Below are 144,179 nucleotides of genomic sequence, written 5' to 3' on the forward strand. Positions count from 1 at the left end.
AGGGCAAAATGGAAGCATAAGTGAGGCACTCCGAGCATTGGAGATAAAACGTGAAAAAAAAAAACCCAACCAGAGTGATTGTATCGACTGGGATACATGAAGCGAGTTCAGATTATGGAACTTCAGTAAACACACAAGATGGACCTCCTTACTACTCTGTGAACTGTTGCAATTTGTGTAAAATCGACTTGAAGTGCTGCTTTTTGGTCCTGATCAGGTGTATTTAGCTTGGGTTAGCAGTAGAATTGCATTAAAATTTAGCCTGTAAATGTAGCCTGTGCTAACACCAGAGGTAGGCTACATTTCAGCAGGTCTGCTGCACCCTGCTGTGCCCGATATGTATCCAGTTACCTGCCAGTGGAGCCACTTCACATATTCGACAGAGATCAGAATTGGCGGGCTTGACCACCCTGAAGCACAGGGACCGCTGGACACCCCCCTCGGCGAAGTTGTACTTTGATAGAGGCCCCTGAAAATGTTGTGACGGGGAACAGGAAGTCCCTACTGCCTTGGGAGGAAGTATCAAATAGAACAGCATCTTTTTTCCACTTTGGTGAGATCTTTTTCTATAGTGAGTTTTACCACTGGCACTCCAGACAAAAAGGGGCTTTCAGCAGGCCCTCGCTTGGATATACAGTGTTTTTACAGTTTCCTTCCTCCCTTTGAGAGAGTCAACATTGTTGTTGCACACTAGGTGCACGTTTTCTTTCATTATTTTATCAAACCTGTGGAGGGAAAAGAAGGGAATGGATAAGGGTTTGGTGAAAAAACTTCTGTAAATCTCCAGAAAGATCCTCGAGACGAGACATAAGACTGACTGCAGTAGATGTTGGGAAATGAACACTCACATACTCATATACTATATTTCCTCTCACTCCTTTCCCCCCAGTTATTGTTCTTTTTCCAGGCCTTACCGAGTCATGACTAAGAGGGAAGTTGACAATTTAAGAACGCGTCTTTCTAAGGCGTTTTCCTCACCTCGACAATGTCATACATAACCATGCACTGTGTGATCACGAAATCAAAAGCTCCGATCCTTAATATGTTGCAGAGGGTCATGGTTTTGCCTTTTATGTGGCTCACATTTTGGCAAAGGCTACATCCAAGAGTCGGGGTGCTTGCTTGTGAGTGTATCCTAAAATCTCTGGATCTAATTGTGGGTTGATCTGTTGCTGTGTGAGAAGAGCACGTATGTCAAATATGGAGACAGATTTGGGCAAACTTCCAAAATCCTGAGAAGAGGCGGGGCGGCTCGAGCCGACCACTTAAATGCTCAGCTCCAGCGTCTCCCTGTTCCTTTCAGAGACCCGAGTCATCTGCCATAGACACTTTGTGGTCGAGTCAATGAGGCGGAGAGCTGCAGGATGGGGAGGGGGAAGAAATATACAAACAGAAGGGAATGTTCGGGGGAGGAGATGGGAAGGATATGTAGGAAAGGAAAAGTGAGGAGTGAATGAGCCTACATGGGTGGCTTTCAGTGTTGACGTTTTCCCTTTTGAGTGGCAAGGCCATCGTCATTGAGAAAACCGATGACATAACGCAGAGGATGCAGACTGAAATTTCAAACTTGTCTGAGGAAGCCAGAGTTTGAACTAGTCCCCTCACCTCTCCACCCATCCACACACACAGATACATGCTCTACATATGGATATAGACAGGCAAAAGCTTTTCATAGTTACAGTTTTTTTAATGTATCCTGCAGTATTTACCGTGAGTGTACCGCTCTGTGTTTGCTGTATGGATTTCTGGCAGTCTGTGTTTAGAAGCTCAGGGGAAATGTTTGGGTTCTGCATTGTGTCAGCCGCAGCCGCTGGGTGTGGATTACCTGTGGGTGTCATGATGATGAACGGGTTGCAGGAGCTCGATGAAGTGTTTATGACCGAAAGGCGTTGTTGCATGTAACTAATCAGGCCTGAAGTTGGTAGTCACAAGCAGTGCTTCTTTGGCAGACCCCCTTCTGAACAGTAATGCGATGATGCTTAATGATGTGTAGGATGCAAACAGTCAGCGGATGCTGCGGTGACATCACACAGCCGCTGGACTCAGAGGTCTTTGGAGGGACCAGGATTTGGGACTTTCCATCTGGCTGAGATGCCATGACTACATGTGCAGCCAATTTTTCTTTGTTCTATTTATTGTTGTAACCTAAGTAGGAGATGTCTAGGTAACCTCTGTACTTTGTTTCAAGTGGACAGAATAATAAATTCCTCCGTAACAAATGGTTTGTTTCAAGCCGCCTGTTATTTTATCATCACATTCTGCACAAGCGTGATGGATAAGCTACGGTCCTCAGTTGTTTGTATATGAGCGGATAGCATGCCAAAGCAAACACGTGCAGGGCTAAAAAAAAGAAGAAAAAAAAGAAGTGAAAAATGCAGTGAGAGCCAGCTACATAATTCTGCAGCAGATCCCGGATCTGCGGGTTCACACCGGGGTGAGACAGGCAAGATGTAGAACAAATAAAAACACCTCTGAAAGTCTTCAGCTAAATAAATTATGTGCAAGGACGCGTTTGCACTTCATGATGTGGTGAAAGCTCAGTGTTTCTCCCTGGCCTGTCTGGAGTGAGGTGGCCTGGAGCCAGAGTCTTTAATTCCTCTGTCAAACAGCACTTCATGCATCTCTACAGCTGATCCTGTAACTGTAAGTCTCATCATGTGTACTCATCGCTGCCGTACTTTCACCATCACTCTGTCTGGATCAAAAGTGCCAAAACATGATGGAGGCTTTGTTCTCCTTTTTGGTTAGCAAGCTCTGATGAGAGGACACAGAAAGAAAGAAAGAGAGAGAAAGAGAGATGAAAAAGAGAGAGCAAAACGCTGGCATTACAAAAGGGGAAAAGCAGAATATCCCAAAGCCACTCTTGTGTAGCAGGTCCTTGCAATTCTGAGCAGCCTCTAATTAGGGTAGTATTCAGGGGTGGCATTAGTTCCCAAACTTTTTTAATGGGGTGGAAAGCGGAGCTCCTTTTACAGAGAGGGGATAAGTGTAGCGACTGTTCCATACGCTGAATAGCAGATGGAGAGATTCTGCACCTCCCTGGGAGGTATTCACTCTTTTACTTCTTTCTTTTTTCTTTTTTTCAATTTCATCCTTCTACTCACCCCTTTTCCAATTGCTCTCTTTTTCTTCATTTTTCTCCTCTGCTTTCCACACATTTCACTTCAACAGATGTTCTAAGGTTTAAATCCATTATTCTTGCTTCTAATTTAAATCCACTGATCCAAGTTCTAACAGTAAAAATGTAGTCTTCCGGCCAACACTAATTTGCAAATTTACAGTGTTGATGATCAATGTTAATTGTCCCTGTAATGAATAAATCAAATTAATTAACAGATGCATCGGATTTTATTCATTTATTTGTTTTTTTCCGAAATGGGGATTAAACATGAATGGATAAAAAAAACATTCCTTCCATAATATTAAAAGTAGGCCTAATAACTTCAGAAATACCAAATATTTAATATTTAAAACGTGTCAATACAGATACACAGAAACACACCATTAGTCTAGTTTGCTTTTATTTAAGATCTTTTAATGTATTGCTCCTTCAGGGTCTTTCCTTACTTAATACTTTGTTTTTATTGGTGTTTTGAATTTAAAAAAAGGTTTTACCATCAAAATAATTGCAAATATGTCTTGCTTTTCATTTTTTACGAGGTAAAAACACATTGTTAGTTATAATTAGTTTATATGATTTATGCTATGAATAAAGATTATTATGACGATAATGGTGATTTCAATTATTACAATGTATTATATAAACCAATAAAAAATATATATAAATAGCTTAGTTCAGCTCACTGAGGACTTCTGGTTCTACTTAATGCAGTCTATGTAAATAATTGTATTTTATAAATGCATTATGGGGCCAGAAACTTGTTTACTATTACACTGCTTCCTACACTGTTTTTACTGAGACCAAATTATGATGATCAGGTCAACTTGCATTTATTATTTGTTAAAGAAGGACTATGAAAGTCTAAAGTTAGTTTTTGACATTTGTATATCACAGTGTGATTCATTTTGTTAACCTTAAATTACTTCTCAACCGAGGAAAAACTAAATCTTATTACAAAATCCTACTTTTTTTTCAGCAATGGTTCGAGTTGAAGTGCTCATGATGTGTTGATGCTTTTTATATAAAATATATAAAATATAAAAATAGCCAATCAATATAATATATGCCTAACTGTAGAGGGGCGTATATCTGTTTCATTTTCAAATATTTGTGCAGTATTTATCAGTTTTATTTCCTAGCTGGACACATTTTAAGCCAGGAAACATTTATTAATCCTATTTTGCAGATGTGTCTGAATCCAAGTCCAACTGGTATAACTATCAAATGTGTTCCCAGTAGTTGCCAGTTTTCTGTCTTAGCAACACATTTCTGTTGCTATGTTAAGTGATGTGTAGCTGTTGAGGTCCGTATGAGACTTATTTATTCAGTAGGCATAGTTGGTGTCCAAAGGTGGCTCAAAATGACCCGTTTACCTGCCCTACAGTGTAGAACTAAAGTTGCCAGAGACTTTACGACTTCCTTTGAAACATAGATTATTCTCACAGCCGTGAATGCCTCAACACATTTTACCCAAAGCCCAATGTCTTTTATGGGCTGAGTGTGGTGCTTTATCCCCTCTCCTCATGACCTGTGACCCAGCAGGATAAACTGCTAACTGAGCTTCAGTCATGCTCAAGGAGGCTGATGCCCACATGATCCATGACATTTTGTGAACTATAGGCTACCTATATTCTGCTGCTGTTGATATGGCCCATGGCAAAACACTCAAAATATATATATATTTTTTTACCTTTTATATTTGTTCAGCTTGGTTTTCCTTGTTTTAGCTGTATGCGTATTGATTTATTTTGCAGTGTGTGTGTATATATACAGTACATATGTAGCAAATTGCAACACATGTGTTAAAGATAGGATATGATATCAATATGAAGCCATTCATGATTATTATTATATAGTACTGGGGGAATTACAAAAAAAAAGCTTTTGCTTCTTCCTATTCCTTTTCGGACGTTAAGTTAATATTGTGTTTTTGTTTGAAATAAAACATTCATTAATTCATTCATATTTCTCTCTCTGTAAATTCTTCTTGAATGCAGGCTGTGATAAAGCAGGGTTTAGAAACTGCACTTGGCTTTTCTCTTAATGGTGAATTTAATTCAGCAGTAACAATACCCTTAAACATTGTCTGCTCCACTTTAAACCCTCCTAATAACTTTCTCAACTCCTTATTTTAAATATTAGGCACATTGTTTGATCAGTTTATTTATGTATTAATTATATTTCAGATTTCTACTACTAAGCTAAACTTCTAGCCTACTACGACGACTACTACTACTACTACTACTACTACTACTAATAATAATAATAATAATAATAATAATAATAATAATAATAATAATACTAGTAATAATAACTGAGTAGACAATAGGCCATTTTTATTTTTACTACACCATTTAAGATAGATAGATAGATAGATAGATAGTGTGCACGTAGGCCTATGTTATATTTATTTTTTACGTAGCCTATTGGATATTTTTTCGTTTAACCAAGAAGTCTCTTAGATACATTAGCCTATTTATTTTCCAAAATGGTAGCGAGAGCACACAGTCACATGTAAAATAGGCTATACCCTAATTTACAATGTTGCCCAATAGCTCAATAAGCTATAGGAGGCTGTGAGAGATATAAAGGGAAGAGTTCGACTCCATTCATTCTTCATGAAAGCAGTATTTCCAATTGAAGTTCATAAATTATTCGAAGCCCAGGATGCGTCTGGATAGGCTACATGCATAGGCTACATATTAGCATTAACAAACCCCCAACTCTTGGCAAATAATATTCGCCAAATAAGCTAATATGTAATATAGCTACCAGAGCAACACGCAGAGAAAAGACTGTAATATTAACTCTACGTTCAGTATGTCACAGGGAATCCTACAGAGTAGCCTACCACAGGACTGTAGGCGGCCTTTTTCAGATATAGACTGTATGCGATAAAACACCATGAGAGGGTCGCAGTCTTAACTATTGAAGACAACACCTCTAATATGTAGCCTACTAATACACACTATTGGTGTATATAGAATACTGAGATATTATATCGGCTACTGAAACGTACAATTGACCACAGAAATAAATCCCCATAGAACTCTTATTGTGATAGTCCAGCAATTGGAAAAAATCTCGCGCTGCTACATTTGTAAACAAGTCTATACAGTAGGCTACAACTGACCCCCTTCCCTGCTGCTTTGTGTGTGTGTGTGTGTGTGTGTGTGTGTGTGTGTGTGTGTGTGTGTGTGTGTGTGTGTGTGTGCGTGTGTGTGCGTGCGCGCGCGCCTGTCACTCTCGTTGCGTGTTACATCATCACGCAATAGCTGTCCTCCCGTGGCCTAGTGAACTGTCTCTAAGCGCTGCACCAATTTAGCCATCTACTACACACACACACACACACACACACACACACACACACACACACACACACACACACACACACACACGTTGCTTTGAATCAGGGGATGCACACACGCTCAGTCGACGGGCGCACACATCCAGTCACGGAAGCAGCGGGGCTGTATAGGCTACAGTATACAGGCTACATGCAGAGCTCGTGAAATATTAAAAACAAAGGGGTCTGACACATAGCCTACAGTTGCAGCTCTGCAGCTTCAGCACCTGTTTCGGACTGAAATGTGTTTTAGAAATGAATAGGCCTATTCATAAATATTATGTAATTCAATTACAGGTCTTTCTTAATAGGCCTGCTGGTTCGTTATTATCTGCACATTTCTTTGTGCTTCTGCGTAAAAATGGCACCTCTATTTGGCTGTTTTGTCACCATAGAACAAATGACATGCTCTTTTGGTGCCCTATGCAGGGGCTTAAATAGAGGTGAGTAAACACTAAAAATGGTGAGTGGATTTAGGTGGTTTTAACCTCCACTACATATCTGCCCGTGAGCCATGTTGGCCCCGTGGCACACCAGAGCGAAGACTCCAAACATTTCATTTTCTCTGGGGAAAAAACTGTGTCAAATAAGAGTTGATAATGAAATATTAGAAGAGGAGTGTTTTCTCAAGAGCTGACCAGCTGTCGACATCAGCACCGTATAATCACCGTCCTGAAGCAGGCCAAATACAGCCCCTGTCTCACCCCTCTGACACCTTCCTGTCCGCTCACCGTAATTACGAGGATGAGTGTGGGAGAGGTCAGATGGACACGCAGTCCTCGTGTGCGCATGTTCCAAAGTGTACATCACTGAGATTAGAGTGTGCAACATCTGAATAAACTGTTTGATCACATAAACAAATACATAGGCTACATTTCTATTTTTTTTGTGGCTTACACACGCTTTCTGAAATGAAAACAGTCCCCAATCCCCACTCAAAGCCATACAGTTGTTATCCTGCAGCCTATTAAGGTTGTTGTTACTGTATCAGCTGATTAATAAGCACAATCCCAGTGTAAAGAAGACCCAATACGATCATACACACTTGCAATTTAAGGTTTTTGGCAAATTATTAAGCCTAATTTCCTCCTAAATATAAAGTCCAGCAAGCTCAACGTTATTTAATGAATGTATTTCCAAACAAATTACCCTTTTTTTGCAAAACGAAATTTATTCTTGATGAAAAACAAACCGTGTAAAAATATCACACTTCAATTACACAATACTTGCCAAAAATGTACAATGTTTTATTACTGACATAAACACACACACTGCATATTATTATAAATGTATGCCTTTGCTCTGTGTTTTTAATACAAAGTTCAAATCGAAACCATAAAAAAAGTTTTGATTTGCCAAACTAATAAAAAAAAAAACATGGATGTGTTTGACACAAATACATTATTAGCCTATTTTCAAAACATGTGATCATTTATAACCTGCCCATTAAGTCGTTATCCTGAGACGCCCTAAACAGTGACTGAAACGAATTGCTTCATGGGAAATATAAGGGATGTTCGTGGTCAAAAGTCTGATTCACACTGAAAAAAAATTAACATAAATATATATATTTTTAACAGCATGAATATAGGCACAAATAGTGATTGTTTTTTTATGTCCATCATTCAGCTGCGTGCTATCAAACAAACATACAAAAATAATCCTACCTTCAAAGAGGGGCGTTTTTTTGTTTTTGTTGCTCTTTCTTGTTTTTTTTTTGTTTTTTTTAGTGTCTTGAAAAGTTTGTTGTTAAGACATTTAACAGTCGCTAGTGCCTCTGACAGCTCTGTTCGGAAAGTTTTCTACCGGGTGTAAAACAGCTCCGGGGTGGACGGTCTGCGACTGGCTGGCCGATGGAGGCCCCAAAGAGGACGGTAAGACCGGGATAACGGCGGGAGAAGTCCTGGAGGGGCTCAGTGACCCCCCGATAATACTCTCTATGGAGAAGGGAGACCGCTGCACCGGAGAGCTGGACTTCTGCACCGGGGCTGCAGCCTGCACGCTGGTCGAACCCAGACTGGAGCCGAGCTGGGGATAAAACCTGCTCCTGGCTAAGTCCGTGCTGGTTGGCATCAAAGACGGCGCGGGGATAATGGTTCCCGTGTGTGCATGTGAATGCCTGGAGTGCTGATGCTGCTGCTGCTGAAACGCAAAAAGTGCAGAGTGTGTATGGTAGGACTGGAGCTGGATGCCGTATCCTCCGCAGCCGTACGGTCCGTACCCATACGCAGCAGCTGCGGGGATAAAAGTGTTGTGTTCCCTCAGCAAGTCCTGCGCCTGCTGCCGCTTGAAGCGCTTCCTCCTCCTCAGAAAGCTCCCGTTGTCAAACATATCAGCCGACTCCGGGTCCAAAGTCCAGTAGTTGCCCTTCCCAGGGTTCCCGGGCTCCCTCGGTATCTTCACGAAGCAGTCGTTGAGAGACAAGTTGTGTCTGATGGAGTTCTGCCAGGCCGGGAACTTCTCCCTGTAGTACGGGAAGCGGTTGCTGATGAAGTCGCAGATCTCGCTGAGAGTGAGCCTCTTTTTGGGACTCTGCAGGATGGCCATGGTGATTAAGGCGATGTAGGAGTAAGGTGGCTTCACCAGGTTGTTCTTGCCCGCGGGTTTGTAGCTATCCCTCGAGGAGCCGGAGCTGTCCAGGCACGGAGGAGGAGAGCCGTCCAGGAGGATGCCGTCGTGCATCTGCGCCACCTCGTCCACGTAGGAGCGAGTCTGGTTGTCTCCATCCTCCCCTTCGCCGACCACGTCTATGTCGGTCTCCTCCGAGAGGATAGAGGCATCCGACATCTCTGAGCTCAGAGTCATGGCTCACACACGACTGTGCCCTCGGACGCCAGATGAGGAAACGATGAGATGCACAAGCTGCCCTGCCCTCCCTCTTCAGAAACTCATACGAGGAGGGGGAGAGGAGAGGAGCACGTGTGGCCGTTAGTGAGAGATGTCCCCCTGTTTTCTCTCCCTATTTCCATATGTTTTTAAATGGGTTTATCGCCGACTAACGAACGGTCCCGTCGATGCCAGGCTGAGAAAATGTGCTGGGAAACCTGCAAAAGGGCTAAACCTGAATCACAGAGGGGGCGGATCTTCTCCTGTTATTTATACCGCCACCCTGATCACATGGGGAGTAAACGTCACCGAGGCAAATGAAAAGAGAGAGAGAGAGAGAGAGAGAGAGAGAGAGAGAGAGAATAAATAACACAAAAGGGCTTTGAAAATTAACTGAGTGGTTTAAAAAAAAAAAGTTTGGTGTGGCCTACATCCTTTTTAGTGGTCATTCCCGGTGGCCTATATTAATCTTAATCTAAGGATTTTATTCCAACACTGTGTTGTGCGCAAAAATAGCCAAGATGTTGGAAGGTAAAAAAGCTCTTTAGGGAAGTCTAATTATGGCCAATGCTATATCTTGACAACAGTGTTATTTATTAAGGCTTAGTTACTAGCGTGTACATTTATGGAACACATGTATGCACATTTTAATGTGCAGAACTTTTTTTTTTTTTCAAATGGATAAAAACAACAACAAAAAAAGTTTCAGATAAAATATTAAATTGTATAGCCTATAAAAAATCTGTGATATTTAATATGAATGCATTCTGAAATAGTGCCGGAGACTGCACACCATATCGAGGCAGCTCAGTTTGCGTGATCCGGTAGTTATCTAGATTATCCGCGAGCCATTTGTAATGGAAAAGAGTCAGCTGTTAACTCGAATCAGTCACGGGTCACGCAGAGCATGCAAGCCCCACATATAAGGCCTCTGCCGTGCGTCTGGACTGGAGCATGGTTCTGCTGGTGTGTGTGTGTGTGTGTGTGTGTGTGTGTGTGTGTGTGTGTGTGTGTGTGTGTGTGTGTGTGGACATTCATATCCATCTTATTTTATTTTATGGAGTTAGGAGGATGGAATGAATATTTTAAAAATGTGTACAAAAACAAACAAACGCAAATCTAAAAGTTTTACAGGTTAATCATGCGGCCTAAAAGAAACAAAGAGCTCATCTTAAGTTAGTGAATAGTAAAAAGTGTGTGTGCGGGCCCATTAAAAAGCACGATAATGCATAATGTATCTAATTGTCTAGATTAAAATGTCCCCTAAATAAAACACGTAAAACTCATTCATGTTCTTTATTAATCGGTTTATAGTTCATTCAGTCATTATTAGATAAGTAGCCTAAACCAAGATGAGTAAGAATGAGGTAATAGGAATATATATGATGTTTTATAGCCTAATGATTGTATTCTGAACGACCATCTCGCTGCCGTTCACCTTTGTCTTCAAATGTGACTTAGTTTTTGATACTGTTGGCCGAAAATGATTTGAACTGTTTTCCTTTTTTCTTCAGAGAAAACAGCTGATATATGCTCCTTTTGTTGTTGTTGTTGCTGCTGTTGTTGTTGTTGTTGTTGTTGTTGTTGCAATAACAATTAAAACAGAGCAAGCTAATTTACCAAAATACTGCACTCTTCTGAGTTTAATCAAATTATTAAAGAAAAAAACAACTTTCCCAAACTTATGTGCATACCCCCCCCCCCTCCAAACACACACACACACACACACACACACACACACACACACACACACACACACACACACACACAGTTCTAAAAAGAGAAGCCAATTCCTTATAAATGCAGTTGACCTAAAACAGATTTACTTCTAATACAAATCTATGCATAAGGTTTCTTATGGTGACTTTATTTCAAACTGATAGATGTGTTCAGGTACTGTGTGGCCCTTCAGTAACTTTTCAGAGGTTCCCATTTGACCAGCGCCATCTAGCGGTGAACTTGTCATCACAATTCAAATACTTTGGGCCCATAAAAGTTCAAAAACTGTTGCAGCTGTATGTGTCACAACCAGCAGTTTTACTAACTTCCCTTAAACGAACTTTTTTTGTTTTTGGTTTGGTGTAAAGTAGGAAAGGAGCCCAGATAGTTTATCTGACAATAAAAGGTTTAAATTATATTCTACTGGCCTCTATAAATAATAATAATAATTGCATGTATTTGCATAATAACTGCACTGTTGTAAGGGAGGGAAAAAAATACTTTATTTTCTGTAATTTCTGCTAACACTGATTGCTATTTCCTTTTATCATAACCGATTGAAGGCTGTATTTGATGCTATTAATCATACCTTCTGTCACTTCACAGTTTGAAATGACACACTATAGTCTGCACTATCACCATATTATAAACTCATGCCTACTCTATATTGATTATTGGTTTTTAATCTATGGACAAAATAGAATCTGATGAAAAACCTCAACAGGGAACATAGACACACTCGCTACCCACACTTTATATGAATTCATTAATCATTAAATGAATAGCTTTTGATTATATTATTTGAAAATAAAGTGAATGAATCAGCTGTCTTGTACAAACAAGCCGGGATTTTTGCAACGAGGCTGATGTATTAATCGAATAGTTTTGACTAATCAGTTTTCATAAGCCATATTCGACTCACAGATTTTATTTCCTCATAATAATCAATAAGCTCCGTATGGACTGTGCGATGATTTAGTGTTGTGTTTCATCAGAACTGATAGAACAATCCATCATGGATTTATCAAATACAACTTCAACCTTCTTTGCAAAGAGGTTACCGCGCCTCTTTTTGTTTATAAAAACACGTCATTATGCCCATACATGCACGCGCATTAGAAAACTTTAGCCTTATTCTTCAAACTTTTAACAACAGTTATATATACAGTCATTTTGTATATTTGTTATACTGTAGGCTATTTATTGTTTATTTCGTATTAATGTTTAATATGTTTGTTTGTTTATGTATGCACCTTTCACCAAGGCCAATTCCACATAAGTGTAGGCCTACTTATTGTGGCAATAAAACATTTTCTGATTCTGACTTCTGATTTGATTTGAAACCAGAATGCGCGAACGATATGGTGAATGACTCACGAACATTTGTACGTATCCAAAAAAAAAAGTAGTGTGTGTGTATTTCAATTGAGTGAAGTTTGCAGAGCCAAAACAATTCAATTTAAGCACAAGACTTTGTTTGAATGCACTGTCAGAAAAAAAGTCAGCATTAAATGAATGAAGATTTTTTCTCTCTCTTCTTGAGCCGACACTTAGTCTACAACATCAGCACTCGCATGTGTGGTAAACCACCTCTAAAGTGTTTCTAAATTCCCCCTCGGCGATCCGAGGGTGTTTCCGTGCCACGGGGTACCAAGAAAGCACTTTAACGCAGTCCCATGCTTGCCTGCTTCTTGCTCTGACAAAACCCCCGAGTGTCACCCAAACGGTCAGTCTGAGAGGGGTCTGTGCATGGGCCATGTGATTAATGTGTATCACATGCAGAAGGGGCGAGACAAAGTACCACAACAACAGAGATACTGTGCGTGAGATGCACTGCAGAGAAAAGTGTAGGCTATACACGAAGAATATCTACGGAAGAGGATTAGGGCCACATGTGAACAAAATGTATTAAATTCTGATTAAAGTCCGAATTCTGACTTTATTCTGAGAATGCTGCCTTTAAAAAAAGAAGAGAAAACTTAAAACAAAAATCTTTTACACTTTTTTAAGTGTAAAAGATTTTTTTTTTAACTTTTTAGTTAAAAAAAAAAAAAAAAAAAGTCAGAATTCGGACTTTATTCTCAAAATTCGGACTTTAAACTCAGAATTCAAATACATTTTTTCACATGTGGCCCTAATCCTCTTCCGTAAATAGCCTACCACATTCATCTGGATTTAAACGAAAATAGCTTGAATAACATTTTAAATAGTTTAAAATTGCATTAGAACTCAATGGAAATACTTTAGAAGTAGTATAGGCCTACATAACAATGTCAAAACGTGTTGTAGTTGCACTTCAAGGATAAAAACGCCAAACTTTTTGACAGTGGTCATGGTTTCTCAATAGCTCCAAAAATGGGCCTCTGATCTGCTTTATACCTGACTGTCATCGTTTCTCAGAGTGCCATATTGACCTTGTTTGAGCAATCAATTGTTCATGTTCAAATGGGTCCTGTCCTGAATATGATCACCACTATTGGGCAATATTCAAATAATGTGCAATAACCCCACTGCATATCACACTTTATATAAAACCATATATATATATATATATATATATATATATATATATATATATATATATATATATATATATATATATATATTGTTTTATATGTATATAGCATGTCAGAACTGTGTACCTTACCCACTTTTTTTGCACTACTTATTTTATTTCATGTTGTTATATTTATTTATTTTACGTACATGTTGGCACTGGAAAAGGAGTTCCTTTTCATCTCATTGTACATGTGTATAGTGACAATAAAAGGCATTCTATTCTATTCACATTACTCAACCAAACTCTCAATTGATTCCCATTGATTGACTCCAGAGTTATAGGTTTTCACTCTACTTTTTTATCCCTGTGACTGTGAGGTAAAATTTGGAACAATTTCATCTAGGCGCATCAATTAATTTAGCTCTGAATTCACGTGCTTTACTTTTATGTGGGGGGGAAATGATGGTTACTTATTTAGAGCCAAAGACAAGAAAGCTAAAGCCCTTTCAAAAGTTCCTTAAACTGCACCGAAAGTCTGAAGATAATCCAGACAGACAGAAATCTGCAGTTTTCCAACTAACAGCACCCTCAGTAGACCAGAATGCAATGCAGACATGGACACCATGACACACACACACACACACACACACACACACACACACACAAACAACCGGATCTACCGGAGTAAAGCTGATCTGAGGTGAAATATCCTTTGAATTCAAAGAGAGTGCACAATGATATCATATCCCCCTCAGCAAGTAGGGCACACATTCTTACTACTTTTTCACCTAAAAATTTTCATTTTCACCGCGGCTAGCGGTTGAGCTTAGACTGAATGATAAGAGGTGAAAAGATCACCTACAGGTGGAACTTTTTGCCCAAGGACCAGTGTTTAGTGCACATTTGGATATGATGAACATAGTTTGTTTATGTGGTTATGGTTAATGGAGAATAGAGCAAAAGGATAATTTTATGTTTTGTAGTTATTTGTCATCATAAAAAAATCATATAGGTGTGAAGGTACTGTGATTAATGAACAAATGCAAGAGCTATTTAGGCAAAAATATATAGTCATATATAAATCACATCAACATCATACTGGTGTTCTTGCACTTTTAAACCTAAATTTGATGTAGAAGAAGATGGCATCAATTTGTCAAATATTACAACAGTTGAATAAAAATATAATGCATGTCCTCCTAACCACACCACTGGTGTTCAGCACACAACAATTGTGTCTGGTAAATGGGCACGGCCATTATCATGTAAAAACAGGCAACATGCCAACACTGCACTGTAATATGCAAATGTATCCTCATCAGCACACTTTGTAGGGTAAAGACGTAATAAAATCCCTTCTGCATGCATGTCTTATGGCCACTCAACTAGTGACAATATAGATCCATCTAAAAGTAACACTATTAGAACCATCAGCTGCAGCCTGAACTTCTTGTGCACGTATTCCATCAGCAGTCGACTCAACAACACAAAGAAACAGGTATAGCGGAAAGATGTCTTAGTGCTCTGATATTGATTTGCCCTCCTTTTTGAGGCAGGCTTACAGACCTGAGGAGAGTTAAAAATATGATTGGCCGGGCGCCCGGATAGCTCAGTTGGTAGAGCGGGCGCCCATATATAGAGGTTTACTCCTTGACGCAGGGGGCCCGGGTTCGACTCCGACCTGCGGCCCTTTGCTGCATGTCATTCCCCCTCTCTCTCCCCTTTCATTTCTTCAGCTGTCCTGTCAATAAAGGCCTAAAAATGCCTAAAAATAAATAAAAAAAATAAAAAAATATGATTGGCCAGAAAACTTATTTAACAAAGGGTTTATTCCAGAGCTCTTTGCAAAGTGTGTATGTCATCCTCAGAATGAAATCAACTCAAATCAAAAGATTCAAGATAAAACTGGTTGATCCTCCAATAACCATCCCATGAGTTACTTATATCTACAGCCCAGAGCACCTCTGAATTGGGAGTCTTCTGAATGAACAGGATGAAGGTGTCATACTATTGCTCCAAATGGGCAGGACACACGTTGTTTTAACTGACTACACCCTTCACAGGCTATCTGGCCATCCCGCCTAGGGTGTCCACCTATTAGCAGCACTTCTCACTTGGTAGTATTAGAATTTTGCAGGTTGCAAATAATCCTGAGAACAGGGGATCGTGTTTCCCTGAGTTGGCATTGGATCACAGTGGCCTGCCAAAAGAACACTGAAAATAAATGAATACAAGACTTACTGCAGCAAGCAATCAGTTCAGCTTCCTGTCTCAAACATTTCTGCACATTGTGCACCTGCATGTGCTTCACAGTGAAAGCCTTTCACTCTTGGAGATGGAGAAATTCAGTGCTCATATTATGCTCATTTTCAGGTTCATAATTGTATTTAGAGGTTATATCAGAATAGGTTTAAATGGTTTAATTTTCAAAAAACACCATATTTTTGTTGTACTGTACATTGCTGCAGCTCCTCTTTTCACCCTGTGTGTTGAGCTCTCTGTTTTAGCTACAGAGTGAGACATCTCACTTCTGTTCCATCTTTATTGGGAGTCGCACATGCGCAGTAGCTAGGTAAGGACTACTAGCCAGTCAGAAGCAGAGTATGAGGACGTGCCATGCTAGCAGCTAGGCGAGCATTATAACGTGTGTTACAAAATGACGTTCGTCACGAAAGTAAAGGCTGGACTACAATAGAGCTGTTTGGAGCAGTTTGTAAACAGTGTTTTCTATTGGAGATGGTAAGTCCCTTTGGGGTGGCCTTTGAGCTTTTTCACTTTGTAAACCTACTGTATAATGTGCACAAAAAAGATATATAACACAATAAAGGAAAGGGAAAAAGCCAAAAAGCATAATATGAGCACTTTAAGTAAGGAAGCATTATCATATGAGCAGGCTTTTTACAGTGAAGCAGATGGATGAAGATGACAGACGTGTCCGGGGTAGCCCGGCGTGCTTGTCAGACTGATTGAACAGACACGTTTTGCCATTAAAAGGTGAGCACAATGGCTATATTATATCATTGTTAAATTTATGATGTTAAACAAAGGCAAACATCATTTTGATTTCATCATGCTGTAGTCAGTGGTGGAAGAAGTATTCAGATATGTTACTTGAATAAAAGTAGCAATACTACAGTGTAAAAAATACACAAGTTAAACTTCTCATTCAAAATGTTACTTAAGTAAAAAGTATAAGCATCGTAGTGTAGGCTACTTAAAGTAACAAAGGTAAAAGTACTGATTATGCAAAATGGGCCATTTAAAAATTCCCATTATATTACTGGTTTATAAATAATAATAATAATAATAATGTATTACTTTATTAATCCTGCAAGGGAAATTGCAATGTTAATATGACACATATGGCACATAATATCAATGCATTCAGGTGTACATTACTTTAATGTTGCGGCTGATAAAGATGGAGCTCATTTTAAATGCTTTATATACTGCTGGTAGCTTGCCTTTATTAATATATCATCATTTATTAGTTGATTTAAATTTGTAATCTAAATTTGCAAAGTAACTAAGGCTATCAAATGAATGTAGTGGAGTACAAATTACAATATTTGCCTCCAAAATGTAGTGCAGCAGAAGTATAAAGTAAGTGGAAATACTCAAGTAAAGTACAAGTACCCTACAATTGTACTTAAGTACAGTACTACAATAGATGTAGCGTACTTTGTTAAAATCCACCACTTACTAGCTGTAATGCATTTCAGAGGTCGGTACACCCAGTGAAGTTGTAGCCTATGAGCTTTATATTATTATATATATTTTCTTAAACATGCATTCAAATCTCAAATAGTACATGTCTTCTCAATCTGATGCAGATGCAGCCCAAAACCCAATTTATCCATCCTATATTTTATGTGGTGAAAGCATATACAGTCTATGGGTGAAAGAGTCGCCTGCAAAGCTAAACACAGGGCATAAAAACCAACCCTCTGCAAGATAGAGCTTTTTGCCGTACGTCACTTCCTCCCTCCTCTCTCGCTTCCATCTTGCTCCCCGCATGTGTCTGCTGTTAGTTTACAGGTCAGTGAGGAGCTTTAAATACCTTCTTCCCTGCACTGTTTCTCCCCGATCCGACGGCAAGAGGTAAACGAAAGTCTTTTCTGACTAGATCGCTGAAATCTGCCGGTGTTTGGGTCTAACATTACTGACGCAGTGTGTGATAGGCCGCCCACTCCACAACGCCCAGTTAGCTAAGCAGCTAGCTAAAGTTAGCTTACAAGTTCTTTCACAAAAGCTAAACCACACCTTGTTTCGGTGCAGTGGCTTGCTGAATTAGTCCACAGGCGTTATCTTAAAACTGCCTGCCGTTACCCACGGTGCTTCTGGCTTATTTTGTTTGGCCCATCTCAGCCTTTTGTTATGTGTCTGTCCTCGCTTGTTGTGCACAATACAGACAACCGAGAAGGGGAACTGTTAGCTTTCGGTAGCTAACGTTAATTAATCAAACTAACGCACTAAGACTGTGACACTGACAGCTCCTCACTTGGTTTTTAAAGTCTAACTTACTTGCCGCTTTGAATACGGTCTAACCGCCGACTAACGTTACCACACCCACGCTAAAGCCTCTCCTCCCTGCTTGTGTGTGTTTACATGTGTGTGTCGTTGAAGCTGGATTTCCAATCATTATCATTAGGGTGCGAGGTAACTTATTAGCAAAGTTGACAATGTATGGCTACATTGATAATAAGATAGATACAAAAACAAAACCGTTGTAATGTTTAGCACAACGACATTTGGTTTGGCAGCAATCCACTCCACTAAGCAGTAAAGTTACTTATAAATAAATGTAAACAAATATACTCATATACTGTACATAGAAATTACACTAAGTATATTTAAATGAGTGGCGATTCAATATTTACAGAATATGGTTATATTGTTACAAGGTAATATGGCAGTCAGACACCCCATTTATATAAAAGAGGGTAGACTAAATATTAGAAACGACCCTCAGTATTAAAGAATACAGCTCGACATCACCACTTGAACTTGAGCCTCCCAAAATTATAAAGTTAAATCAACACATCTCTATGGTAAAGTAGTATTTTTTACATGAACTGTAGCAATATAATACCCTATATGGCTAGAGTTATAAGATAGACGTTATTGATCCCACACTGGGGAAATTCCCTTATGTTGGTAAAACATGAATACATGGATGGTTGTGTATTCTACTTTACTAAAAGGCTTTTTGGTGTGCACACCTGCATGGGGAAAACATCCTTCCAATAGGGAAAGTAACATTTCTTTGTAGTTAAGTTGACGTTATGCTATCTCCTTTTGGCAATTATTTATTGCAACAACCGAGGTGGCTGCTAAGGTTGTGAATTGCCAGAGAGGTAGCTCAATGAAGAATAGAAACAATCTTCTTTGTTTAGAATAACTCAATTGTCAGCATGTCACATTTCATCTACGCCTGGTGTGTTCCCAAAATTCATGTTGTCAGTATGGGATTAGATACACAGCCACGTACAGTAGTTATAATAAAGCCCTCAAGAAAAAGACCATAAATCATAATTTACCTAATGTCTATCACCATGCCACCATCCATGTTCTTGTTTAATTATTCTTACTCCACAGGTGTCAAACTCGAGGCCTGCAGGCCAAATCCGGCCCCTCGCAAACTTTGATCCGGCCCGCATATTAATTTAGGTTCACAATAAATTTTGGCCGCCTAGTTGTGGACCAAACCAAAAACTGAACTGTCAGAGTTTGCATATCGGCAGCGTCAGGCTGTGAAACGGGCTGTTGTGTGTCGACTCTTTTAATAATGTAATCACTGTTTTTAATGATTTGCTAAATTCTATGATGGCTGAGGAACGTTTTTGTTGACTTTTTTGGAGGGCTTTATGTCAACCAAACCAAGTGAGAAAACTATATTAAATAAAAGCATGTCAATAAACTAGGCTATACATGCCTGGCTCTTGATGTGATTCTCATTTCCCAGTGTGGCCCTTGGTGAAGTTTAGTTTGACACCCCTGCTTTACACACTAAGCGTAGACTATATTGTTTGTCTTCTGAGTTCAATTTTAATAAGCTGCATCTCATTGCCTCCTCCACTTGCCTCCCTGCCACGCGAGGTAATCACGGGAGGAGAGAGGCAATGAGCAGATGGTGTTTTTAGAGGGATGAGACGTCCTTTCATCTGAAGCGTCGCATGAATTTGTCAGCTGTTCAGGCAGAGTTAGCAACTCCTTCAGCTGCACGGCTTCCGGGAAGGCTGCTCTCGTGCATCCTCGGCTACAGCTCCTCGGCGATCCCTTCTCGATGCTCGCTGCTCGGCCCTCGGGGCAGGAATAAGAGCTTTGAGACGGCCTTCGCTGAGCTATCAAATAAGGGCCATGAAATGCAGCCATTGATTGTGTCTGCTAGGGCTGGTTATCGAATTCAATACTTTTTAGGCACCGACCGAAGTATTGAGTATCGAAAAATGCCTCGTCAATCAATACCCAAGGAGTAAATCTCATCAGCGTCAGAAAGCCAATCAGCACGCAGCATGCGTCTACAAAGATCTAGTAATGTTTGTGATTGGCTGTCTAATGTTACACATTGTAGAGACACGCAGGAAAAACTCTACGTTAAACAGACGGGGCTCACTTAGTAGGAGCTGAAACCTAAAGGATTTGTGCCATAATGTGTAATTTTGTAATTTCTTTGTGTTAAAACATATTTTATAAAATTGGTATCGAAAAAAAAGTATCGTTCAGGAACCGGTATCAAAGTCACGGTATTTGTACCGTTACCGGTATTGAATATTTTTGAACGATACTCAGCCCTAGTGTCTGCAGAGTCTGCAGTCAGCACACAGACGAACCAGATCACACCAAATACTCACTAAATGCACTAGCCTCAATTTATTTGGTGTCGGACATCTAAGATTTCCAGTTTGTCTCAAGCAGCTGTCTCATTTTCATGGCATTGCAGTCTGAAAGTCTCCTTACTTGCATTCTGTGCTCTGTCTTGTTGGCCTGCTTTGCGCTATATTTGCAGCAACCGCATGAAGTATTGTGAATTACCCCTAACACGTTTTTCTGTCTTGACCATGTCATTTTTAGCAGTTTCATGTTATCATACACTTTGTAATGTTTGCAAGCTATATAATATTGATAATGAGTTAATTGCTAAATATCCTAAATGTGTTTAAACAGTTTGTTCAGCCCGGAGGCTGTCGGTATAAAAGATCAGCGGTGCTGGCGACACTCGCATAATCTTAATGTATCTTTCTTTTTCAGATGAAAGAATCAATTATGAATCAAGAAAAACTTGCTAAACTACAGGCACAAGTCCGCATCGGCGGAAAAGTAAGTAACGTAATGAACGCATAATCACAGGTTCCTTGAAATGCTTGTTTTTCTGCAAAGCACTCTGCCTTCTCTGCTGTTTCTTAATGCTTTAAGACATGCTAAGTAAGGGTTTGGCACCGTGTTGTCAAAACTATTACAAATGGGGGTCAAATCAACTACTCTGGCAAAGGAAGTGAAACGAGTTACTTACACACATACTTGTACTAAAATAATAAAACATGGATTAAAGAAATTCTCCAATTGAAGGGATGACCTTACGTGCTGTGTGTGTGAAAGAGAATTTAAATGCTAGATCATCTGGTGACATACGTCAGGCAGTGCAGCCGTTTACATCTTAAGCTCTGAGCAAGTTTAAAAAAAAAATGTAGTTTTAATAAGAAAAGATCATTTTATCTATCGTTTGCTTTACATAGCAGTATTTTTTATTTTTTTTAATGACGTGTACTGTTGGCCAGAGAATTACTCAGCTTTAAGGCAAAAAAAGTCCCATATCCAGCCTACAAGTTATAGATACAGAAGATGATGCATTAATAGATCATTAAGAACTAACAGAAATATGTTTGTATGAATGTCTCCATAGGGGAGTGCTCGCAGAAAGAAGAAGGTTGTACACAGAACAGCAACCGCAGATGACAAGAAGCTCCAGTTCTCCTTGAAGAAACTCGGCGTCAACAATATCTCTGGTATTGAGGAGGTAGGCGGAACCTTTCGTCCCAGCTTTGTCCCACTGTGATTTCAGGTGAATCTGTTTCAGCACTGCCTGTCGTTTTGTCGCTAACCGTATAAAACGTCGGTCTGTTACAGGTTAACATGTTTACGAATCAAGGGACAGTCATCCACTTCAACAATCCCAAAGTGCAGGCGTCCCTCGCAGCCAACACCTTCACCATCACTGGCCACGCTGAGACCAAGCAGCTGACCGAGATGCTGCCGGGGATCCTGAACCAGCTGGGAGCCGATAGCCTGACCAGCCTCAGGAGACTTGCTGAGGCCCTGCCCAAACAGGGTCAGTAAACTCATAATCATGCTAAAGTAGAGGTGTGACGAGATCTCGTCCCACGAGATCTCGAGAGATTAAAACGTGACAAGGTTTCTCGTTGAGGTGAAAAGTGTCTTGCGATATCGGTACACAAGTGCAGAGCAGCAGCCAGCATGACGGATGAGTTTGACTTTGACCTCGAAATTAGCATAGAAGTTCACTGAAAACGTGTTTTCTGAAAACATTTTAAGCGAGAAATAGGCCATACAGCTGCTGAATCTGTCTTCATTTCAGATCCGACAAAGGTCAGTTTAAAAGATTTTCGTCAGATTTTGAGAGGCGTTCGTCACTCATCCCGCTCGTTATTTCTGGGTTAGCACCAATCACCAATCAGATTGGTGGAGTGAGTCCGACTGCCCGCCCTCCGACCCAGCAAGTCAGGTCGGCCAAAATGAAGGCCGACGGCTCCTCCCGACAGACGACGGCACGGAACACACCAAACAGACTCGAGTCACTGACCTCGCCAGACAGGAAATGCTTGGTTACGTTGTAACCTTGGTTCTCTGAGTGAAGAGACTATCTCTCCACAGTACATATGGTAACGGTGTAACTGTAAAAGTTATACAGTTATACACATTTGAGTTTGACAAAACTTTTCAGTGCTCGTTTTTCATTTTGTGACTTTCAGTTTGAATAAAGGACTCTTTTTCCAGTCTTATTTCTTTATTGAAGTTTTTTTTTAAAAATAGTGTTAAAGTTTCGTCTCGATCTCGTGAACCCAGTCTCGTGTCTCCTCATCTGGTGAGCTGGGTGTCTCGTCGTTAGTTGATGATTTCCTTTTATTGTGTTCTAGCAGAATGACTGCAGCAAAACCGAGGACACTTTAATATTGATTTATTTCAAGTAATATCGTTATCGCGCTATAAAAAGTTATTACATGTTTTCCCTACTTCTTACCACTGTTTCCTGTTCTTGCAGCTGCAGATGGAAAGGCGCCGATTGCAACAGTAGAAGAAGAAGACGAAGATGATGACGTTCCAGGTGAGTGCTTAAATGGCGGGTCCTTTTATTTCTTTGAAGGTTTTTATATCACTCTGTTGCTTCCCAGCAGACAAACATACCAGCCAGGAAGCTAAGCAATGTACTGCTGTGGATGCCATCTTAGGTCAGTTCTAGAAACAAACTTTGGTTCACAAAAGTCCCAACAGATGGAGGCAGCGGTAGCAAATCCTCTGTTCTCTAAGGTAAAATTACCATTTTTGTCAAAGGAGTCTGGCGGCTTTGAACAGAGCGAAATTTACTGCTGTGGACGGGGGTAGTAAAATGGGTTTGAGCCACCTAAAAAAAGGACCCCCTTCAAAAAAATCAATATCCGTTCAAGTTTACGCTATATTTGCAATATTTTCACCGCTTTACCTTGCCATTGTCGAACCATTTACGACGGGAACTAAAGCAGTTATATCATCTTCAAAGCCACCAGACTCCACGGGAGCTAGCTGTGTCGCGTCCACAACAGTAACGTTACATTGCTTAGCTCCCGTGGCGTCATGTCCAAACTTAGCACAGCTAACATTGACTCAGCTAGTTCGCATTATCCATCATTGATGAGCTCGCTGTGGTAACCCACGTCCCTGCTTTTTTTTGCTAAGGCTGAGTGGGCATTTCCATTGGAAAAACCCAGTAAAAGAACGCAGACGGACTCTGCCTTTTAAACTGTCCATGCACCGGTTCCACCATTCACAATAAACGATTACCTGAACACGTTATAATAAAAATGTGGTCGTCTTGCATAGGGTTGGGCATCGTTTGGATTTGAACAATTCTGATTCCGATTCTAACCTTTCGATTCCGGTTCTTATCGATTCTTGAATCCGATTCTTTGAGGGGTGGAGTTGAAACGGGCCACATGCCATATTTCACAAATAAGAGGAAAGTTTTATTTTGATTCAATGGTGGTTTGCAGTGTTACCGGGCTTTTTCAACGTAAAATAAAGCCACACTAGAGCGCTGCTGACTGTGATCCAAGGCTGCAACACAACAAGCGCCTGGCCGCTTCAGAAACCAAAACTTGCGCATTTTAAATTTGGAACCGATGATCAGATTTGAAACCAAATCCTCCAAACGATTCCAAAAAAGAATCGATTCTACTGGAATCGTAATTTTTGAAACGATTCCAAAGTAGGAATCGGTTCTCGATGCCCAATCCTAGTCTTGCGTCAAACTCCTTTTTGCAGTCTCATGTGGAAATGTTCCTTCACACTTGTCCATTATGAGGCAAGGTCTTTTTCTCCTCTCTGTCAGTTAAATAACCATGGCGGTTTTTTTTCTTTTGGCTTGTGAAAGGGGTCATTTAAAGGGGACTCATCAACGACTTTAAAATGACGGTGCAAAGTAGGGTTTTGTGTTTGAATCTCATGTCCGTTGTTTATAAGATCTCAAGATCGAGTTTGGATCACACACATGAGGTTGCCATTACAATAATCTCAGCTTTTCCCAGGACATCTCTCCCCGTAGCCCTAGCTCTCACTAACGTAACAAACGATTACACATGTATTCAGCAATAGGAGCAGCTGAAGCCTGATGGTACAGGGGTTAACAGCCATCGCCATCATGTTGTTACTGGAGTTAAGTTTCCTTTTTGTTCTCCCACTGAAGGAACATGTTTACTCAGACCTTTGTGAGTTGTTTCCATTTTAACCCTCGACCCTTTGAGCCAAAACTTTGAAAGGCCGATTTCTCACATTTCATGGAGTAATTGAAGCCAACTTTTTTCGATGCTTCACGCCATCATTTTTACAGCTGCTGTCAGGAGTTGTGAGGGCCTCATCTGCCGAGCACATTGTAGTCTTATGTAGGAGCGGGGGAAAGATGAGCACATCATCTGGATTGCATTCCACCTAGTATCAGGTTTCAGATAAACACGCTTTCCCTGAATTGTGCTCTGGCACCTCACCGTCATTTGTGTGGATTGACGTGTCTTTTCTCCACGACTCAAATCAATTTACCACTGAATCTTTTGTTGTTTCAGACCTGGTGGAGAATTTTGATGAAGCATCTAAGGATGAGGCTAACTAGAGGAAATGGGACTCCCTGAAGTGTCAAAACCTGACAGGACCATGTGAGGCACAAGATGTTGTTCTGTCTATTTCGAGAGGTGGGAAGTTGATAGTTAAAATACCTGCGGGAGAGAGAAGATGGATAATCTGTCAACTTTTGGCTGTGAGCATTCTGTAAAATGTGCAACACCTGGAAAAAAGAAGTACTTGCCTACTCTTAAGTGAATTATTTTTGAGTACATTTTCTAGAATAGTACTCTTAATTATTAAAAACCAGGGGTAGCAGTATTTAAGCCTAATGTATTTTAGTACTCATTCCACTTCTTTTCCACCAGACTCTACAAATGATTGTTGTGCTCTGTATGTCCAGTAAGAATGAAAGATTGTGTGTAAAACTGTGTGTCTTTTTCTTCGTGGCCTCACTCAAACCACCATATCTGGAATAAAATAAGCCTTTGCTACTGTCAATTAATAGCACAAATTTCTGTTTGTTTTTTTCACTTCAAGTATGACTTCCACAGCTGAAATACTGTAGTTGTCCTTCTGTAAATTGGTCAGCATCATTAAGTGTGCAGGTTGATCTTTGGCCAGACTGTTTACATTTATACAACTCGGTTAAATACGGTGGCCGACAGGGGCAAACGCACTGCAACTTCATGAAACACAGAGCATATTAAGAAAACTTCATTAATCTGACAACCCTCGCGCAGCATTTAGCAAACGCGCTGCAAATACACACAACCAATTACACAAACGCGCTGCAAATACAGAAACGGCAAAAAGAAAAACACACACCCCCCCCCCGCTGCATCCAGCTTACACAACGGAAGTTCTCCAGGGGGAGCGCTAAGTGGAACAGCTTGATTTTCGACCCCGTGGGGAGAGAGCGCTCTGCCTTTTTATTCAGAACGGTGTGCACTGCTTTGAGATCATAGACTGTAAATATTAAGTCTGTTTGAGATATGTTTTCTCTCGTTTGGTGGGTCTGTCTCTAGTTTATTGGCTCAGGTCAGAGGTGATACCCAATCAGCAGAGACGTGTCTGTAAACTCGTAATAAAAAGGCAGAGCACTCTCTCCCCATGGGATCGAACATCAAGCTGCATTTTTTTTCGGGGGTTGCGTGCTTTTCTTTTTGCATCGTTTCTGTATTTGCAGCGCATTTGTGTATTTGGTTGTGTTGTGTATATGCAGCGCGTTTGCTAAATGCTGCGCATGTGTTGTCAAAAAAATTGGTTTTCTTAATTTGCATGCGTTTCATAAAGTTGCAGTTTGTTTGCCCCGTCGGCCACCGTAGTTAAAGGAGCACTTCACTGAAATACCTCAAGTAGATTTAAAATAAGGAAAGCAATTTTGTTCTTCCCACTGCTTGAATCCCGACTCCATCAAGAGGTAAAGGATGTCGCTTAATGTATAGATGTTACCTATAAGATGCAAGTATTTTCAACACTAATGGTGTAGATACAAATAAGACATGACAAGAAACAGACAAAATATATAACCACAAAATTGTAAAAAAAAAAAAAAAAGTTAAGATTCTTGGCTCATAACTATAATCCTGTAGCTTTACATTCTGTGATAGACTTCTCCCCTGCTTCTACATGAACCCACTCAGCTACTAAACACGTATATAGTCTCCCCATGACTGTGACTCTGTTGAATGCAGTTTAAAAAGATCTTTTAATTAAATAACCGCTTTATATCAGTGACTACAAAACAGTGGTTTGACCTTTTCAACTTGCTATCAGTTAAATATCTGTACAGAAGGATGGGCGATACTGAGGTCAGTACAAGTTATTTGTTGATACACCACCTTTGACTGGTGTAAAACACGAGCACCATCATACAGTGGCAAACAGCACCACAATAACCTCGTGGCACATTTCAAATGAGGTCTTTTAAAATTCACTACACATCAGTGGACATTGGTATCACAATACACATACATCAATATGAGAATTCTATCGCATTACAACGCAAAAATAAATAAACTCGGTATAACCAACACAAAGATCTTCAGGATCAGCAAACAGCCGGTACCTTGTGCATTCCAGTCTGTAAAGAACGTATTTCCAATCCACCCACTGCAGTCTTTCACAAGTGAATGAGCCACAGACATGTGCTTGGGCTCACCATGAAGACCAGATGGTATGAACATGAGGCAATTCAACAGATTACATTAATATTCTTTTACTCTTAAAAACGGTTTCTTGTAACGGTTAATACGTTTAAAAAACACTTGCCACTACGGGAATAGGTTGGAACAGCCAATGATTGCATGTCATGTAATAAACCATATGAAAAGATTCCAAACAAAACCTACATGTTTTAGGTAAAGTGCTCTCCACATTTGGCAGCTTACTACAGGTGGAGGGCAGTGCATGCTGGAAAGTGAGAAACTCAACTTTGTTTTATGTTCTTATAGAAAAATCTGCCACTGTGTCCAGATCAGATATGCTACTGCCGCATTCAATGTGAAAAGTGTAAAGAGTAAGACAGTCTGAAAGAGTTACAATTGAAAATTCACACAGTGCAAAGCTTCATGTGCATTATGGCAACTAAATAACGTTATGTTGTTAACGCTGTTAAAATATCACTTAATGGAACAAAATATTCCTGTTGGCCGACAGCGCAGGCGTGCTACATGATTGTCCAGAGCCGAGCGTCGCCCCTTCAGGATTTTTGTTTTCCTCAAGTGTCACAGTTCATTCTCTGATTCCCATCAGTAACTTCAGTAAGTGTGCCTCCATCACCTGTTGAACTAAGCAGAGAAGCATACAGTATGTAATTGAACAGAACAGGGCTGCAACTAATGATTATTGTCATTATCGATAAACCTGTTGATTATTTTCTAGATGAATCGTCCGGTCTATAAAATGTCAGAAAATAGTTTGAAATATCCATCCCATTTTCTCAAAGTCCAAGGTGATGTCTTTAAATGTATTTTTGTTGGTCCAAAACCTAAAGAGTTTAATATGATATAAAACGGATAAAAGCAAGAAATTTTCACATGTGAGAGGCCAAAAACAGCATTTTCTGCATGAAAAAAATCACTTTAACAATCAATCGCTTATCAAAATAGTTCCCGGTTATTTTTCTGTTGATCGATTAGTCGACTAATTGTTGCAGCTCTAGAACAGAACTGTCGTTTCAAAGTGAATACTTATGAAACCTTCACTCTCAGAAGGGAGACAGGAAAAGTGAGAAGCTTTTGATTTCTTGGAAGCAGCAGCGTTGTCAACAACTAATTTCCTGCTCAAATCAAAGTACAGTATGACATGCATTTAGAGGAAGTCCAATCTGCCTCTTTCCCACTTCCGGGTTCATCAGGAGCATGAAAGGTCATTTTTTGGCAGAATTGTGAGATTATTTATTGAGTAGTAAATAAGTAAAATACTTTTAGTGAGCCTTTATTAGAAAAAAAGTTCAATTTATTTGAATAACGTCTAAGATTATATTATATACTATGACATGATTCACCACTGCCTGGGGTGGGAGGTTATGAGTAGACATGGCTTTGTTTCAAGGGACGATGACAGTTTCATGACTCAGTTTGAATAGCGGAGAAAGTACTCTTGTCCACATAAGACAAACATTTAGGCTCAGACTATGGTTGCCTCCGAAATCACATACTCTGCACTATTGTATACTATCGTTCAACATACTTTTGTGTAAATAAACAGTAGTGTGTATCTTTTCGGACGCACTACGCTGTAATTTCCATCATCACTTCCTGAGAGCCTCGTTGCCGTTGCAGACACGTAACCATGGTAACCCCTGCCGACCTCCGCTCTAGTGGATTTGCTAGATAATGCCCAAATTACTGAAAGAGGTGAATAACTAGACCAACAGTCGTATGTAGAAATGGAAATTAGAGCGTTATTGACGTTACAGAGCTCCTTGGTTTCTGTCTGTCTGTTATGAACATTGATGTTACTACCGCATTGCATTGTGGGATATTTATGCCGGCGTAGTGTCCAGTATTGCATGCTGTAATATTTAACCGGAAATAGTATGCAATTTGCGTACTATTGGTTTCATACTAAGGACATACTAAAAAATGTCACATACTGTTTTAGCTACTAAATAGCATGTTAGTGTGGAATTTCGGACGCAGCCTATGTGTTTAATTTACACATACCATTCCGGTGGCCCATAGCCACAGCCATGTCCATTGCATTGAATCCAGAATCTGACTCAATGGTAGGATCAGCACCACTCTCTGGAAGCAACATACCAAAACTGTATTATTGTACATGTTAGACACGCCACAGATCATTTCCTAAACAAAAATAATTGCTATGTTTATCCCCTGTAAGAAATAGTAACACAGCTGGATAATTCTGGCAATAGGTGTTACTTTGAGTCAAAAACGTGTCCTCCTCACCTAACAAGATTTCAACACAGCGCACATGGTTCCCATGGACAGCGTACAGCAAAGGGGCTCCTCCGTTCTGAAACCCACAGAAGGAACATTACAACAGGCCACATTGACTGATGATCACAGGGCTTCATGTCAGTGCTACCACACTGCACGTAGCTGTACATACTGTACATGTCTGTCTATATAGTTCATACTGAATATCCATATTTATTCTGTTTTTCTTATATATTCTGTTAATACACTGCATACATCTATTATTCTTACTATTATGTTACTGCTACTACATTGCACATACTGTATCTGTACATGTTCATACATTGTTCATATTACATAGCCATATTTATTCTGCTCTTATAAGGTAACTGCTAATACACTGCACATATTTATATTTAATTTATATTACTCTAAACCACCACCTGTAAACCAACTGTATACTACTGTCTACACTGCACTATATTTCTTGTCCTGTCTATGCACCACCCGTCTATACTTTGTGTATCGCATTGCACTGTTCTGCTCTTTTTGCACTTCTGGTTGGACACAAACTGCATTTCGTTGTCTTTGTACTCTGCACAATGACAATAAAGTTGAATCTAATCTAATCAACATTAAAACACTAGCACAAAGTGAGTGAAGGATTTACATTATACATTTTTTTGTTGCGGTTATATTCTACTTAAGCAGATCCAGTAAACGTGATAAAAGCTTTGTATTCTTACCCAGTCATATTCATTGACATCAACACCACAGTCAATGAGCATCTTCACAATATCAGTGTAGCCCTTACTGCAGGCCAAGGACAGAGCACTCTCCCTCCCTTTGGCCAGGAGGTTGGGGTCGGCACCCTACAGCCAAGAATGATACATACCAGTAAATAAATAAATAAAGAGAGCATGCTCCGATATAAACAAACCATGAGATATGAATAATGCATAAAGTTTTCCACACATTTTGGAGCAGAAACTCGACCACAGCGATTTGTCCATGTGCAGCTGCCCACATCAAGGGGGTAAAGCCTTCTTCATCTTGGAGGTTGATGACAGTCTCTGTTAAAATGATACATAAAAGGATTTTTTTTAAAAACAACAACATGATCACAACATGCATTTTCATCACCGTACCCACGTATCCTGTGCAGCAGGGCGAGACTAACTGTAATATTTCAAATGCAATGAAGATATCACTTTTCTTAATGTTTACTGTCTGCAAAATATTTGATGTAGGTGTTAGGAAACATTATTAGACAATGTGTCAGTGTTTCTACTATGTAATTACATGATATTACTTGCATTATATATCAAATACCATTTCTTGTTTAGCATGTGATTTATGTGAAATAAACACATCAGAAAGTCAATCGTTGGAGGTTTTTTCATATTTTTTTTCAAACCATTTCATAAATAATCGTTTAAGTCCTTCTTTCAAACAAAAATGCCAAACATTTGCTGCTTCTTAAATTTTGAGTATTGCTTTTTTATAAGTCTTATATGACAGTAAACTCTACATCTGTTGTTTTTTTTGGATTATTAGGCCAACAAAAGAAGACATTTAAAGACATCACCTTGGGCTTTGGGAAATTGTAGTGACAATTTTTCACTATTTTCTGACATTTTACAGACTTAAAAAAATAAATAATAAACTTAAAATAAGTGAGTCAGTGGCAGCATTAAACACCAGTGGTTATGAGAGTTGTTTTAGATAATATCACTGCATGACTGAGATATTCTACCCATTTGACGACCCAAATGGGCTGATTACCTTGTTCAATCCTGCTGGCCAGAAACACCATTTCACCCTGGGCTGCGAGCTGATGAATGGACAGAGCTGAGAGGAAAAAAAACATGCATGTATGGATTAACATTTTGACTTGATTCATGTTAGAGACATCCTGTCAAATAAAGTAAAGTACTGTGGTACTTACAATGCACCAAAAGAGGTGTGGAAGAAACCTCATTGCCACGGTGTTTATTGGTGAGTGTGGTGGACTGTTTGATAGGGGAGAAGTGTTTGGTGGTGGATGGCGTATAAACGTGGCGCACTTGTATCCCCGGGGAAGGTGAGGTCTGGATGTTGCACTCAGCTGAAAGAGAAGAATTTAATGTTGCGTAAACTCACACAAGTTCCAGCTTCGTACATCAGACATTATCACAAGATAACCAAACTTGCACTATATTCATATTTAAATCTTAAATCTCAGACTATACTGATATTGCACTATTCCTTCACTCTCTTCAATTGTTATTGTATATTTCTTGTAAATTCTATTGTATTGTATTGTTACACTGTATACTTAACCGTATTTTTGTTTTATATTTCTTACTGTCCTTTCTGTTTTTATTCTTTATATGTTAAGTGAGTGTTGTACTTTGAGAGCAATGATTAACCGGAGTCAAACTTTGTTTACGCAAACCTGGCCAATAGACCTTTTTCACAGCAGACATTTTGACTTGTTATAGTAGGAAAAGCACAGCTGAAATTGATAACCTGAACGATGGCTCAATTCCATCAAGTGTCCCAGTAAGCTATTTCAGTGAGTCAGCATGCACAACACCAGGGCCTCTCCTAAGTGGAATGCAGCCATCATTAATGGTTTTGAATTTACCTGTGCTTTTCCTACTATGACATGTCAACATGTCTGCCATGAAAAAAGGTCTATAAGGCTGAATTCTTACCTTTGAATAAAACAGAAGCCACCTCCAGATCAGAGTTGACCTGGTCCTGGATGTTCTTGCTGTCCTCCTCGTTGAGCGACTTGACAAATCTTGAGCAAACATTCATGTCAAAGCGGTTGGGCAGGATGAACTTGATGCCCATGGCCACATTTTGGGCGCCCGTGTCATCTGGGCTCGCTCCCACCGACTGCTCAGTCTTGATGGCACTCAAGTCCGGCATTACACAGATCCCCTCCATGTCCTCTGCTGACCCACCGGAGGCTGACATGGTAACGTTGTCCATCCTCTGATTTACTCACCGAGCTGTCACACCGAGATTAAACTGAAGCCAGCGCACACCTGAAAAACAAACAAATCGGTCGTTTGTCTCATTTCACATTACCCATAGCGTTGACGTGACCTAACTTTGGCTGACAATGCTAATCTATATACAGCAGGTCGTAATATTAGCTATCAGCTAGCTAGCTGTTGTTGTTGTAACCTTCCCGTTAGTCACGTAAACGGACCGTGCTAAACCCGTTTGAACATGGAAACACATTTAAAAAAAGGCTATTATTAATGATGAATTAAGAAATGTCTTACTCGATAAGGCATTGTTTTATTTAAATATCCTCATGCGGTCACCCCTCTTTATTCCTTTATTCGGTGTTTTGATATATTTACGCATGCGCAATTTGTTGCGTCCAGAACGGTGTGCATCCACTATTTATCTCCCCCTTTTTAGTTCCGTTGTCGTGCTTAAAGTTGCCCTATGATAGGAAGTGTTCTTTTGCTGGGAAAGAAGAAACGTCTCCATATTCAACATGGTTAGCACGATCTGCAGTATTGTTTAATTGTATGAACCTATTGTTGAGTTTGTGTGACTCTGTACTGTCTGTGTATGTGTTGAGTTTTATGTAGCCAAATTTAAAGGCCCATTTAGGGACAGGCATTGCAAATCAGTAGGCTAAAAATGCTGTTCCTTATACAAATAAACATAAAATAAAACATATACAAAATAAAATACTCCATGGTAGGGCAAATAGAAAGAGGATACGTTTTCTGCCAGGTTGACAATTGCAGTTTGACATGATGTTTGTCCCCCTATATTTTTCGCTGGGAAAAATAAAACATTTCCATAGTCACCAAAGTTAGCATGATCTGAAGTATTCATAAAACAAAATACTTGATAGTAGGGCATATGTCATAAAAGAAAGTGCAGGAAAGCTGAATGTAATGGGTTAGACAACAACAAGCTTTTGTAATATTATGCATGACATGTTCTGGTGTCTAAATGTAGTCAAGGGTATGAGAATTGCTTATTAATTCAAGGGTACTTTGTGAGGTTACGCCTGTGTAAAACCTCACCATGCACCCACCCGGGCCGTAATACATTATAGATGCTTGTCTTGGGTTTTTGTCATTCTTTGTACATTCCTCTCTGTCTTTAAATATCCAGTAGTGTAAATCCTCTTGTGCATCATTGTTAGTTTGACATGTGACACAGTTACACTTTAATTACCCTCTCCCAGTCTGTTCTCTAGTAACTTACTATCATTATCTACTATATAGTCCAGTCATCAATTATCATGGCGTTCCTGATTTGTTCACTCCCTTGTTTCTCAATTAACTAATCAATAACTAATCATTAGCTACTATATTGCAATTTGATTAGGAGTTACTCATTAACTAATGGTTTGTGTTAGTTACCTAATCGTTCCTCATTTGTTCTTTGGTAACTTCTCAAAATCTGTGGCCCTTTTTGTAAAGTGTTACCAATGCTGTACCTTTATATTCAGTAATTAACATAATTAAATGCAATTTCTGTACTCAAATTGTCTTTTAGGATTTAAGGAATATTAATAAATACATTTGGCATGACATTTGAAGAAAGCTCCAGGACAGATGACAAAAACGAAAACATGAGGCATAAAAGCACATAACATTGCAGGTACAGATAGTGATACAGAACAAAAACAGTTGTTTATGTGCAATTTTCCCTGTATTTTTCTCATACAAAGAACATGTCCTTATCCTTTCATTTACAGGCCATTAATTACATAATACTAAGAAATAACGAAGGAGCCTTTTACCTAATAAAAGAGTACATTTTAATCTGAAATGATTTTCAAGTAATTACTGGATAAAACTGATCCAAATTGAATAATCACTTCTTCATAGTTAATTCATACAGTCACTAGCTAACATGAACCATTCAATGACTCAGGTTTTGTGTTAGGATTGTGAGGATAAAGTTACCCATAACCAACATGAATGTTGAATGTGGAATGGCAGGTATTGCTTCAAGTTGACAAAGCTTAAACAGACACACATGAAAAGGAACAGCTCTATTAACAAAATAACATTTCAATCATTAATAATCTTGAATATTACAATTGCAGAAAGTCATCTAATCATCATTAACTGACTTCATTACAGGCTCTGGTGTATTTATGAGTCTTATCTGGCAGACCAACTCTGTTATATGATTACTGATCTTGTGGCCTGAGATCACTGATGGCCAGATGTTACAAATAATAATCAAATAATGGCACCTTATCTTCGAGAAGGGGCTTACTGTACATGAGAACAGTTCAACAAAGCAGAAAGATTTGGAGCACGTTCAATACTTGTTTAGATCAGTTTACCACAGTAAATCACACAATTCATTTTTTACAAATTCATTCCAGCAGTGGTTATTATCTTTGGTCAAACCTCCAAAATGTTAATTGGATTTAGAGGTTACAGCTAATATTTCCTCGGAATCTGTCAAATCCCTCCATCGAAAGGTATAAACATGGCATTAGTCTTCTTTTTTTAATGTTGTGAAGTCAGAGATGAGGAGGTAATGGTTTCACCATGCTTCACTGGCTGTATGTACTGTATATAGTTCATGTACTTTTCACTTAACAATATATCCTGTCTGTCTGGCTCTCCAGCTATCTATCTAAATTATCTTTTGTTTTACTGTGTCAGGTATCATGACTTTGTTTGTTTGTTTTGATGTGACTGTCTCGGCCCTGAAAAGCTGTAAAGTAGCGATTAGGCTTTGCAGGATAAACAGTGTTCAACCCCCTGAAGTATTTATCCCAGTCCCTAATTCAGTAATTCCACAGTATGTTGATTGCTGATGTTGTTTAACCTCTTTCTTTATCAGTGTTATGAGGTTTATACAGTGGTGCTCATAAGTTTATGAACCCATGCTAAAGTTGACTAAATAAAGGAATAAAAAAAATCATCTTTTGGAAATTGATCTTAATGCCTTAATTAAAAAAAATGAGGAAAAATCCAACCTTTAAGGTGAATGAATAATGTATCGTAAATAAATAAATCTTCTTCCTTACCCCTATGTTAAATTCCCATAGAGGCAGGCAGATTTTTATTTTTAAAGGCCAGTTATTTCATGGATCCAGGATACTATGCATCCTGATAAAGTTCCCTTGGCCTTTGGAATTAAAATAGCCCCACATCATCACATACCCTTCACCATACCTAGAGATTGGCATGGTTTTATTTCAGTTAGCCTAATAGCTGGTTTGATTTGCATTGAGAGATGATTTTATGGAAAGTACCCCATGCCAATCTCTAGGTATGGTGAAGGGTATGTGATGATGTGGGGCTATTTTAATTCCAAAGGCCAAGGGAACTTAAAGGTTGAATTCTTTTTTTAATTAAGGCATTAAGGGTTAGTTTTTATTCCTCTTTTTAGTCAACTTTAGCATGGGTTCATAAACTTATGAGCACCACTGTGTATCTAGTGATCTTTAGACTCGCTGTATTTCACTATGCAAGGTTAAACTTAGAAAGTCACTTTTCTGATTGGGCATTTTGTGAGAAGAAAACCTGCCTTTAATAAAGAACAAAGAAAACAGTTTAAAATGTTTCAACTGAGGGTTGTGTGTTGCAAAATTCAAAACCCTCACTCAATTTAAGGACCGGTTTCTTATGATTAGTGTGTTTGAGAGGTCAAGAGGAGCTTTGGAGGCTCAGTTTGTTCAAGTAAATATGACCACAAAGAGCTTCATAAGCTGTTATTCTTGGACTGAGTATGGAATGTCTTTTCAGAGAGCTGATTGAAACAGTCGGATAACCAGTTGTGCTGACATCACACCACCAGGCAGTGCAAAAAGCGATACATGTGTTTGTCCTGTGGTCTCTTTGTGCAGCAGTTGTTTTTGCTGTTTACTTGTTTGTTTTTTGAGTCTCTAATGAGGAGGGTCAAAGAGGGTCGTGGTCCGTACATGCTGCTGCGATGACACTAGAGGGGGAATAAATAGCTTCAGTTGCATTGAGGAAGTTGCCTCTTTCTGTCGTGACCCAACATCACATGTAGCCTAGCGCTTATCTCAGCTGCTTTCTTTTGACAGCATGTGATGAATTCCACAGTGTGCTGCTCCCGCCATCTACAGGACAGCTGGATCACATGCACTAAACAACAAGATAAGCAGAGCATAAACCAGATTATACTTTGTGGTGCATTTATCAATTTTTTTTTAGAACTAGTGACCATGCGATGGGACCACACCAGCCATCTTCGAACTCAAGCTCACTTTTGATCTCAACCACACACCTGTGAAGTGTCGTGACTGCATCTTACACGGTTGTGACTCTATTGTGTTGACAAAATATAAACACTCCAAACCACTTCTCTGTGGTAGTTCCTGCTGCAGTAGATGTCTCCAGGGCGCACGCACACACACACACACACACACACACACACACACACACACACACACACACACACACACACACACACACACACACACACACTCACACGTCACAAGAGGTGTTTTACAATAATCCAACTGCATGAGAAAGCAGTTCAGTGCAATGCTACATCAAAAATTTTCGATTTTAGACAAAAATAATACAAGTACGTGAATCAGTACCCAATTACATTAATAAAGTAAGCTCTTGTAATCAGTTGTAAGCATCGGTTTACCCATGACACTCCTACATGAGACACAGCTCAATTCAGACACCTGCATTGTCCGTGTTCTCCCTCATGTGACACACGTTAGCTGTCACATAGAGGTACCGAAAAACAAACTTCACACACAGAGCCAGACACACACACACACACACACACACACACACACACACACACACACACACTAAAACAATAGCAAGTGTGGGGAAAGATGATGCATGTTACCTGGAAGAAATCCACATGATGGCAGTATTGTAACTTCATTCACTTTTAATTTTTATTTATGTACTTTTGCCAACAGATGGCAACCCTGTCTCACTTGCAGTGCTACAAGTATGAAGGGCTTTGTTGCTCTCCCTAATGGCCTATAATCCTCATCTCCCCAATTAAGCAAGACAACACTGTCCGGGGGGGAGGGGGGCTGTAAAATTAACTCAGACAGACTGTGCTAAAAGTAAGACAGTATTGTTGTAGACCGTCAGCTGTGACCTCATTTAACACATTTAATATGTTGCTCATTATCAGTTAGTGAGATAAGACTGGGAGCAGGAAGGGTGGGAAAGTCTTCCTCTCGCTTCCTGTTACGTCCGTACGCCTGTGTGTGTGATTATGGTTCCAATCCAACTGAGACCTGGGAGGTTTCTGTCCCAACAGAAGAACATTAGGAAGTATTACATGCAAATTGAACACTAATATGACACAGTGCTGTCTTTTTCCCCTCAATGCACAAGTCATTTATACTTTACTGGATTACAACTTTCAGTTATAACAAATGTCTGTAGTAGTAAAATAAACTAGATATATTATAAACCCCTCAGATTAACTGATGCAGTGGTATAGCATGAGTTACTATAAGGTCCTTTAATTATTGACAGCTGCTGAAGGTCCCTTTTTAGTACCACACTCACATTCATCTACAATCAGTAAATATTAAATAGTTGTACAGTTAAAGTGTGAGCCTCTGGGATAATAGGAAATGCTAAAACAGTGAGCATATATATAAATCTAACTGATCATGCCAGAACAAGTAAACCTGTAGCAGCAAAACCTTGGAATGTACTGAATTCATCAAGGGAGCGTTTCTTTCTAATGAATTTAACTTCTCATTTGTACGGAGGAAGAATGTGTTATTTCTTCATTCAAAAGTTATAGCCTTGCTTTAAAACATTGTGGGGTATTTTGTTTCTTTTTTTACACTTTTTAGTACAACAAGTCAGAAGAAAGGCTCATTATTATACAGTCACGTGTTTTCTCAATATGCATTTTGTGGAATCAATATTTGTTGGTATGAAATTTGGGCAATATAACTGTATACACTTGGGTGTTCCTTTGGTGTTGGGTCATTAATTGCTAGCCCCAAACCTTAAAGGAGCACTCAATTTTACACAAGAAGGTCAGTTAATTAGTCCTGAGAAGTATTTTCTAGATTTTGGTCTTCAGGCTCTTTTGGCTTCAGAATTGAACAGAAAGCCTGTGTTACAAACCAGAGGTGTGGGTCTTTAAAGAAGTGGGTATTTAGACAACACATTCTTAAAAGACAGTAGGTCAAATAAAAGACATTTGTGTGTTGCATTATGGGAAATGTAGGATCAAACGTTTTTGGAGCTTGACCCATTCTTTAGACTAAAAGTTAGGCTCATGGCCTCTGCTGCTCCGATTGTGACCATTTCAAAACAATCTCTTGAGAGTTCCCTAACTTTTAGGAAGTGCAGCACTAAACTGCTACAGTAGGCTACGGTATTATTGGAATATTATTAATGATGTATTTATGTGTAAGCAGCATTTTAATGTTGCTTTGCATACTGTTTAATCTATAAAAATCCATGATATTTTATATTCAGAAGTTTTGTGTGTAAACTGGCAGGCCAACTAACTGTAAAATAAATGTTGTGAAGAACAATATCTACCACTAAAATGTAGTATTAAGTAGTATAAAATGGAAATATTCAAGGACAAAAAAGTACCTCAAATATGTAGGCTACTTAAGTACTTGAGTACATGTACTTAGTTAGTTAACACCACTGCAAATATGTGAGTGTTGCTTCTTTTGTGTTCAAGCAGAGCCAACATTAAAATACATTATACCCTCTTCGATACAACTCAGCATAGATGATAGTAACGTCACTCCAGCTTGTCTCTGATTGGAGGAAATTTAAATTACAAACGACTGTGTACGCCATAAAATGCAGGTTATACAGTAAATATAGCTCATGGTGTGGCCGGGTTGGTTCAGTGAGTAGTGCAGGCGCACATAAACATAGAGGTTTATGCCTCGACGCAGAGGTCCAGGGTTCGAATCCGACCTGTGACGATTTCCTGCATGTCTTCCCCCTCTCTCTCCTCTTTCTCACCTAGCTGTCCTATCCATTAAGGCGGAAAAGCCCAAAAAATAATCTTAAAATAAAACAAATATATATATAGAGCCCATGGAAATGCCATATAAAGCATTCAATCTCGCTATAAACTCACTATATTCAGGGGAATTCAACTTCGAGGGTTAATATACCTGTTTAAACAGATTCATGGAAATGTTTATGTGCTGTCCTGACTGCTTTATCCTGCAGCGTGTGTGTGTGTTTGTGTGTGTGTGTGTGTGTGTGTGTGTGTGTGTGAGCGAGAGAGAGAGAGAGAGAGAGAGAGAGAGAGGGAGGGCTGGACCAAAGCTGCAGAGAGGAGACACAACTCTGGCGACACCTGCAAACAAACTCCTCACCAACCGACTCTCACCCGGAGCGAAGATACACGAACACTGATGCGGAATAAGGGTGTGAAAAGTGTTTATTAAGCGGTGAAGCAAGCAACGGAGAAACTTTATTGAAAGGTAACAACAAGTTGTGGGAATTTACGGCAGACAGGACCGAGAGCTGAGAGAGAGACGGCAACAGGTAATGGCACGCTGATTCTTTCTTCCTCAGTTGGAAAACGTCTCCTTTAAATAGCTTTTGACGAAACAAAAAAACTACTGTGCAGTGAGATTACTGGGATGATTGTACTTTTTGGGCATTTTTCGTTTCATTGACGATCCAAAGCTGGTGCGTTCACAGGTAAAACGTAAAAACAAAGCCTGGCGACTTCAACGCATGCACTCATAATGTTACTGCTTCTCTCATACTTCGTGTGGTCTTGCAGTCATTTCTGTTTTTTTTCTCTCTTGCTCTAATGGGTTAACTGGCTGTATTTGATTGCAGGAGTTTTCTCTTCCCGCTGAAAGCACCACACGTCATTTATTGTACCTGAAGGATGTGTTTGAGTGCTGATAATGTGTATAGTAATTATCTAAAGCCTGTTTTCACTTCTTTGTGTGGGAGTTTTTCGACCTGTCAGTGGCTTAGCATTGAGGCTATTTTCCATTATTACTTAAAGGGCTACAGAAAAGGTGGCTATTGTTCATTGTTTACTCTCTGATGTATGGCTGGTTAATATATCTATATTTCATCGATAAAAGAGGCTAGATATCGTCTTAAATTTTGGATATTGTAATATCGTAATATGACACAAGTGTTGTCGTTACCTGTTTTTAAAGGCTGCATTACAATAAAGTGGTGTAATTTTCTCGAACTAACCAGACTGTTCCAGCTGTTCTATTATTTGCCTTTATTCATTAGCCTATATCCACATTACTGATGATTATTTATCAGAATCAGAATCAGAATCAGATTTATTTATTTATCAAAAATCTCATTGTGTAAATATTTTGTCCAAGCACCTACAATATCGCTGCAGTATCGATGTATTTGGTCAAAAATATTGTGATACTTGATTTTCTCCATATTGGCAGCCCTGCTCTGATTACAGACACACCTTATTTCCCAGGTAGTTTCATGTTTGAGCATTCAGATTTGTGGTCTGAAAGAAAGTTTTCACACCTTTTTTATGTGTGACTGTGACACTGAGCGTGAGTATGATGCTTATTGTGGCATCTATGTACGTTTCATCATTGCAACGAGCATCATCTTCTCAGAAGTAGTAGCACTAGTTCCAAATTCATCTCGAACACGAAGCACATTCAAGTGAAGAAGGGCTGAAAGCAGAAAAGCGCACATTTTCGTACAGCCTATAACTGATTGCAGCTTGTCATGTGAGAGGAATTAGATTATTCAATCATGCATCACCTGAAAAAATGTTAAGGACAACAGGATCAACTTGCTCGTGTCTGAAAAATATTTGCATCACATATAAAGATGTCAAAATGAGTTTCCCAAATGCTTTGTGACAGCGTTCGTTCTCTTGTGATGTGTAATCTCTTTTCTCACGGTCTGTTCTTGAGTACGTGGCCACAAGCCAGGTCAGGTTTCTTACTCACATTGAACATGTCAGAGGCTGAAGTCAGCCGGATCACGGTGACAGACACACATTCTGTGCAGACTAAGAACAACTGGACATCTGGATTTAAGATGCATTCTTACAAGTACTGTTTTTTATTTTTGCTAATAGATGATTCAAAAAGTTATTGAACTCAAGAAGCTCAAAAAAGAGATCCTTTTCTACGTGTGGATTTGGATTATGTCTTTAAACCTTGCATAAACAACAGCATACCCAGAATGTTCACCTTTGTTGACGTTATGGGGCGCAACTTGGCACCTTGGACAATGTTTTATCCACAATATGACACGTAAACCCTCTCTATAGTTCCACATTACAATAGTGTAGCCCCATTGATATGAGTAGCATTAAAAACAAGATATAGACGCCCAGGCCTGTGGCATTGCACTTCTTTTGATAAGCTGTGCTTTGGACACGATATTACAGTGTTAGTGATATTATTGTTAGATAAACCCTAAGGACATCAGTTAGTGATTTAATGTGACTTGATCCTTTTCTCTGTCGATTTACAGTTCTATTTTCATAAAATAACAAGTTTAACCCAGATTCATAGGTCTATGCCTCCTGCCAATATGATTATAAGTTAATTGCCTTACTTTATATGTATATACTGCAAAGCAGAGATCTTCAACAGGGGGTTTTCTTTTAAAAAACTAAAATTCCTTAACATGAATTCAACATATTTTTAGCAAATATAAATGAGCCTTTTTGTGAAATAAACACATTGATGATAGGCTTACTGGCCTATAGGTAAGGTAGTCACTAAGGTAGCCATCCACAGATCCAGTTAGGAGGGATTCACTGTGCCAGATGTATGTTTAACATTAAAACATAATTTATAAAATCATGCCAACAATTATTATTTTAATAACATAGTATTCTGTTCACTAGAAAGGCTTTAGACCACCCTACGCGTTATTGTGTTAAAAGTTTTTAGTTTTTTAAGAATTCTTTTGGGGGCATTTTTAGGCCTTTATTTATATAGGACAGCTGAAGACATGAGAAGGGGTATGACATGCAGCAAAGGGCCGCAGGTTGGAGTCGAATTCGCGGCCGCTGCGTCAAGAAGTAAACCTCTATATATGGGCGCCTGCTCTACCAGGTGAGCTACCCAGGTGCCCGTGTTGAAAGTTTAATATGCATCTTAATTTTACTATGTCTATAGTAGGGGGTCTCTCAGCTAAGGGGTCCTTGGCTTAACAAACAAGTGTCAACATGAAAACTCGGATGTATTATTTTATTGTATTTGTGGAACGATGGGTTATATTGAGAATATTGAGATTAGAGCTGAAACGATTAGCTGATTGACATAAAATGAATCAGAAACTATTTTGACGATTGACTAATCAGGATTTTCTGATTTTCCCTTTTTAATGTAATTGTAAATTTTATATATTTTGGGTTATGAACCGCTGGTCAGACAAAGCAACACATTTCAAGACCGTCATGCTGGGCTATGGATGTGTGATGGGAACCAAATGATCAATCGGCAAAACTATTGTCCGATTAATCGACAATGAAAATAATAATTATTTGCACACCTAAATTGGGACCTGGAAGAGGAGGGAAAAGTATTTGTCAGAAACTTCCCCCCTACAGAACAAACAAATATAATCTACCTCTGAGCCGCAGAATGGAAACTGTTATGGCTTGTCTGTGTGGCACCATGCAACTCATGCAAATGAGTGTCTAGACAAAGTGCAGCATGCAGAGCTGACACCACTGGGCAGCTTTGAAGTCATGCACTATTCACAGCTGAGAGTGAAGTCACAGCAGATCCAGTGTGTGCTGATGATACAGTTACCCTTTCCTCATCTGCTGCATCCTGCCTGAAGACTCGGACATTGTATAGATATAGACTGTATATATATTTCAGCAGAAAATGTCCTCAGGTGTATTTACTGTTTTTGAAAATCATGACCAATTATCGCTTGGAGCATCTCAGTTTAGCTGCAGCATCCTTTTTTCCATCTTGTTTTAGGCTATAGGAAACAAAAAAACTTTATTCAAAACTTTTATAAAGAATTTCACTGAAAGCAAAGCAATGAATGATAGATAAAAGGTTGAAAAGTTCCGGTTGTTATTCCCCTTGCATTTTAGTAACATGACTATTTCCTCCCTAGGCATCTGGTGGATGGAGAGAAAATGGAGGTGGACAGAAGAGAGGTGCCTCTATATGTAAGTGCCTATATGTTTTGCTCCAGTCTGTAAGTGTCTGATGTGTTGGTGGTCTAGAAAAGATTATTATTATTATTATTTTTTTTTTTTTTTTGGGTGCGGTTGGGTGAAAAAGTGAACTCTCCCATATTTGGACCCCATTATATTTTTCTCACCATGAATTAAAGCACTCTAGTCTTTCCCTCCAGCCATCTCTTTGCTCTCTCTCAGTCCGGACTCTCCCTCTGTGCAGTGGTTGACTGGCAAGCCTTGTGTCACAGGTGAAACCCAAGCCAGGAGGCTTTCAGTCCCTGGGGAAGCCAGGCTTTACACAACCTGTTCACCAAACGACAAGGCCCTCTAAAAGCATGGTGAACATAGGAGCCAGAACGAGAGAATATACCCAATTGTTTCTTGGCTTTTCTACTGAAAGGAATACACCAGTCAATTTATGAACTGAACAAATACACATTTCCATTTGGAAGCATGTTAGAGTGCAGGGTGTGCAGGTGTGTTTGAATATAGTTTTTTTTTTTGACATAGTAGAACTGTTTCTCTCTGCTACGTTCATTTCTTCCATCTGTCTTCCTTTTCTCCCCCGTATCCTCTCTCTCTCTCTCTCTCTCTCTCTCTCTCTCTCTCTCTCTCTCTCTCTTTCTTTCTTTCTTTCTTTCTTTCTTTCTCTCTCTCGCCCTTATTCTCCCATCTGTGTGGAAGCCTGGGTGGGCCAGTCACTGAAGCGTTGCCAGATTTCTGGTAAGCAGAGTGTCTGCTTGTTTTGCTGTGTCACCAGTTTACGAGGGGGGAGGGGGGCTCGCTCCACAGCCTTTGCCTCCACTCGCTCATAGTGAGAATGATTGAGAACCGGTCTGAAACCAAGCCATGTGAATCATTACGGGCTCTACCGCTTACACATACACCTCTCCATTAAGAGAAAGTGGCGTCTCCACCCTCTAAGGTCACAGCTCAACAGCAGCAACTCTCACTGCTGAATGAGATCCAGATTTCAATGCCAGGCTTTGTGTAGGCGAGCCACGGCACACTGCTGTGCTATAAAGGCTGTTATTGTAACACCCTTAGTAAAGTGTTATGGTGCACCTTCAACACATACAACATACCCCATAGCAGATACCGTCCGGCCAGATCAATGGATAAATGGTTGCATTGAATTGCAGGCAGAAAGTGTGGGAGTTTTGAGGAGGTTTTATTAAGCTCCAGTGCAGGACAAAGTGATTTTGTGCGAATGTGTGAGTAAAAGTGATCCCCCTGCAAGACGACTGGGTTCTCATGTTGGTGAGCTGAAATGTGAGTCCATGTCTCATGTGAGGGAAATATACCACCAAACAAATGTTTCTCAATTTGTAGCAATCTCCAGCCGCTCGGCTCTAGGGACGGCAAGGCCAGTCTGTCAGCCTGTGAGTGGGTCGACCAAAAAAACTATTTAATGGATTACCATGGCATTTTGCACAGGCATTCATGGTCCCCAGAGGATGAATCCTACTGATTAATCTACTGACTTTTCCTCCAGTGCCAGCCAACAAGGTGGACATTTCCGGTTATGAGTGAAATACCTTAACAACTATTAGATGGATAGACATGATTTTTTTTGTACAATCAATCATGTTTCACAGAGGATGAATAGTAATAACATTGATCCCCTACATTTTCAAAATGTTAGTTTGTCCAATATTTTGATTCATGACCAAATACCTGCAAAATAGATCTGCACAATATGAGGAAAACGGGATAACGTTGTTGAATAACGTGATAACGATATTACTTGCAATAAATAAACAGATTTCAAAGTGCTGCTTTCATTATCCTGCTAAATACAATAAATTGCTCTTTAAATTAAAAAATGAAAGGAAATGATTTCCAACATTATTTTTATCTCTAATAAATTGGGGAGTGTGTGTGTGTGTGTGTGTGTGTGTGTGTATGGACAAAATAATTATTAAACTAAATGACGAACAATAAAGGTTGAGGAAAAAAGGCGCTGGCATAACACTGGCTCTTCCGTGTCTACCCTTAACAATAAAGGTCCAGCTTTTCGCTAAGAGGAAACTCAATAAAAAAGCCATTTATACCCTTCACAATAAAAGCCCTAGACACTATCGTATAAACTTGCTGCGAGCTGTAAATTCACCAATGTAGTCCCTTAATCTTTGTTTCTTTATAGCAGCTATTATCTCACCGCGGTACGACTTCATGTTCACAAATGCCGATAGATTAGTTACACCTTGTTGCACTGTGTTCAATTTCCTTATGGTTTGATAGTGACAATTGTCACAGTGCTCTTTGAGCTAGTAGGTACCTCTGCGTTATGGTTTATGATTTTGTTTCCCTCTAAGTATGTTATTTGCTATTGACATGTCAAACAAACAAAACCTCGCCCTGACAGTCATTTATTGATGTTCGATGAGCCAGTCAAACCCAAAAAAAAAAAATAAATCAGTTTTACTTGAACAAATAGACACGTGCTCCTATTACAGCCGTATTGGCAGACCTAAAATAGTCTTATAATTTAAGTAAACATTTTGCACAAAATCCAGGTTCTTCTTGGTATTATTATGTCATTACTGTATGTAACAAGGAGTCTATACTTGGCAACCCCCTTCTTTGAACTGATATGTTTGCGGCACCACGCCAGCTTTACTGACAGTATTTTCTGACATGTAGAGTAGTTATTAGTATCTCATTTGCACAGCAGATTAAATCAGAGGTATGTGTTTCAGCTGAGTATTAGAAAAGGCCTACACTACAGTTCTAGCTGCCACCCTCAAGACTCAAATGATATTCTGCTCCACTGAGTTTCTTTTAGCTCAGATGTACGCACCTTACATGTCACTGCAGTACCTTGGGACTTAGAAATATTTAGAATATTTTCACTTTAAAAACATTCTTAGGAGTTTGAAAAAGGCTTTTCCTGATGTGTTAGCTTGTTTGAATGTTTATGAAATAGATTGAGAATGTGGTAGTCTTTTGGCCTTTTCTCAGCCCTTGGTTTTTCAAAGCCAAACCATGAAGTTATGAGTTATAGTGTCTGTGTGAGGGTTTTAGCACACTTCATTTTTTCAGTAGAACTCTTCTTAATGAGACAAAATGTCACTTTTTCCTAGCTGAAATACTATACTGTGAAATATATATATATATATATATATATATATATATATATATATAAATACTCTGTCCCCGCTGACGTCAGGCTGTCTTCTCACTAAGGGTTCTGACTCTGTTATTGGAGCTGTTTTTGTTGTTGCAGTGGCAATGATCTCGCTCCCCTGACGTCACCTACCTGTTGCACTCTGGAGATCATAGCAAAGAGCTCTAAAGCTGATGACTGCTGGTTTCCTGGAGACCACAGGTAGCAGATCTGACAATGTCCCCCCCCCCAATGAATAGACAACAACATGGGGAGATTATAAAAGCATGATATCGCGCACAGCCCCCACCCCTCCTCCACGCAGTTGCTAGTATGCAAGGTGGACACAGAGGATTAAAAAAACATGCTGGATGGACTCTTCAGAAGAGGCAATTATCTTCACTCGAGTTTCTGCGTGGGAAAGTCACCGGGCGACACAATCTTTTGAACATAGCCATACTGAGAAATACAGAGAGAGTTGTGTGGAGCTGATAGTCTTAATTAGCTTTGTAGTAACTCATTTGGCAATGGCTTGAATGTAACAGACGTTCATTAATATAAAAAAATTACACACTAAAGCTTTAAGGATATCTAACACAGCACATTTCCATTTTAGATTTGTATCAAACTCCTTTTGCATATGTGATAGACCTCCTCGTGTTCCACAATTTACACATTATGCCTGAACTGAGAGCTGGCCATATAGGAGGCATGAGGTAAAACCACAAGGTGTTGAATATTTCATTGTTCTTGGATCAGGTTGTGTCAACGATAAAGCCCCGGAGAAGAGGCCATAGATCACATCAGTCTGACGTCTTATCACCAACCAGCTGTCCTCCTTCCTCTTCCCCTAGGCAGAGGAGATACAGTTCAAGCTAATTCTGTCTGATCCAATTGTACCTGTGTAAAGCAATATTATCTGAGGCTGCGACAGATTGTTGGGACAAAAAAGTGGGAACTACAGCCTCCTTGGATGAGTGTAAACAAAATCAAAAGATATTGAAAATGAGCGTTCACATAGGTTTCTGTCTCTTTCATAGACATTTAAATCTAATAACTTGAGGACAGCAAAGGCAGAGAATGGACAAATCTCCTTGATGGTAATATGATATATCAAAATATTACTTGTCCAGTGACACTAAATAGGAAACATAGCTGAGAATGGTTATGATCTTTGTCAAACCTTAGCAGAGCAAAGTCCCTCCAGTGCAAAGTTTTTATAAAATTTCATGGTCACTTTGAAAATATATTTAGTTTATTTGTAAGGGACAAGTGCAGGGAAACGTTGACAGTTAATTATATAAATCTATTCTGTCACATTTTAATACAATTAATGAAATTCTACTTGTGTATGTAAAAATGTAAACATAACTACAGATGCAGTGTGTCTAGCTAGCCTTGTAAGAAACCAGGAAGGCTGCACAAACCCAAGGCCGACATCTTATCTTTTTGTTAGGTGGAAAAACAATCAGCGATAACATTAACAGCGCTAAGTGGTACTGTAGCTAACCACTTAGCGCACAACAACAAGCTGAGAAACTGCAGCCTGAGTCCTCTGTTATCAGCCCAAACCAACAGCCTGCTAACAACTAAGAGGTCAGTTTCATTTCTACCTCTGAAACACTATGGACTGGACGCAAAGTAAGCAACTCTGGAAATCTCCAAGAGTTTCGGGACAGAGCAAATACAAGGGAGACTGATATCAGTTTGAAGGCTCAGTCAAAATTGTTGACTTTATGCAAACTCTGTTATTGATTAGTTAGCCAGGGGCAAGATGGTCTTGTGCAGAGAACTCTTTCACCTGTAATTACGTTAAAAAGATGCATTTTGAAAAAAAAAACATCATCTTATCTGTTGCGGCTGTAAGCAGTCTAACAAAGGTCTGCCGCGAGGGACTAAACACTGAAAGATGCATAAACACACTGTGCGCAAGATTGTACTGCAATGATTTATTCCTCCACACGTGAAATACAACTAGTACTGCAGTTACCAAATGTAAAGTTACTTTGTGAGTCGAAATAAGTGTGTTAGTGCAGCGGTCAACAGAAAGTGTTCGCTCCCAGGCTCACCCCCCTCTCTGTCAAAGCCCAAAAAACCCAGATGAACAGGTGAAACAAACAAATATAATGTTATCACTTCCGCTCAAGCCCCGATGAACACGCCCACCACCAACAATATAAGTGCAAAATATAATAATCAATAAATAATATAAATGAGACCATAAACAACATACATTATGTGGCTTCTACATTATCTGTGTCCAGTTTGCTATCTAGCTTGCTATTTTTGACCAAATACCTGTAAAACTAATGACAATCCCATCAGCCGCAGCTGTACTTTGTGTTGTTCTAATTAGCAAGTGGTATCATGTTAACACACAAAGCCATATAGTAAACTTTGTAAACATTATACCTGTCACACATCAGCATGTAAGCATTGTCTTTCTGAGCATGTTAGCATGCTGAAAAGAATGAGTTGCCCGCACTCTGCTAATACTCCCATACGTTTATTGTGCTGCATGTTCAGCTAACCATGTCTGTGCCCTATGTATATGCTTGAGCCACTGTTGAATGCCATTTGCCTGAGGAAGACCCAGCAGGGTCGAAACGTTGCAGCACAATAAACGTATGGGAGTATTAGCAGAGTGCGGGCATCTCATTCTTTTCAGTTGTATCCAGCCCCTTTTTGCCCTGCACCTCACCGTTGGGGATGTGCACACTACCACTACTGTTCTACATGTTAGCATGCTGACCTTAGAATTTAGCTTAAGGCTGCTGAATCAAAAGTACAGCATATTGATAAATACTGATAATGTTATATACAATATTTAAACCATACACAAACGCTTCAGCCCCTTGTATTTAGCTGCTCTCCCTCTAAAATGTTATAAGAATAAAGACTCCGTAGTTCGTTGAGAAACCACAAAATGCAGATGGCTTGAGAAGAAAGTTCTTCAAATGTAAAGTTAAGCTGATGTAAGCCCTAAAAATACACTTTAACATAATGGATGCCTTAGCCCAGGGATCTTCAACAGGGGGTCCGGGACCCCTAGGGGGTCCTCAGAGTCAATGCAGTGGGACCTCCAAATATTGTTAATTTTTGAAAGTGTTTTTCAAAATTTAAAAGGTCTTAACATGAATCCAACATATTATTAGCAAATATAAATCCACGCTGATGATAGGCTCACTGGCCAATAGGTAATGTAGTCACTAAGGCCATGCCACATGTACAGTATGTTTAACATTAAAACATGATTTATAAAACCATGGCAACAATTATTAGGCTATTTGAATAGCTTAGTATTTTATGCAAAAGAGGTATGTATAATGGCTTTAGGCTGTCCTACATGTTATTGTAGGCCTAATTTAAACTTAATTTTATAAAATATATGTAATAGGGGGTCCTTGCTCCATCTCTCTTACAGTTAAGGGGTCCTTGGCTTAAAAAACGTTGAAGACCCCTGCCTTAGCCAAACACATTAACAATAAGGATAAATTAAGGATGACCCCATAAATCCTAAGATTTATACCAGAACAATAAAACAGAAGATGAGGATATTGCACAAGAACGGAACTCCCAAGTATGCAATCCCTCTTGAACTTGAGCGATACACTGAGTTAACCCTCTTAATCAGGTCAGTCTCTTATACAGGGAAGGTCAAGTTTATCTCGTGGTTTCCCTGTTTGGTAATCTATATTGATGTTGAGAACAAAAACATTTACTTTGCATGGTCAGTGACTAAGTGGCACTACATTCACTCTTCCATCATGTTGTATCTGTAACCAAATGCTTTGCATCAGTGGTTCTATTCTGTTGAAACACATCGGCTGCAGTTATGTGAGTGATGAGAGAGAATACAAGAGTTGTGGGTGTCTTTGGGGTGATGCAGGTCAAACGAGGTCAATGAAAAGAACAAGTTCAGAAATAATGCACGTCATTATGAAGGTGGATCATGAAGCAGACGCTCAGTGGGGCGCAGCTCACTCCTACTGTGAGAAAATGACTGGTGTCTCTCTTTCTTCCTTTTTCCCTGCTGCCCCATTTTTGCTCCTTCCGTGCAGTACAATACAGAACTGTGAACTTTGTGAAAATGACTTATCAGAGAACATGTCAGCAGGGTGATAAGAAAAGAACATTTCCTCCCGGGAAAAGCTGTTTATTAAAGGCCTTTTGAGTCTAATACATTGGTTGTGTTGTAAAGGCAATTAAATGGATGGATTTTCTTTTTCTCATCTCAGGGACAGGTGGAGGCAAATGTGAGGTTACAAGCCAACGCTCCTGAAGACGCAGAGTTTTATGTAGTTTTACAAGGCTCTAGCCTTACACATGTGACTGCAGCAAAAAAAAAAGATGATGGGCTGACCCTTTGCTTCACAGTTCCCGGTAAGTCCTTCGGTCAAACTCTAAAAACACACTCTCTTTGCCTGTCACCGTCTCATCACCTCCTATCACAACTTTCCTTTCTGTCTCCCACAGGCCATTCCCTTGTGGAAGTTGTCTCTGTCACATCCTACTTTTACGCAGAAGACCAAGTCAAGCCATGCGAGGGTGAAGCATCTCTTGAATACCTCAGAGATGTTGCCCAGGAGGCAGCAGAATACCTGAGTGCAAACAGGGACCAGCTTGGCCCCCAAAGCTACCTGGAAGTCCTGAAGAGGTTTTCCGCGTTGGTGCAGGGAGCTGATGAGGAGCTCTTCGCAGCAGGCCTGGACTGCAATGAGGAGGATGTGCGGCTCAGACAAAGTTCAGATGATGAAGCTGGTCTCAGGCAGCTGGACGAGAAGATCACACAGGCTATGGCCAACATGGATTACCCTCAGCAGTGGAAAAACACCGGCAGTCAGCCGAGAGACGGTAATGAAATAGGAAGTGGGAGTGTAAGTCATGTGCTGCGATCTTGTTGGTTTTTTTATTTGCCAGAGGTGATTTTGTAGCCACTCCAGTCCTTGCCTGTTATTGATGCTTTCTGACACATCTAGAGCACAGATGTGTCTGCATAGTGTGCTGTATGAATCATTTCAACTTCAAAAACCAAACCAGTCTCACTAAAACAAAGCACATTTGGGGGGGTCTGTATCTATGTAGATTTATTTCACTCTCTCAGAGGAGTTAAGGATGTTAAGCCACAAATCTTCGAGGCCTCATCCACTCAGGTCCTAGTTTGTGCTCCGCTCCTTCCTGAATCATTTACAGAGGTCAAATATCAGGGATTCCCCTCTGCTCAGCAAATATGAGGGCTCTCAACTTATCAACTTCCAAAAGTTGTTATTGCTGTTTTGCACATCCTGGTCAATTCACCCAGTTAAAAAAACAAACATATTTTGTCACTTAAAAATACCAGTGTGTCGGATTTACATCGTGTAAATCTTATACCAAGCAACTTTCAGTTGGTGATGGCATTTTTTCTGAAATAAAAAATAATGATAGTTATACACAGTAAATACTGAGTACCTGACAAAAGTAACTGGTAAACAGGAAAGATCCTTATAAATGTCCATAGGAAATCTCACAACCTCAGATATCTTAAAACCTGGGAACTATATATATATATATATATCATCATCAATATCATATCATATCCTGATACCACTAGGAGTTTTTTAATACTTTTTGTAAACTGGCCCTTTAACGAACAAACGATATTAGTCCTTCAGGTTATTATCATAGCCGTGGTGTTCTGATGTTCAGTTGGTTTGAAACCCAACATGAACCCTGACTGTGTACAGCCCAACTCTTCCATCACATGATGTGCAGGACCAGCCAGCCGGGCAGAGGTTGGTGTGCTCCAAAGATGGAGCAATTACTGCCATTATTCCTCTTCAGCCAGATTAGAGTTGTCTTGCAGACCTCTGCGTCTATTAAATCAACTCCCACAATCCTCCTCTGCACTGCACTCTCACTCCTTTACACCACATCTGTGACAGAGTTGTTTCTGGCGTCTGGCCTTGGACTTTGTTATTTATGAATTTTCATTTTTTCAAAGCGGTGAAGTCTCCCACCATTTTTCTAAGAAATGAGAGCGAAACACTCACAGCATGCCAAGGTATTACTAAATATTGAACATGGGTGCATTTTCAGAGATTACATGGCCTAGTATGGAGAGTATACTGAGCTGATGAAGATAGTTTATTGCCTCCTTACAATTCCAGATTCTTTTTGATTTAGCATTGAAAGAAAAAGGAAATGACACCAGACTGGATCCCTCAACAAATGCCCATGTACTGTTCAGCCCTCTGCTGAAGGCCGTATACATTCTTAGGGTGTCCTCTCATTGGACAGCAGAATAATGTATGTACATGGCTTGCTTAGAAAAAAAGCAAATGTCCATTAGAGGTGTTGAAATTAATCAAATAATCGATGCATCGAATCGTGGACATGGACGATGCTGCATCGATAATCGGCCGGGCCATAATCGATTATTTCTGTTTACAATTTAATGTATGCCTAACAACCTTTCTGTTTACATATTCTGTTATGTTTTGCACATTCAGGAAGTGCCATGTGCTCAGTGCTGTAGTTTTATGTATCCAATTTATTTAGTATTAGAGCACTGCAGAATGTTTTGTTTTTGAAGCTTGAAAAGCTATGAATTAAATATCCTATATGGCTTTAACAGAAAAATGTATTTGACGCATCGTGATGCATCGAGGTATTGAATTGAATCGCTGACATGATAATCGTAATCGAATTGGGAGATCATTGAAGATTCACACCTCTAATGTCCATGCAAAACACAGGCGAAGTACAAATGCAAAGTAGCTGTCAGCCCTTAGTCCCTCCATGCACTATTTACTGGCCTATTTGACAATGGCGTTCTTGTTTGTTGAACATTGCATGAAGAGCATGTTCAGTATTTACTCCTCTCAGTCAAACTGGGTCACAATTAGCGGCGCCATTGTGGAGGTGATGGGGACTTTTAGTTCATCTCAGGCCTCCAGCAACAAATTGGAGGGAAAGGAGAAAATAAGAGTTTGAATTCTTTTGCACATTGTTTCTGGGTTCGAAAGATAGCGCCATGGCAACCTTCAGCTCTCACCCACACTTAGAGGGAAGGCCCAAAGATAAAGTACCTCTGGTCCTCTTGACAAACAGCCTTTCATCCTGTGCTTACAAAACAACAAGGGTGTATATGGATGATTTGTGCTATGCAGTGATCAGCAGAAATGTGCCTAGCTGTTGCCGTCCTGTGCTGCTGCATGATAGTGCACGTTAGAGTGAATCAGGGTTGTTTATATGCAGGGTTATACTTATTGTTTATACTCCCTTATACTCCACTGCACATGCGGCAAAAAGGCAGCAACTGTCTTGCAGCAGATGTTGGCTCTGTGAAACGTCTAGTGTTCTAGGTCAGTGTTTCTAAAACTTTTTCACATCAAGGAGCCCTAAACTGACACAAATTAGACCACCGACCCCCATCTGATAAGCATTTGTCCCAGGGTCCCCCACCAGATATAATTTGTGCTTTTTAGATGTGTTATTACAGAAAGTATAGGAAACCCATGACCAAAATAGTCATACATTCTGTCACTGTGTTACTTATGGATGAAATTAGTGAAGAGTTAATAGTGAAAATAACCTATGAATAACCTATAACCACTGTTAGGTACACTGCCAACTTCCGCATAACCCTGAGGTCTTTATTCATTCAGCTGCAGGGTTTATTACCATTCTGTACATACAGTATGCAGCAGATGATCTGTACAGCTGCACACTGAGTTAAGAGAGCATTTGTGGAATAACACACCTTGATCCGTTTGAAGGTTGAAGGAAAGGTTTGCTTTACATAAGTAAAGTATAGAACAGCCTGACAATGTATATCAGCCGATAGCAATTGTTTTTTTTTTAACATAAATAACAACCTCTAAAGTATAGTTTTGAATACCTACAGTATATACTAGTATGGTCCTAGTGGACTTAAGCTTGATTTATGGTTCTGCGGAGGCTCCACGCAGAGCTTTCGCCGTAGCCTACGTAAGTGGCCTAATGTTTATACTTGTGCGTTGGTGTGTGCGTCGAGCTGGCATGTGTGTGTGGGGAGTGGGTGACAGAGCGAGGGAACCTGAACCTGAACCTGAGGGAGGAAGTGAGAGAGTGACGGCGATTAGCTTCGTAGCGAGTAGTGACTCAGTCATAGTGAGAGAGACAAAGTGTCTCCTCTGTGCTTTCTGACCACGGTGGGAAATCTGTAGCAGGAAAAGTTAACCCTCTCCTTGATTTCATGTTGTTTATGGAGAAGGAGAACCAGGAAATGACTAGGGGGAAATACAACGCTACCAAGCCTCCACGTACCTACGTACGTAGCAACGGCGTAGATTTTATGTGGACATATAAATCAAGCTTTAGTTCATTGTAACCTAAAGTATCCATTATTCAGACACTGATTTCCTTGTGTGTTCATTCATTTTATCATGTTCAAACGCCTTAACATAATTACCAAAAATCTAATGTTATTCAACATAATTCCTCCATAAATTTAGGTGAAACTGCAGTAGACATTCTGTCATAGCCTGCATATCATTTCATCTGCATTCTTTGCCTCTTTCTCTAGCTGCTGAGCTTGAGCCCAGAGAAACCCTCCTTCACCTTGCAGTCCGTTTGGGTTTGGTTCATCTCTCCCGTTTCTTAATCCACCAACCAAGAGGTCAAAGGGCATTGACCCTACCCAATCAGGAGGGAGACGCGCCTCTCCAGTTGGCTCAGAAGGACGGACAGCATGCCATGTTCAGGGTGCTGGCAGCGTAAGGCTATGGTTTTATCTGTTGCCTTATTTTTGACTCATGATGACTAATGAAGACTTATGATAAGGCAAGGCAGCTTTATTTGTACAGCACATTTCAGCAACAGGGCAATTCAAAGTGCTTTACATAAAACATTAACGAGCAGTTAAAAACAATAAAAAATATTAAAACGATATGAGAATAAAAGTGACAGTGCAGTATAAGAAATGAACAATTATTTGAAGAAAGGCAGCATCAAAAAGAAAGGTCTTCAGCCTTGATTTAAAAGAACTGAGAGTTGCAGCAGACCTGCAGTTTTCTGGGAGTTTATTCCAGATATGTGGAGCATAAAAACTGAACGCTGCTTCTCTCTGTTTAGTTCTGACTCTGGGGACAGAAAGCAGACGTAAGGCAGATATGGCTGATCATACGGGAGGCTCCTTTCTGTCCCGTTAACCTCACTTCCTGTAATCTTTCTTTTTCCTCATTAGTCCTCCAGGTCCTGTTGACGGCCCTGTTCCAGGTGTGTGGTGTGTGTGGTCCGACAGCTCCTGCATGCTGAGGTTTTGTCCCGGGACGGACTCCCTGAGCTTGACTGTGCGACAGACACCTGGCAGCCGCCCTCAGGACGGCATCTTGATCCTCCGAGACAGACGGGGAGACCACAGCATCCTTAAACTGGTGAGAGCAAACCACCGGGAACACCTCTATTTAAAATCCTTATTGTAATCCCATCTACTACGTGATATAGGACAGAAATGGCTGATCAATTTTCCTGTGCGTCTCTGTGCATGATGTAATGTGTCGTTGCTGTCGAGATAAGACCGTTTGCACAGGTTTTGTCCGGGTTTGTGTTAACAAAAAGCCCTCCACTCCCACACCCTTTAACATGCAATCAGACATTTTGATAAGAGTTGAGCAAGCAGCAGTAAACAAAACACTGCAGCTATTGTAGCTGCAGGAAATGAGAGGGCATGAGGGTGTAACATGAAAAGGACGGACAGGTCAGGATGAAGTGATAGCAGCTTGTGCAGAATGAACTTACCTGATGTTTAGAAATATGTGATCACATTACTTATTCTGCAGGGTTTGGCTTTTATTAGTCAGTAATTACGGCAGTTTGGCCATAAAACGGTATAATATAGTTATTTAGTGATGTCTTTGTATTATTGACAGTGTGACTGTGTTAACATAAGGTCTGTTTTTGCTCCAGATCAATGTGCTCAAAGCTGATAGTGAGGCAGACAAGAGAGGCAAAGAGGAATTCCTTCCTAGTGATGGAGGTAAGATGGCTTATTAAATTAAAGGTCCCATGGCATGACAAATTCACTCTATGAGGTTTTTCAACATTAATATGAGTTCCCCCAGCCTGCCTATGGTCAAGTGGCTAGAAATGGCGATAGGTGTAAACCGAGCCCTGGGTATCCTGCTCTGCCGTTCAGAAAATGAAAGCTCAGATGTGCCGATCTGGAATCTCCTCCTTATGAGGTCATAAGGAGCAAGGTTACCTCCCATTTTGCCCGCCCAGAGAATTTGGCCCGCCCATGAGAAAGAGAGAGAGACATCATGGCTTGAAAACAAGCGAAGCATGACAGTTGGTCAAGGCCACACCCCCACCCTCCACCTTGCCCCCCCCCCTCTCTCCTCCTCAATAGCATTTAAAGCTACAGACACAGAAATGGCACATACTAAGTAAAGCTCATTGTGGGACTGGCTCTAGTGGCTGTAATTCTGCACCAAGGCTGAATTTCAGGAAAGAGACTTCAGATACAGTATTAGGGAACCACTAACGCCTATATAAAGGCATCAAAATAGCAGCATGTCATAGGACCTTTAAACTGTACGGTATGAAGTGTTGAATTCCTGTTTACAGCAGCCATTTATTACTTTCAGACCTATTAGCATTACTCGCATAATGAGGTTTGGTTATCAAAAACCAAATGTATCAAATAGTACAAGTACGTGAATCAGTACCCAATTACATTAATAAAGTAAGCTCTTGTAATCAGTTGTAAGCATCGGTTTACCCATGACACTCCTACATGAGACACAGCTCAATTCAGACACCTGCATTGTCCGTGTTCTCCCTCATGTGACACACGTTAGCTGTCACATAGAGGTACCGAAAAACAAACGTCACACACAGAGCCAGACACACACACAATTGTATACACACACACACACACACACACACACACACACACACACACACACACACACAATTTGGATTTGGACTGTTGTTTTGTCGGACAAAACAGACAATTTGAAGACGTCTCCTTGGGCTCTGGGAAATTGTTATGGGCATTTTTCTGACTCTTTTATTACACTATAGAGACTAAATGATTATTTGATTCATTAAAAATAGCAATCAACAGATTACTCAATAATAAGAGTAATCATAAGTTGCAGCCCTAGTATTGCCATGACAGTGGTCTCTCAGCTCTTATTTGCTGTCTGTCTGTGTGCGGCGGTGGAAAACGAACCACCGCAGATTCAGTAGAGCAAACATTTGTGTGGTCAGACATCCATCACTTACAACCTAAAATGACTAAGAAAACACTTCCAGCAGACACCATAAAAGGCACACTCTCCTTTACCCGCATGTTAGTTTTTGGCAGTGGGGTAGACTGTTTTTTTTGTTTTGTCTTTACCTGGGGTGACATGCTCAGGCTGGCATGCAACCACACACAGAAGGAGACTCATGTAGATCGTCAATGCTGCCACTACCTCTTTTATTTTTATGTCCGTTTCTCACACACACACACACACACACACACACACACACACACACACACCATGCATAGACCACATAATCAAAATACAAGAACTGGAGCAGAAAGGGTCAGACATCAACTGGCAGATACACGCGCACACACACACATAAACACCACACACACACACACACACATAAACACCACACACACACACACACACACACACGCACACGCACATGCACATGCACACTTTCCTATATTTGGTAGCTCTCACATAACCTGTGGCCGCAGTTTTTGGTAACCATAGAGATGGCAGATGGCAGTATCGACTTACTAAAGGAAAGCAGGAAGTGTACCTCAGTATTGACCTTAACCCTGTCCCGACTTCAGCAGCCGTCCATTAATCCTCGAAATAACAACCTCACAGTAGGGAGTATGTGCTCTTCCTCTGGATCTGCTGCTTCGCACAAGCACAACATCTTATTGGCCAGTTTTCCATTCCTGGATAGTAGAGTCACATCCAGAGGACCTGATGTCGTTCCGTTTGCACGACGATTCTTGGGAGAAGAAGTGTTAGTGTGTCATGTATCAACTTCTGGCTAAATATTTCTATTTTGCACAGGAATAAGCACGGAGCTCCGAGTGGAAGAGCCCGCGCTGGTGGACAATGTGAGTATACATACAGATGTATATGTGAGTCTGTGGAACAGAGTGTGTTGTGTGCTGTAAATGTTTATAGATTTAAGTTCGTTGCTGGTTCTTGCATGCAACTGTGATTGTATCTGTGCTGTTTTCAAGTAAACAATTTCCCTAAGAGCCATGCTTTCGCTCTGTGTTTTCTGGTATGTTTAAAGGTTTTTGAAGAACAACTTGTTCTTTCTTTGGATGATGACGATGAAGAAGAGTACCCATCCTCTTTATCTGGTAAATCTTTTTTTTATTCATCTACCTCAAGGTTTTAGGAGAAATTTAATGATTTCTTTGGCAAACCCAATATAAACTTATCCAAACCAAAGTACTGTTTCCATTTTAATATTATGGCAATAATACTCTGGCATCTGGTTTCAATTCCTGAATAGTTAGAGTTATATCCAGCAGACCTGCTCCTACTATTCTTCCTGGGAGGAGGATGATCTTAGTATGCATGCATCAACCTCTGGTAAAATATTTTTGTATTTTGCAAAAGGCATTAGCACACAGCTCCATGTGGATTATATAAATGGGCAATTCATAAAACAAAAACAAAACACAACAACATATTTGTGGCTGAAGTGAACAGCAGGGTGTGGGAACAACGCATAATAAGCTGGGTGAGAAGCCCTGACTGGATGCCTTTTCTCTAGTGGCTCTGGCACAATTTGCAGAGCTCTGTTTTGAGTCACAGCATAGCAAATCAATACACTAACTGCCTCACAGACACAGACAGAGATTCACTTCTGTCTTAGGTTGATGAGCAGTTTTCTTTGATTAAATGGATGTATTATCCTCCTGGAGTCTGACTACGAACGGTGCAGGTTGGGTCTTATTACCCATTGGCTTCCAGGTTAATGAGCAGTTTTCTTTGATTAAATGGATGTATTATCCTCCTGGAGTCTGGCTACGAACAGTGCAGGTTGGGTCTTTACCACAATGACTCAGTCTGGAGGTCCAGGAATCTGCCCTGTCACTGGGACAAAAGCAGGAATGGGGTCAGGCGTGTCCCACTCAAACTCCGTCTGAGCCGGGAGATGCCCCCCCTCTGGCATGTCGTCCTGCCATCCCCTCCCCCGATTCCCCCTGGATCGGACAGTGGAGCTCTGTGCTTAAATTTAGAGGGGGGATGTTAACAAGCTCAGATGTCGTAAGTTTACAAAAGCTGACGTTCTGGGTGAGCCACATACATTAACCTTGAGTTCTCTTTAAACACAAGCGTGCACACAAGATTTTTTAAGCTATGCCAGCACAAACACTCACTGGCTTGTAAAAAACTTTGAGGAGGATGCTCAAATGTTTGAGGTGTTGCCACGGTTACTGTGTGTGACTGCCAATTTCCTGTGTGTTGTTGTGGAAAAATGAAGAGTTAGTTGTAAACTCCAGAGAGCCCATAAACGTTGTGACCATAAACTGAAGTGTGTGTGTATGATAATGTGAAGTAGTGATGAGGGGCATTGATCCCAATGTTTCCCCTTTTTAAGCAGACTGCAGATTCTTCTGTGTTGCTCAAGTCATCAAGCTCACTGTTGAGCTGAATATTCTTGTTGTGATGACAGGGTTTCTCTGGTTACGCTGACATAACTCGGCTGTGTGGGTTATTGTTGGAGCTAGCCGGTGTAACAATTAGTCTACCAGCTGAGACTGGTGCTCCTTCAATCTGTCACCAGCCTTTAAATTAAAAAGAAAGGAGTTTTTTTGTGTCCGTGTGTAGAACTGCGTACGCACTGACAGTTTGATTCGAGGCAGACAGAGACACGCAGAGAAAATAAGATAAATACAATGAATGTAATATATGTATAAGAAGTCTGCCTTGTATGTTTGAGCTCCATGCTAACATCTTCCCTGTGTGAGAGCAGCAGAGAGGAAATGCCTCTGTGATGCCCAGGATTTCCCCTTACATTAGCGCAGACATGGCCGGTCCTGACATCAAAGTGTGAGTGGAAAGTGCACAGAGTGCTATGAAAACTGCTTCTCATCAAGAGAGGTCATTATCCACATTGTTATGGTAGAAATACCATCCACCACCCTTGTAGATATGCACTCATGTCAGCAGTGGTGCATATAACTGTACACATACTGTACACATTAACTTTACTCTACTTACATTTTTGAGGTGCTTTAACTTTACTTTATGCTACTTTGTACTAGGCCTGTAACAATTATTACGTAATTCTCTAATTGCAATTTCTTTCCATAATCGCCTTTTCTTTGTTTAACCACAATTAATTGCTAACATCAGCTAAGGTCCTAAGGGGTATGACTGTTGATTGTAATTGTCAGTTTTATGTTTATTTAAGTAAAAAAAAATTTATGATAATAAAGAGGCGTGGTTTACTTCATAGGCTGTGCACCTGTGTTGTTACATTATCTGGGTCACATTATGGGATTCATTCAAAACTTGCAAAAGTAATTCATAAATAGATATTTTTAAATTTGACTGAAAGAGACAATTGTGTTGTTAATCGCAATTGTTTGTGAGACAATTGTACAGCAACATTTGGAATTGTTACAGCTCTACTTTGTACTTCTTCTTTACTACATTTCAGAGAGAAATAATGTACTTTTTACTACATTATATAAATTTGGCAGCTATAGTTACTAGTTACTTTACAAATTAAGATGTTATACACAAAACATGTAATCATCTACAATGCTGTCTAATACCCATCATTATACAAAGTAGTTAAATGTTAATGCCTAAGTAATTAAAAAGTCAAATAATTATAAATATATTAATTAACAATGTATATATATATATAATTATATAATTTATGAATACTTCTTTCATCACTCCATATTACCGTGTATTTTTGTTAGATTTCTCATGAAAATAAAGTTACAAAGAGTCTTGAAAACCTAACCCAAGTGTTCAAATCCTGGTCTTTCTATTCTATTCATAAATATCACAAAGAGAGAGTGTCCATGATGTGGTAAATAAAAGAGAGCATGACTCAGGTCAATAATCCACTTTTATTCCCAGAAAAGAAGAAAAAAAAAGGTTTTACAAAAGAAAACCTATAAGGTGGGTGTGTTGAGGTTTTATGAAAACAAACCTTTAAAGGTCAAACAGGGAGCAGGTATGCAGTGTCTCATCCCATTTTCCTTTCTTTTCTCTAAGCCTTGACATTTAAGCGATGAAAGATCAATATAAATATATTATACAATGATCCCACATCACGAGAATGAAGCAGAACAGAAAGATCACGGAAGAAAATGTGACCTAACTGTCCGATTATATGACATATGTTTGGTAACTTATTTTCTCTTTTCTGGCATAAGTTTTGGAGGTTAGTTTTTGTTTAAATTGTTGTTTTTGCCGTCTGGTTTAGATATCCGGTTAACTCTCGTTCCTCTGAGAGCTGCTCTCTGGATCAAACCAGACATTTGATTTAACTGATGTTGGGATGAATATTGGCAATGAAAAGTGGCTTCTCGCTGTGTTCTGTGACAGTAAATCATTCAGCAGGATAAAAACACATTCCTAGTAGACATCTTGTATAGTGCAGTACTATGGAGTAGTTTATCTTAAAAAGGGAGGGGAGACAAAGAGAAGTAGTCTGTTTGAATGATTTATAAACTATACTAAAGCTATCCTGGGGATTGTACTGTGTGTTTATCACAGTAAATGGGCATCCCATGCAGTCCAGTGAAGTCCAGAGCCAGTCGGCACAGCATGCTACAGACCCTCTGCTCTCCATGATCAACAGCAGCGATCAGACCTTCACACATCAAACACAGGTCAGACATCACCTGCTCTCTTTAAGCCCAGATTCATCATTTCATCTCTTCTATTTTGCTACTTTTTTCTTTTATTTTAACTTTTTAAAAACACATTGCTTCTTTCTTTTGCACTTTTTTTCTCCTGTCTTGTGTTTTTACCTTAGGAAGAAGATGACAACATCAAGTGTAGCGTCAGTGAAGTGACCAGGGACAGCACAGGGACAGACAGCGGGTTATGGGACACGGTGGATTCGGACGATCTCCTGCTGCTAGCCACTGACACTCCTCCTCCCTATTCAGACGATTTCTACACTGCCTCTCTACCCTGCTCTCCCCCACTCTCACCCGCTGGCCAGGCACTCGCCAGGCTGAGCCGCCCCGCCTACTCTGAGCCGACAGATCAGAGAGAAAGTCCGCCCATGGACACCTGCGACCTCAGGTATGGTGCCGTGCAAAGGCAAAAGGCCATGACTTCGTTTTTGGTCAAAAATTAGTTTATGATATTTTAGGGACAGTCAAGACAAGTATCAGGTATCTTGAGTCAATTTTAGTTGTTTTGTTTTTTTCGAGAAAATAATGCGTTGTCTTAACAGTAATTTCCAAAAGCCCAGGAAAACCAAGGCAGAACACCGTAACACCAGTTACCGCTCTGACTTGTTTTGGAATGCTCAGATTGCGTTAGGCTACAGGATAGCAATTAGTTGATGGCTATAAGTAATTGTAAATCATCAGAAATATATGCCATGATCACTAGATTTTATAAAGGTGTTACTATAATGATTTTGTAAATGGTGATCAGCAACCAAATATTGATAATGTGGAAGTGACTGCCTTTTGCCTTGGGGTAAGGCAGAAGTACAGTAACTTCAAAATAGAGGCCAAAAGTAAAAAAGTCTTGAGTCAAAGTTTGAGCTCAAGATACTACTAAAACATCTAATTGACAGATTTCCAGTGTCCTACCTATAATTCATTTGGCTGGACAACTTAAAAAAACTTTAAAGTCGTTTTTCTCAGTTCCACACTCTAGCCAGTTAAGGTCTTTTGCCTTTGTAGGGCAGTATAGCGACATACCAAAACAAGTAGCTGCTTTTCTCCAATCAGAAGGCAGTGTTCTCCTGTGTCTCTGTGTGTAACTGGTAATGTTTTGCTCCAGTCTGGTGGCTCTGGAAGTGGACAGTGAAGAGGACAGCCCTGAGCCAAAGTCTCCGCTTTCCCCGCTCTCGTCAGATGTTGAGAAAAGTGAAGACAAAAGGGAAATCCTTTGTCCCTCCCCTGACCTCACGTGCACTCGCAGCCAATCTGCCTCAGCATGTGAACCCATCACAAAAGTAAAATACCATCTCAGGCTCTCAACCACTTTCATCAGATATTTCCACTTCTCCTTATTTCAAAAGAAGTTTGTCTGTCTGATGTTTTTGTTTTCAGAATTATTTTTTTTTTTTTTAACTTGTCTAGGAATTGGGTGACCAGGGGATTCGGCTGCGTTCATATTCCTACTCTTCCCCCAAAATCAGCTTCCGTCCTGCTCGTTTTGCCCGGGACAACAGCACTTCAGATATTAGCCCTGGTCAGTAACACTGGGACTGTTTACTCCCTCACATAGTTAGATATTTAGTCTTACACATGACTAACTTCACTTGTTTGGTGTGTCACTAATGGTTGGTGCAAGAGCTGACTTTTTACTTTCTGTTCATTTTAAACCACCTGTCAACTGTAGTCTCACTACTAATATAAAGTGCAGTCAAGTCCCAACAAATGAATGTGCTTAAAGCGATAGTTAGTCATTTTGGGAAACATGCCTGTTCACTTTCTTTGCCAGCAGTTAGATAATAAGATCAGTAATACTCTCTTGTCTGTCCGTTGAATGTGAAGCGACTGCAACAGGACAGTTAGCTTAGCTTAGAATAAAGACTGGAAGCAGTTTTGAGCCTGAAAAAACCCACAACAGACAGACACGACATGAGTGGTATTAATCTTGATCTTCAACTCTGGGTAAGAAAGGACATAAGCATATTTCCCAAAATGTTGAAATACTCATTTAACAGTGTTTTTCTTTCAAAAAGAAAATGATTCTAGTTTAGCTTTTTTTCAAATATTCACAATGAGCCTACACCTCTGCAAGAAATAGTGATTCATGAGCTCTGATTCCGGAGTTGACTGTACAGTACGTGGTGATAGTTTCACCGTCTGTAGTTGATGTGTGAGCAGCCCTCTGTCCACTGTGCCCTGTAGATGCCGTGCTCCACAGTGTCAGCCACAGCCGATCTCTCCTTCAGGCCCTCTCTCTGTCTAAATCTCTGTCTCTTCTCCACCCTGGTAGTAAGTACTGAACACCTGCAGCCGTCACACTGCGCTAAGGCCCAGCATGGCCAGCATGCCGCTGTCAGTGTCAGTGCTTATGTGTGTGTGTGTGTGTGTGTGTGTGTGTGTGTGTGGGGGGGGTGGGGGGGGGTTATTACTAGAGATGTTCCGATTCCATTTTTCCCTTCCTGATTACGATACCAGAACTTGCGTATCGGCCGATACTGAGTACCAATCCGATACCAGTGTGTTGAAAAAATACATATATTTTATTATGTTTTAACAGCTGTGTACTACTATCCCTGTATGGATGTGATATGATTGCTATCATTGTTGTTACACTCTTTGTGAAACATGAACAAACACAAACAATAAACGCTGAAAAACTTTCATTTATTATCCAGTTTGACAGTCAGTCATAACGGATACTGGCATCGGAACATCTCTGGTTATTACTGTACACTGATTAAACTGCTGATCACTAAAGTTTTAAAATATTTGACTTGTTTCAAAGACCAAAACACCTGACACTGCAGTTCCCCTCAGCTCTCCAGAGATTTGTAGCATGTTTTAGCTCATTGTTTGGGTTTCACTGCCCCCAACTTTAGGTTTTGGTTAATTATCGCCGCTCTCATCGCCATCGTGTTCAAATGCAGGCAGCTGTTTTCACCGGAAAAGCTCTGATAAACCAAATGTATGCTAACTGCCTAGCACCAGCAGACAGACAAAGGCAGCAACTAGCTAGTGAACATAGTGGAGCATTTAGCGAAAATGCCAGATTTTTTCTTTAGGAAGTGGTGCAGACCAAAATAGAGCTAAAATTTGAAAAAAGTGAATATTTACATTTTTCGTGTGGCCAGAAACATGACTCCAATGAATGCTAATGTTGCTCTGTAAATGAATTTGTAAATAAGCAATAAGCAACTGCCAGGCTCACCATATCAACTCAACATAGTGGATAGCATGTCACTGTTGTGTTTACAGCTCCTTTCCACTGCTCCTCAGTGTCCGAAAAATTTTGCATCTTTAAAAATGAAAAATAACTGCCATAACAGAAACATGATTCTGAAGTTTTGTTGGTTACACTTTACTTGAAGGTATCTACATAAGAGTGACATGACACTGTCATGAACGTGTCATAAACATTATAAACAAGTCATAAACGTTTATGACATAACGCTTCTTTTAGTAAGCGTCATTCAGTTTTGTCATGACAAGTTATGGTTAGGGTTAGAGTTCATGTGTCATGACTGTGTCATGACAGTGTCATGTGTTCATGACAGTGTCATGTCACTCTTATGTAGATACCTTCAAGTAAAGTGTTACCTTTTTGTTTTAATCCTGTCATCCTGCCAGATGCTTTTCAAATTCAGCATTTATCCAACATTATTTGAAAACAAATGATTTTCCTTGCTGACCATGAAATGATTATTTCATTCATCTTCTTAAATGTAAAAATCTGTAAATATTTACGGGCTCATGCTGAAGCATACAAAAGCGTGGAAACTGAACTACAAGTAAAAACGAGTTGGAATAAGTAAGGGGAATTGAAACAATAATCAAAGTCAAAAAAGATGATTAGAATCATGAAACTGTAATAACCTTGGCATGTGTTTGTGTGTTTGCCTTTCCTAATCATGATGCATCCTTGTTGTAATCCAAATGGCTGTGATGAAATGAAAAGACAGCTGATTGCTTTGTGAGAGATACGAGGTGTCTCTGAGGGGTCAGCACTTTGTGTCTGTCTGCGCTACAGCTTTCATATGTATTGTTCTGTCTTGGTTACGCACCTGCGGATCATCTGTTATTTTGCATATGTGGTTTTATTCAGATGCTTAAATATGAACAGCTGCTCTGGCATGTAAATGAAACCTGACAGGCATTATCAAATATTCACTCTGTAACAGTGTGGGGGGGGGGGCGTTATTTGGTGCGATATGTGTGTTTGCTGTCAATTTTAAATGTGTTGTAAGGTTCTTGAATAATTAGTTCAACAACTTCTCCTCATCGTTTATGTTCACAGAGCAAAGAGCATCCAGTATATCAGAGCAGTCACATGAAAACAGGTATTTATGCTTTACTTTTAATTGCTTGTTTTGCTAATTTGTCTTATTAGGTCTTATTTGGATAACACTGTATTCCAGATGCCTTTATTCTGTCTCTTGAGTTTCAGTGTTTCTCTGTCCTCTCACATTGGCCTCACTCATTGGGGCTTTCGCTCTTAATTAAAATCGCTTCTCGGCCTTTTGGCTAAGATCAAGTGTAGTATCTGTTCTCATCAGTTTAATATCTGATATGTCCTCCATCAAGGGACAACATATTAAATGGATTTTTAGCAATGGGAGTTGAAAAAGGGGCTTGCTCCATTCACTCCACGCATCGACCTGGTATTGCAGCGCCGCTGGGAACGGTGCACCCTTCTTCAGGGTGGTGATGGTGCAGTGGATATGACACATGCCTTTGGTATGGGAGATCTGGGTTCAATTCCCACTGTGATATATCAACCAATGTGTCCCTGAGCAAGACACTTAACCCCTAGTTGCTCCAGAGGCGTGCGACCTCTGACATATAATTGCAATTGTAAGTCGCTTGTATTGTAAGTTGGATAAAAGCGTCAGCTAAATGACAATGTAATGTAATGTAAAAATTACAGTACATTTCAACAAATATGTAATCCTCCAGCGCCGGGGTAACCGTGACGACCAAGTTGCTTGGTGACAGCAGGCATTCTGTGAAGTTTGCTGCCATCTTTTAGGAAGCTATTTTGTCCTTGTGAAGCAGTGCTGGTGTTTTGATCTTGTCAGTCTCTTTTTCTAGTGGCAACAGAGGCAATGACGTACAGATATCAGTGTGTCCCTGAGCTACTACCAGCCCTGTTTTTGTAATGCACAATGCACTTGTTTTTTTTAATATATGGCTAACAGTGTCGTCTTACCTCAGATATGACCGGCTGCATCTTAGATACATGTCACAACTGTATTTTACAATGCACAGGCAGATTATAGTTTATGATTTAAAAGACTGCAGATTATAATATAAATTATTGACAAAAAAAGTGACAGTGCTGCTTTATATGGTCTCTGTCTGTTCTAAGGGGGGGGGGCCTGATTAAAAGAAAGAACTGCTTTTCCTCTTTTTGTTCCACTCACCCTTTTTCACTGATGACGACTGATATTTCCTCTGCCATTTTATATATAAATAATATGCTTACTGAACTGCCACACCAGCAGCTCCACCTACTGGAAGATGGCAAACATAATCAGGGCTAAAAGATGGTATAAAAAGCTGTAAAAACCAGATTTGGATCTTTAATTTTAGCATGTCTCCTTGGCCTTTGTGATAGGGATGGGCAATATATCGATATTATATCGACATCGATATATGAGGCTATATATCGTCTTACATATTGGATATCGTGATATGACACAAGTGTTTTCTTTTCCTGGTTTAAAGGCTGCATTACAGTAAAGTGATGTAATTTGACCATACTTACTAACTGTTTTATCATTTTCCTTTACGATAAGAGATAGACTTTATTGATCCCACATTGTGGAAATTCACTTATCACAGCAGCTCAATGCAGCACAACACATAACAAAAATACACATTAAATATAAATAGGATAGAAAAATACACAAAGAATAAAATATGAAATAGAAAAAAATAAGAAGAGAGTTATAACGGTAAGAAGTACACTTGTACACTCTTGTATTTACCGGTGGGGAGTATATATATACAGATGGATATACAAATTATTATGAAATTGATTAACCCACTTAGTCATTGTATCCACATTATTGGTGATTATTTATTTATCAAAATTCTCATTGTGTTAATATTTGGTGAAAGCACCAATAGTCAACCCTACAATATCTCCGCAATATTGACATCAGTAAACGTCAGTGTGTGTCCGTGTTTGTGCGCTGTTCTTTACAGGGAGATTAGGTTCCGTAAGCGAGCCCAGTCTGCTGATGATGATGAGGACAGCATGGAGCTGGCAGAGTCCCTCCAACATCTTACACTGTCTGAGTTCCTCAAAGAGTATGTGAGGGGTGGGGGTTGACCCCTGTTGGACTGCTCTACATCCTTAACCGTTCGGCTTAAACAAACTAACCCTAACCAAGACTTATACTGTAGCATGTACGCACCAATGGACAACAAACCACAACCTCGTCTCCTCTCTCCCTGTTGCATCTCCCCTCATTGTTTCCTCTCCTCTCCTTTTTCATATAATGTCCTTGTTCCCTCTCATCTCTTTGTTTCCTCACCTCAACCTCAACACTTTGTCTTTCCTCTGCTCTGCCTTACAGCAGAACAATAATTAAGTTGTTACTGCCTTTTAACAATATGCAACAAAAGTCTGTCATTGTTGTTTTGCATGTATCTAGCCTCTAACTCTCTCTTATTTTCACAGCACAGAGTTGCAGAGAATAAACACTCATTTGTTGCCACATTTAACTAACAAATTACTTTTTGTTATCATAATTTTATTTAAATTGCTTTCTCAAACATTTATTTCACCAGGAACTACATGTAGTGCAATATCAGATGCATGGCAGGAAGTTTCAGTTTCCCCCCTAAACATCCCTAGTCATGAACCAGTTCTATGCGTGTGTACTGTAAGCATATAGGAACAAACAGCAGTACATTTTCTCAGATGGACTCTCTGCCTGCACCTACACTAACCCACCATACTACTTGTGTTGTCCTGTAGACTCAGCAAGAAGAAAATCAGGATGGTGTGGCTTTACCAACTAACACACGGCTGCAAACAAACTTTTCTTTAGTGTTGTAAGTTATAGAACAAATTGCACTGACATTATTTTCATTTTTTTTCTCAGAATTGAAGAGGAGGAGTTGGATAAATACAACATCCCGACAAAGGTGGAGTCAGAGAAGTACAAAGTCATTCGCACCTTCAGTTTTCTCAAGAGCAGGATGTCCAGTACGCGCAACAAGACCAAGGTAAACCCAAACAGTCCACGGCTCTGCTGTCACACACATCAGAAACAAAGATTATAGAATATAAGGAACACAACTTAAACTGTACATTCAAGCCAGCTTTACATGCTACATTAGCTCTCAGCTTTGTTTAATTGTTTAAAAATACAAATGATTTTCAATGCTCCATAGCTGCAGGTGTGTATGTAGCACTGGCTGATTCAATATCAGTATGGACCTTTTTCACATCAGACATTTTGACTTGTCATAGTAGGAAAAGCACAGCTGAAATTGATAACCTTAAATGTCCAATGACATGCTGCTTTTTGGATGCTTTTATATAGGCCTTAGTGGTCCCCTAATACTGTATCTGAAGTCTATTTCCCGAAATTCAGCCTTGGTGCAGAATGACAGCCACTAGAGCCAGTCCCATAATGAGCTTTCCTTAGGATGTGCCATTTCTGCGTCTGTAGCTTTAAATGCTATTGAGGAGGAGAGAGGGGGGGCAAGGTGGAGGGTGGGGGTGTGGCCTTGACCAACTGCCACTTTGCTTGTTTTCAAGCCATGATGTCTCTCTCTTTCTCATGGGTGGGCCAAATTCTGTGAGAAAGGGGAGGTAACCTTTCCCCTTATGACGTCATAAGGAGCAGATTCCAGATCGGCCCATCTGAGCTTTCATTTTCTCAAAGGCAGAGCAGGATACCCAGGGCTCGGTTTACACCTATCGCCATTTCTAGCCACTGGGGGACCATAGGCAGGCTGGAGGAACGCATATTAATGTTAAAAAACCTCATAAAGTGAAATTTTCATGCCATGGGACCTTTAACAATGGCTCAATTCCATCAAGTGTCCCAGTAAGCTATTTCAGTGAGTCAGCATGCACAATACCAGGGCCTCTGCTAAGTGGAATGCAGCCATCATTAATGGTTTTGAATACACCTGTGCTTTTCCTACTATGACATGTCAACATGTCTGCTGTGAAAAAGGTCTATTTATCCTCATAGAAGTATTAATGGTATTTCACATTAAAAAAACCTTTTGTGAAGGATAGCATCCCAGTTCTAGACTCGGGTATGGAATATGTGACTCTCTGGGAGACGCAACCAGGAAATGTTTTTGGGAATAACTGAAGGTCAGAGTGACAGACCAAACATGGAGTCCAGCCTCTTTCCTTTTAATGATTAATCCCCTGTTGTTGAGTCAGCACGGAGACTGGAAGCTGTCCCCGACCTGCATCTGTTGTTTATGCTACACTCCATTTCCTTCTCATGGACATTCTTACGGTTTGGGAAAAAGGCGGGGATTCCTGCCAGGCTCAGATATCTTCTTCCATGTGGGAGAGTTTACTCTGCAAATAGAAACTCACCCTGGTTTAGAGAGATATGAATTGAGCCTGCTTTGCTCAAAGTTCTTAGCTGTAGGTGTCACGTTTCATTGTCTGTCTGTATAGCAATGTTTACGCTTATGTCTCCGGCATGGTTTTCCAAGGCGAAGGGGAAGGACAGAGAGGCCAAGGATAGGCAGCTGAATGGACATCGGTTTAACACAGGGTCCTGTTTGGGCCCCACCGTGTGCGTGGTTTGTGAGAAACCGGCATCTGGAAAAGACCTGCTGCATTGCTCCAGTAAGTAAAAGCCTAATTCTAAGGAATATTATATATTTTAGCAAAAAAAAACACGGTAACACTTTATAATAACCATCAACAGATAGTAAATGAAAAATGAATTAATCTTTAGTTAATTGTTATTTTACTGTTAATAAACAATCAAATAATTAAAAATGTTTACTAATTATTAGTAATGCTGTAAATGAACAGTTTATTGTTGCACACATTATATAATTAATATACTTTATTCAGTATTTAAAACTTGTACTTATATAAAATAAATAAATATATTTATTTATTTTTCCCAGGTTGCACTACTATCGTCCATAAGGGCTGTCAGGAATCTGTCCCCCCATGTTTGAAGGTGAGTATTACTTTGAAATATTGGAACTACTCCTCTCTATTGGAGCCTGTCTTTGTGTCCATTGTCTATATGCTGTAACCAGCCTCTTTCATTTGTATTACTTAGAAACTTCAGGATAAGTATGCCTTTACCATGGTGAAAAACAGGACAGCATCCCTCCCACAGAGTGAGTTTACAACACAAGGGTCAATAGTCACCAGCAATTTTGCTGTCCATGTCACCAGCAATTTAGGTGTCGAGCTCTTTTAACTATGTTGTACGTACAATTTCCTGTCCGCACCGTTTCATTCTGGGGGATGATAAGTGTTCATTCTGTTTGCTCTGCCCACAGATTTCACAGTGAGAGACAGTCCTCCTCAGTGTGTTGTCCCCATCTCTACCTCTCTACCCCTCATGAAAGACACTGCGACCCACCTGTGCCTACTCTCTGGGGCTTTCCCAAACAGTGACAGGTTATAAAGCTCTCAGACTTTATGAATTACAGAAAATTATTTGGGTAGATTGGTCAAATTGTGTAGGTAATATTGTCTTACCCACTATTTTTTTTTCTTTGTGTAACAGTCAGCTCAGTGAGAGTTCAGAGAAAGAGTCTGATGCCTGGAAGGTGACCAGCCGATCAGAAGAGCTCCTGCCGACTCCAGTGTCCTCAACTTCCACTGACTCATCCTTCGGAGAAGGTGTGGAAAACAAAAAATACCTTAAAAAAGTGCAGATGGGTTACCATTAGGGCTGTCAATGGATTAAAATGTTTATTCGCGATTAATCGCATGAGTGTCCTAGTTCATCACACATTTTTGTTCTAAATGTACTTCAAAAGGGATATTTTTTCAAGTTTTTAATGCTCATGTGACTTGACTACTCCATTGGTAACTCCATTCACATCGACAGTACATGCAAATAACTTTAGTCTTGTGGTGAGAACCATCTGGAAGGGCTTTGAAACTCAACTTGCCATTCAAAAGACCCTTTTATTCATCTATTTCTGTTCAAGAAGCTTTGTTTCTGCTAGCCATCCACTCCCGTTCATGGATGTATTATAAGACACCCCCCTTCCCCCCACCTGGTTTACTGACTGCCCTGCTTAAGAGACAGAGGGGGTGAGAGCAGCAGTGTTTAGTGGAGGGTCTGGCTACTTCACACAGCATTCCAGGATGGGAAAAAAACATGGTCTGGTTTATTGCCATTTCTTTAACACTAGAAGTGCCGGAATTCCATAACTACTAGAACTGCCGTGAGCGGTCATTTTGACCGCCAGATTCCAAACTCTATAATCTCTCATGATAAATACCTAATTGCATATTGTATTATGTATTGTGTTAGGATATCTTTAGAAAAACGTAATAACACCGAAATGTACATTTTTACGAGTTTAATTATACATTTGAGTAGTAATACGTGTTTCAATTATTCATATATGGCATAGTAAACCGTAATTATTTAATACATTCATATCCCGAAAAATACGGTGTGGAAATTCATTCAACTTAACTCATAACAGCCAAATAACAATTATAAGTATCTTATTTGAACATTTAGCTATAACCTAACCTGGCACTGCCTCTGTTTTGGTGTCTGCTGCGGTGCGCAGCGCTGCTCAGACCGTGAGCCGCTGACCTTTTTTCCTCCATAAACTCCGCTCTCAGCTCCTCTGCCAGTTGCTGCATAAACTTCCTCCGGACAATTTTACTGCTGGTGCACTCCTTGGAGAGGATGTGTGCAATGATTCCAGCCAGTTCGAGGATGTATAAAGTTATATGAACATGTAAACAGCCACCGGCCATCTACGTGTACCGCGCCTTTCACAGAGCGAGCGCCCGGTGTTTGCCTTCTGATTCAGAACAGAGTGCCTCCACGCCGTAGTAGCCTACGTTACCATCTCTGGCTTTGCCTTCGGCCCATCGGTGATGCCCACACTTGTTACTTGAGACCGCTAGTTACGTTGCTCTGACAGAGACTATGGTAGTTACTAAGCAACCAAGATGCATCTTCAACCGCGCGAAAAATTAAAAACAATACCGCGAAAATCCGAGCGGTCAATATGACCGTGTATGGCCGAAATAGGTAAAAGTGACTGTATTTTCTTTGCCTTTTGTGTAATGTATATAAAAACAATTTTAAATTAAAATACAGACTATTTTAGGAAAAGTCAGGCAGCAGCAGGATTGTATTTTTTTATTCAGCAAAGTTATTACACATATAAATTTCAAAACGGTCAAAATGACCGTCATGGCCGTTCTAGTGTTAAACCAATCACAATCCTCTTGGGCTGCGGTAAGCCCCAGGCGGAGCAACGGCGCCTCTGAAAAATAGCCTTGGGAAGGAACTTGTTTTGGTCGAACATGTGTATGTTCAAAGGTTGTTTTAGTCGTGCAACAGAAAACTCAGATTGGACAGATAGTCTAGCTAGCTGTCTGGATTTACCCTGCAGAGATCTGAGGAGCAGTTAACCATAGTCCTCATAAATCCACCGGAGTTTAAAATGCCAACACAAAGAAAGCGGAAGGTTAGGGACATCTGGCCAGAATGAGGGACATCTGGCGGAATTTCCAGCGGCACCTAAACAATCCCAGAAATTAAACAACGTCGATATAGACTTACTCGTTAATAACACTTTCATTTTGACAGCCCTAGTTACCGTACATGAAATTATTGTCCTCATGCATCTAAACCTTCAAGGTTCAAGTCATCTTTATTGTCCCACTAGGGGAAGTTTGTTTTGCAGCCAGGGTTCACATCAAAACAGAATACAAAAAGACAACATCAACAACACAATACATAAGAGAGCAAGAACAAGGAAATGGAAATTCAGACAAGTCCACATGTACAAAGGTACAAGAGTGCAAGTGTGCACGTTGTTGTGTTTCCTGCTTTGAGAAGATGCCAACCAGGGTACTGTACAAGGTCCTTTTGCAACCAACGCAGCTCGGAAAATCTTCCAGTAATAGAAACAGAAGAACAATGCAACTGAGCTGCTGACTATGCGTCAGAGTCCCTCTAGGTAATGTAAGTTACAGGAAAACATTGAAAAACAAATAGGCTGCTTCAAATATAGCTAGTTATATGAAAATTGCTAAATGCGTTTGTGAGTATTTGTATTTATCTGTGAAATTCTTTTACATTTGTTCAAATTGGTTGCTATTTGTGTGTGGAGGGGGACAATGTCCCTTAAATCATCATACACACATGTAAATCTCGTTTTTATTTGTTGATCATGAAAGAAAGAGCCCTGTCTCTATCTAGTAAGTAAATGTTGGGAACACGGATGAATGAAACGTAATCCTGGCAGTTTGGATAAGAGAAATTGATTTTGTACCCCTCTCTTTTTATAGACTGCGTGGACGCATGCATCCACAGTGACATCTTGGCCGATGCTGTGGATTACGAGGCTGAGTCGTGGAGTCTTACCGTGGAGCACAAGTTCTGCAAGAAGCAGGACAAACGAGCTGTCAAGAGGCAGGATGTTATCTACGGTAAGCAGATGTCAGAGTTGTAAAAGAAAACCACTGAAATGTGTCCTTTTCTGCCAGTGTCCGTGTTTCATATATAAAATTGCTGTATTCGCATACAGTTGTTTTATTTAATTGGGTAACAGATTTCTGGCATGATATAATACACACTCTTTGACTTTTAGAACTCAATGATTCACAGGGTCATGCTGTACTGCAGCACAGCCCGGCTCAGCAGCCTATCTGCTAAACTTAAAACTAAATTATACAACCTACTCAAAGTTTGCGCTAAGATCATTGGTCAACCTGTTGCACACGCCTTTCTAACGATCCACAAAAAGAGCACGCTCAGACTTGCTAAAAGCATCTTCGGAATCCATGCACATTTTAAATTATGACTACCAACTTTTGCCTTCTAACGGACGATTTAGAGTGCCTTTGTTTAGATACAACAGGCTTAGGAACTCTTTTGTACATCAGTCTATCCTGTTGCTAAAACAAAATCAATTTGTTGCCTTTACACTCTGTGCACAGCGTCATGACGACCGTTCGAATTTGACAGGAAATCGGCACCTCCACTTCCAGCGAAACATCACTTAGTAGCAATGGCCTCTATTATTTTTAGCCGATGGTCCGTTTAAGATCTGGATCCGAGGATATCATGAAACATGTTTGCCATGGCTGTTGATGTAGCTTTATATTTGTACTATGTGTGTAATTGTTGTCTAGCTCTGTGTGTATTCTTTTTTTCTTTTGAGCGGAGCTGCTCGGGAACGCAAAATTAATTTAGGTGTGAACTGACAATAAAGTTGTATCGTATTGAATGTCTACGTGTTGAACCTCAGAGCTGATGCAGACCGAGCTTCACCACCTACAGACGCTACACATCATGGCCGAGGTTTTCCGGCGAGGCATGAGGGAGGAAGTGCAGCTAGATACAGAAGCGGTGGAGCGGGTCTTCCCCTGTCTGGACCAGCTGCTTCTCTTCCACCACGCCTTCTTTGCTGCCATGAAAGAGCGGCGACACAGCTCCGCCCAGCCCCAGGGACACAGCAACTACCTCATCCAGCGAATAGGAGACGTCTTGCTCCAACAGGTTGGCTGCTTTTCAGGGGCTACCTTTCTCTTTGGTGTAATACATTGGACCCAATGAGTGTGTGTGAATCACTGGGTGTGTTTGTTTCTCTGCAGCTTTCAGATGAGAATAGCGAGAAAATGAAGCAGGTGTATGGAGAGTTCTGCAGTCGCCACAACGAAGCAGTCAGCTTTTTCAAAGAGCTCCAGCAGCATAACAAGAGATTTCAGAACTTTGTTAAGGTACTTAACCTTCCCAGAGCAAGTGTCTATTTAGAATGTATTACTGTATTGTATATGTTACTTATCTTTCTTTATCTTACTTGTACATATTACTTATCTTTTTTTTTATCTTTATTTGTATATATTTCTTATCTTTTATATTATACTTGTTGTACGTGTCCTTATTGCACCGTGGGTCGGAGAGAAACAAATTTTCAATTGCTCTGTATGTCTGGCACGTATTGCAGAATTGACAATGAAGTTGACTTGACTTGACTTGTAACTTCTGTTGAACTAATCCCAAAATAAAAGCCTCACTGCTCTGCTCAGGGAGACGTAGTATAACTCTTGATGCTGTTTTCTTTTCAAGCAACAAGGTAATAATTCTTTGGTGAGACGGAGGGAGATCCCAGAGTGCATCTTGCTGGTAACCCAAAGGATTACAAAGTACCCAGTGCTCTTGGAGAGGATCCTAAAATATACTCAAGGTTAGTTATCTACTGCCCTCTGCTGGCTACATGCTCCTATGGTCAATAAAAGCACAAAACACAATGTTTCAGTTTGAAGTAACACAAGATATCTCATTGGGTCTTCATGTTTTCTTTTTCCTCAGAGGAAACAGAGGAGCATGCAGACCTTTCGAAAGCACTGGCTCAGATTCGAGAGGTGATAGCAGCCGTGGACCTCAGCGTCAGCGAATACGAGCGGCATCAGAGGTTACAGGAAGTGTGGAACCGCATGGAGAACCGCAGCGCAGCCAAGCTGAAGAACGGCCATACCTTCCGCAAGCAGGACATGATGGGGCCGGGACAAACGCTCAAACACCAGGGCCTGCTTCTGTGGAAGACTGCCACCGGTCGACTCAAAGGTGACACGGGCGTTTGTTGTTTTGTCGACGGATATGTTCATTTTGCATCGTTTTCACGCGCATGTGCATCGTGTGAATAAATGATCAAGGCTGATGACATGACTTGTGTTTTCCTGCTTATCCTCACTTCCATAGATGTCCTGGCTCTCCTTCTCACAGATGCACTCATCTTCCTGCAAGAAAAAGACCAGAAGTTTACGTTTGCCACAGTGGTACGCACACAATTAATTTAAAGAGACCAGTACCTAGTTGTAAGGTTATTCAGCTGTGTCTCTGTGTTGTGATGTTACACCCTATTACCTGTTCTATTTCATCTTTGGCCATCATCACATCATGTAAAAAAAAATATATGTATAGTATATGTATATAATTCACCATTTTTAATGTGCTTTAGGATCAGAAGCCTCCAGTCATCGCACTGCAGAAGTTAATAGTGCGAGAAGTAGCAAACGAAGAGAGGGGGATGTTTTTGATCAGCGCGTCAGCCGCCGGGCCAGAAATGTATGAGGTCCACACATCATCCAAAGAGGAACGAAACACGTGGATGAGGCTCATTAGAGAGGCTGTAGAGAGGTGTGTATGAGAAGTCGGGTTATGTTTTATATGTGTGTGTGCGTGCGTGCGTGTGTGCATGCGTGTGTGAACTGAGAAAAAGGAGCGTAATAAGAACTACACATTCAGATTTAACCCATTTGTGAAACCTCAGTTATTGATTTCTCTGCTCAGCTGTCCGGAGGAAGAAGAAGAATACACAAGTGAATCTGAAGAGGAGAAGCGAGCTGCCGAGGCCCGTATTCAGAAGATCAATAAGCTACAAGGTATTTGTGAAACCTGCGGCATCATTGATTTGCTATCTTTTTCTTCGCAGTCTTGAATATTTCTTTTTTTTACCCGAGTTAACATTTCGCAACACTTTATCTGTGAACGTGTGTATCAGAGAATCTGCTGAGCCAGGACCAGCGGATCTGCTCCAGCCTGGAGGAGAAGCTGCAGGTCTACGCAGAGCTCGCTGCTCTGAGTGGGAGGACGGACGCCTCGCTGGTCCAACCACGACTGCTCGTCCAGCCGCACCCCGAGGAGCTGCCCCAGGCTGCCGTGTTGCTGGCTGCAGCTCTGCAAGAGGGTGAGACATTGACATATACTGTACCGTGCAGAAACAAACACAGACATACAGTACAGTACAGTACATGCCTGCTTGTTTTTTGACAACACAGAACGAGAAAGTGAGAAAGTATATTAGATACACTTTACTTTAACCCCTCGTTTTGCATTTAAAAGCAATATATAAACATTTAAAGGGGCGATTGAGTGATTATATAGGGTATTTCACACTGTTCCTTAAGGTCTCCTAATAGGGTATGTAACATTGGTTGGGCTGAAAATTGCCTGAATGCTATTTTATTAGGCCCTTAACTACCCTGTGAATATGGCTCTATTTGGAACAAGAGCTTTTCTTCCAAATATGGTATGATCATGAATATTTAGATGAGCTGCGCGCTGATTGGTTTGAGCGAACCCCATAGAAACACATTGGAGACGAGACAGCAGGTCTCATATTTCAGACACTACAAAGTTATACACGTTTGTCGGGCTATTTCGCTATTTCACTATATAAAGCTCAAATATGGGCCGTTTTACGAAAATTGATGACTAATTGCAAATTTGGTAAAACGTGTCGGACTTTAGCTAGGAGCTCCACACAGTACCACCTCCATACCCAGTGAAAGTCACCGTTTCCCTGGGTACTGGACTGCTGGAATACTCGGGGCTACGCGCGGAGCTGGCTGGCTGCCAGCTGCCGGCATAACTAGAGTAGCTATATTTACAGTTTGAATTTCGTCACGCCACTTATATAACATCTACCCCAAGGTCTTATAAAGCTAACTATGGTGTCCGATTTCAATTTAATGCATTTTTGTTAACATTAGGGATTTCGTTAGCTGCTACTGTCACTTCAATCCTATGGGTAAATATCGCGGCTAGTTAGCTTCACTTTCGGCATAATTAGAGTATATTTACAGTTTGAATTTCGTCACGCCACTTATATAACATCTACCCCAAGGTCTTATAAAGCTAACTATGGTGTCCGATTTCAATTTAATGCATTTTTATTAACATTATGGATTTCGTTAGCTGCTACTGTCCCTATGGATAAAGATCGCGGCTAGCTGCAGGCCCTGGCGCTCCAACGGTCAAACTGGCCTCGGCATTTTGTAGTCAAGTTACGCGGGCTTCCCTTCGTGACGGAGATCCAGCTAGCTCACAGCGAGCCGGAGTCTATGAAGTAGGACACGCCGGGCGGCGAGGCAGCACCGGCCGCTGTCACATAGCATGCTGAGCTCCTGCTGAACTGCGACACACAGTCAGACAAAATTTGCAATTTGCCATCAATTTTCATAAACCGGCCCATATTTGACCTCTACATAGTTGATTTCTCGCATAAAAAATTCTCAGAAGTGAATTTAGTGATAAAATATCAGATTAACAATGTATACAATGTCTGAGATCTGCGCGACCTATTCAGAAGACTAAGCTGACCTCAGATCAGTGGTGTAGCCTATGTAAATGTTTGGGTGTGACAAAGATAGAGACTAGAGCCAAATGAGGAGGAGCCACCGAGTTGACGTCAACTAGGCGGCTCGTTGAGATTTGCCTGTTTTCAGAGGCAGTTTCAAATTGTGAGATTTGCAGAGGAAAGAGGTGTCAATGGGATTTGAGGTTCTATGTATGTCCTAGTTACCCACTAAACTGTCATTATTCAACTATGACAAAGTAAAATCGGTTTTGCATTCAATCACCCCTTTAATAAATGGTTTATAACCCACTATAATGTAGTTGTAAGCAGATATAAGGACATTTTAAGTGATTATTAATGTACAGTAATATAATCTACAGTATGAAGTCATATTTTCTATTAGTACAACTGTGTTTTACTGTATTGTCATTCATTGTCAGTTTTTTTACACCAGCCCTCAATTGCGTATCCACAGGAGCAGCTATAGTTATATAAGCTAGTTTATATAAGCCATTTATAAAATGTTTATGTGCTGCTTATGAAAACAAAATATTGGGGGTTAAAGTTAATTGTAGTAAAGAATTAAAAGGTAATGCAAAACATATTTCCATTTCAATAAAGAAATTCATGTCATTTTTCTTTTTTTTGTAACTTTATTTGTATTGATGTTTTCTAGCTACATGATTGGGTTGGCATGGGTACCACAATACCACTGTAAAAGGAACTGGGTCTTATAATGACACGTTCAAGGGATACATCTTATCGGCATATATTTACCTATAGTACATTGTTTTCCCCAGTATTTTTATATATTGTTTGGGTAGTTATCTTACGATAAAGGTGAGTTTCTCCATACAGTTTATTTCATTGACTGTTAAAACAAAAAAGTAGTTTAAAGAGATATTCATCCTGTGGTATAAATGTATCTGGGACTTGGACCAGGTATAATGTAACAAAAGAGCAATCAACTTCTATTCCAAATATTCTCGTTATCTCTTCTGCAATCGCATGCCAGCATGAAAAGACATCAAGGAAAAAGCCCATACAATATAAAACATGTTATTACCACACTGCCTCCATCATATGTGTTGTCCCTGAGAACCCCTTGAGTCACAAAATATAGTATTACCGGTATGTTCATCCAACAGAACTCTCAGTCTCATATTTAACAGTTTTAATTGATTAAGCAGAACTCTTAGTTTTACACGTGTTGTTGTTCTTGATTCCCAGCTAAGAACCTGAAAGCCACGCTGTCATCCAAGGCCTGTTCTCCACCGAGCCACAGCCCGGACTCTGACACCGACTCTGTGTTTCCTGTCAGCCCTGCTACGCTTGCACAGCCCCCGTCAGACGGGCTCTCAGAGGCCCTTGAGCTTCAGTCCCCAACTCTCTTGCAAAAAACAGACACAAATGACATCGACTTCAAGGTACAGCGCAGTTTCTGCTATATTAAATATATGTAGCTCATAGCTTTTCTTGTACGACCCCATGGTATAAATATAGATTTTGAAATTCAAGAGGTGTTAAATATTGATGGAGCAATATGATGTATTGTTTTCCCTATGACTGTAGTTGTGATGGTGGAGGTACGGCAGTATTGCAGAGGTGTTATGGGTCATTATAGTCTCTTACAGCCTGCATCTGAATCTCAATGCTTCTCAGTTCTTCACAGCTGTGTGGCTCAAGATTGCCAACAGTTGTTTTAATAATTCAGTACAGTCTATTGGAATACCATTTCAGTCTTAATGTGTTGAATCATTGATAAACTCATAATAAAGGAAGAAGTCCATTTCGTTCCCAAAGGTAATGTGCCATTAAAAATGGATATGGAGACTTATAACAATTACCATGCAACAGTTCTGCTACCGTTTGCAGCTTTTTGTGACCTGTGAGGTAAATGACTCCGATAGGAAAGAATAATTTTATTATCGACTGCAGTGTGTTAATTTAACCCTAAACAGTGTGATAGGACACCATGCAGCCTCAAGGGGGCACAAATGTTGCATGAATGCAGCTTTACATTTTGACTCCCCAATAGCGTAACATGGGAGGAAAATATTTAGACTTCTCTGTGAGTAGCTGTGTGTTATTTAGCAGAAAAATGGGATATTTAAAAACCTCAAAATCAAAACGCGGCATGGTAACCTGCATGTTGTGTGTGATGTTGTCCTTTAACAGGTTGCTCAAAGTGTCCAAAGCCTGACCCAGTTACTCTACAGTCTGCAAGTGAGTGCATTATTCAGTATATAGTACGCCTGCTACTTTTTTATCCTGCTCACAGTCCTCATCTTTATTATTATCTAATCAGCAAGTCAGCCAACAGACAAACCTCTTCTGTTCTGTTAGTGTCATGCTCAGTCAAGATAAAGGCTTACATATGCCTGCACACTCCAGCTCCAGTAAACAGAACCAACGCTGTTTGAAGTCAAAGGTAGCGAGCTGCAGGAGCCACAATCCTACTGATCTTTTTACTGCTGAGAGACATGAGAGGGTCTTTTGTTTTACCACACACACACACACACACACACACACACATACACACACTGCTGTTAAGTATCAAATGTAAATTTGTGCTTGAGAGGTTGTGTGTATGTATTTGCATGAGGAGATATGTGCGCGCACTCTTTGCCATCTGTGTTAGTTTTAAAGATGGTGATTTCAATGACATTTTCATATTCAAAGTTCTGTATTCCTTCTTGCATATGAACCTGAAAACCACAGTTCTACCAGTACAGGCAGTGTAATTTCACCATGTGAAGAGATCCTGTTGTCTTAACACATAAAAAGTTAGGGCACCCAGTAGAGCCTGATCATATTTTTTTTCTCCATTCAAATCACCTCTTTCACCTGTTGTAAGGATGCACATGTGGTTAAAGTAGTGGTTGAGCCTTTGCATTTCAATGAACCCATTTTTGTGCCTTTGCCCTTTTATTTCCCCCCAGGCCGCAGTGACCATCCAGGACAGCTGTTATGAGGTCCAGAGGCTCCTCCTCCAAGAGACTGGGCGTCCTTCCCCCCGCGCCCAGCGGCCGCACCTTCCGAGCATCCGGGGCAACACCCTACAAGAACAGGAGAAGCAGCGTAACCTGGAGAAGCGGAAGGAGGAGGTGGCAGCAGCTCAGCGGCTCCAGAACCGACTGCGCCAAGAGAAGGAGCGCTGGGAGAGGGAGTGCCAGGCCAGGGAGAGCCAGCAGGGGGAGCAGGAGAGCAGACTGGAGGAGAGGGAGAGGCAGTGCCACCTGGAGACGGAGAGGCTGAGGCGCGAGAGGGACGAGTTGGATGAGCAGTTGGAGGAATACCAGCAGAGTCTGGAGCGGCTCAGGGAGGGCCAGAGAAACGTGGAGAGGGAGCGCGAGCGTCTGGAGAACCAGCAAAAGCTGCTCCAGAGCTGGAGACACAGCCGGCAGAGTAGTCTGCCCACTGTGATTCCTCCCATGGTCATCCCTCTAGATGGGCAGCAGGTACGGTTGTTACGAGTTATTCAGAGGCGTTAATCGAGGGCTCAGTAATGCTCCTGACTAAATTTCCTGACTCTGACACAAGTGTGAGATGAAGTGTAGTGTTTATGGAGTATTTCTTTGCACAAGCCATTAATGAGATGCTTTTCTCAGACATCGGCCTGAGTTAACGCCGGTTCACTCATTTACACAGTGCAGCTCAATCCCCTCTTGATATACGACCTGCGATAATGAGAGCAATTTCAGCATCATTTGTCTTAGTGCTCCAGCAGCTCCACTCACCAATAAACATTGTAATGATTGATGATAATTAAACCTTTGCAAATAAAAGCGCCGACAAAATAATTAAAACCAGAGGCGCGCAGCCCAAGAAACCAATCAATCGCGCGCGAAAGGACTTAAATTATCGACACTTTGTTTGAAAAGCACTACAGTGAAATGTCCCCCGCAGCTGGAAGGCATGGAGGATAAAGGGTGCACTGTTCTCTGTGCCCTTTAAGACTCAATGTACCTCACACGGACAAGCAGCAGTGGGGAAACTAATATAGCACATGCATCTATGTGAGCCTCTGCTGGGTGCTGCTTTGTGCTGCTTTGTGCTGCTCAGTTGAGCAGGTGTTACTGTTCAAAAGACGCACACAGAGAGCACTTGAATGGACAGACAAATAAGCACACTCGTGTTACAATATTCCTTCCCTCCCTCATTAATTTACACACCACCGTGGGCTTTTTACAGACTGGATGCGATGAGGCTCTCCTGGCTTTTTTTTTGCAGACTTATTTATTCCCATTCATCTATTTTAGTCAGTGTGGAGGCTGCATTGACAACAGTGGACTGACAAAAGTGTGTGGAGGCAGTGGAGGTCCTAATGTTTTCCACTGCTAATGTTTTAGCCGGAGGCGGCAGTTCACAGGGTCAGAGACAGATCGAATGACGCGCACACACAAACACACCAGCTCTCAGGTGGTTTCTAATTAGCTGTGCTGCCTTGGCTCCATAGAGGAAAGGCTGTGATGTGAAGATGGGACAGGAGAGAGGGCGTATTAGGAGAGGACAGGAGGAGGGGCTGCAGCAGTGATACCTTTCAAGTCTTTATTCCACTTACTGTAGCTCTAGTTGTAGCTAGTAGGGGTGTGCAATAAAAATCGATTCACATTCGAATCGCGATTCAACTCTACCGATTCAAAATCGATTCATAGAATTCCAAAAACTACATTTAAATACTGTGAATCGTTTTCTTTAATCGAGAATCGTTGTTGAATCAAAAATCGATTTTTGAATCGAATCAAATAGATATCGAATCGAATCGTGACATTTTCTGAATCATGCACCCCTAGTATGTAGTAGGGGTGTGAATCTTCACTGGTCTCACGATTCGATTCCGATTATCCTGTCGATTTGATATCACGATGCGTCACCTCCTCAATATCATTATATATTACTACACGTGGTTTTCATCGACAAATTCAAGCGGTCACATATATACAAACTCCCATTTTTTTTTGTATCTGCTCTTAAAAAAGACACTTCCTGGATGTAGCGCAGTCCGAAAACAGCAAACGACGGACAAAAGGCAAAAAAAGAAGAAGCAGCGACCGGAAAATCAGCAAGCAAGATCAGTAGGCAATAATCGATTATGGTCTGTCTCTGCATCGATGCAGAATCGTCCAGTTCAGCATTGCGATGCATCGATGCAGTGATTAATTTCAACGCCCCTAGTATCTAGTCATGCATTTTTTGTTCTGTTTTTCGCCAGGGTTTGAGTAATCCATCTCTGAGAGGTTTGCCTCTACGCCAATACAATAGTGATTCGTTCGTGGTGTTCAAAGCAGTGACATTTAGAAAGATTCTCTAGCAGAGTGGCTTTTCAGAAATAGCATCTCCATTACTGAGGACAATCCACAGAACACACAGGAATGGCAACCGCTTTCCACCAAATAAATAGTCCATACAAAAATGCCTCACAGTGAAGTCTGTATATTATCCAGACTTAGTAATTTTACAATGCTGTGAGCATCACAGAATTGAAGTGAATTCTCTTCACTTCCATTGTATTGAGGGGGGGGGCTGAAATCTCAGAGATGGATATCTCAAAACCTGGGCAAATAAAATCAAAGTTATCTCTATTATATCAGATACCACTCGAGGTGAGTGGGAAAATTGATTTTGGTTAAGTCAGCCTTGTAATTCTTTTTACTCACAGTTTCAGAGAAATTGATCTAAAGATCTATTAACTATTAAAGTCTGTTAACAAAGCCTTTCATAGGTTTTGCACGTTAAATTATAAAATGTATTTCCTGATCTCTAATGCAAATGCATCAGTGCATTGTTAAATGGTTTCATAAGTGTAGAAACTATCCAATCGTCACCGTCCATTCTTGCTTAAGAAGCTCGCGCCTGGGGCTCCTGGATAGCTCACCTGGTTGAGCGTGCCCCCCATGTACAAAGGCTCAGTCCTTGACGCAGCGGCCGCGGGTTCGATTCCGACCTGCGGCCCTTTGCTGCATGTCATTCCCCCTCTCTCTCTCTCTCTCCCCTTTCACATCTTCAGCCGTCTGTATAATAAAGGCCTAAAATGCCCAAAAAATAATCTAAAAAAGAAGAAGCTCTCGCCTAGACAAGAATCTCCTTCTGAATGTCTGTTCACAGTGTTCTTGATTTTCACCTTTCAGCTCTGTTGCTGAACTGGACCGTGACATTTGCTCTCTCTCCCCCAGGACTCAACACCAAGTCAGTCCAGAGACCACGGCGGTAACGGCTCCGTGTTTGTGAATGAGGCTGCGTTCGCCAGCACCAGTGTCAACAATCGCCACGTCCACCACAAAAGAAATGACCCCAACGCACACAATTGTCTCAACACCCTGCTGGCAAGATCCAACAGCAGACATGTCTCCATTGCTAAGGCTCCCCACAGTCCACACTCAGACTCCCAGGGATGGATGATGGGGACAGGATACCTGTGCAGCCCTGCAGGGAGGCTGGGGCTGCAGCAAACACCCAGTGGTAAGAAGTTAGGGTTTTACAATCTGTTATAGAGAGAAGGTTTAAAGCAAAACACAAATCGAATGGCACCTAGGGGCTCATGGGGACTCATATTACTATATTTTGTTGTCTTCTGGCACTATAATACATGCAATGTGGGATGGTTTCATCTAATATACTGTATGTGTTTGTCTTTCTGGTATATAGAAGGGCTGTAACTAACAATTTTAATCATCCATTAATCTGCTGATTATTTTCTCAGTTAAAGGTGCTATATGTAACTTTCAGTTTGTGTTGGGGGGGGGGGGGCGGTGCGCGGTCATGGAAGGCTTGTATCATGTGGACGCTCTGACAGTTTTGATGTCATTACTTAAAAATTCCTCATGGGGGCGACAGAAACTACACACCATAGCTTTAATTTCCGTCTTTTCTGTGATGGCCCTGCCACAGTATCAGCCATAACTACACTTCTAAAATAAAATTAAAATACAACAAAAAAATAATAAAATACAAGACATCTCCTGCTACCTTTTACCTGCATACTCACTAACACAGGCTTTTCCGGTGTTACACCAAAATAAGGCATTAATCAAAATTATATAAAAATTGCGTTCTTTTCACTGTTACTCGTTTGAACAAAGAAAATTAGCAAATATATAAAGATATAGACAACATTTTTACTTGAAAAATAATTTATTCAATTATCACAATTGTATTTCTGACGATCGACGAATCGATTGATTGACTAATTGTTGCCGCTCTGCTGTAGACACAATAACTTTTAGAGCAATAAAAGGTAGAAACTAAATGAGCTGATTCAATTTTTGAGCACATACTATAGTACATTAAGTTATATATTAATGAGGAAGAACAGATTTTTTAAAGCGTTTTTTTTTTTTTTTTGCTTTCAAATACCATCTGTGAAGGGAAGTAAGTAGGCATAGAAAAATCCACTAATGAATGCATCAAGTAGCTCAATTACAATTTTTTCATTACTGGTTATGTTTAATATCCTGTATCGTAGTGCTAATGTTGTGACATTACACAGCTCAAGTGCCTCTGGTATTGGACAGCAGTAGGCCGTCATCATTTATGTTGAGCAGTCTTTGCTGCTCAACATAAATGAGAAATCTGCTTCCCGTGAGAATGTAAACAAACCCCCCGCCTCATGTATGTGAGAGCGTACTGTACACACACACACTATCTCTGGTGAGGCCTTTTCTGTCCTTCTGCTCAGTTAATCAGTGACTCCTGACAAAGAAACCGCCCCACCACCTCCACCTGCACCAAGAAAATCAATGGTTCCTCTATCTATCGACTGGCAGGGCAGACAACAGCATGTGAATCACAGTTCACTGGCGATGGCAGACTGATTGGGACATCGATCTAAAAAAAAATCTTTACAAAACTCATTACCGCATGACTTGTCATCGCACCGGGAGAAGGGGGGGAGGTGCGAGGAGGAAAATGAGAGATGCATACACGCATTAATCTGCGTTTCACTCGCAAGCTGTCGGCTACATATTCACGTGTGCCCGTCCCCGTTCCTAATCCATTCATGCACACGCTCATTCTAATATTCACAGCAGGCAGGGGGGAAATTAAAGGTCACATGTGTCTTGTTCCTCAGCCCTTGTAAACAGTGGGGTCAGTGTTACGTGCAGCTGATGGAGAGTTTCCGGTATTGTTTACCAGCAATAGCAGGCAGCACAATCTCTTCCTCATTGATCAGCTTATTAACCTTTCCTCGTTATTGAGCACACACAAGCCCCAATGAAACCTGAGTCACTTTTTAACAAGCCTGGGGTGAATACTTTGCTGCAGTCTACAACGCAGGGTGCATTCCAGCTGACATCTACCCACAATGCATTCCTTAGTCAATCCCAAGAGGGCCTGCAATGAAATACTCTTAGACACTGAATAATGTTGCCCAATCTTTACATAATGCCCCATCAGAGTTATACCTCTATAAGGAGTCATTTTAGTATTTTATGTGCAATCTCAGATTTTAGGACCTCATCATACTGGATCATGTGCTGCCTGGTATGTGGAGGAACCTGGTATCTCTTTTTCTATCATGTAAAAAGAAAAGGAATCTCTTTCAAATGCAAATTCTCCATTGTGCCGTCAGTCACATGGATCAAAACTTGATCTCAATTCTCATCCTCACCTGAGCATGTGAAGATGTCTTACCATGCACACCATGCATATAAATGCACACCCTTTTTTGTTCAGTGGATTTCCATAATTTGTTCCTGCACAATGTAATCTCGGGGAACCAGTTGAATGGAATTTCCTGAAATGACACCTCATCTGATTAGTCGTGTCAGTTTTGTGTCGCTCACCTTTTCACACAAAGGATGAGAGCATGGTGAGTTGGCAGAGGAAGAATAGAGAGATGAAACTGGTGCTCTTTACAGTATGTGGATCGATTCACACCTTGTAAAATATGCAGCATGATGCATAAACCTGATCTGTGACTTTCTAACAAAGCCTCGGGCCGCACCGCAATGGTTAAATTATTCTAATGATTATTTTGCTCAATACTGAGATCACGACTAGAATAGAATGAAATAGAACTTTTGTTGTGCCACTAGAGGGTTGATAGTTGATACCATTTGATGAAATCTCCCAGCGTGGGGATATTTTAGTGCTGTATGTTCATTATATTGATTGCACATGGCACAAAGACTGCCTTAGATATGTTTTTGTTTGTTTTTTTGTTTTGTACCAGCTGTGTCCTATAGCGTTTTCCAGATGACTTCAAATTTAAAGTGGAGGTATCATAGACCAACTTTTCCTGTATACAGCAGTGTTTTACATAGCATCTAATGATGTTCTGATCTAACAACCCAAGCCAACTGGCACAGTAGGGTTACCACACTAGACTGAGATTTTCTCAAAAGGTTCTGCAGCCCTAACACACTGATATTTTTTTGCTGCATCCTTTAAATAGCACACATTTGCTGTCTGTGGTTATGTGTGCAGTAATAACGCTAAAATCGTATTACTTCATGGACAAAGAAGGTATTGAGTGTTTTTTATCATCTGGCTGCACACTGATGATCTCATCTATCAGAGGTACGGCCTATATGGTGGCTAACAGAGCTACTCTAACAGACTCTTATATAATTAATCAAACGGAGACACTTTCCTACAGGGACACAATGAGGCAATTTATAGTTCACGCCATCTGTTACCATGACAGCACACCTGCCCAAATGCTAGACAGCACCCACCACCCGCACACAAATGTAAGAGCACACACATTCTCAACTAGATTCCACCGGTAAAAAAAACACATTCTCTTTCAGATCTCCTTTAATTAAATAATAATAATGCTGTTGATCCTTTAAAGGGATCACCCCGGAAGCTGGGGATGTAATATGTTGCTCAAAAACACTTCAGCAGGCCATATGTCTGCCAACTCAAGGGTTTGAATCCTTGTTATCTGCTTGAAGGCTGCTCTCGCTAAGATATCTATTTACCTTTCCTTGTTTACTCATCTCTTCTTGTTAACCGTCAAGTGTGAGGAGGCGGGTGTCATCGAATCCCAACCATGACGATGGATTATGTTGATAATGATAAAAGTGACACCTCTAAGTAGAAGGGGGGATGATAGATAGCTTGAAAATGTCTTTGCTTTCTCTATTCTCTGAGCTGCAGCAGCTGTAGTTGATCTATATGCTGTTAGTGATTTGATGAGTGGGCTAAATAATTAGACTGAGCTCATTAAACAAGTGGTACATGCCCCGATCCTGGTGATTATCTATCAGTGGTTAGTAAATGGTTGATTTGGTCAATGCATTATCAGTATCAGTTGCTGCATTTCTTCTACATACTAGAGTCTAATGAGGTTTTTTTTTTTTTTTTCCACTCTTAGATCTTGACAGTCACAGCTACATCGGCGAGACCAGGTCGTCAACAGCAAGTGGAGCTAACCCATATCCAGTGCTGCCACATCCCAGTGACCCTCAGCTGGACCTCAGTGCACTGGTTTCCTTGGAGACTGACAGCGGAGGGGAGGAGGGCAGTGAGGAAACCATTGTGTACCTCTGAATGTTGATAGATTTCAGACTCTAAACAGCCAACCCCGCACTTGAAAAAAAGACATTCATGAAGCATCAGAATTGGATCCAGGGTTTGCTTCAGAAAGCATTTCTCTCAGTCTTTTGTTATGTTTTTCTTTTATATATTTGAAAGATTTTTGTGGTCTTTTTGTAATTGTAAATTTACTGGAAATACGAAGAGAGACACAGAGATAAAGAAGGTTGTTTCAGACTCCATCTCACATGTGTCATGCACCTTAGCTCGAGGCACCACTGGGTGTACAATGTACTCTTTATTGTGTGTGTGTGTGTGTGTGTGTGTGTGTGTGTGTGTGTGTGTGTGTGTGTGTGTGTGTTCTTTATTGACTGGGTCCCTGCAGCTACACCTTTCCTCTTTTCTACGGTGGCAGACAGGAGCAAACGCCCTGCAACTTAAGAAAACACATGCAAATAGACAAAACACAAGCAAATTAAGAAAACATCTTTATTAATTTGACAACACGTGCAGCATTCAGCAAACACACTGCAAATACCACAACACAACCAAATACATAAACGCGCTGCAAATAAAAACGATGCAAAAAGAAAAGCACGCAAACCCCGAAAAAAGAAGCAATGCAAAAAGAAAAACAACTTTTAACATTAATTTGACAACACATGCGCAGCATTCAGCAAACGCAATGCAAATAACACAACACAACCAAATACATAAATGCACTGCAAATACACACAACACAACCAAATACATAAAGGCGCTGCAAATAAAAAACGATGCAAAAAGAAAAGCACACAAACCCCGGAAACAAATGCAACAAAAAAACGCATCACTGAAGTGTAGGCCTCCTCAAGTGTAATATTGTGATTATACAACAACGGTTACCTACAAAATAGGTGATCAATCTGTATTCATATTGTGGAGCAATTCGCTCTTGAAATACAAAAACAAAAAACAGACAGGATTTCTATGATGGTTGTGTTGTGGTATTTGCAGCGTGTTTATGTATTTGGTTGTGTTGTGTGTATTTGCAGCGCGTTTGCTGAATGCTGCACATGTGTTGTCAAATTAATGAAGATGCTTTCTTAAATTGCTTGTGTTTTCTCTATTTGCATGTGTTTTCTTAAGTTGCAGGGCGTTTGCCCCTGTCGGCCACCGTACTTTTCCCCGTCTCTGCTTATTACTGACCCTCCCTCACTGCCTTCCTTTCTCAGGTTCCACATATCTTGCCTGAACGCCATATTTGTTAAATTTACCACAAAAGAGGAGGAAAGCGTATACCCAGTATAAGCTGGCTGTATCGCTCTAACGGGTGTTTGTCTTGCCATGGAGCAAACTGCCCCTCTTTCATTTATCAGACAGGCTCTGTTTATGTAAATAACGTGAATCACAAAACACTAGAGTTGAAACATGAGGTGCGACAGCATCAGTCGCACTTTTTTTAAACCGCTGCCTATAGCCATAATTTATTTATTTTTATCTATAGCATGTTTTTCTTGTTAAGAGAAATAAGCATAGATGTGGCTTGAAGAGAGATGTTGCATCTGTGCAAATATGTCAATTTTATCGGTGTGTAGACATTCAACCGCAAAAGCCTGAGAAAGCATGTTTTGAGCACAACTGTTCCTGTAAAAAGTGAAAGGAAGTTGTGGTGCAGGAAGATCGACAGAAGGAAAACATGTTTGTTCAAACCATTTTAAGCACTAATGTAATTATTTTCCAATTGTCATCACAAATTTCTGACTACATTTTTATTTCTTTCATTGTCATTTTTAGCCACACAAGCAGCATAGCTCTAGGAAAGGTAATGCCAAACTACTTTGGTCCATTGCCATGACATTTTGTGCAGACATTCATGGTCCCCGGAGGATAAATCCTAATGATTTTAGTGATTATATGACTCTTCCTTTATCACTACTGTGTGTTTAACATCTGTGGTTTGTCATGTCCCACGCAGCATGAATCATAATAACTTTGGTGATCCCTAAACTTTTCATATAGCACCATCTTACGGTGGCCCTGAAGTGCAAATCACAACAGCAAATAGAAAAACGCAACAGCAAATCATAAAACACAACGGCAAATAGGAAAACATTTCAACAAATCATAAAACACAATGGCAAATAGGAAAACACAACGGCAAATAAGAAAACAAAACGGCAAATCATAAAACACAACGGCAAATAGGAAAACACGACAGCAAATCAGAAAACAAAACGGCAAATGGGAAAACACGACAGCAAATAGGAAAACAAAGTGACAAATGGGAAAACAAAACGGCAATGATGATTTGTTGTGCAACAGCAAAGTGTTTTCATATTTGCTGTCGTGTTTTCCTATTTGCCGTTGTGTTTTTTGATTTGTTGACGTGTTTTCATATTTGCTGTCGTGTTTTCCTATTTGCCGTTTTGTTTTCCTATTTGCTGTTGTGTTTTATGATTTGCCGTTTTGTTTTCCTATTTGCCATTGTGTTTTATGATTTGCTGTTGCGTTTTTCTATTTGCTGTTGTGATTTGCACTTCTGGGCCACCGTACCATCTTCAGGTCAAACCTTTAATTAATCTAATACTTTGGTTCATGACCAAAAACCTGAAACACTAATAACATTCCCATCAGACTCAGCTGTACTTTGTGCTTAGTGCTAATTAGCAAATGTTAGTATACAGTCTAAAAATAAGATGGTGACTTGGTAAACATTATACATGCTAAAAATCGTGTTAGCATGGACATTGCGTGCATGTTAGCATGCTGTTATTAGCATTCAACCCAAAGCACCACTGTGCCTGAGTACAGCCTCACAGAGCTGCAAGCATGACTGTAGACCCTTAATCTATTGTTGTTTTTCTGTCATTACTTTACAAAACTACCATCTTTGCTTTATACAAGCTGTAACGGGTGGAAGATGTTGTCCTGAAATTCTCTGCAAGCATCCAGAACAATAGGAAAGTTGCCTTATTGATATTGTCATGCTTAATGCTAAACTATTACACTTGAATATATTTACATATTATCTCTCATTGGCATTTGTACCTGTGCCAATGCTTTAGGTGTCTCTTAATGTTTTTACAGACACTATAAAAGATGAAATTGATTGAATTACTGTTGTAGTTTCTAAATGGGACAATAATACAGTGGCAGTATTTTTGATGTGATGTTTGTGCATTTATTAATTTATTACAGTAGAAAAGAGTTTTACAGTGCTTTGTGTAGGGTTGTATTGTACATAGAAGTGTACCTGTGTGAACAGGTGTGTTTTAATGCGTCCATGTTGTGTGCTCAGATATGGCTGTATTGATAAAATTACTTTTATTGAACTTGAAACAATGCTTTGTTTTTCCTTACGCTATACATGGGGCTCAGTGAATGTGTCAATACAATAAAAATTAAAAAAAGCAGACTGGTTGAAACACAAACACAATGTTCAGCTCAGGTACAAGTATCACTTTAGTTTTATAGCCCTGGTCTGAATGTGAAGCATCTCTCCAACAGTGTCAACAAATGTTCAGTTGCCTGCAGTGGCAGGTGGTAGACCAGGTGCATGAATATCAATTTCCTGTCAGACTGCATCTGAATTCCAATCACAAAAACCACATCACTATTGAATGAACGCAATATTGTTGTCACGAAATTTGTGGGTCATTGCATTTTTTTAAATGTCTTATTACACTAGACCTTTATGGTTATAAAGATTGCCACCAGTCATAGCCTGTATCTCAAATGAAGGCTAAAAATAAAAACGGATATACCTCAATTTGGGCTTCCTGGCTTTCCACGACAGCAACAATGGATCTCATATGCTCCACCTGTGTCTCTATTGCCTTTTCCCTCTTTGACAGAAGAGCAGATGCCTGAGATCAACAGGGTCCCTGCTCTACCCCCAATATGCGCCTTATTATTTCAGAGAGGTGCTGCATAAAAACGCCCACTCCATTCCTTGTCAGCTTCAATCCTCAGTCTGTTTTCTAGCTTATTAAATTTTGCCTTATTAAATGGGAGGAAATACACTGTAATTCATGCTTTAATTACCACGTATTGATTTTAATCATTTAATTCAAACTTGATTAGACTTCATTCCTATTTAATCAGCCCCTCCCAATTTTAGTCTAATGAATAAGGTAGAGTAAATGAGAGCAGAGGTGGAAAATCCGTTCTTACTAGTACAAGCAGATGTAATTTGGATAGGATGCATCTTCTGCATATCTTTCTCTTTTAATAAATGACCATCAGGCCATCCGCATGTTCCAACAGTAGTGCAAATGAACCTACTTTGAACTAACTCAACATGAATCTATTAAAATCCTTCATACATGACAGACTACTTCATGACATTTATGAGCTTAGCAAAAATATGGAGTTCCTCAGGGGTCTATTTTTCGGCCTCTCCTGTTCATATTCTGCATGCCTCTACTACTTCAAATTATGGATAACCCCAAATCTGTGGCAAACTACTGTAATGATTTGCCAGGCCTTGACAGCAATCTGACATCACCATCTCATTCAGATTACTGCTGATATAGTTGTTACTCCGCATTTGCACCTGCATTCTGTTTAATTTAAATTATGCAAACAAACATTGTACATGTTCTCAAATGCTATTCATACTTTCTTATTTTTTTTCTTGTGACTTCTTCTATGTATCTTAAAATATTGATTTTAAAATACTCAAGGCCCAAAATACCTCTCTGGTCTCCTTCGGTTTTACTAAGCCTCTAGGCCTCTCAGGTCATCTGGGACTGCTTCGCTTCTAAGGGTTAAAACGAAATATAGCGAAGCAGTCGTTAGTTTCTCTGCACCACAAATCTGGAACAAGCTTCTGGGAGATCTGAGGTCTGCTTTAATTCTAACCTCTTCTAAATCAATGTTTTTCTGTTTACCACTGCTTTATTTAGTTTGGGGCTATTTGTGCACTGTAAACACACTATAGCTTTGAATTCATTTGGCTAATATTCTACTTTTATTTTATATTATCCCATATAATAAGTCTTAAATTATTTTATTTGGATTTGTATTGTCTTCTTAATGTTTTAATGTATTTCTATAACTTTTATGAGCACTTGGTGTTGCTTTGCCTTTCTCTCTCTCTGGCCTTTCACACTCAAGAGCATGTGGAGATGGTTTTCAGACCTCCGTTTGATGCTCTTTGTACTTCTGTTAGCCCGTCAAGGATCCATTATGCTCATCATTCTTGCTGTTAAATGAAGATTACGCTCTCTTCCATTACCTCTTTTTAAGCCCTAACCTAATCACTTTTTAAACACTGTGTATACTTCAGTGAGCAGCAGGTCGTGATTTTATGGACCATATAGTTGTGTATAATCAAAATGTTCTTGTGCTGGTTGAAGGTAACCTGTCAAAGGCACCAAACAGCTGTTTGAAGAGGTAATGTTTGTGTTTGTGTATGACAAAAAGAGATGGGAAGAGCACATTTTACTATAACACAAGCTTTTTGTATGCATGTCATGGAGTTTGTCTATGTATATAGGCTGTGTTTTGTGTTTGACAGGTGGTATTGTACATACAGGCACATGTGCTCGTACTATGATGTAAATGGTAATAAGCCATCTGGGTATTTCCAGTTCAGCTGAAACAATCACAAAGGCTTTTCATTTCCTGATAACTTTACAATGTTACTGATTAGGATCTCTTTCCAGTCTGTCAACAGTGGAGCCAAATGTGTAAATATCCTTAAGTGAAGTTTTCTCTCAGTAAACCATAATGACTGAAATAGTGTTAAATACTTAATAGCTATTTAGTGATTCTCTCCCTCAGCTTCAGTATGTGTGGATTCAATAATCAGAAGTAGTTCCTTCTTCATTACACAGTAAAGAAACCCCAGCACTGTATGTGGCCTCTGCCTGTCTCCCTAGTCGTTTTTTAATGACCCCTGTGGAAGGTAACCAATAACGCCAAAGGGAAAACCGATAAAGGGGAAACATATTATCGCTGAGTCATCTGCCAGAGTGAAACACACATTGCTTAAGCCTTTCCCAAGGGGAAGTGTAATGATTTCTGTAGGCGCACAGAATAAACCTGCCCGGCCCAAATAAATAACATCCATTAAAGCGTATCCCAGCGAGGAATGCTTTTATGAGAAACCTGAACAATATACAGCATATATACAGGTTATTAGATTTCTCTTGGGGTGAAATATAGTGACAGGCTACTACACTCAATATATATATACAGACTGCTCACAACTGCAGCTAGAGGAGAAAATCTACGATGACTGTAACAACTTACTGTAAATTGTTTGACTTTCAATACTTTATTTTCTATTAATATATTCGGTGGAACTAAATATGTCAAATTTAACAATCTTAATAACAGGTCTGTGCAGCCTGAGCACTCTTTGCAAATCCTTCAGTGTTACTTTTGAAGAGACATTTTAAGAGACACATCCTCTGATCTTTACTTTTGACCTTGGATTTAATTGGTCTCACTCGTCGCGTCCCTTTAAAGTCACGGTCATTTCCTGCAGCTGTGTCAATGCCAAGTGCAATGCTGTTTACCCCAAAATAAATGCTAATTACAGCGTTTAGACATTTGACAGCTTCAGTTTCACAGCCACGAAGCGATGGTATGCAGGTCACATAGGCTGGAGGCTGAAGATTACCAGACAAAGAAATTAATAGTTATCCAGTAATAAGCTACAAAAAAGGGTTAAATAAGGATTTATTAACCTTGTAATGGTTAACTTTGGTTGACGCAAGCCATCCATGTTTGTTTCCTTTCAGACATTTCCACATTATGTAAAACCAAGTTGGATATATAAGAGCTTTGGGAAAAACACATCCATTGGCCGGTCAGAGTTATGACTTGGATGTTGGTTTTATAAGCTGGAAAATGGCAAATTAGTTCCTTCCGTGTGACGTGAACACAACATTAATAGGCTTGCCAACATTGTTATTATGGGATTGCTTTGCAAATTTCTAGTTGCCTATATAAGTCTCAGAGGACATAAGTTCATTCAGCAATGTTCAATGTAAGTCAATGTGTTATTTTTTTCACATCTATTCAGGACCACAACTAAACTCCAAGTAAACAACGTCATACATATATCATACATTTACTATATCTAAAGGGTAATGGTAATAATTATCTAAGAAATTAACAACAACACTGACAAGGCACTTATCTGCCACATCTGACGTACATCTGAATCTACTTTCCCAGATTTTGAGGTTGGAGGCGTCGCTACAGATGAAGTTAAAAGAAGCTGATATGACACTGCAGACGGACGAAACACACAGACACTGTAAAACACAATCACAACAAACATTTCATTTTTTGCTTTAGGTACAGAAATATTTTATAGAAAACCTGCAACGTAAGGTTACATAGTGGTACTGTGGAGGGGGGGGTCAGCTGTAGTACCTCCATTATGATGCTACAGCAATGTTTCATCAGAACCACCACTAAACCCCAAATCGTCATCTGAGTCTGACCTAAATGGTAATGGTTGTAATTAACTTAGAAATTAACCAAAACACTGACAAAGCACATCTGTGGTACATCTGAATCTACAGTATATGAAGCTCAGTGTAAATTCTTTCAGGGAGACTTCTATAACTTTATCACCTCTCTCCTAAACTGATCAGCTGTTTCGAGTTGTTCACTTTTAAGTAAACCAATCAGTATCGGCCATGTATTTCACAAGCCAATCGCAGCATGACATCCCTGCTTTAAAATCTGTTCTCTCCTCTGCGGCTGTCAGTTGTCATTTCAGGCAAAGAGTGCGACCCTCCTCCTCCCCTTCCACCTCCAGTCGTTTTCACCCACGGCACCCTGGGTCTTCTTCCGGCTGACCGCTCCCATCGGCTCCTTCAATCTGGTCTTCGGGCTCCTTCACCGCCACCACCAGTGTCTAGACTCCATCAGGGGGATATATCTGGGTTTCTGTACCCCTTTAAAATGTATATATATTTTATACGATGGAGTCTAATCTCCAAAGACTTTGTACATTTCATATTTTGCATATATAGATTACAAATAAAGTTTTGCTTATCTGCAACGAAGTCTCTCCTGATTGAAATTGAATGATATGACAAAACACAAGCACCCTAAGTATAATACACAATCACAAGCAAAACATGTTTTCCTTTGGTTGAGGAAATGTTGTACGTACAGTATATTGATGTTATTACTCAGAATATGTCATATTGACAATCCATGGACTTGCAATAGCTTCACAAATCAATACAAAAATGATCCATATTGATCCATGACCATGTAAACACTGCATTTCTTCTACTTCTATCCTTTTGTCCTTTCACTCGTCTACACTTTTTGGTATATTTTGTATCTATTTGCAATGAGCTGGCGTTAAGCTCACTTTGTCTTTTTTTTAAATTAGGGAATAAGAAGAAATACGTTTAAAGACACTACATAAATGCATGCAGCATCTGTCATACCACCTGCTGGAGGTTGTGCTGCCATGAATGGTGTATCATTTTTCATGATGTGTGTTCACCGCCTACCATCCTGTCTGCACTGCTGCATTCATTCTGTCATCAGTGTCATCAGTTGTTCCTGTGATGATGTTGGCACAACAGCATTTGCAGAAGCATGTGTGTGTTAGCTTGTATGTGAATGAGAAAAATGTGTTTAATCATGTGTGTGTGGTTTGGACATAAAAGCATGGTAACGTTATAGCATCAGCTGTCAACTCACAGCGCTTTCAAAAAGTTCACAAAGGAAGAGAGAATGTTTTTCTAATAGTGTCTTGACAGAGTGTAGCCATTTTTAAATGCCTCCTTTAATTGCTGGCTGAGTGGTTTTGCACTGGGGGGGGGGGGGGGTACAGTCTTCAAGGCCTACTGATACATGCCAAAGGCCTATACCTGTCAGCACTTGAGGAGTGTTGGACATGCATCTGATGCCGTTCATGAGAGCGTGGGGATGAGCAGTTCACTGTGATCCTGCACCGTGACGGCTTGGTAATCCTCAACAATAGGCACACTCATTAGTTCAACCCAACCACCTGCTTCTTAATAGGACCCTCATTTTCCTTCTTTGTCCCTCTAAATTATAGAGGACCGTCAGGTGTCCATGTGTGGTGCGTGCACGTTTGAGTGCAGTATAAGTATGGGGTAATGGATAACGGATAGTTGGGTTTTAAACTATAGAATATGTTAATGTAACTTAACCTGTGGTCACTAGATAGTATAGCAAAAATAATCTCAGTATGTTTCCTATATGCAGTAAGGCCTACCAGATTTAAATACACAGCAAGCTTAGTTTTGTGCGGGAGGTATTCAATAAAAACTGGGGTTGAGTTATGATCACATTCTTTAAATTATTGCATCAGAAAGAGGTGCATTAGAGGCTGTCACTGTGAAAGGAACTATTGATTAGACCATCAGACAACAGTTTGGAAGTAAAACTGAAAGTGAGCAGACTGAAAATGTTGGAAATAATCCCATATTGTTGGTCTGTAAACTGTAATGGATGTTTACAACAGACAGTTTGGCTAACAATTTAACCGTTAGTCCTCAGTCGTCTTCTGAGTAAGTTTGGCTAATGTGTGGGTGTGTTTAAAACCTGTATGATCGTCTGCATAATGCTTTCGCTATGTGTATGTTCCCAGAATACAGCAATTAACAAGATTATTATTACCAAGAGGAATGTAAGGCCCTGGTTAAAATAAACTGGCTTCATGTTGGCTCATCTGAATGCATACAGTATGTGTACATGCAGTTTCTTCTGTCTCTTAATGAGTATCCCTTTCTGTTCATTGAGCCGTGAGCTCTTTAATGTCAGTCTTTCAATCTGCTTTCCTTTGATAATGCTCTTCCGTACATCAGAGGAGGCAGCACTTAACAGATAGCTGGCCCTCCTAGATGAACACTTGGCAATTAAAATAGGTGAAAACAAGGTCAGTCCACACCTCCATCCGCCCGTGCACAAAGAAGAACTAGCATTTATAGCTTTCAGGGGTCATTTGCTGTTAGTGACAGGCATAGCAGCCCAGCCTCTGCCTTGTGATCACCCGAGAGGACTGAAGTTAGTGATGCTCCGTACACCAGATATTTAGGCCAGAGCAGATTAAACAGGTTAGACACCCGTAGCTGAAATGGGTCATCATGCATTTCCTTTGACCAATCAGGCAGAAGACGAAACTCATCCTTAGTTTGACACTGCTGAGAAGAGACAGCTGGAATGGCTGTCAGAACTTGAGATTTATGTGGAGGTCTTTTTTTTTTTTTTTTTTTTATCAGTACGATCATCCTGTTTGTATCTCACATATTAGGCTACATGACAAGCACACATTGTGGAAGTAGGGGTGGAGTAACAAATTGCATTTTTTTTTTCTTTCCATTTAACGTGTATTTATTTTTTGGTTTCAGGTTAAAAAAAGAACAACTCTGCTTTAACTTATCGACAACCTTACAAAATAATGCCACACAATTCAGTTTTTTATAGCTGTAATAAAGTTAAATACAAAAAATAACTTACATTTTTTTTTACAAGTATTTTTATTGTTTTAGAGAAGATACAACGTACAATGCAACATTACAATGTCAATTATAACAAGACATCTTTCTATTAACCCCATCCCACCCACAACAAATCCTTTTACAAAGTTGTTGTTTTAACAGTACAATGCAATATAATAAATATTATGTCATTATTGGTTATGCATTTGTATCTAATATTAATATGCATTATTTAATTCATATTTATTTTTTGGGGGCTGTTATTACCTTTTTAAGAGCAGCTGGAGAATGAATGACAGGAAAGGGGTGAGAAAGACAGGAGACACGCAGCAAAGGGCCGCGGGTCGGATTCCAACCTTCGCCGCATGACGCACCCTACATGGGGCACACGTTCCACTGGGTGAGCTAAAAGGTCACCCCGCATCTAATGAAGCCAGGGGTTTAATCGACGACCCGGCGATCACGCTGTGTGACGCAAATCAAACGCACTCACGTTTTTGCGTGATTGACAGGTGTCGGCTGTGTCTAACCAAAGAAATTCTTTGGTCTAACGTTAGCTAACATGCTAAATGCTAAACGTGATGATGGGTCTTCAAGCTCTGACTTCTGCGTTCCCCTATGAATTTTTACCTTCAGTGAGGTATCTGGATATGTGGTTTGATATGTGTTTTATTCTCTATCACAGTTGTAACTACAGAGACTCATTCAGCTCAAAATGTTAGAATTCTTCCAGGAGCTCAGTGGACTGGTTATGTTACGCTTCGAGAATGAACGAGCAAAGAAGTTGAACCTGAGCAGATTGTTGAGGACTTCGCCGGTGAGTGAGTGAGTACAACAATAACTGTTATAGCTTATTTTCTGTCCAGAGGCTAAGGAGAAAGTTGTGAGTGCACCACAAGTTACGTAAAAACTGTGCAGCTCTGTGTTTTTGCTAATATGTGTTTGTGGCTGCAGCAGCTGTGGAATTTATATTGTCTATTCAGTCTGCTGTTGATTCTATGAGAAGTGGCAGGTTATTTAATTTCTGTAGCATTAGTGCATGTATAGGACCTGTGTGTGTGTGTGTGTGTGTGTGTGTGTGTGTGTGTGTGTGTGTGTGTGTGTGTATTTCAGGCCTGTGTGTTCTAACAAACAGAGTGTAAATTGTAATGTCCCCATTGGGGATCAATACAGAGTATACATTAAATTAATTAAATAATGATTGTTGCACCCACTGTGTCTTTTACACTGATAAAGGCTGGTGTGTAACATTAATTGATAATGAGTTGTATGCAGAGGCTGCAAGTGCCATCTATAAAGGGAATATATATACAGTATGTTGGTTTGGACACAGGGGCTCTGTGGTGTGATGTGTTTACATTGATATGTTAATGTTCTTGTTAGGTACTATTTTGTAATTTTACTTGAGTAAAATGTCTTTAAAGTAACAGTTCTTTTACTTGAGTAAAATATTCTAGTACTAGTTCCATCCCCACCTAGAAGTGAACACCTATGCTGTAATCGTAAACTTTAACCATGTACTCTACACTTGACACTTCAGATCTCATACTATGTACATACCAAACTGATTCCTACCGTTAACCTGTTTATATTTTTATGATCCATATTGTGAACCTGATTTTGGCATTGTATATATGGTATATATTTTGGAATTGCACCTTATTGTTATCTTATCTTACAAAACACAACATGCCTGCACCTTGTTTTGGTTGTTCTCAAGAGTCACCCACACACTTAATGTGCGGCTCATGTTTGCGATGCAACACTACCTCAGGTGCTCAGATCATCATGTGTCACCTTTAGCCATGCCCTGCATTACATCAGTGCCAGACAAAAGACTAATAGCAGGGGAGCAAGGTAAACAGACTCTTACATCCTCCCAGTGATTCATGTTAAAAAATGTAAGGATGGGAAAGAGCAAGCAGAGAAAGAGCAAGCAGAGCAATCACTATCTTTCATTTTGATATTCAACAACATTATACTGCCACTTAAGGTTAGGCAGTCAATGCCAAAGAGAGAGCTTGCATATTGTTTGTATTGCAAAGCAAGTGGAATGATGTAATGCTCTGTGTTTAATAAAATGGCTTTAGTTCTACCACCCACTCGTTCTCACTGTCTCTCGTGAAAAAATGATGCACTAAAAACTGAATTGTAAAATTATGATTGACTTCTTATAGCATGTAGGGGGTTTTACACAGTCAAAAGGAGAAAAAGGCTATTCTCAAATTGTTAAAAAAACAAGAGTCTACAGCCATGCTAGCAGCTCTGTGAGCCTTGTTGCGTGTGTGGTCACATTAAAGGTGCCGTAGGTAGGATTGGGAAGATCCAGGATTTAGCCAAAGAATTTGAACATCAACAACTTCTCAGTCCCTCCCCCCTTTCTGCTAAAGCCCAAACTGTCTCCTAAGCCCCTCCCCCCATGAGGGAGAATGAATGCGTGTGCCTGAGCAGTGATTGACACACAGTTAAGACACCCCACCCTGGCCCTGATTGGTGCATCTGAACAGGGAACGGTGGATTTTTGCAAATCACACTACAGGCTGTAGGTGGTGCCAGAGGAGCCAGATTTTTTTTTAAATTTCCTGCTTCATGTAGTTCTACTGGAACATTGGGTCAGTTTCAGCAAATATGACAGAAAGTTAGTTTTATAAGTCTTACCTACTGCACCTTTTAAGGCGCATTGCTGACCGATCTCCACAGTGCTGTGTCAGCGATGAAGTATATTGTCTGGCTACACCGCCTATCTGTTCTGGGATAGGGGGAAAAAAAGCTCAGACAAGTTTGTATTTCTTCAAACCAATCACAACCGTCCTGGGCGGTGCTAAGCCTGATAGAGGAGATAGCAAGAAAGATGTCAGGCTTTATCCCAGCAATGTACATCGGTTGAGCCAGACTTTGTTAAGGCTAACTGATGCCTATCAAAAGTTTTGAACACTAACCCTAACCCTCTGAGGATAAATTATTTAAATTGTTGGCCGACTTGGCACTTACTGTTCACTGTTGCGGTGAAATTTAATTGCCTGTTATTAATGAAGATTACCGGTCTGCAAGCTGTAAGCGTATAAAATGTGAATTTAAAACTCATTTCTCATACTTTTTATCCTGGTCACAGTGTAAGCATAGTTAGATATTCAAGACTCCAGCCATTGCTTAAGCTGAAAGTCTGTCGGGTGCAATATATTGGACACAAAGATATCCTTATTTATAGTTCATCTGCCGTCCATCTCTGAGGGAGTATATTTGGGTTATGCCAGTCGCGGTTCACAGACTCTGGTTGGTCTTGTGAGATGATACTCATTTAGATTCCTGACTTTTGACTTTGACGCTCCATGTTTTCGGTCTATTTGATGTCTTTGATGTGATTTCTTCTTCAGAGGAAACTGCTGCTCATCCCTTTCCACCTCGACAGAAGGGGAAAACTGCTCTGAGCTCGCCTACACACACACACACACACACACACACACACACACACACACACACACACACACACACACACACAGTTATATTCAAAACTCTGGCAGTTAGGGCATGAGTTAAAAAGGATTTGGTCTCATTAAAAGATTTTGGGGGATATAGAGGAAGAGGGATCAGAATTCATTTGATAGCCTGTGGCTGGGGAGCGGAGTACTTCAATCACAGAACAATTGCTTAAAAATCACAGCCGCTTCCTGTATTAGCTTCCCTCCTCCCCTCAGCTCAACTACTGAGGCTCGATGTTTGTTTGTTGTTCACACTGCTATTTCTGCGCGAGGCAATAATCAAATGTTATTTTTCTTAACTTGCAAACACATCTCAAAGCTTTGTAGCATGGAAACGGGTAGGCCCATTTTAAAATGCATTTACACATCAGGCAGCTCGCAGCAGTTGTTCAGATGCATTTAGTTTTATTGGCTCGGGTTAGAATACTTCATGTTGTAGATCCACATGGAGATTTCAGTGTATTGATATTTCCAGATTCTTAACACAGGGTTATTGAAAATGTTTTAATGGATTTAAAACCAACATATTTGTTTGGTTATGTTTTTAACCTTGAGATGCATACTGTATACGTCTTTGGAACCTGCACTGTTTAATAAGTGGGTCAAAAATGATCCATATTAGTAGCAATGTATATTGTTAAAATATATGCACACAAGAATGATGAAGTAATGTTTGTCATGTTAGCATCAAATTATCAAACCTGCGAATCTTAGGCCGGCTACACACTGCCTGCGTGGCGTGAGCGTGGCGTTTGTGTTGCGTGTCAGCTGCGTGGATTTTTCTATGTCTTTACACACCAGAAACGTGTCTGACGCGGCGCTGCTGCTGCTAGCCTTGTCTGTACACATGTATGTTTCCCATTGATAAAATGAAATACCACGTTAAACATAAATATAGACTGATTTAATTACAGCAAAGACAGCGTCGGCAGTATTGACGGCAAAATAGGCTAAAGAATGTTTCGTTCTGTATTGACAGTGTTAATGTAACACAAACTGTTCCCGAGTTGACAAAAATATTGAAAAAAAACTGCATCGGTTTAACAGTATTATGGGGATTAAAATGGTGATTAACATACCCAAAGACTGTGTGATAAATGCTGTATGGGTGAAAGGAAGCTTGTGCAGTAAGGTATACCTCACAGCGACTGTTTCAGTTGGTGGATTAATGATCTTGGGTGGGTACCAGTGTTTAAAACACACAAGCACACAATGTTCCAATGTGCAAGGCCAATTCCGTACATGCCTCAGGCTATTTGATTGAAAACTTTGTCTTTAATCAAAACAAAATGTTGTGTTACAGGCCTGTGAATCGGACGCTGGCAAATCCTACCCTGCAACAGTAGAGAAAAGAAAGAATGAGTCGAGAGTGAATGAAAGAGAAAGTACAATGCCTGGCTTTATTAGCCAACAAGTGGGATGCCAAAATAAACAGACAACCTGAGAGTTTGGCTCCAGAAATAGATGAACAGCTAACAGGATATGAGCAGGAACTGTGAGAATCCTTCTCAGGGTCCCAGTAGACAAACAGAGGGTGTTTCTGTGGGAAATTAGCCAGTGGTTGTTTGCAGCTTCACGGGAACTTAGAGAGAGCGTGCGAGAGAGAGAGAGAGAGAGAGAGAGATCTTAAATAATTAGTGCTATATAAATGCAGCCCAAAGGACAGTCTCTTCATAGAGGTATCTCCCCAGAACCCCCACAACCACCCACCAAACTAGAGTCCGGATCTGGCCAAATTTTTCTGTCCGAGCCCGGCCCGCGTCCGACAGAGCCGTGACCGAACCCGGCCCGAGCCCGTCAGGCGTTACGAAATTTGTGTCCGAGCCGGACACAGTTAAAATCTTATTTTTTTCTCATACTAATGACACATGTACGTTTGTTTGTGTGGAAAGCCCTTCATTAAGCAACTGGAAGGCATTCGGAAATGTCAACAGATGAGCGCATCAGCCCACACGGGGCAACAAGCGCACGTTAATAAGCTGTTGAATTTAAAATGTTCAATGTGCTAACCTTTCCTGCCTGCTTCGTTTCCGACCGTGATCAGAAAACCAGGGGAGGCTCATTACCTCCAGGGTCGACGTTATAAAATGAATAACGTCAGGGGTTAAAATCCCGTTTCTGGTGAGCAAATGAATGAACTTGGCTTTCAGTCCGGGGTTTATTTCGGACACCTCACACACTGTGTACAAAATATAAACTCATTCCACCAACTCTGCTCTGGTCGCATCTACACGTCTGCTTCCTCTTTCTCTATCTCTCTTCTGCCCACTTACCACACACACACACACACACACACACACACACACACACACACACACACACACACTGAGCTCTCTTAAAGGAGCCGCAGCACCATTTTACAACAAATGCCTTATCGTGCTGATGTGACCAAGCCCGACCCGAACCCGACCATAATTTCTAAATATCTGTCCAAACCCGGCCCGTCGGGACCCTTCGGGCTCGGTTCGGGTATCCATGCCTTAGCCTACACCAAACGGGCATCTTTACCAGCCAAGAGGAGTAACTAGTTCTGTGACTACTACTAATAATAATAATAACTAATCTGTCATCCCTCATTGGTTAAAAACACAGATATAATGTGATACTGTTGACATCCTATTTGGGATTGCAAAGTGCTTGCTCTGACACACATATCACAGGTATGCTAGTATTGTTCAAAGTGATGGGTTTGTAAAAGAACAGAATTTATGGAGCCCCCAAATTCCTAAAATATATTTTGTGAATCTTCTGCGCAAAAGTTATTGATTTTGTCTGAAAATGAGCATAATATGAGCACTTTAAATTAGCATGTCAGGCAGCAAACAATGTAAGAGGCTCACTTGGTTTTAATACATACAGATTTTCATATTATGTTTGATTTATACTCTGCTAGCGTACAATGTAAATTCACTCTCAATTATTTCTAAGAGTGGAAAGACTGAGAGAGGAAGTGAGCTAAAAGTCATTTACATGGTTTGCTCTATCATGAAAAGCTCCCCACGCTTCTCCCCCATACACCCACACAGTTGACACACTGCTAACCCCTGGGACCCGTATGAATTTTAATCACAGGAGGATAAAGCAGTGAAGTGCAAATTTAGACACAATGCCACAATTACCAGCCTAGCGGCAGTTTCAGGGGCCCAATTAGCAGCAGAAAGAGCGGCGGAAGAGTCTCCCATTAGGCTCTCTGTTTGTTAACAAGGGGCGCGTGACAAAGGTCAAAGAGCTTGCTGTAGACTCTCTTTGGATAATTAATCCGACTCTTTAAAATGTGTGATACAGAAAAAAATGTTTTTATCCACTGGTATCTGTTCTTAACATCTATATTTTTAAAAGTACAAGTCAGGAGCTTTTAATGAATTTGAATGGCAATGAGCTAAGGCTCTAAAAACATGCATTTCCCACGAAAAAGGCCTGAAACGCTTTAGCTCCCACATAATAGAAACCCTCCCAACATGACTCATGGACACGCTTAACTTAGTGACATTTAATGAGGGAAAAGCATTTAACACTCACTGGATCCCCTTAAAATACCATAAAAGACACTTTGATGTACAGAGTTGTGGGCTATTAAAAGTTTTCTTGCATAAAGATTCTCATTTAATACCAAATGGACACCCGCTTGTTCATGGGTGACTTACTTCGAGCGGTTTGGGCTACTTTTTAAATGTCAATTCACCCAAATTACAAAAAAAAACAAAAACCCCTCATCCCAAGTAATTATAGACAATGGACAAATACTGTACATATTTGTTCTTTGGCTCAAGTGACCGTTAAAAGAAGCCATGAAATGTATTATCATGAGTAACACATACAGTATTAGTTATAATTTGTGTCATATGTTGTCTCTCGACTCAGACATCTCAGCTCTTCACCAGCATCACTATGCAGCACATGGTAATCCTGTGATGGCATGCTAGAAAGCAGAGACGAGCTGTGTTGTCTGGAGCACAAAACAACATCTGCATTTCATTATACCAAAGGAAGGTATGGAAATCCAATAGGTGTGTGTGTGTGTGTGTGTGTGTGTGTGTGTGTGTGTGTACAGTACATGCACATACACACCTGGTACACATTACTTATTTTGGTTGTTTGCGCTTGTTAAGGAAAACAGCAAACAGCGCGGAAAGGCATTTCCTGTGTGTGCCCTGCGTTCCTGTTGCCCTAATAGTTGCTACTATCTTTTTTTTCTTTATCCAGGCCATGAGTGTGCAGTACAGTGGTGTAATGAAAACCAAATTTATTCATGAAGAAAATAATAATCGTACAGTAGAAAGCAGAGAAGGTGGGAAACGGGAACTAATTCTGAATGGTGATGGGCTGCTGCGTGTCCTTGGTGCCTCCGTGGCTCGGAGGTTGAGACCCAGATGCATATACACTCACTGTGAACAGAGTGACTGACAGCTCCGGTCTCTGTCTGTGTTTAATTTACACGCCGGGCTGTCTTGCACTGATAGCCTCTATGATATAACTGCCGGAGAGGGGAGAAGTGTTTGATTGTGATTCATCTGGTGGTCACTCATCAGTTGGGACGCCACGCTGCAGCTATAAGAGAACAGGCCGACTGGCTGCTGATGATAGATCATGGGTAATGAGAGTGTGAGAAGTTCATGTGTCATACAAGTCATCAGTCCCGTTTCCACCTCCCTTGAGTTTTGAATCACCTCCTCTTGTGTCGAGGGAGAAGGAAAAGCAGCAGAAGAAATACACTCCTATTTAATTTGTGAGCGAGAGCGCTGCCCGTGATCTATCAGCTGGTGGAAATGTCTTTCCGAGAGCGGAGTCAGAATGTCAGATGGAGCTCAGGAACAACACAAGAGTGACTCACTGCAATGGGGGCGTCGTGTCTGGGGAATGGCCTTAGCTGTGGCCTTTCACTCTTTGAAGATGCCTACCCCAATTCGTATGGCATTATTGGCGTGTTATCAAGACGCATACTCGCTTTTTAGCGTGTTTCTCAACGCCGTTAGGCCTCCATTGACTTACATTACCTTGCGATTGCGCGTGAATTGACGCCATAGCGAGTAGTATGAAAGGGCAAAAATCCGCGTAGGGAGGGTGGTCGGGGTGGAGGATGGGTAAAACACAGGACTTTCACCCAGGAGAGCAGGGATCGTGTCCCACGTGTGACGTTTCCTTCGTGTGACGTTTGCTTTCCACGTTTGTTCTTTTCCTAAACCCAACCGGTTCTTCTTTTCCTATACCCAACCCACGTGTGACGTTTCCAAAGCCCAATCCCTTTCTTCTTTTCCTAAAGCCAACTTGCGTGTGACGTTTCCTAAACCCAACCGTAGCCTCGTGATAACACGCAGCCTCGTGATAACACGCCACGTGGCGTGTATGTTTACACTGTGACGTTGCAGACTGGCGTTCGCTGTATAGAGCATAGATATACACGCGGATAGCTCAAAATGCGTACAGATAACACGGCACTTGGTTTTAGGAAAGTGCCGTGTATGTTTACGCGAAGTCATGATATCACGTTGACAATTCACTGAATTATTGTCTTCTAGGTCTTAAATTATTTGAAATAATTTTCCTATGTCCATGTAACGCTACCTCTAATGCTCATTGAAATGTTCCTGCAGCGCTTTACAATGTTGTTTTCACAGTGACTAGACACCAGTCCTATAATACGAATGAGGAAATAGGGGAATTGTTTCAGACGATGATTCCGGAGTCTGACATCTGATTTTTTTTTTAATGTGATATAGGTCTTAAATTTCATTCATAATGGTCTGAAAAAGTCTTAAATTTGACTTGGCGAAACCTGCCGAATTCCTGCATGTGCATTCATCTGTTATCCACATGTAGGACACAGATGAGATTGAAGAGGTGTTGCTGTGGAGTTGGGAGATGGGGGAGTTTAAATGATAAATCACACAAGGATGAGAGAGCCGTGCCATCGATCACCTCCGCTGTGTCAAACATAGACAGTATATAATGGACCAACAGATCCTGTTGCTCTGGACGGAGACCAGTGAAGGATATTAGAAGCACTTTTCCGGTGAGCGCCGAGCATTACTGCGCTGCCTCCAACTGAGAGAGACGACGTAAATGTGACGTGAGCAACCTGTCTGAAAGTTGTAAGTCTTCTGGTAGCTGTGCCAAGAGAAATCTCAATCATTCCCAATCTTGCAGAGACGGAGAGCGTAGGTATATGTAAGGAGATAACATGGACACAGGCTAATTATTGCTAACTAAACTAACTAACTAAAATGCTAGTTAACATTAGTAATTAAAATTAAACAGCTAATGTAAGTCGAAACTGCCTGCGAGCTTCTCCTGTACTATACGGTAATTCCTCTACTATGCGACAGTAAGTCGTGTGGTTATGACACAATCGTCTGCTACGGAGCCATAACGTGAGGTACAAGGTAATGGAGCCTTTTATACATTGTCGTGTTTCTTTAGAATTAAACAATGGACAAAAAAAGCCTTTTAAACGCTTCAGATGTAAAGTTATTCATTGTCAAAGTGGCGTCAAAATGAATGGCAGTCAGTGGAATGCTAACGTCGGGTGGTCGTTTGGTAGCATCAAAATGGCGCCATAGGAGGTACGAGTTCTGAAGCGAAGCTTACCCCCTTGGTGTCAAAGCAGCACATTTAATGAAGAAATCTGGGCAGACAAGGGGCAGAGACAGCTGTCTGTCACTGTGACTGTCAATCAATTTCAAATTCCTGCATTTTCACAGACCTTATTCAGGGCAATTTAGTATGATACAAAAAAATCAAAGTCTTGCCAAATGAATTTGTTAGTTAAATTAAAGCAGGTATAGTCATAATCAAACAAGCCTACCTTCACAAGGAGACAATAGATGGAATTTGAACTGTGTGCTGTGACCATGCAACACTGTGCTGATGGATTAGTGACCATGACTGGTTACCAGTGAATTTAGTTGACATTTTATTACAACTTGGTACTCGTTTTTGTAGTTTTGGCTAAAATGTCATTTCAGCAACAATGCTACAATGAAGTATGAGAGGCGAAGAAAGACAAGCGGTCAGGTGATCAGACAGGTTACGAAAAAGCAAGCAGTTTAGCCAGATTATCTAAACGACTTTATCAGGAGATAAACTACTGCAAGTGTGTTAGGTCAAAGTTAAACTAGGAAGTCGGTCTGTGAATAGTCATGGATGTTTTGAGAAAAGACAAAGTACTGTTCTCAAAACCAGTAGGAATAATTGCCCAAACTTTGAATAATAAGTCCCAAGTTAAGCAGAATTATCCTTTTAAAGAAGAATGAGGCTGGTGATATTCTATATTTTTGTTATTGTTAACCAATCTCATAAAAAAACCTAAAGCAACAATGTGTAAGGCCATCTCTTAATAATTTCTGACTTTTCTGTCTGTTGCGCTCAGCCCGATCTTAAAAAAGTGTTCACAAATATGTACTTTAGTTTCATAAAACTGCTGGGGACTGTAGTTTTTAGCAAACCTTACTCAACAAGGAGTAAATATTGTATTTGTTGGGGACTATTTTCAGCTGCAGATCTGGTGCTCTAGTGAGTATTTGCGCCAGCAGTACCATTTACTGTATGTGGGATAAACTACAGTGCTTATGTTCATCAAAATGGAGGATAATGATACCCAATGCAACTGTGTGGCTCAGTTATGTGTTTTAAATCATTTTTAGTCAACAATGGAGCTCTATGACACAGAGGGATAAATTATATCAGGCTTTGGAAACTGAAAATACTTTTTAGTAGGATCAATTTGTTGCTTCACTTTTGGACTTTTCATGGAATTATTTGACAATAAGAAAACAATGCAGAATCAAACCATAATTTTCCTTTATTAAAGTCAGATGCTATTCAGCTATCTCTGAAGAGCTGTATACAGGCTATTACTGTAATGGCTTACATTATGTTGATTTGCATTTAAAAGAAGAGTAATTTTTGGAAATGTGAAGGCCTATTTGTGCCTATAGACTGTGTTTCTGTCACTCCAAATGGTGATACATTATTTTAGTGAGGATGTCAGGGGAGTATTGTTTGGCTTTGATGCACTCCTTTTTAAGCTGAGCAAAATAGGGGTGGGGGGGGGGTGGGGGGGGGAATCGATACAGCATAGTATCGTGATATTTTTCTGTGGCAATACTGTATCGATACACAGACGCCAAGTATCGATATTTTATTATATATGTGTTGGTCAGTTGTCCACTTGACAATCCCATTTTGCAGCAATAAAATTGAAGTGAGATGAACAAACAAAGAAATGTATCTTTTTAGATAAAACAGATGTTGACAAAGTTTCCTTTTTGGGGACATCATTTGAAATTGGGAAAAAAATTGAAGTTGAAAAAAACGTCATAAATTGCAATATATTACAGAATATTGCAATATGTTTAAAATTGCAATGATATTGTATCGTGACATGAGTATCGTGATGATATCGTATCGTGAGGCCTCTGGTGATTCCCACCCCTAGAGCAAAGGAGTATTAGCATTACTGTTAAGGGAAATACAAAAAGCCTTGAGACCTATGGAGAAGACGCCGTGATGTAATTTACGCTCTGTGGCCTCAGTGAGTCAGTATATTCAAGAGCTTTTATCAAAACTGAGGGTGACTAAAGAGTAATAGCACATAATGTAGAACAGTTTTGACAATCTTATGTGGTTCAGGTAATAGGATCCCACACACCTGTGTCTGTTGTGTAAGTGGAAAATGAGTTTTGGGGGAGTCATTATAACAAGAGTGTCTCTGTGTTTTTAACCTCCATACATGACAGAGATGACATACAGATAGGGAGCGGTAATTGCATTCCCCCCCCCCCCCCAGTTCATTTTACAAGAGAAATATGAGAAGACTGCTTGTGTGAAGGGTCGTCTATGGCAGCTTTGACAGCCAATTTAGTCCTGCAGAAACATACCTGCCCCTGCAGCACTGGGGGGGGGGGGGGGTTAGGGCAGTCAGACATGCACTGGCATAGAAAAGACCTATCTCTTCTTTTTTTAACCCCATCACCCATCCTTTTCTATTTGCTGTAGTCGTGTCTTGATTAGAGCCAATTCAGATTCGTCGCTAGAAACCTGCTGTATAATAAAATGTGGACTGTTTCAACGTTTTTTTTTCTTCTTTCTGTCTGACTGCAGCTGTATAGAGAATCTGCCCATCCGGCAGCGTGTTTTATTGCTTGAAAAAAATGTTTCTATTATGGATTTATGAAGATAAAAAAAATCTCTGCACCGATCACTGTGGACAAAGACGAATGGTTTCATATTTTGGAATATACTGTTTGTTGCTTTTCTTATACTGCTGAAACTGCTGAAGGGCAACAAAATACAGGAAAGGTCTTCAACTTTTCCCAGTTAAAGCACAGTTTGTCTATCAACCTTGTTTTGTTGAAAAAGACAAATACAAAACTTTCTCTTTACGCTGTTTGTCTGTAGATTTTCACATAGCCCCTTAATAGCTTTACAACTGGAGCCCTTAGCATAGCTTTACGACTGGAATCAAGTGTAAACAGCTAGCCTGGCTGAGTGACTCCAATGTCAAAAATACGCCTACCAGCACCTCTAAAGCAGTTAACGTATGTTGTTTGTTTGAATCATTTTGTGTACACATTAGACAAAGATTAAGCGTACTAATTAGTGAGCTTCAGAGGCGCTGGTAGGCTTTTTTTTTTTTTTTTTTTTAGCTTTGAAGTAAGCCAGGCTAGCTGATTTGCTTCCAGTCTCTATGCTATGCTTCACTAAGCTAATCACCGCCTGCTCTGTTACACTGACATGGGAGTGGGAGTGGCATCAATCTTTTCATCAAACAAGAGGCCAAATTAGTGTATATCCTAAAATGTCAAACTATTCCTTTAAAAGTTGAAATCAAAGAGACAAATCTTGTCAGTGTTGTTGTCCCGTGTATCTTTTCCCTCACAGCATTGCCTTTCTGGAGAGAGTGCATAAATGTATGAGGGGTGAGATGGAGACACTTGGCCTGAGCTGGATACAATGATGCATTAGAAGTATACGTCACTGATTTAGAGATAAATCCATTTCATTTGCTGAGCCTCGGCGGTGCGATGAGATATGGTCATAAGTTTATCGTGCTGCTTTGCGACGGAGTGTTTGTGCCCACTTCAGCTGCTGTAAATCAACGAGGAGGTTAGAAAAATCACAGCACAGCATCACATAGCTAACTTCCAGTCCTTGGCTAACTGTGTGTGTGTGTGTGTGTGTGTGTGTGTGCGTGTGTGCGTGTTTAGTAGGGGTGCACGATTCAGAAAATGTCACAATTCAGTATCGATTTTTAGGCTCAAGATTCGATTCAAAATCGATTTTCGATTCAAAAACGATTCACAGTATGTAAATGTAGTTACTTTTCCCATGTGATTGCAGTAGTCCTACAATTTAAAAGAAAAGAAACGCAACAAATTAAATGTAGTTTGATATTACTTTATATGTCTTCATACAAAAAAAAACTAAAAACTGCAAAATGCCAAGCTTTGGTCAGCTTTCAAATACATTTCATTCAAGTATAAAATAAAACTGTTAAATAAAAAGAGCTTTTCGTTCAGAGTTTGGTGGGAGTTTAGAGCATTGAAAGAGTGCGTTGGTTGACTGGCATGTTAGGTACTTTAGGTTGTTGTTTGTCCACGTCTTTAGTGTTAATCTCTGGGTGATGGCGTACCATGTGAGTTCTAAAGTTTGTGGTGTTTCCCAAATACTTAACTTTCGCTTTGCAAAGCCTGCATATAGCATGATTCCTATCAAGTTCCGTCTTCCCCTCGAGGTTATAAAAGCCGAAATGTGCCCAAACTCTCGCCTTCAATGAGGACGGAGCAGGTTGAATAATTCTTTCTGCGAGGTTTGCCATTGTTTGCGCCGACTAAACTACTTCTGCTGCACTCGTTCTTCTTTTGATTATGAAAAGAGTGCCCAGACGTCAGTGTGAATTCGACGCAGTGCCATCTATGGGAATGGCGAGCTAAACTCATTTCAGGACAATAGTATACATGCCATTACAAAACGAAAAAAAAAAAATAAAGATTTTTAATCGGTAGATCCTGAATTGTGATACGAATGTGAATCGATTTTTTTGCACACCCCTAGTGCTTGGTGGAGAGGATCTTTATCTTCTATACATTAATGTACAATGTGGAAAATGAATAAGAAGCTTTGTTGTTTTCAAGTAATTTCCCTGTCATGCTTATTCCAACCCCAAACAAGTGAGGCATCATCACTGACCCTCTTCTCTGTGTGTGTACGCTATCTGATACATTAATTAGCTCCAGTACACACTCACTGCTACAGGTCAAAGGTCAATGAAATCGCATGCTGCCTTTTTCTCAAAGGCACCACTTGCTCATTTAGCCTTTTTCAAAGCCGATACATGTGACTGCAGCTGCATACTTGTGTGCAAATCAGTACACAGTGCTGACACAAACACATATACGTACACTGAACAAACTCATACAATATTGTTAGGCTTATCTTTTAAAGGATGCCTTTGTTTTTTGTTAAAATGAAACACAAATCCATGCTGCATATGAACAAATGAGGCATCAAACCCATCTATGATCTTAACAAACACTACACACAATACAATGCTACCCTGGATATCTTAGTTCTCGCGAGAGCACAATTTGAATTTGCTCAGCGAGTCACTCTGGCATTCAGTAATGATGCTCATTAACTATGCCCTTGTAGCCGAGCTGCACCAATCACATCGGTGTATCTGATATAGGTGGGCCAGAGGCGAGCTAAACAGATGACGACCGTTTAATCTACCAGTCAGCTCCGCTGGTAGCTAAGCGTATGGGGCTCTGGATACGTCAACCTGTGTATTGTTGTGATTGCTCGTAGTGTTATCCAGTTGCATGCAGTGAGAATTTCAAATGCATGCTTGGTGCCGTCCCTCGAGTTGGGCCATTTTCATTAATCAATGCCAGACCCTTAATCTTTTGGATTTGGGTCTGGATTTCCAGGCTAATGCAATGCACAGGTTGCATTTAAATTTAAGTCTGACTTTAGGGGTCAATACACGGGAAGCAAGATTCGGTCTGTATAACACAATTGCACTGAGCTCACCGGAGCTCTGCTGATCTGCAACTGATTATGTAAACCCTGTGCTAGAGAAGAGAGCACAATTGTTATGGCTTTACTCTATATCAAATAGCACAACAGCTTAATGTGGTTTACTGTAATTTTTTTTTTTTTACATTGTAACAATACACTTGACTATTGAATAAAACATAAGTTTGTTTTATTAATCCTGCAGGGAGATAGCTCTCAGGAGAAGTTACACTAGAAACAAGTGTGTGCTGGGTTTCTCTACTAACCCCTGCAGTGCTTTCCATTTTAGAAAAGGCTGGAAGGAAAGTCAAACCTGTTGAGCTGGCACACAGATGGTGACTGCAGCCCAGGGCTCTCTGCCCCAAGCAGGAATGTACCTGAGCTGTAACTGAATAGCTGGAATATAATGGCCTGCTGCTGATATCCGTCGATGTCCAACAGATCTTTGGTAACATTTCAGGAAACCTTTACCAGCATCTCTATTCATGTTTGCTTGTTAGGTTTGGATGTTGCCAAGTCAGAGATTCAGGTGCGTCATTCTAGCAGCGGCTAATGTAGCCTTGAGCCTCTAGCCTCATGCAGAGATTAAGACCTGACTTGCTTTTTCATTTTTTAAACTTGGAGTCAACGCAGACTTCACTTGAGGCAATTCATCAGATTTTGCACAGCTCCCTCGAGGAGCCACAAATCCTTTTATACAACTTTATTACTATATAACTATATTACAACTTTTTTTAAATCAAATATATTCAAATTAAATCCAAGTATATATTCTCCATTTTATAACAAAGTTATTACAAAAGTCTCTGGGATAGTTCCGTCTTACCGCAAAAGATTCTGCCAACGCAGTTTTTGTTTAAAGCAGCCATGTGGTGCCAGCGGCAAAAATCCCATTTCAGGTGAATGCAGCATAAAATCACACTTGTCCTCGTCTGTTCCAGATAACGGTAACTGTACAGCAATACTGAGCGTTCATGCCAGTGCATGCAATGGCTGTGTACGAAATCACTCCATATTTACCAAATAGTGCAGTACTTTCTGCTAACAATCCCACAATGCAATGTGCTGCATTTTCTAGATGCAGAAATTACTGTTGATCGACTCTACAGCTGATAAGTATGTGTTCCATATCTCAATTTACTGCCCACTGCAGAGGATACTATTACATGTCTATTATGAAGGGAGTAGTAATCAAAGTACAGATGAAATAAAGTTGAAATGTTGAATTTACATGAGATGCTTACTTTTAATAACAATAATTAATAATATTATAAAGCTCTAATGATTCACATGATTTGCATTTTGAGTCAGTGTATTAAGAATAGATACAAATGTATTGTCGGTTTACACAGAAATGTTCCTTGCATTGCAGCAGTGTTATACAATACACATTTGCATTTCCACGTTTCAATTTCCTGTTAACATTTCACTTCATAAAAGAATAATAATATGATTGAGGCATGAAACAAGTTCTGCCGTACCTATTCAGAGTAGTTTCTCAGAAGGATGTATAACACAAAAGAAAAGCTTCACAATGTAACAGCCAGGTCATGGCATTGTTCAGCAGACTTTGAATAAACAGGCAGTGAGTTGTTGAATTCCTCACATGTATTAAATCAGAATAGTACAACACAATATACTGTTACACCCTCTCATATACAATAGTTCTACAACCTCTCAACTGCCCCACAAAAGATGTGAATTATAAAAGGGAAGGTAGAGCAGATAATTAGTAAGCAGTTAGCAGAAACAGGTTTTGTTATTGTCAGAGCTTGAATGCGCATTATCTGCTGTGAAGTAAAATGAAAACAGTCGCCGGTCAGTATGATTGCTCAAAGTCATTCTGGATCAGACGCAAACGAATGCCCCCGTTATTGTTTAGAGAGTAAATCCAAAGGCAAGAAGAGCAGCCGCATATTCAAATTAGCTCCATCAAACAACAATAACCACCCACACATGTCTGCACTGGAGAGAGGGGAGAGAGAGAGAGAGAGAGAGAGAGAGAGAAAGAATATGTGTTTGCTTTGGGCATTTGTGAAATCTTATTTTTTTTAATTGCGTTTGATTGTTTCACAAACATCACTTTCAGAAAACCTACATCTGTGGCAATCACTATAGAGCAGAGGTATCACGGCAGTAGTTCACGCTATTATCGACCTCCGCAGCACAGCATCTTGGACTGTCAGTTAGATAGATAGATAGATAGATAGCTAGATAGATAGATACTTCATTCATCCTGAAGGAAATGTCAGTAATGACAGTGATGTGAGATTTATCTATTTGATTCTACTTTTGTGTTAGCTCTTGACAACTCTATTTTGCCTCCTGGCCAAAGGTCTCAGAAAGCACAAGAAATTATCCTTTCATTCTCTTCTGAAGGTTGTACCACATTTAACGGGCTGCAGTGTGGCTTCTTTTATTTATCATCGTTGTCACTGTGGTTTGCTAATAAAACGGCTCGTGTGCAGTTCACCCAAGGAATGGCTTTCAAAATGAGTTCTATGAAACTGCCTAAACTAAGCTCCGCTGGAACAACGTACATAAATTCCCCCAATTGCTGAATTTAAAGCTTTAAGAAATGTTTTAAATAAACAAGTTTTCATGCTTTGAGTCCTAATTAGAAATTCAGTTTGTAATTGCATTAAACAAGTCAACTTTGGTGTTACAGCTGTCGTGTTTACCGTATATGCCAAAAGCTAGTCAAACATGTTTATATGGAAAATGTGTATAATATGAACCACACGCCTTGTAATTAATGATGTAATGTTTTTTTCTATACAGTCACACTCTCTAAAACTGATCTAACCCATGACCTCATTATCAGGATTTCAGCAATAAGGGTGGATAGCACAGTGAGGCAATTTGCTGCAATATGGCTTTTATTTGCTGCTGAATTATTAACAGTACACTGTTAACCGTTCCAAATGAGACTGTCACAGTTGTACAACAGGGCGAAGCAAAATGGATTGTCATTCAAAAGGCGAGAGGAGGGAGAGAAGCGAGACCCCCAGATAAGGAAGCTCAGACAGTAGGGCACAGAGTAAGAGGATGACCTTTTTCAGAGCCGACATCCAGAGGGGAGCTCTGCTGTATTCATCTCTCTTTCTTTGTCCATGGTTACATTGTCGAGGTTGGTTCAGTCAGAGGAGGAGCAGGTCGGTTCACCTTCTTTGTTTGAGAGGCAAGATGAATAAATACATGCGCTGGAGAAACCTTTCCACTCAAACTCTGAAGGTTTGTGGAGGAAAGGCTTCAGGGACCTGGAGCTATTTTTACCTTGAAATGACAACTTCTCACTGCACAAAGGGGCACTGCACTAGGAGTCAGTTTTCAACAATTTTAAAGCAACACTAGAGAACTTTTCCCGCTTTGGTCCCCCTACAGGTTGGAAGCGGAATTGTCCATTACATTACATTGTCCAGTTCATTCGAACTACAGATCCGCTACCCGATCTGGCAAACTTGCATAATGTAATGTAATTCCACTCCCAACCTGTAGGGGGACCGAAGCGGGAAAAGTTCTCCAGTGTTGCTTAAAAATTTTAAATACATTTTCCGATTGATTTTTCTAAACTGTAACTCAAATTTCATTGATTGATACAAATAGTTGGTCTGATTACATTATGGAATGGAAGGTGAAGGGAAATATTTGAATGTTTATGACTTGCGAGTGCTCATGTCAGCCGACTCAAGATGGCAGATGCTTATTATGCTTCTCCTTTTTTAAGTCCTCAAAATTTAACGTCAAAATATATAGTTTGTTGTTTGGGTTTAAAATAACCCTTTACTACTTTTTAAAAAGTGACCCTTTTATAAAGGGTTTATAACCATTAATTAATGGCTTTGTTAATGAACAATAAATCACTTACTAATGCATTATAGATCATTTATAAGCCAATAATAAGAATGACTTTTGGGTTGCAATCATCAAACTTTCTTTGTGTTTTCAGCCAGGTTTTCAATTCATCAGGAAGACCCTTCCAGGGTGGACTGTTTGTAGGAGGATTTTGCACAACCTGGCAACCCAAAAGTTATTATTATTAATGGATTACAAATGATCTATATGGGGATTGTGGTCAGAAGCCCATGTTCACTGTCAGTAAATAAGTTTGTTTGACCCTCCCAGCAGTCCAACCTCCTCCCTCTGCCCACTTGTGGCTCTTTTTCTTAGTACTTCCTCCCTTGCCCCCGACGGACAAGACTCATAATCCCAATGGCTGTGTGTGCGGTGTTTTGGGTATTTACTGAAACGACTTTTTCTCGCGAGGACAGTTTTGGATATTCCTTCTGTCCGACTGCCTTCGAACAATAACAATGAATGAATAACATTAGTCATCTAACTCTGAGCGACAGTTGTATGATTGCAGAGTTGGTTGTGTATCTAATCTATATTCCCATTTCAATCAGCCCTCAGTATCTATTTCCTTCCATCTAAAAACAGGAAGGTGCACCACATTGTTTCACTTCCGAATGCAGTCAGTGGTAACTAGGGTCTTACTCCCTCCTGACCTCCGGGGTCACCGAGAAGTGGCTGTCCGCAACAGCAATTTATCAGTCGCCCCTCTCACCCCTTGTCTCACCCTCAATCACATGCTTATTCCATCCTCCACGCAGGCACCCTTTGTTTATCAGGAAATGTAATTCATTTCAGGAGGCAGATGGTGGTACTCTGTGTGGGGGAGAAGCAGCTTATTGGGCCTGATGATGGAAGGCCACATGGATGCTGGCAGGGCGGCAGCCTTTGTATAAACATAAAAGAACAATTGAACCTCAAAGGTCTCACATTGACATACTATTCATAATTATGTAATTATTATGTTAGAATTTCAAGTTTAGGTGTGTGGGATTTTGGTGCCATTTTAAGTTTTTAGTATTGTTTGTACTGGATTTATGGAACAACTGCCTAAGAGGAACATTACATCAATATGAGCCTACAAAAATACATATTACAGTGCTGTAGCTTTTCAGCACTGCTGCTCAACACTCACACCATGTTATAAAGAGAACATCCACTTAACTCGTTTTTTTTTGTTCACTTTTGGAGAAATGTTTTTGTGTGATGAATGAGCTCACTGCACAAAAACTGAAATAATAATAGGGGTTCCATGGAGGAATATTGAATACAAAGTGCACTTGTAAAAATGTATTTTATGACCTCTCCAACACTTACTCTTCATCTTCTTTATCAGCAACTTTTAACAATACACACGTAGCTTCAGTCTGCAGTAGTTGCAGGCACAGTATGACTAATTACATTATAAAGTGTATGGCCCAACTTTAATCTTAACAAACTTCTTTTAGGTTGCCTAGCCTTTACCAACCTTTAATCTAGCCTAATCATTAAGTTGTTTTCATTGCCTTCAGTTAATTGCAACTATACATCTATCTATCTATACATCTATCTTAAACATGTAAGATATTTTGGAGAGGTGCTGTAGTGTTTTTGGCATTTCAAAGTCAAACCAAACCCATACGGCTCAAGAGGACAGATTGATCTTGACTTTCAAGTCGAGGTAATTACATTTCTCGACAAACACACCAGTTTCTCGCTAAGCATAAGCGATGGAGGAAGCCACTGATGTGTCTGTTGATTGGGTTCAAATCAAACACGAATCAACGCTTCTAGCTGTGTTTGGGTTTGCCGCATGTGTCTTTGTGCATTAAATTGTGCACCTCATTGACTTGAGTGATGCTAATAAAGCGACATTCTGTGTGAATGCATACTTTGAAGACTCCACTATCTTCTTATTATGAGAACTGCTTCTCGCTCTCTCTGTCAGGCTCTGTCTGAATATGTGTATATGACTATATGTGCCATCTGTGAGCTGCAGAACTATGTAAAAGGCTCTGTGCGTGCTTCTCTGTAATCCTAATGTCAAAAATAAGTACAATCCATGAAAATAATAGCAATCTTTGCGATATACATTTTGACATGCCAGGAACAAAAAATACTTATTTAATTCCAGCCCAGTATCCTAAGAATTGGATTAATATTATGTCCCTCTAGATATACTTGCAATGTCAACATTCACTGCCACTGCAGGAAGTAGTGAAAGTAAGGGAGAATCGGTTGGGGTGGTTGATAGGTGTGTAGCATGTCTGCCTTTCATGCAGGAGACTGGACTTCACGTCCAATCACCGGCTTGCAATCGCCCTTTTATTAACCATAACCACAATCTTTCCTTACCAATTGTTTTTGCTAACACTATAAATTAACCCTAGTGTATTTTGCCATAACCACAATCTTTCTGTAACCTTCAAAGAATAGTTAAACATTTTGGGAAATATGCTTATTTGCTTTCTGGCAGAAGAAGAATTGATACTTTATATAATACATAATTGTCATTTTTACACTTTGATTTTTGTGCGGTCTTCCCTTCAACCTTGAAAAAAATCACTTTTTTTTTTAACGTTTTTGATGCCTTTTTTTCACAGTTTGTTTTTGCTTTTTCCAGCGTTTTAAATTGTAAAATTCTTCTTCTTTACATTTTCAGCGCTTATTTCTACGTCCCATATTTTCTGATATAAAACAAAAATTGAAAACGGGTGAATTTGACCCTAAGTCAACACAAGGGTTAAACAAACTAAATATAAAGTCTTAATTCCCCAGTCTTTAGACTAAGCTATGCTAACTGTCTCTCAGCTGTGGCCAGTGCTATCAGTTTTTAAACCAAATAGTATAGGAGTATTTCCCAAAATATCCAACTTTTGCTCTAACCATACTGTAGTTGCCATGTGCAGATATTTTAAGTGAGAAATTGAAGTACTCCTTTGTTTTGCAGAATCGTCTAATATCAACGTTCTCATCTGATGATTGTGTTGTTTAATCGTATAGTTTATGCATTTAGTACATTAGCATATCACAGTGTTGTCATACAGTATGTCTTTGCCTGCGCATGTAACCATGTGTTTATTTGTTTGGCCTTGAGTGTGCCCGTAAACTTCTTCACCCTGACTATAACAGCTTACCATGACCTTGCAGTCTCCTGGCAGCAGGTTGAGTAAGTGCTTCATTATGAATACCAGCAGCAGCAGGTTCCTCGGTGTTACGCACACTGTCCACCCCGGAGTCTAAATCACCTGGGCGTAGAGGGAAAGCATTTTAAAGCCGTCTTTAATAGTGATTAATGCACCTCTACCACAAACACAAAATAGGCCTTCAAACACCGCCATCCATCACCAATATGAAACCACATCCTCTATAACACTTAAATTACATTCATTAGTGAAGCCCGCGGCACAAAGGCTGCTCGGGAGGTAGCCTGTGCAGCAGTGGTAAATGTTCTTATATCAATCAGTTATGTGATTGGAAAATAAAACAAAATAAATTAGGAAAAATGAGAGCGGGAGTTGGTTTCACTACACATCCGGTGAGCAGACACTAATACTCTTTCTACAGTAAAGCCCCCATGTTTCCCAACACAAAGCTGACTCATGAGGGACCCTTTTACACCATATCTGAAGACCTGTGATAGCAAAAGCAACTCCGTGGTCAGCCAGTTAATTTGTCACTGATCTTTTCTTTTTTTAAAGAGACTATTACATTTTCATGTTCAAGTCTGACCTCGAGTTAATTCTGTATGCACTTTACAGCTCGGTGTAAAAACCTCTCTCTTATCTTATTCACTTATATATATACACACACACACACACACACACACACACACACACACACACACACACACACACACACTAATCCATCATTGATCGCTCAGAAATATACCTGTGGCTATATTTTTACATTTGGTGAATAATAAACAGTCTCAGGGTTTATGTCAATATACACTTGAGTGGAATGCCATCTGATTATTTGCAATAAATCTCTCACTACTATGCACAGACACATGCACACAAACCTGTATTAAAAAGACAGCCACATGCACGTTATCTTTCATCCATCCACACAAGTTTTATTTGTGGGATATACTGGTTCAGTTTGAGTCAAGTATTTTCAACAGAACTGGGTGTGGTGTGGTGCTGGTTGTGCTAAAACTGCAGTTACAATTGCACTGAAAACAATAATTCCCAGATTTCTTTCTGTGTTGCTGATGGTAAAATCGGGGGAAAAGGGAAAGCAAAGAAGCACAGAGTCCAATGAAGTTATGGTTAAAAGACATTTAGGAAGTACTTGTAGGTTTTGAGTACTTCAGGTACATCAAAACCACTATGATGTTAGTGCATTAAGCATGGAGCTAGAGCCAAGATTAGCTTAGCATAATGACTGGAAGCAGAGCAAAACAGTTCAACAATACACCTACAAACACCTCTGTAACCTCATTAACATTGTTGTATCTCATTTGTTGAATTTGTACACAACAAGAAATGTAAAAATCACAATTTGAGGTTTCAGGGGGAGTTACGTGCTCAAATTATTTTTGACCAACAAGAGCCGGGCGCAGTGACTTCCTGGATTGTTGACGTCAACCTGACTTGTCGTTCTCCAAAGAAATAGTAACAGCACTCCACGTAAATACTTTTTAAAATTGTGTGTTTGTCCAGATTAAACAAACAAGATACAATGTGTGTTGGTAGGCATATTTTTGAACTTTGGAAAGAGCCTGGCTAGCTGCTTCCGGTGTTTATGCTAGGCTAAGCTAATTGCTTCCTTGCTCTAACTCTCACAGACATGAGCGTGTTATCTAACTCTCGGGTGGAAAGATATTAACTATTCCTTAAGGTTAGTTCAATACAAGTTTAAGGTTTAATCAAGAGAAGTATTTGTCCAACATGTTAGCTTTACATTCCAAAATCTATGAGTCTTGAGAAAAATGTAATAATTGTGATATGGGCATGTGTTTATCTCAGTGTCTGACAAACATCTTATTTTTGAACATTTCATGAAATGTATGGTCCAGACATACCACCAGCCCTGTTCAATCAAAAACACCCTCTCATAGCTGTTACGGGAACCACTTTGTGCTAGTTTAACACAGTCGAGTTAAATATCACACCCTGGTTCTGAATTCCTTCACTTCATCCTGAAATGAGTTGAAGGCACATGATAATGATCCAGAGCATCTCACACAGACAGAGATCCCAACACCTACAGACTTGCAGAGAGACTCAAAATGAAGTGAACACAAAGCTAGCACTTTTTTTTTTTTTTTTTTTACAAAAACACTTGAGGAAGCCAGGAATATATCTGCAGCAACTTTTTGATGGTGTTGTTCTCCTCTTCCTTCATCCTTCCTTATATTCCACCCTGTGAATTCCTGAGAGGTGTTTGGGTAGATTGCCACAGCTGTGTCGCTGTTAGCCCTGGGTGGTTCGACACCTCCGTCAAACCGACAAACACTGGCCAACACACACAAACACAACACACTACATTCACTCTCTTCCTCTGTCTCGTCCCATGACACACACACACACACACACACGCACACACACACACACACACACACACACGCACGCACAGGGTGCCACAACTCGAAAGAAGAGATTCACTCACACAAACAAACAGTCAAAGACACTAGTAAGAACATGTGTATAAACATGCCAATACACACAGACACACACTCTCAGTTTGGTCCTCAGGAATGTCTCAGACTTGTAGGGTTTGACACTTCTTCCCTACTTTTTGCTTCCATTTTCAGACAGTCTGTCTTCCACATATAAACACCCAGGTGGTTAGGTCTTTTTAGGTAAGGGACTTATTAAACAATACCTTGAAAATGGGTAGAAGTGTCCGTATGGCTTTTGCTTAGTTAGCTGCATAGTTTGTTTGCTATGTTGTCCAGTTCATTTTTAAATCCCAAAAATGTGTACAAAATTGGCTTTTTTGAAATGCTCCCTTGTGTTTGCGCATTTTCTGTAACTCATTAAAGCTGCGATGTGGTCAGCCCAACTAATCAGGCATTTTCTGCTTTGTGCCAGGAAACCATAAAAAAGTATTTTCATGTACCATTTAATGCAGCCCTCTGTAACCGGCCTGCTGCAATGGCCCATAAAGGGAGAAAACCAGCTTCCCTGTCATTACCTCAGATGTGTTATGTGACGTTTCCCTGATGTAAACATGGGAGTGTCTATGTTGCAGTGATGAAAACTCTCATCATCTGACCACCAAGAAGAGCTGATGTTTAGGCTGCTGTTGCCATGGGAACAAACATTTGTTTCGGGGGTAGCAGCCACTCGGTTTTGTCTCCTGCGGCTACTGTGGAAAAAAAACAACTAAAGTAAATGTTATTAGTCAAAGGGGATGAGACAAAACACACTTATGCAAATCAGACACACTCACATGCACAGATATGTATGCATCATGATATTTATCATCATTTGATGCCATGGTCCAGCATCTTATTCATCTGATCAGCCATCTGACTTGTCAGCAAAAATGCCGCTGAAAGGAAATATCGATTTAGAAATAAAATAGGGGAAGCATCATTGTGTTTGAATTGCAAATGCCAAGCCACGTTTTACGACTCAATATGCAACATAGGAACGAGAGTCTCAATCTATCTGCTCCCTGCCGCTGTGCATCTTTCACCCTTCTACTCTGAGAGGGAATGAGCTGGAAGGTGGATGTGGTTTCTAATGAGAGAGTAAATTACAGGGTGCCGGTAATAAGTAATCAACTCAATGCATAGTCTACATAAGATTGAGCACCTATTCAATAACTATGCCAATAACTAGTAGTGTGACTGATGTTGACCTATGTACTTTAACCACTATGCTTTCCTCACATTAACATCTTTTTTTTTTTTTAGCAACTGTTAATGATTACTAGAGATCCTACGTCTGTTGGACTTGCTCAATCTAACAATAGATCTGATTTAAACCATACTGTAATACCCTTGTATTTATGCATTTGTTTTGAAAACACATGTTTTTTCTTTTCATTTTGCTCTTTTCATGCCCACAAAGCCGGTATTTTCCATCCCTGAAAAATGAATCTTTTAAAAAATGCTCCAAGAGTGGATCAAATCCAAAACGCTAGTCTCACAGTGTAACATCTTAAAAAAACACTGACTTATGGTTGCCAATCTTCACAGACACTGTCAGAGACATCCCCCACATAGCAGCAACATTAAAAAGCCTATTTTCTATCATATCTTTATGTTCATGCTGTCAGACCATAGCACATAGTTTATCGATCGAGGGTGCGGTTGCCCAGGAGTTACTGTTAGCCTCGGTTAGCAGGAAGCATTTATGACCCTCAATCAAATGATTATTTAATGCTTGTGGAGGCGTTTGGAAACACAAACAGAAAAATGTGTCGGAGACAGCATCTGTTACATTTTCAGCTATATTAAAATAGGTGATGACAGTGAGAGTCAGACTACAGTCTTTAACTTAATATAAGGTTGCTTTCACACCTACCTCGTTTGGTCCGCTTAAAACGTACCCTGGAGCATTTGGTCGCACAGTCTAGTTCGTTTGGGCTGGTGTGAAAGCGAGCCCGTAGCGAGTAGTATGAAAGGCCGAAATTCTGCGTAGGGAGGCTAGTTGGGGTGGTGGATGGGTCAAACAACACAGGACTTTCACCCCGGAGACCGGGGTTCGTGTCCCGTTCTTGTCCCGCGTGTCACTGAAACATTGATTTTATAACCCCACCCACGATCTTTTCCTAAACCCAACTGTCCCGTTCTTGTCCCGCGTGTCACAGAAACGTACCTTTTAATAAGCCCATCCACGATCTTTCCCTAAACCTAACTGTCCTGTTCTTGTGCCGCATGCCAGTTAAACGTACGTCCCGACCCAGAGCGTCCAAAGTGACGAATGCGAAGTGCGAATATTCCCGACCAAACGCGTTTTAGATAAAGCACGTTTAGATATGACGCTATAGGACACTTTTAGCGTCGAAAACGGGTTTCTGTTCACTTCCAAGTGAACTAGAGTTCGGTTCACTTCAGACACTTCAAACATCACAGCGTAGCCACGTAGTGTGTTATCGCGAGGCTACGTGTTATTGCGAGGCTACGGTTGGGTTTAGGAAACGTCACACGCGAGTTGGGTTTAGGAAAAGAAGAAACGGTTGAAAAGAAGAAACGGATGGGTTTAGGAAAAGAAGAACCGGTTGGGTTTAGGAAAACAACAAATGTGGAAAGGAAACATCACACGCGGGGACGAAGGAAACGTTACACGCGGGACACGTTCCCCGCTCTCCTGGGTGAAAGTCCTGTGTTTGACCCATCCTCCACCCCGAGCACCCTCCCTATGCGGATTTTCGCCCTTTCATACTAATCGCTACGGCGTCAATTCACACGCAATAACAAGGTAATGTAAGTCAATGGAGGCCAAACGGCATTGATAAACACGCTAAAAAGCGAGTATGCATCTTGATAACACGCCAATAATGCCATACAAATTGGCGTGTCATACATACGCCACTTCATGAGATCAATCTGCAGATCCATAAGCTGTTCTGACCACACATTGCTGGTCGTCTGTGTGACATCATCATCTCTCTCTCTCTCTTTCACTGTCTGTCAGCTGCTCACATTGTTCGCCTTCTTCTAAAATATTAGAAACACTAAAGCAGAACCAGAAAACCTAAGACGTTATAAATTTGGTGTTGCTCCATTATTTCTGAGACCAGAAGTGTCGGCGAGTTTCGGATAGTCTGTCCAATAAACAAGCGACCGTTTCGATCGCGTGACGTGTTTAGAGTGTTTGGTGCGTTGGACAAAGTGCAGTGTGAAAGCAAACCGAACCAAATGAAAAATACAATAATGTTGAACTCATTCATTCAACGCAAATTCATTAGAAAATAAACCCTGTACAGGTGTGGTTGAACTTTGAGAAATCCATCTGAAGGTCATGAAGTGTGGGCAGAACCTTGTTTCAAATGTATCAGCATTAGTGTGGACACGGCTTATAGGTTGCCGCTGTACAGTGTGACAAACAACATCCACACAGCGAGATAATCCCTCACAATAAACCCAAAGCCATAATTGGGCTTTCTATTTATGTTTTCGAGTTATTTCATTGCACCTGAGCGGTTTTCATGTCACAGCGCGCAGTGGAAAAGAATCCCTCAAAACACCTGACACACAAATAGAAGTAATATGAAAACACATTATATATAACATGTACTAATTTTGAGTGTCAGTTTATCTGAATGTAGTCACTTCAATGTTAGTCTATGTCCTTGACGTTCCACTTACGGGATTGCTCCGGTACAGCAGGAAATTCCGCCGGATGCATGTATTTTGCGTTTCCTTCTGCTTTTTTTGTGTTTGTGTTTTATGGATTTATGACTATTGTTGACTGCTCCTCAGATCTCTGCATGGGACAGAAATTGAGACAGCTAGCTAGATTATCTGTCCAATCTGAGTTTTCTCTTGCATGACTATTTTGCAGTGGATTCGTTCAGAGCTTAGCGACGCCCATGACGATTGTGATTGATTTAAAGAAATGCCAATAAACCAGAGCATGTTTTTCTCCCATCCCAGAATGCTATGTGGACTAGCCAGACCCTCCTCCGCTCCACAGCGTGTGGATGGTCTGGCAAAGTGAGACTACTCCAATGTTATCATTCACGTTTTTCCCACCATATTAGCTGTAGGAGGCACAGATAAGCACACGTGTGAATACGTTGCTCTTCACTGGGTGGGAACTCAAAGTGGAAAAGACAACAAAATCCCATACAACAAAAAGATCCCTCTCTACACCTCCCAAGCAGTGCAGGTCACTTCTAGCAGCTGTTTGTTGATGTGAGATTACTTTTGGAGAAATTTGAGCCCATTTTTCCTCAACATAATTTCAAAGCATCACGAACATCCCATATGGACCCAGTGTGTGCTAAGAGAAACAAACGTAGGCATTGTCTGTATCCCACAGTATCCATATACACTAATTCTGTCCAGACATACAAGTGTTTGTACTTTTTTTCCCCCCTCCATGAATTAAATATCAGTAACATACAGTGAAGGATCCTGAGGACCTGGGAAAGTAACATGCGTGTGTCTGTTTAACTGTTGATTGACACTTTTCATATTACTTTTGGAAAAACCTAAAAAACACTCTCTTCAGCTGAGTGTCGGGCTGTGCCAGTAAAGTCTTTGCAAGTGTTTTCAAAGGATCAGTCAGAAAATCTGTCTGTCTCAGTTCATAATCTTCCTGAAAGCACCGTGGAAATGAGTTGATGTCCTGTCATTTCCTCCTTCCATGTTTCTATAAATGTGACATGACGGAGAACAAATGGATTATCTCACCACACATATGTCCAACTACTTCTCCGCACTCTTTGTCAAATGTTTTCTCTTAGCATGCTTCCCACGTCTCGATTCACTGCTGTGAAAGTAATTGAAACAACTGAATTAGTTTATTAAAGGGAAATAGGAATTTTCCCCCCACTTTCCTCCTAGTGTTACAGAGTAATATGAAATGTCCAGCAGCAATACTGCCAGACTTTTAATAATGTTCAAAAGCAAAACTCCCATCAGCGCATATTATTTAGGAAGATACTTTATTAAAACAAACTTGCTCTCTCGGGCCAATTACTTTCAGAACTCGCGCAGAGTTTCCAAGTGTTTAATCCCTGTTTTCAGCAAATGCAATTTATTTTATGTTGAAAACTTTTTTAGGTTGAGTGTATTATGTAAATAAAACTCCATTATTTAGCAAACACCTCCAGTGACTTAGGGCCTTCATTTATTGAAATGCATACGCAAGTTATTCTACAGGATATCTCCACAAATTATATTAGCACAGCCAAGCTCAATGATGGCCAAACGGTAGTTTAAATGAATGAAAGAATAACTCAGTTTGGTTTCGATATTAAAGAAATACGAGATGCCAAGTTTGTGATGTGAATCATATTAAGTGTGTGTAGATACCCATGTTTGTGGACATTATGGATGGATACGTGTTATAGTGCGTTCCATTTGTACTCGGAAGTCGGATTTTCCGAGGTCAAAGTCGGAAACACGGCCCCTGACCTTGGAACTCGGACAACCACCGAGTACCCAGAGCTAAAAATCCAACGTGGCTGCTCCGTGCATCAACAGTTGTGATAGCAGTAGTAACATACAGTCACGTATAAGCATTTCTATCTTATTTGTGTCACACTAAATCAGTCGTACACACAGTGCTGTCCATCTTTTATCTGTGGACATGTTGTTACGCTGTTTGTATACACAAAAAACTGCGTTGTTATAAACTGGCATTGCTAACAGTGGCTAACCTGGCTAGAGCTAATGGATACAATGAAAATCCGACTTGTAACTGGAACACATTCAACTCGGATGTGACGTGATTCCCAGCTTCGGCTTCTGAGTTCCGAGGTAAATGGAACGCACTATTATCACTGTACAACGTACAACTATAAGTCTTTGAACCCTCTCAGTACTACTGGCCTTTATAGGTTTCTCTCAAGCAAAATGCACAATGCAAAAGTCCAATTAAGACATACATGGTGCAGTTAAGGGAACCCATCATTGCCTCTAATTTCTTCCTCATTCATTCGGCATTTGGCAGCTGCTCTCAGTGCCTGCTGATCCAACTGTCTCCTCGGTTTTCAAATGAACTGTTCATCCAACACTGACTTTTTTTGTCTTTCACATTAATGTCTATAAAACATGACCTTCATGTGTCCTCAGCTAACATAGATAACATCTTTATCTAACTATTGGCAATAATTTCTTTAGACAAGTGCTGTACCTGATGCTTTGCACTAATTTATGAGGCTATACATCTCCAGGTTGTGTACAATTCTTTCAAGTTTTCTGTAATAGATGCTGAAATGAATATGAATACATTATTCAGACATGCACAATAATGCACTCTGAACAGATGCCAACAACATCCATTTTTTAATTATAGACACTTAACCTGTAGACCAATATTTTTTTTTCATCCGGACTTCTCGCATTATATTAAAAAAACAGTTCATTTCTGACTTGTATTTCCCATTTTATCCAACTATTAATTTCCACACAGACCAATAACTAACTAAATATTTAGACTCAATTTAGAGGTTTGTTTTTCTTGCAGGTGGAGTTCAAACCATGTTTAATTAATTACATGGCTCAAATATTGTTGGCAGCTAAACATGTAGATATAATGAGTATATAAATGACAGTAGAAGAAAATTTAAAGCAGAAAATGAAGCAGATGAGATGTTTTCTAACAACACCCCGTTTACACCATGCCCACCTATATAAATACAGATATTTTCGTGACATAATACCCTATAGAGATCCCTTTTTAGAAGCTCCAACAATCAGCAGCACTCCTAAGCCAATTTTTCCGATTGGTTCTTTTCATTTCTTGCTTTATGTTTTGATCTGTTCAAATTAGGGTTAGGCGATATTTAAAAATGTTCCAACCCGCCACTGTCAGCCCAACAACCGGCGATTGCCAATATATTTATTATAATAAATATATTATATTTGTGTATGTGCCCTTGAGGAGCACTCTGGGGTGGGCCCAGTAGGACTGTCTGTTGTTGTCTATAACATGCTAGGTTCAGATTTGTGCTGCTGGGTACACCAACTAAAACTGAAGGTCAAGACGCTCCACTGCTGCAAGTATGTGTGGGCAGAGGTCCAATTTCATGCTAGTGGAAATTAAATCTTCGGAGCACAACGGCTCCCAACCTCTGAGAGACGAGATAAGACAAAGGAAAGATCCTGCTCCCAACTGTAATAAAAGCTAGTTTTGCTGTGTCTCACAAAATACCATTTAGTGTGAAAGGCAATATACACATGCTTGTGTTGGTGAGGATTACTCTGCATGCTTGTGTTGGTGAGGATTACTCTGCAGATTGTGAATGTGAGAACACAAACACGAACGAAAACGTACGAGTTTAGCTTGCCGTCCATCTACAGCATATAGCTCTTCCGCCGTCCGTCATGGTGTTCATAATTCGCACAAGCGGCGCGTGACGTCACGTGCAAAGGGTCAATAGATTGAGTTGTTCTGTCCATGCTGGGAGTCTGAGCCGATCACTGAGATCATCTCTGTATATACTGCATCTAGTTAATGCCTTTGTGAGAACTATTGATTGGTGAGCGCATAATGTTTGCATCACTGAATCAATGCTGACTCTGATTTGTACAAATGGGGCACTGAGATAGTTTTAGAAAAACTAATAAAACATAAAAAACATAAACCATTAAACACTCACTCGGAAAGTAGATGGAGTAAGCTATTAGTTTTTATACAGTGGTCTTAATTTTCAACGCTGGAAGTATGCCCCAAATACAGTAAAAATCTAATTTGCTGTGTTTGCACAAGCAAAGAAAAATGAGTTTGCAAATAAAAAGAGGCGCCATGTTGGCAAGTCGTAAGCACATTGTTGATATTAAGTAGTGTAATGCACAGTATGGCTGCAGAAAACATATTGGCAGCATTACTTTAGACGTAGACTTCTTGTTTTGAGAACAAAAAAAAAATTCTCTGCTGCTACCATAAGCCCAATAGCACCTTACACAGTACAGTTATACTGCCAGCCAGTAGTCCCAACGGCTATTCTGCTTTAACATTTTTATGGAGGGGGGATTAAATAAATGAATTACAATATATTAATACTGTAAATCCAAGCCACATGAATGTATCTTTCAACAATAAATGCAATTACTCTCATAACAATGTTTCCCATTAACATAGCCCCTCCCCCCCCCCTCCCCCCCTCCCCGCATGATGGAAATGGGTGGTCAGAGGGTTCAGTTATGCAGCTATCTTACTCCTGTGTTTGCATTTCTCTCTCAGGCTTTGAAGTGGTTTTAATGTGCTTTTGGTTGAGGCCCAAAGTCTTGATGGTAATTACCTTGCTTCTCTGACTCTCATAATTTCATGCCTCCGGGGGGCCATTACAGAAGCCTCTACATCTAATTCTGCTGTATTAAAGAAAGAGGGAAAAAAAGCAGGGAAATATTCTGGAAGTACTACAGCTTATACTTAATGTCAAGAGAAGAAAGAAATAAAATATGTACTTTTGATTGCTTTGGAGCAAAACAAATTATGTGTGCACATTTAAGGCTTATTTGCAAATTTGTACTTCCTGAAAGTGGAAAAGTGTCATTAAATTGATTTGAATGGAATGATATGAAGTGCATTTTTGATTTCATGATTTCTTTTCCCCACTGAAAACAATATGCAGCCATGTGTACTAATCTTAAAGAAAATAGTTTGCTGGCAGAGAGTTAGATGAGCAGACTGATACCAGCCGGTTAGCTTAGCATAGTTTAAAGTCTGGAAACGGGAAACAGCTAGCGTGGCTCTGTCAAATGGTAATACAATCCACCTACTAGCACCACAAAAGCTGACTAATTACACGTTGTATTTTGTTTGTCTAAGACATACAAAAAGCAAAGTTTGAAAATGTCTACACTGACTAACTGCTCAGAGCCAAGAAGTAAAGTATAACCACCCGTAAAACGACAAAAAGGGTTTTCTTAACCTTGGACTAGTCCCGCTTTGCCAGACCCTCCTCCAAAGTGCGCTGAAGGAGGGTCTGGCTACTCTACATAGCATTCAGGGATGGGAGGAAAACGTGCTCTGGTTTAATGGCACTAAATGCTGCAAAGAGCCAAGCCGCTACAAAATAGCCGTGCGAGAGAAAACTCAGATTGGACAGATAGTCTAGCTAGCTGTCTCAATTTACCCTGCAGAGATCTGAGGAGCAGTTAACAATAGTCCTCATAAATCCGCCAAATTTAAAATTCCAACACAAAGAAAGTGGAAGGAAATGGAAAATACATGCATCCAGCGGAATTTCCTGCAGCACCGGAGCAAGGAAGTGGAACGCGAAGGATATAGACTACCATAGGACAGAGCTAGGCTAGCTGTTTCCCTGTTTCCTTCATGTTAAGTTTAGCTGCTAGCTTTAGCCTTATATTTAAAGGACAAATAGGAGAGTGGTCTTAATCTTTTCATCTTCCTCTTCACCAGAAAAGTGAGTGAGCGAGCGAGTAAGTGAGTCATTTCTCAAAATGTCAAACTATTCCCTTAAGGCTTAAACTGTGCACGTAAGAGAATGTGCTTGGGTGTTAGTTGGTAATGTTTGCGTGGCTAGATTCCTTAAAAGGAATCTATATATATATATGTGTGTATATATATGTGTATATGTATATATATGTGTATATATATATATATATATATATATATATATATATATATATATATATATATATATATATATATATATATATATATATATATATATATATGTGTGTGTATATATGTGTATATATATATGTGTATATATATATGTATATGTATGTGTATATATATATATATATATATATATATATGTATGTATATGTATATGTATGTATATGTATATATATATATATATATATATATGTATGTATATGTATATATATATATGTATATGTATGTATATATATGTATGTATGTATGTATGTATATATATATATATATATATATATATATATATATGTGTGTGTATATATATATATGTGTATATATGGCTGGGCGATATGGAGAAAATATGGAGAAATGGCGATATGGAGAAAATACCTCGATATCGATACTGCAACGATATTGTAGTGTTGACTATTGGTACTTTCACAAAATATTTACACAATGAGATTTTGTGGATATAATGACTAAGTGGGTAAAGGCAAATAACAGAAGAGTTACAACAGTATGGTAAGTTCAGAAAATTACATCACTTTACTGTAATGCCGTTATATATATAGTTTAAGTTCCATTCCATTTGCTGGATCAACCAATCGACTATTTTTGTTGAGATTTGGCAGATGTGCATGTCGGTTTCTCTGGTTACCCATAATACTCTTCTTTGCTAGATCTACACAGATAATTGTTCCTGCAGAGTGATGATACTAGTTACAGTTCAGATAATCATCATCCAACAAGATTTTTAAAATACATTAGTATACAATATATATTTTACAGTGTAGTAAGGAAATCAGACCTCCCAAACATCACCTCTCTGACCAAACGCTGCATGACTCAGAGTGAGTCATTAGCAGAATAGCTCATTGATTAGACTCTGAGGATATATTGAGTCTGTGCAATATTGTATCAACTATATCTGACTGCTTACACGTCGGTTTAATCCTGGGCTAAACTGTGATATAACCCTGACCGTATCTACAGCATGTCCTGCTTCAGTAAGAGAGATTTGCAGCTCAACACACTCATGTTGAGACTTGACTTCTTAGTGACATTCTTGCTTCATGACATAAGGGGAACTTTTGATGCTGTCATCATGTAAAATATTTACAAGACTGTGAGGATGTGCGCTTATCTTTCGGTTAAACCAGGCAATTACTTAGCTAAAATGTGTGATTATATAGTGATTTAAACTGTCCTTGTTCTAGCTGAAGATTTTGCCCCCTGAAAATGCATTACCTTGAGAAGTCATCTAGCTTTGTGTCTTGTAATACTGGCTGTAATATATTCGTCATGCATATTCATAGCCCCAGTAATAACAGGCAGAGGAGAGATTTCATCCTGTGATCAAGGTTGTTCCCAAATGTTGATCATTTCACAAATCAATTAGCAAACTACAAAATAAGTCTCTCTCTCTTTAGACTCACTGCGTATGTGTGAAATTAATTTCTTTTTACAATCAGTCATTGTGTAATTGTCTGTGTACCTGCGTGTGCGCATTAATGGTCGTCATGGTTTGAATTTATTCCTGGGTGAGCTTCCTTCAGCCTGTGTTGCCTGCAGCCCAGTTATCCAAACCTAAGAGGGCAGTTTGTCTGACCTGGACAGACTTCTCCGAAATTGCTTCATATTGTGAAAATCATATCAAAAGTATTCATTATTCACTGGCAAGACCAAGCTGCAATATGCATGCAATATTTTTCTGCCCAATCCTTTGGAAAGCCTATCACACAACATGTCGTTATAGCCTTCTAATTTCTTTTGCCAAATACATTTTGGAGGAAATATAATTGCTACATGGATAACGTTCACTGGCATTTTTTTTAAAATTTAAAATCCAGGAATTATTACATCCCTATACCACCAATAGGTCCTAGGAAGGAGGTTGAGGAAGATGACTTGGACATAAGAGAGGAGGGGTCCATGTCATGCATCCCCCTGTGTCTTTAGGTTTGAGCAACTTTAGGTTTAAGTGAAATATCGCCCCAACTATTGAATACATTGCTATAAGATTTGGTACAAACATTCATTGCTCCCAGAGGATGAATCCTACTGGTGAACTTTCTTTTTAATCTAGCACCATTATCAGCTCAATCATTTTCTTTTGTCCAATACTTTAGTTCATGCCTCAAATACCTGAAGTATTGGTTTGAATTACTAATGACATTCCGTCAGCCTCTGCTGTACTTTGGGATTAGTGCTGACTTTGCACATGCTAACATGCTAACAAGCTAAACTTAGATGGTGAACATGGCAAACATTACCTCCCCCACGCTGTCACTGTGATATGTGAATATGTTGATATTAGCATTTAGCATTACAGAGCTGCTTTCATGGCTGCGGACTCTTTGTTTAGAGTCTTTCAGTCGCCAGGAGAGTATACATGAAAACAAATGAAATATATTGACAGTGAACTATTGTAAATACTTTTAGAATGAACATTTTGCATTAACATTGAAGCATTTGCAAGCAGGGCTGCACAATTAATTGCAATTTTATCGAAATTGCAATATCTGAATCGGGGGGGCGCAATATTTGTTAAAGGCAAAATATGTGTCAAACCATTCTGAATTAAGTATTGTGGGGCTGCAGAGACGTCCCAGCCTACAAATCGTATCCTACAGATCAGAAATCATATCGTTATCGCAATATCAGTCAAAATAATCAAAATGAGATATTTTTCTCATATAGTGCAGCCCTAGTTTCAAAAGACGTTTATTAGATGTTTTCTCATGATATGTTATCTGTTTTGCATCCCATTTCCTTCCAAATATATTTGCTGATGCAAATTAGTTGTAACATTTATGGGTTGCTCAGGCGTGAGGGGAACTTTCAGGCTGATAATGAATATGAAACCAACCAGCAGTGATTGAGGCATTCTCTCCGTATACTGTACAACCCTTTCAGGGATTGTCTAGTGGACATCAATCAAGGCCCTAATGGTCTTTCTGGGTTCCTCTCTAGTGACTGTTTGTCTGACTGGTCTGACAATAGTATTCTCTGAAGACCTAATTAGCCTGACCATTAAGCCCAAAGGATGATTGAAGTCGAAGAAACATTTTGTGTACTGGCAAGGGAGAAGAAGGTAGTTTGATGCAGACTTTAACTAGAATGAAGTATGGACATGTTATCGCACTGTATCCCAATATTCAGATTTTATTCTAGTGTAATTAACTATTTCTACTGTGTTTCCTCATGTTGCATGCTGTTTTTGTCATGCCAAACTACATTTATTGTTATGCATGAAATTGTCCTAATAACCTCTCATAATCCTTTGCCATAGGGCAAGGGCAGAAGTATGCATTTTAACTTTTTAAGTGTGTGTGTGTGTGTGTGTGTGTGTGTGTGTGTCAGGAGATGGCAGGGAGTCGTTGTTGAATTCCTTTGAGGTGAACAAGGAGGGGAATTCAGGAAAGGAAAAGAAAAGATGTAATCCCTGAAACGCGCGAGTGCTTGACATAAACAAACACGCTTGGAGGATTTCAAAGGGACGGTTGCTCGCCGGGAATCCTCTCATGTGCTGATTGGAGATAAGGAAGCAAATGCAGTGCACAGAGGTTTGAACGCATACTTTTGTGCCCACACACAGTGCCAGGGCCCTTTCTCTTTCATATGTTATCAGGCAAAGATTCGGTTGTTTGTTTACCAGCAATTTCACCTGTCACAATCTAACAAGACTAACTCGCTATCGATGCCAAACCAGGAATGTAACCATGTAACGGAGGAATTTCCCTGCGCTTTCCTGATAATGCTCAATGAAGCTTGCCTTGTCTTGCAAGTGGATAACATCTGTTGAATTCTTTGGTCATAATGCAAACTGTGTATCCTTAAGTCAGTGTGAGCTAACAGGAGTGCAAGTATGCTGCAAATACCTGTGTACATGTCAGCACAACAATACAGGCGGTGGACATAATCACATGAGCACCTGATGCAATACAATATGCAATCCAATACTACAGCCCTCAATAAAGTCATTGTGTTTACAGTATTTTCTGCTTTCATATCCAGGGGGATTTAATAGGATTTTAGGAGCACCTATAGATTGTAATGCAGTCCTGTAATGACCACTGGTTTGAAACTAATCCTCTCTGTCTCAACAAAAACGAGGCATTATACGCTTCTCATTGGAAGTCTTTACTGCAGGGCATAATTATGTATAAGTTTGAATTATATTGTACTGTTGTCACCATGTCCAACCGTAGTACACACCAATATATATTTGCGTAAAATACTTACAGTATTACATTAGTCAGTCATATTGGTCAATATTGAAATCACGATTATTTAACACAATTACTCATTGACTTTTGGAAAGATGTTGCAATTATTGAACTTAAAAAAGAAGAAAGTTAAATAAATCAACAGTGAAAACACCTAGAACTGTGAAATTCCCCTTAATACTCTTCCCATTTTAACTTTTTTTTCCCATTCTGAACACAATACAAAATAAGAGTTTACTTGCTAAACGTAATGTGCAAAATAATTGATTTTCTCGATCATTCTGTTTTTGTGATCATTAGGTGCCGGTTGTCCTAGCAACACAACACACTTTCCGGCAAGCACTTAATATTAATGAATAGGTTCCCTCGGTGAGTGAGCTAACAATGGAGCTAACTAATGCTCTGTTGCCATTAGCGCCGTTAGCGATCCCCGTTTTGCTCCACCCTATCTCTCTCTTTGTGATACCGTATGAGCTCTGTATGAGCACAAATGTTGATTTAAAAATTATTTTATTAGAAATCGGTCCGCCGTCAGAACTCCATCCTGTTATACTTAGCGGGGCTGTTTTACAGAAAATATATAAATAAATATATATATATATATATATATATATATATATATATATATATATATATATGTCAAAGCTACGGAAGATGATATGAATGAAAACCTCTATAATGGGATATCACAATATTGATATATAGTGTAATATTTTAAATCTTCTGGAAAATCCAATATTGCCATTAAGCAGTCGTAACTTGCAACATTGCCTGCAACAGCCTAATTCACTCAGAGAGATTAAAGGGATGGCCATCATGGAATGAACAGTATAGTATCACCCAGGCTACAGTATGTTTACCCTTGTGGAAGTACTCATAATTTGTTCTGCAAATGTATGCTGATGTTTTACCATTTTCTTGATAAATATGTTACAAAATATAACAAGTGTAAAAGGACTTTTGCTTCAGGATGATTAGAATGATGGTAATGCTCTTGCTCTATGTAAAATATGATATTCTTTTATTCCACAACATATTGAAAATGTATTGTGTTGTCCATCTAGAGTAGTGGTCTTCAACGTTTTTAAAGGCAAGGACCACTTAACCGAAAGAGAGATGGAGCAGGGACCCCCCTACTACATATATTGTATAAAATTGAGTTGTATGATAAACTGGGCCTACAATAATGTGTAGGGCGGCCTAAAGCCTTTATGCATACCTTTTTAGTGTACAGAATACTAAGCTATTAAATAACTGTTGGCATGATTTTATAAATCATGTTTTAATGTTAAACATACATGTGGCACAGTGAGTCCTTAGGATGACCTGTATCTGTGAATGGCTACCTTAGTGACTCCCTTACCTAAAGGGCAGTAAGCCTATCATTAATGTCATTAAAAAACTTTCAAAAACTGAACAATAATTTGGTGGTCCCACTGCAGTAACTCTGAGGACCCCCGAGGGGCCCCGGGCCCCCTGTTGAAGATCTCTGATCTAGAGTATAATTTCCCTGTATGTCTGTAGATGTTCAGACTACTGGTACAATTTAGTTTGGGAAACCTTTAACGGCTGCGAGGGAGATGACTCCAGCTCGGTCTAGTTCCAGTCCTGGGTGTTATTACAGTTGACTGAAAGGAAAAGTCCTTAGTATTTACGCAGTGTACGGGCAAGTGAGGAGTGATTCAGTGAAGTTGGTGGACAGCTCATGGAAGGAAAAATTTTAACTGCTCACATCACTGCTGTTGTCAGTTTTATTTTCTGTACCTATATGTGTGCTGGTAGGCTGGCTGAAAGCATTCTATCACAACCACACAGCAGAATCAGCAGCACATTGGAGCCAGAATATACAATCCTCTCTGATTTAAGCCCCCTGCAAGTCTGAGACCTCTTGATGTTGCAATTCAGCCTTGGGCAGTCAGTCTTGACTCTTCAGTTGTCCATTATTCACTACATCACTGTGCATTGGAGAGGAGGATGCGGAGTGAAGTGCACACTCCAAAGAGCTCAAGAACCAAACTTCCAACAGTTTGGTTAACTTTCATTCTCTCAAAACATTGACTGCTGTCATTTTTTAAGGAGTTCAGATTGTCAAAGGCTTTGAAAACTTTCTGAAACAAATTCTGCTTTTGCCACTGGCCATTCTCCTGCAGCTAGCTTGCAAGAAAGAATATTCCACAGTACATGTGACCGTCCTGACAAACAATATGTGACTCACACACATAAACAGGTGTTAAAGCACTCATACATCAGGTAGTTGATACACTCTTTTTGTAGAATAATGACAAACATTTACTTGCATGACCTTAGACTTACTTACTGAAGATGTGAGCGTTTGAAAAGCAGTGAGAGTAGTTTACATGTGTGGCTACTGTAAGATGCTGCAGTTAACAGCTGTAGGTCGATAATGCAGCAAAAATAGGCACTCTGCAGGAGCTACAATATAACCACAAGATAGTTTGGATATAGACACCAAATAAATTGGACTCGTATAAAATCACTGTTATATTCTTAAAAAATGTAATTGCTATAGCTCTTTACAAACATGTACAGAGATAAAAAGTGTGTCGTCATTATGTCTCAACACACAAAAACATGGTTGAATATGAAGGTCCACATAAAACCTAAAGCTCAAACACATTAGGGCTTAGAGAAATGAATGGTGATAACAGTGATAATAGATGTACTACGAGGCATGAAACAAGCAGCCATCTGGTCTGCACTGAATTTACCCAAAGAAATGTGTCTTTATGGCTTTGAATTATGATTCAAATGTGGCATTAGGTGGGAAAAAAAGAAATAGACCCTAACTTTTTTTTTTTTTTTAAGATAATTTTTTGGGCATTTTTAGGCCTTTATTTGACAGGACTGCTTAGACTTGAAAGGGGAGAGAGAGGGGGAATGACATGCAGCAAAGGGTCGCAGGTCGGAATTGAACCCGCGACCACTGCGCCGAGGACGGAGCCTCTGTACATGGGGCGCACGCTCTACCAGGTGAGCTTCCCAGATGCCCCTGGACCCTAACTTTTGATGTGAAAATCAAAGGTCTGATGTGCAATAGACCAGAAGCAGCCTCTTTTGAATCCTCCTCCTACTTTGATAGGAAGAGTTCTAGCATCTCTTGCCAAAGCCTTGACATTACTTGTCCTCTGTACCAATTGTTCCTGTAGTCTGTGTGTCGTCTTGGGTCGGAGGAAGCTTCACCACTTTATTCCCTGAACGTTTGCACTCTGCAGCCACAGATGTTACACAGTGCTCCACTTCATGGTTCCTTCCAGCTTGCCTGGTATTTAAAATGTTAAGGAGATTTCCATTCTTTCCCCCTAAACCACAGTCATTTATCTTTCTGTTCTTGCCAGCTGATCTCTATTCCCACCATGCTTTGCCTGACCTCTCTTTTTCCTCCACGCTGTATGTTTCTCTGACTTCCTCCTCCGGACATATGGTGAGCTGTGATTTGTTACCTTTAGCTTGGATTTCATCAACTTAATTAATATATATGTTCATCCTAGGCGTTTTCTCATCAGTTCTGTCAGTTATGGGGCTACTTTTCGTATAGTTTACATGGCTTTCCTGTAAAATATAAGCTAACATATTCTCAAAAAGCAACCCCAAATCAATTTAGGTATATCTTTTCAACAAATCAATGTTCACTCTGTACAGACACATGGGTCTAATTTTTTATTACACTCATAGCAGCCCAAGGCTTTCCATGCAAGTGATCATCAGAGTCAGGTTGTTTACAATGGAACAAGTTAATAATGATTGCAGAAGAATCATTACACAATCATCGTTAGGCCATTAATCTTCATATCTGCAATTACATGGGTGGACTGACATCATTGATATTATTGGGAAGGAGACACAAGAGAATTGCCAAGTCGTCCTCTTGAAACCAATAGATAAAGATGGAAGTAATGTGTCGTTTTAATTGAGAGTAAACAAGACAAATAGGGCAAATAGATAAAGTGGCAAGAAGTCAGTCATGTGGCAGGCAGCAATTAACATAAGAGGGATGGAACTGCATGTGGAGATATGTGCTTTTTGAGTCTTTTCAGTAATTTGATTTCAACTTGACGAGCATAAGAAAGAAAATAGATATGCAGCATTTTATATTGCTTTCATGAGTGTTTTGGATTCTTGTGATTGCAGATGGGTGGATAGGTGTAAAATAACTGAATATATGTTAAACAGCTTTGCGAGCATATCTTCTCTGTTTTAACAATTCACGGCCTTTTGAAATCATGATTTGAATACATTTTCACTTAGCTTGCATTTAAGTTTGGGTTTTTTTGGTGGGGGGGTGCATGGTCACGGAAGGTTTGTATCATGTGGACGCGCCAACAGTGTTGTTGTCATTAGAATTCCTCATTAGGACGGCAGAAACTACGTATTATAGCTTTAAAAGTTATCAGGCGTGTTTGGTCCCCTCATCTGTTTCTCTTTCTGTTTCTGCTTCCTGAACTCCATATCACCAAACTGCCCGCTTATACAGCATCAGGGATGTGGGAAGATTTCTGTATTCACCACGGCACTCTCTCTGGGGGGTTCCTTTCGATTTTCCTCTGCTATGCACATGTTCACATTCAGTATCTTCTGTGATAATTAGAATGCTGATGACACTCGACCCTTCTTTTGCGAACTGTAAATTTTCCTTTTTAAAACACCGCTTGATGTGCCCATCATCCTTCTCTGGGCATCATCTCCAGCTTGTCTGTCCTCCACCTCCAGCTCAATCCTGACAAGACTGATTGGCAATTCCTCTGTAGACAAACATGCCCTCTGCTCTCCGTTGCCATTCACATAACCACAATGCCTCCTGTCAAGACTAACAAGTGTCTGGGTGTGAGCCTCGACAACTGTCAGGG

General features: G+C 40.1%; 4 protein-coding genes and 1 non-coding gene across 10 annotated transcripts; 3 read left to right on the plus strand and 2 right to left on the minus strand.

Moving 5' to 3' along the window:
* Positions 1–8,148: 8,148 nt before the first annotated feature.
* On the minus strand, positions 8,149–9,554 carry foxd1 (forkhead box D1). The gene has a single exon (XM_031317917.2). The coding sequence runs from the start codon at positions 9,270–9,272 to the stop codon at positions 8,226–8,228; it is 1,047 nt and encodes a 348-aa protein (XP_031173777.1). The 5' UTR covers positions 9,273–9,554; the 3' UTR covers positions 8,149–8,225.
* Positions 9,555–17,424: 7,870 nt separating this feature from the next.
* btf3 (basic transcription factor 3) lies at positions 17,425–25,338 on the plus strand. Of its 2 annotated transcripts, none has more exons than XM_031317921.2 (6): positions 17,425–17,550; positions 20,764–20,832; positions 21,416–21,529; positions 21,640–21,841; positions 22,793–22,855; positions 24,843–25,338. In XM_031317921.2, the coding sequence occupies exons 2-6, from the start codon at positions 20,764–20,766 to the stop codon at positions 24,887–24,889; spliced, it is 495 nt and encodes a 164-aa protein (XP_031173781.1). In that variant the 5' UTR covers positions 17,425–17,550; the 3' UTR covers positions 24,890–25,338. The 2 variants fall into 2 exon arrangements, with proteins under 2 accessions (XP_031173781.1, XP_031173780.1); XM_031317920.2 differs by having other exon boundaries at positions 17,470–17,613.
* Positions 25,339–26,529: 1,191 nt separating this feature from the next.
* Positions 26,530–32,641, minus strand: ankra2 (ankyrin repeat, family A (RFXANK-like), 2). Its single transcript, XM_031317919.2, has 9 exons — positions 32,507–32,641; positions 31,925–32,263; positions 31,174–31,332; positions 31,011–31,076; positions 30,201–30,298; positions 29,972–30,097; positions 29,256–29,322; positions 29,010–29,090; positions 26,530–27,629 (listed from the first exon to the last, which is right to left on the minus strand). The coding sequence occupies exons 2-9, from the start codon at positions 32,205–32,207 to the stop codon at positions 27,574–27,576; spliced, it is 936 nt and encodes a 311-aa protein (XP_031173779.1). The 5' UTR covers positions 32,208–32,263; positions 32,507–32,641; the 3' UTR covers positions 26,530–27,573.
* Positions 32,642–39,476: 6,835 nt separating this feature from the next.
* Positions 39,477–90,361, plus strand: arhgef28a (Rho guanine nucleotide exchange factor (GEF) 28a). Of its 5 annotated transcripts, XM_035991167.1 has the most exons (37): positions 39,477–39,718; positions 43,280–43,334; positions 50,694–50,838; positions 50,932–51,309; positions 55,004–55,193; positions 55,664–55,853; positions 56,386–56,455; positions 58,509–58,555; positions 58,741–58,810; positions 62,202–62,317; positions 62,464–62,738; positions 63,453–63,627; positions 63,755–63,866; positions 64,532–64,618; positions 66,624–66,666; positions 68,537–68,641; positions 69,442–69,565; positions 71,030–71,165; positions 71,456–71,511; positions 71,617–71,677; positions 71,843–71,963; positions 72,073–72,188; positions 74,841–74,981; positions 75,803–76,053; positions 76,149–76,274; positions 76,624–76,741; positions 76,867–77,121; positions 77,257–77,333; positions 77,516–77,694; positions 77,848–77,939; positions 78,059–78,244; positions 80,867–80,995; positions 81,038–81,063; positions 81,815–81,862; positions 82,579–83,097; positions 85,813–86,098; positions 89,961–90,361. In XM_035991167.1, the coding sequence occupies exons 2-37, from the start codon at positions 43,302–43,304 to the stop codon at positions 90,134–90,136; spliced, it is 5,259 nt and encodes a 1,752-aa protein (XP_035847060.1). In that variant the 5' UTR covers positions 39,477–39,718; positions 43,280–43,301; the 3' UTR covers positions 90,137–90,361. The 5 variants fall into 5 exon arrangements, with proteins under 5 accessions (XP_035847060.1, XP_031173776.2, XP_035847062.1 ...); XM_031317916.2 differs by having other exon boundaries at positions 80,867–81,063; XM_035991169.1 differs by lacking the exon at positions 68,537–68,641 and having other exon boundaries at positions 80,867–81,063.
* LOC116063054 lies at positions 66,831–67,021 on the plus strand. Its single transcript, XR_004108162.1, has one exon. It is a non-coding gene; the product is annotated as a U2 spliceosomal RNA (small nuclear RNA).
* Positions 90,362–144,179: the final 53,818 nt, after the last annotated feature.

The sequence above is a fragment of the Sander lucioperca genome, chromosome 14, assembly GCF_008315115.2.
Source record: "Sander lucioperca isolate FBNREF2018 chromosome 14, SLUC_FBN_1.2, whole genome shotgun sequence".
Lineage (NCBI taxonomy): Eukaryota > Metazoa > Chordata > Actinopteri > Perciformes > Percidae > Sander > Sander lucioperca.

Excerpts from the sequence above, each read along its gene's own strand:
- ankra2 (XM_031317919.2), bottom strand. The coding sequence starts at position 32,207 with ATGGACAACGTTACCATGTCAGCCTCCGGTGGGTCAGCAGAGGACATG. Across the intron at positions 30,299-31,010 it reads GGCCAGCAGGATTGAACAAG|AGACTGTCATCAACCTCCAA; the intron begins GTAATCAGCCCA and ends TCATTTTAACAG. Across the intron at positions 27,630-29,009 it reads GGCTATGGGCCACCGGAATG|TTCAACAGGTGATGGAGGCA; the intron begins GTATGTGTAAAT and ends TTCTCTGCTTAG.
- arhgef28a (XM_031317916.2), top strand. The coding sequence starts at position 43,302 with ATGGAGGTGGACAGAAGAGAGGTGCCTCTATAT. Across the intron at positions 50,839-50,931 it reads CCTTTGCTTCACAGTTCCCG|GCCATTCCCTTGTGGAAGTT; the intron begins GTAAGTCCTTCG and ends TGTCTCCCACAG. Across the intron at positions 71,678-71,842 it reads GACAGCATCCCTCCCACAGA|ATTTCACAGTGAGAGACAGT; the intron begins GTGAGTTTACAA and ends CTCTGCCCACAG.
- foxd1 (XM_031317917.2), bottom strand. The coding sequence starts at position 9,272 with ATGACTCTGAGCTCAGAGATGTCGGATGCCTCTATCCTCTCGGAGGAG.
- btf3 (XM_031317921.2), top strand. The coding sequence starts at position 20,764 with ATGAAAGAATCAATTATGAATCAAGAAAAACTTGCTAAACTACAGGCA. Across the intron at positions 20,833-21,415 it reads AAGTCCGCATCGGCGGAAAA|GGGAGTGCTCGCAGAAAGAA; the intron begins GTAAGTAACGTA and ends ATGTCTCCATAG. Across the intron at positions 21,530-21,639 it reads ATATCTCTGGTATTGAGGAG|GTTAACATGTTTACGAATCA; the intron begins GTAGGCGGAACC and ends GGTCTGTTACAG.